The sequence below is a fragment of the Lynx canadensis genome, chromosome B1 (assembly GCF_007474595.2).
Source record: "Lynx canadensis isolate LIC74 chromosome B1, mLynCan4.pri.v2, whole genome shotgun sequence".
Taxonomy (NCBI): Eukaryota; Metazoa; Chordata; class Mammalia; order Carnivora; family Felidae; genus Lynx; species Lynx canadensis.
The window spans coordinates 8,723,405-8,867,583 of record NC_044306.2 but is presented as its reverse complement, the minus strand read 5'-3'; positions in this window follow the sequence as shown (position 1 = coordinate 8,867,583).

Sequence of the window (144,179 nt, the reverse complement as noted above, 5' to 3'; positions counted from 1 at the left end):
TACTAGCCTTCTAAGTTAAATTTATCTTCTCTAATTACTAATAATTGAGTGAAGTATATGAAAATCACAGCCATTATATTTGATATTGTGTATTAATCATTTTAACATTTCAATTTCTCAGATATCCTATGCATAATATGTATTCATCACTTAGTCATAAAGTATCAAATAATGGTCAAGATACCAAAGTTCTCACTGGATTCATTATCAGGTTTGTTTTTTGTTTTTTTTAACTACAATTTAACCTTTATCAAATCTGTTACCTCCGTTTGACAACAGGCAAAGAGATTTCTCACGGAGTTAACAGAAAAGAGTGAGAAAGTCATATTGCTTTAATTCAAGGGTGCAGGCCATGTAAAGTGCGGCACATGGGATTAGACAACATTGGGAATGTGACTAAAGTATTTTCTGTATCTGCATGTGACTTATCTGACCACATCACACTATGCCATGGGCACAAAACTTTCTAAGAGACCAGAAGCTTAAGCATAACCTGAGGAATCTAGTAAACGAACATGGAAACAGGCCAACAAGTATTGGATTGGATATTCAAGACAACACAAGCAGTGCAATTTAATAAGTATTTATTGAATTAGCCTCATGCAGGGCACGTAATAGTATCTTTAAAAGTTGGATATTTTCCCCCTTCAAGTTTTAGATATTTAAGTATTTAGATATTTAAACTAAGCATCCTCGGGGCGCCTGGGTGGCGCAGTCGGTTAAGCATCCGACTTCAGCTCAGGTCACGATCTCGCGGTCCGTGAGTTCGAGCCCCGCGTCAGGCTCTGGGCTGATGGCTCAGAGCCTGGAGCCTGTTTCCGATTCTGTGTCTCCCTCTCTCTCTGGCCCTCCCCCGTTCATGCTCTGTCTCTCTCTGTCCCAAAAATAAATAAACGTTGAAAAAAAAATTAAAAAAAAAATAAACTAAGCATCCTCCTTGCAAGTGGAAGATTGAAATTTATAGCCTCTCATTACATATTAGTCACTTACAGTTACTTATATATTCTACTTGTATAAAGACAAATATAGGAAGATAGCTATGTTTATTTCTATGTTCAGTTTTGTTACAAATTCTCATTTTCAGTTTTTAACAATGTATGGGAATTTAAATATGCCTTCATCCATGCTAAAGATGGCCGGTCCTAAACTACACCGTTAACTTCAAATGTGACTTAAAACAAACCACATCACATTAAATGTAATTAAAAGATAGAGATTGTTAGATAAAAAGGCAAGTCTTTAGGTTGCTTAAAAGAAATACACCTTCAATATTAAGAGCCAAGTAGATAAGGAGCATAAAGATGGCCATGACAGACCATTTTAAACGAATTAAGATAAATCTGCTGGAACTATAATAGTAGGCAAAGTAGATTCAAGAATATAACTTTTCATAAAGAGAGCAATTCATAAAAGACATAAAAATCCTAAACTTTACATAATTAACAAATCTTCAAAACACACAAAGCAAAAACTGATAAAATGACAAGGAGAAATAGACATTTCCATAACTATAGTTGAAGACTGATACTACTCAACCAATAATTGATCAACAAACATAATTGTATGGAACACTTCAATAACACTATCAACCAAATCAACCCAACTGACAATTTTAGAACACTCTCCTCAGCAGAATACACATTCTTTTCAAGTGCACATGGGAACGTTAACCAAGATAGACCATACCACAAGTCTCAAGAAATTTGTAAGGATTTGATTCATACAAACTATATTCTCTGCCCACAAAATAATTACAAATCATTAACAAAGATCTCTGCAAAATCCTTAGTTGGAAATTAAACACTTTTAAATAACATGTGGTCAATGCAAACATCGAAAAGGAAATTACAAAGTATTTTAAACTGAATATAAATAAAAGCACAAAATTTATGAATAGACTGCTACTAAGCCATAGAAAGGCAGAAATTTAGAGCATGAAATTGTATTAGAAAAGTCCAATTTCTGACCTCATGTTCCATTTTCAGTAACTAGAAAAAAACAAATTAAACCCAAAATAAGGAAAAATAGTATTTCAGCACACATAAATAGAGAAAGAGATAATGGAGAGTAAAAAAATCCATGTTTACTAAAACTGGCTCTTAGAGAAAAAAATATCCAATTAGACTCTAGTCAGAATGGCCAGGGGAAAAAACTGGGTAGATAGGGCTTAAACTATATTTCAAATAAATGAGTACATAACTACTGGTCTTATTCTACAAATACAAAGAGGATTTTGAGAAGATCATGATCAATTTTCTGCCAAAAATATTCAACAACTCCAGTGATAGGATAACGACGAATTCCTTCTAAGACAAAGACTTAACTCAAACAGCTCTGTATTTATTATAGAAAATGAGTTTGCAATTTGAAAAACTTTCCCACAAATCAAGGGTTATGGAATGCTTCTCAATACATTCTATGAGGTCAAAACTAGACATTATATAAAGAAAGCTGCAGACTAGTACTCTTTGTGGAGCACAGACATATCAATTCTGAAAGAAAAGTTATCACACAAAAAGATAAGTATATTTAAAATAGACATCAACAGGAACACAAGTTTTGTTTTACATTTGAACCTTCCTCAATACTCTTAACCTTATTAACAAACTAAGCAAAATTATAGAATAAACTTACTGAACTCAGAAAAAGCATTTGACCAAAGCCAAAATTAATTCCTGATAAAACTTTTCGTCAAGGTGGAAATAAAAGAAAACTTGCTCTACATAACCAAGGACATCTACAACTAATATAATTAATGGCGAGATGTTTCTAAGATCAGGAAAAAGACCAATTTCTCTCACCCTTTCATGTAATATCGAACTGGGCATTTTAGCCAGTACAATAAAACAGAGAAGAGGGGATAGTTTTACTACTTCTAGGTTTATTCACACATTTCTCATACATGTCAGAAGCCACATGTGTCACACATGTCAAAGTTGAAGATCTGACCCAATCTACAAAAAAGCTACCATAAGTACTGAGTGGATTAGTAAGGTGGCAAGAAATGTGATCAATAAAAAGTTGAATTTGCACATCCTAGCAATGAACAATTGGGAATTGAGATTAGGTAGTATTTACAGTAGCTTCAAAAATATGAATTTCTGGGGCGCCTGGGTGGCGCAGTCGGTTAAGCGTCCGACTTCAGCCAGGTCACGATCTCGCGGTCCGGGAGTTCGAGCCCCGCGTCGGGCTCTGGGCCGATGGCTCAGAGCCTGGAGCCTGCTTCCGATTCTGTGTCTCCCTCTCTCTCTGCCCCTCCCCCGCTCATGCTCTGTCTCTCTCTGTCTCAAAAATAAATAAACGTAAAAAAAAAAAAAAAATTTAAAAAAAAAAATATATGAATTTCTTAGGCATGAATCTCAGTTGTGTAAGGCCTGTGCACTGAGAAATATAAAACACTGCTAAAATTTAAGAATACCCAAGGGAGACTTATACCATTTTTTATGAGTCAGATGATTCAATGATAGTATGTCAGTCAGTCCTACCAAAATTCATCTATAAATGTGATGAAATCCCAATTCCAACATTATTTTTGTAAAAATTGACAAAACCTCCTAACAAAATCTAAGGTTCATAGGCCACTGTCTAGGATGTTAATTAAAATATTGCACGTATTAAAGATCAACAGTATGAAGACGTGGAAATGAGGATAGCCATACTAAGTACATAAAGTCAGACTAAATAAAATAAACCTGACTATTATTTTCTGTTTCATTTGGTGCTAAACACCAGAGATAAGCAAATCTTTACATTTGAAGGGGTTTATGTAAATGTTTGAGACTTATTACTACTGTGTTTGATCTTCAAATTCAAAGTAAAATAAAACTGTCTTTGGAAGTATTCTAAAGTGTTCATCAAATGACCATGAAGAAAAGTGGGAAAGCAATATAATCTGGAGCAAAAAAGAGGTTACTGAGAATAATGTACTTGTGATGGTTTTTATACTAATGTGAAAACAAGACATGAGTACTTTACAAAAGTTTCGCTTAAGTCATAAATCCTGCAAATATGTAGATATATTATTTAAATTAAGTGAATCTGAAAAAAAACGTTATTTGGATCTAAGAGAATCTAGAAGACTGAATCTTACATGGAAATTTGAAAGTAAGAAGTTTGAATTTTAACGAAATCAAGCTTACTATCCAAAGCTATACTAGTAATACCAATAGCAAAATCAAACTGCAATCCCTTCATCCAAATCCAAATCTATTTACAAATCTATTTACAAATCTATTTTCATCTGAAATTTATTGTGTCTTTGCAGGAGTTAAACAACCTGTCCAAAGACCAAAGAGGGGTTATTATATATACTGGTGATTATAAATGTGTTATGATGCTTGTATTATCATTTTATGCACTTCAATAAAATATAAACTATAAGGTCTAGATATAAACAAGTATCGTACAATAAAAAAAAAATCACAGTTCTCCCTTTTGCACTACAGATGGGAATGCAAACTGGTGCAACCACTATGGAAAACAATATGGAGGTTCCTCAAAAGTTAAAAATGGAACTACCCTATGACCCAGCAATTGTATTACTAGGTATTTACCCTAAAAACACAAAATTGCTGATGGAAAGGGCACATGCACCCCAATGTTTATAGCAGTGCTATCGACAATAGCCACAATATGAAAAGAGCCCTAACGCCCATTGACTGATGAATGGATAAAGAAGATGTGGCATGCTCTGGAAGCAGTGTGGAGGTTCCTCAGAAAATTAAAAATACACCTACCCTATGACCCAGCAATAGCACTGCTAGGAATTTACCCAAGGAATACAGGAGTACTGATGCATAGGGGCACTTGTACCCCAATGTTTATAGCAGCACTCTCAACAATAGCCAAATTGTGGAAAGAGCCTAAATGTCCATCAACTGATGAATGGATAAAGAAATTGTGGTTTATATACACAATGGAATACTACGTGGCAATGAGAAAGAATAAAATATGGCCTTTTGTAGCAACGTGGATGGAACTGAAGAATGTGATGCTAAGTGAAATAAGCCGTACAGAGAAAGACAGATACCATATGTTTTCACTCTTATGAGGATCCTGAGAAACTTAACAGAAACCCATGGGGGAGGGGAAGGAAAAAAAAGAGGTTAGAGTGGGAGAGAGCCAAAGCATAAGAGACTCTTAAAAACTGAGAACCAACTGAGGGTTGATGGGGGATGGGAGGGAGGAGAGGGTGGGTGATGGGTATTGAGGAGGGCACCTTTTGGGATGAGCACTGGGGGTTGTATGGAAACCAATTTGACAATAAATTTCATATATTGAAAAAAAAAAGAAGATGTGGCATCTATCAACAATGAAATACCACTCAGCAACCAAAAATAATGGAAATCTTGCCATCTGCAACAATGTGGATGGAACTAGAGTGTATTATTCTAAGTGAAGTAAGTCAGACAAAGACAAATATTTTATGATTTTACTCACATGTAGAATTTAATAAATAAACCAGATGAATAGGAGGAAGGGAAGCAAAAATAAGATAAAAACAGGGATTCAAACCATAAGAAAATCTTAAATACAGAGAATAAACTGAGGGTTGCTGCAAAGGTGTTGGATAGAAGGGAGGGGCTAAATGGGCAATGGGCATTAAGGAAGGTACTTGTTGGGTTGAGCACTGGGTGTTATATGTAAGTGATGAATCACTAAATTCTATTCCTGAAATCATTATTACACTGTAGGTTAACTAACTTGGACTTAAATAAAAATTTTATTTATTTTTAATTTTTTTAATGCTTATTTATTTTTGAGAGAGACAGAAACAGAATATGAATGGGTTAGGAGCAGAGAGAGAGGGAGACACAGAATCCAAAGCAGGCTCCAGGCTCCGAGCTGTCAGCAGAGAGCCAGACATGGGGCTCGAACTCATGAACCACGAGATCATGACCTGAGCTGAAGTTGGACACTCAATTGACTGAGCCAACCGGGTGCCCCTAAATAAAAATTTTTTAAAAATGAAGTTCTCTGAATATCCTAGAAGACACCCTACATACTGGGCTTCCCTTTCCAATTGCCAAAATAAATCATCTTGACTAATCAGTCGAGGATAAATTGATCTGTTGGCACTAAAGGCCTCCTCCTGAGAAAGTAGAATCTACTCTCTCCTTGAAACACGTTCACCACCACAAGTGAAGGGAAACAGACTCACTCACATTCTTTTTCAATGAGGGCTAATAATCTCCACCCCTTCTACTACACAGTCCACAACAAGTAATATTGCCACTTGGGAGCCATCACTGCCAGATGTTCCCAACTAAACCTCCTGCGGAGGAAGATTATGACAAGTCCAATCACACACCTAAATGTATAGAAAAAGTCTATTATAGGCAACGATTGCATAGAGCTTGGAGCAGTTACACATAGGATGATGATAAAGTCAGAAAATCGCCATAAGTCATACACAAAGCTATCAACGGATACTGGTGATGGCTGAAGTCAGAGAGGGCAAAATGGCAAGTTCTCAATGATACAGCACGTGTCTTATTCTAAAATAAACAGATTATGAGACTTAGTCAAGAGCAAACAAGAAGCTAAAAAGAGATGTGACCACACAGGGAAGAAATTATTACTATAAATCTGGGTATCTCTGCCTTAGATGTCAAGGACACCTCAAAACAAAGATTATACCCATTGTACTGGCAGTCTTCAGAACTGATCTTTTTACTTGCTTTAAGCACTTAGCAGGTCAAGTTCACAGGAAGCCTGCACATTAAAAAAATAAAGAGGTTCAAGGCACTCGGGTGGCTCAATCGGTTAAGTGTTTGACACTTGATCTCGGCTCAAGTCATGACGTCACCATTCCCGAGCTTGATCCCCACGTCAGGCTCTGCACTGATGGTATGGAGACTGTTCGGATTCTCCCCTCTTTGCTCTGTCCCTCCCCTGCTTGTGCTCACACATGGGCATGTTCTCTCTCTTTCAAAATAAATAAACTTAAAAAAATAAAAGGGTTCACCTAGCCTTTGGCAACAATACTTTCTTCTTAAATGTCCCCATTAGATTCTGCCACTTGCTGAAATGTGCCACTAAAATATGTAAATCAAGCTTTGAAAACTTCCACTCACGTAGAAATCTAAGATCAACTGCTATATACTTGAGATGGAGATTTAACCCCTCTCCAGCAAGAAGATGTGAAATACAAAGTCCAAGGTCTTTCTTCAGAGAGTCCCAAAATGTGTAGATTATAAATAATGCAAACAACACTTAAAGTGGAGTACAATGTATTAAGATGTTACCTTTGTCCTTTGTTTTAGGACTTGTGCTCACTGTGGATTATACAAGGGTTGTTAACCCATGTTTCAAAACATATTCTATTTTTTCATAGGATTTATTGTTGTAGTTACTATATGATCCCATTCAAGTTAGTATTTGTATAGAATATAAAGTTAAGGACAGAAGTTTTATTTTTTCCCATATGAACAATTTCCAGGACCATTTGTTAAGACCATTATAACCCCTTTGGAATGGCCTTAGTGTGTTTGTCAAGCATCAGTTGACCATTTAAATGTAGGTTCATTTCTGACCATTCAGTGTGGCTTCATCGATCCGTGAGTCTACCCTTAGACAAACACCAGGCTGTTTTCATTACTTCAGGTTTATACCAAGATTTTAAGCACTTGGTGTCTTCCAACTGTTTTCCAAAATTGTTATTACTATTGTAAGCACTTGATGTTATCATATGAATTTTAGAGTCGGTTTATCAAGTTATATTAATAAGTATCACTGGGCTATTGGTATGAATTTTATCAAATCTAAAGGCAAATTCAGGGAGAATTGGATTTTTTAAAATACTATCTTCCCATGTATAAACATTTTCCTTCTCCAGCTTATCTTTAATTTTTCTCGGCACTATTTCAGTGTAGAGTTCTCGAATGTATTTGAAGCATACCCATTAGTACTTAATGTCATTTGGTGCTAACATGGTTTTTAATTTCCAATTTTTGCTGATCATATAAACAATTGAGATTTCCTTATTAACCTTATATCCTACAGACTATAGTTTCACTAGGAGACCTTTTATATTCTCTAGATTTTTGTACTTGAAATCATGTCACTTGCAAATGGAGACCTTTTCACTTCTTTTCCACTGTCCATGCCTTTTTCTTTGCCTCTCATAGTAACTGGGATCTTTGGTACAACACCAAGTATAAGTGGTGATCAGAGAAACCCCTGCCTTCTTCTTAGAAGGTATTCATCTTGTCAGCGTCAAGCATAATGCAAACTTGGATTTCTATGGAGAAACCTCTTGCTGCAGATTTCTTTCTAACGCTAGCTTGTTGGGAAACTGATCAAGTAAGCGGACTTTTTTTAATTTTCATTTTAGTCACCTGGTGCTCATCATAGCAAATGTACTCCTTAATCCCTATCACCTATTTCACACAGGGCCCTACCCATCTCCCCTCTGATAACTATAGAGAGCAAATTTAGGGTTAGGAGTCTATCTTTTGGTTTGTCTGTTTCCCCCCCACCCACTCTGCTTGTTTGTTTTAATTCCACATATTGGTGACATCATACATATTTGTCTTACTCTAAGTGACTTATTTTGCTTTACATCAAATTTTCTAGCTCCATCCATATCCTTGCAAATGATAAGATTCCATTTTTTTATGGCTGAATATTCTGTTGTGTGTACATTCACACACACACACACACACACACACACACACACCTTACATCAAGAAGTAGGATTGAATTTTGACCAACATCCTCTCTCTCTACTGAGATAGTAACTGATTAAGGAAGAAAAATAACTATGTAACAATGATTTCACTGCTGGGGTAAGTTCTATTTGTTGCTATTTTTATGTTGCTGCATTTGATTTGCTAAAGCATTCTTAAAGACTATCAGGTCTATATGCTTACGAGGATTTGCTCTGTTGTCTTGCTTTCTTGCACAGTCTTAGGTGTTGTTTACACATTAGAGTAAATCTAGTCTCCTAAAAGGAGTTCGAATGTGCTCTACTATTTGTGTGTATATAATAGATGTTACTGCTTTCACCATAGAACTTACCTAGTCATTAGATCTCTTAAGAACTACAGCAATAAATGCCATCAGATTAATTACTGAATCCTGTAATGAGATACGGTGGCTTAATGACTTCCTGGAATTTTTTCCCATTTTCCTATGTTAATTAGAAAAAAAATTGTACATCATTTTCCTTATTAAACACGGGGATTAACAAACTTGATAAAATGCTAGATATTTATAACTTTGTATATGATACATTCCGTGACAACTGATCAACTGTTACTGCAGTACCAAAACAGTGTCAGACAACATGAAAATCGGGATGCCTGAGGCTGGATTTGGCCCAAAAGCGATAGTTTGCTGAACTTTGTGGTAAGTATCTGTAGCATCTCTGATGATAGGTTTTATTCCTGATAGCGGCAATTATGTCCATTGATGTTTGCAAAATGTTTTTGGTTTCACTGGTTTATTTTTGTGACTTGGGTTTTTTTGTTTTGTTTTGTTCGGGGTTTTTTTTGCTGTTTTTGTTTCCTCCCTTCTCTTCATCCGTGTCCAGCTTGCTCTGCATGCTTCAGTTTATTGTAGTTTTAGTGTCAATCATTTATTTGGAATCTTTCTTCTGTGCCAATGTAAGCATCTAATGCTATAAATATCCCTGTAAGCATGGCTTTACCTGCACCTAACAATTGGATACGTGGGATTTTTTTGAACTCCAAAACATTTAAAAAAATTTTTTTTCTGCTTATTTATTTCTGAGAGAGAGGGAGAGACAGAGCTTGAGCAGGGGAGGAGCAGAGAGGGGGAGACACAGAATCCGAAGCAGGTTCCAGGCTCCGAACTGTCAGCACAGAGCCCAACAGGGGGCTCAAACTCACATACCGTGAGATCATGACCTGAGCTGAAGTTGGACACTCAACCGACAGAGCCACCCAGGCACCCCATGAACTTCCAAACATTTTTAAAGGCCGTTTTTCATTAGATTTATGACCAATGAATCCTGTAGAAGTGTACCATGTCATTATCTACTGTTTGGGGATTAAGTGTCCTATTATTGATCTCTACTTCCAAAATGGTCAAGGAACTTACTTTTTCCTTCTTCAAACCTTTAAAAATTCAAGACCTATCATATGCTTCAGAATATCACCTATCTTGATATTCTCTAGGAATTTTAGAATAGGGTTTTCTGTTTGGCATATTAGTCCATAAATGTTATATAAGTGGAGTTGTTTGATAGGGTTCTTCCTATCTGTGTGTCTTTATCTAATAAAGCGAAGTATACGAATTCTAACCAGGGAGTTTAGTTTTCCTTTATATTTCTACCAGATTCTCTACTTTCAAGCATATTTTGAGCATGTATAGTTAGTATTTAACTTATTGGCAACTGAATACTTTAAAAAATGTTCCTCCTTATCATTTCTCCTTCTGAAGTGCTGTTTTCCACCTCCTGTGAGACTAAGTATGTTTAAAATTTCATTTGGTCTCCCCTGTGGGTTTATCAGCTAGATATGGTTTCATTACCATTGTTTTCTCTAAGTTTAGAATATACATCATCTTCAATTATATAGCACTTCACATATAGGTTAAGAGCCTTACAACTTGGGATTTCTGTTTATCCCCAAGTTATATGCTACATCCATGTAAGTTAGAAACCTGCAGGAGACCACTAGAGCGTTTAATTTTAAAGGGAGTTGTTAAAGCACTTTAAGAAAGCAAAGAAAGAAAATGGAGGTTTTTGTAAAAGCAAATACAGGATCTTGCGAAACAAGTAATATATTAACTTCAGAGGAGGCGTGGTTCCTGTTAACTGCTAGTGAAAACTCAGGAGAGTCAAGGATTCAAACACTGTCCATGCACTAGACAAGATGAAGGTCACAGACACTGGCAGAAGGCTTTCAACAGACGTGAGAATAAGGTCTTTCGGCATGGACTACAACACCAACAAAAAAGATGAATACCCGAAGTACAGACGACTTCTAAGTTTTGTTACTAAGGCAAACAGGCAATTTCTCAACATTTAGGGGCAATGTGGGCATATTTTTGCACATATGTGTAGCCGTTCCTATCTTGTCCTGTTTTATTTACTTAATTATGATACCATGTTCAACTGCTCCTTGTTTTAAGAGTTTAGATCTTGTTCAATATATATTGATAAAAGTAGATTTAATGAATTCTTTTATCTGAACGGTATTCTGATTTAGGATTGTGTGGCATCTCTACTGTGTTTCTTACTCAATTTTTCTTCTTCATTTGCTATTTACCAACACTGATGCAATAAACATCCTTCTACATGTCATTTTGTTAGATTTGCATATAGAACTAAAGTAGCTGAATCCTGTTATATGTATTTTATCAGATATTGCCCATTTTTCCTGTAAAGTGCCCACAATAATTTTCATCTCCACCCATAATAGGGCAGTCCATTTTCCCCTCACCCTCACCACTTCTGTCAGTCTTAGATTTTTGCCAATAAACTCCATCTTGTTTTCTTGAGTTTCTGCAAATAGCAGTTTCTAAACATACAGCTAGGTTGAAGACCATTCCATATATACTGACCATTTTTGCTTCCCTCTCAACAAATTCCTATGCAGATACTTTACCTACCTTTGAAAGGTTCTTTTTTTTTTTTTCATACTGACTGGCATCAATTTTATGTTCACACACAAATTTTGCCTGTTCTATCTATTTACCTATTTTCTCCCAGAAAATGATCACATGAAGACTATTTCTCTTTATGCTATCAACCTTAAGATAGGGAGCAGCCTCCTTAAATATGCTTCCCTCTGCAGGCCCCTGGGTGGCTCAGTCATTTGAGCATCCAACTTTGGCTAAGGTCATGATCTCATAATTTATGCATTCAAGCTCCATAGTGGGCTCTTTGCCATCTCCCTCTTTCTCTCTCTCTGCCCCTGGATCACATGCTCTTTCTCAAAAATAAACATTTGTATCATATCATAGATGTATATGCTTCCCTTTCTTTGACTACACCTACTAAGTGCCAAGCAAGGTGCTTCAAGTCCTAGTCTCCTGAGCTTCACATTATCTGCTGCTCAGGGAATTGTTCTGTCTCCCTGTCCAAAATGGCTCCCCCTTGGGGCACCTGGGTGGCTCAGTTGGTTAAGCATCCGACTTCAGCTCAGGTCATGATCTCACAGTTTGTGGGTTCAAGCCCCATGTCAGGCTCTGTACTGACAGCTCAGAACCTGGAGCCTGCTTCAGATTTTGTGTCTCCCTCTCTGTCTGCCCCTACCCCACTCACACTCAGTTTCTCCCTGTCTCTCAAAAATGAATAAATTTTTTTAAAAAAGTAAAAAAAAAAAATGCCTCCCCCTTTTTCTTAGATGCCCAGCTCTGTGCCCTGGCTCACAGCAATGAAGGGAATGCTCAAGTACCAAGCAGCCAGACTGGTCCCTCGGCAGTGCCTGAGTTCATCTCCCTGTCAGGTGCTCCTAAGGCCTCTTCTGCTTCTAGGATCTATGACCTCCAGGCATAGATCTCCCTCTGTGTGTCTGCCATCATTTGGCAATTTCTCCCCTGTAAGCTCTCAACATCTGTAATACGCTACCATTTCACTCTTCAGTATCATCTTACAGCTTTCACTCTTCAAGAATTCCTCATTTTCCGCTCCTCTGAGAATTCTTCCCCCCACATCCCATCACAACTACTTGTGTTATCATTGCATAGGTTATTTATATCGTTTGGGAGTAGGAGAACCAACTTTCAAGCTTAGCAAACACTGGTTGGTCCCAGCCCTCACCATTTCAGAACATCCTGGAGGGGAGAAACAGCCTCAGCAGTTTTACTACAAGGGAACATTGGCTTCTGAAATCTCTAAGAAGTCACAGGCACCCTTTATTTGCTTTGTAACAAAAGGGACTAATCCATGAAAAGATCAGACAAAAGCCATCAAGTGTATTTCCTTGTATCACCATCAACTTTTGGATTAGTAATTCCCAGGCCATACCCTGTAAGACAGATAAAATAACTGCGAATTCATTAATTCCTTAGAATTAGAAATTAGAAATTAACATTTAGAAATTAACAATGCTTACATTAGATTACTGAATTGGCACTTTACATAAGGTCGTAAAATTTAAAAAGGAAAAAGTACTTTCAATTAAACTAAGTAACTTTTAATGTCTACACATCTGTACTATGTGTTTTGCTTTTCTTTTCCTTCTCAGCTCATAGAGTTAAGATGCTTTCTCAACAGCTGATACTGGTACAAGGTATAGACCACTGTAAAAAAAAGGGCCAACTAAACATATGTAACAAGAATTTTGAGATAAAGATTTCTCTAAGTAAGAGCTACTAACCTTCCACACTCCTACCCACCCACTAAATGGGTCGGAGTTGTTCAAATATCTGGGGAACCCTGTGGGGGTGGGGGAGGCAGAATAAAATCGGTGGAAGCAATCTCAGATGTTCTGAGCATACACTGAGGCAACCAGTCCATGCGCCAGGCCTAGGCTAGGCCATTGCTCCTCTTTCATGGAGAGAGTAAGTTCACGTTGAAAAATCACATATCCCAAGGTCAGCCAGCCAAAACCATGTGTTTTAAGTTGAGGGGGACACAGTCTGGTCTAAGATGGATGCTAGCAGTTTATACAGATCTCATTAAGAAACAGAGGCCGAGGGGCGCCTGGGTGGCGCAGTCGGTTACGCGTCCGACTTCAGCCGGGTCACGATCTCGCGGTGCGTGAGTTCGAGCCCCGCGTCGGGCTCTGGGCTGACGGCTCGGAGCCTGGAGCCTGTTTCCGACTCTGCGTCTCCCTCTCTCTCTGCCCCTCCCCCGTTCATGCTCTGTCTCTCTCTGTCCCCCCAAAAAATAAATAAACGTTGGAAAAAAAAAAAAAAAAAAAGAAACAGAGGCCGGTAGGCAAGCTAGGATGAGTATACAACCACCTGGAGAGAGGGGAAAAAAAATAAAAGGAAGCTTTAAAAACACTTACTCAGGCCAAATACCAAAATTAAGTCCATTTCTGATAATATCAGGGTCAGATTTATAACTCCCCAGGTTGAGAAACTATCCCACATGGATACTGAGTCTGTATTTTCAAGCCTCGTAGCCCCATCCACCAAAAACACAGAACTTATGTGATTTTACATACATCTACAAGTTCATCAATTCCTTCTATCCTTCCACTGCTACTTCACACCAAAGAATCTTCTTCAGGAAACAGTTACCAAATTCATAGTGCCTGGAAAGAAGTACTTTAAAGAATTTCTATCTCCATGTACTTGGAAACAGATCCATGTTACAAATTATTGTTTCCCAAGGGGATGGGTTCATGATGGTGGAGCAGAATGGAAACTCTCAGCTTGTCTCATTCCTGAAACATAGCTAGATCAGCACCAGAACACTTTGCACACCTAGGAAGTTGATCTGAGGATTAACAACAATCTGCATAACTTGAGCCACAGAGCTCGGCAAAAAGATAAAGTTTAATTTTTTTAAATAGTAAAATTAATTTGAAAAATTAAAAAATCATGTGTTTTATTTTTATTTTTATCCTATTTCAATTTCATTTTATTCTATACATTTTTTTAGTTTTTAAATTTTTTCTTACCTTGATTTCTTTTTCTTTCCCTATTTTCTCTATGCCATCAAGCTTCTCTCAACAAGGAAACCAAAACACAACTAGGATCTAGCTTCCTTTATTTGATTTTTTGTTTTGTTTTGAATTTTTTAATTTTAATTATTTTATTATTTCTTCCTCCTCCAAAAGGACAAAAAGAAGGAATTCACCCCAAAAGAAAGAACAGAAAGAAATGACACCCAGGGGCTTCATCAGCACATGTAACATCAAGATGTCTCAACTAGAATTTAGAACCATGATAAAGAGAATACTGGAGGTTGAAAAAGCATAAAATCCCTTTCTGCTGAGATTAAAAAAGGAAAATCTAGTCAAAATCCAATTAAAAAGGATGTAACCAATATTGAATCTTGAATGGACGCCATGGGGGCAAAAACAGACAAAGCTGAGCAGCAAATCAGCAAGACAGAAGATAAAATTATAGAAAATAAAGCAGAAAAATAAGGAAGCAACAGGCACAAGAGCATGATACAAGACTTCAAGAACTCAGTGATTTGTTAAAAAGGAGTAGCATCCAAATCATAGGAGTCCCAGAAGATGTAGAAGGAGATAAAAGAGGCCCAAGAGGGGGCGCCTGGGTGGCGCAGTCGGTTAAGCGTCCGACTTCAGCCAGGTCACGATCTCGCGGTCCGTGAGTTCGAGCCCCGCATCGGGCTCTGGGCTGATGGCTCGGAGCCTGGAGCCTGTTTCCGATTCTGTGTCTCCCTCTCTCTCTGCCCCTCGCCCGTTCATGCTCTGTCTCTCTCTGTCCCAAAAATAAATAAACGTTGAAAAAAATTAAAAAAAAAAAAAAAGAGGCCCAAGAGTTATTTAAGCAAATTAGAGTAGAAAACTTTCCTATCCTGGGGAAGGGCAGAGACATCAAAATCCAAGAAGCACAAAAAACTTCCAACAGATTCAACAACAATTTACCATTACCAAGGCATACCATAGTCAAATGCACCAAATACACAGATCCTTAAGAAACGATCAAGGGGAAAAAGGACCTTAACCTTGAAGGGAGGACAGATCAGGTTTGCAGCAGACCTATCCACAGAAACTTGACAGGCCAGAAAGGAGTGGCAGGATATATTCAAAGCGCTGAATTGGAAGAATATGCAGCCAAGAACATTATCCAGCAAGGCTGTCATTCAAAATAGAAGGAGAAAGAAAAAGTTTCCCAGACAAACAAAAATTAAAGGAGTTTGTGACCACTAAACCAGCCCTGCAAGAAATTTTAAGGGGAACTCCCCTGATGGGAAAAAGACAAAACAAAACAAAACCAAGAAACAAAGACCAAAAGCAACAAAAACAAGAAAGGACCAGAGAACACCACCAGAAATTTCAACTCTACAATGTAATGGCAATCAATTCCTATCCTTCAGTACTCACTCTAAAGATCAATGGACTAAATGCTCCAATCAAAAGACATAAGGTATCAGAATGGATACAGAAACAAGAGCCATCAATATGTTTACAAGAAACCCATTTTGGACCTAAGGACACCTTCAGATTGAAAATAAGGGGATGGAGAACCATCTATCATGCTATTGGTGGCCAAAAGAAAGCCAGAGTAGCCATACTTATATCAGGTCTTATATCTAGACCTTAAAATAAAGACTAATAAGAGATGGCGAAGGTCATCATATCATAATTAAGGGGTGTATTCACCAAGAAGACCTCACAATTGTGAACATTTATGCTCCAAAAGTGAAATCACCCAAATACATAAATCAATCACAACATAAAGAAACTCATTGATACTAATACCATAATTGTAGGTGATTTCAACATCCTATTTACAGCAATGGACAGATGATCTAAGCAGAAAATCAACAAGGAAACAGTAACTTGGAATGACACACTATGGACTTAAATATATTCAGAACATTTCATCCTAAAGCAGTACAATACACATTCTTCTGGAGTGCACATGGAACATTCTCCAGAACACATCACTTTCTGGGACACAAATCGGCTCTCAACAAGTACAAAAAGATCAAGATCATACCATGCAGATTTTCAGACCAAACACTATGAAACTCGAAATCAACCACACACACACACAAAATGTGGAAAGGTAAATACTGGGAGACTAAAGAACATCCTACTCAAGAATGAATGGGCCAACCAAGAAGTTAAAGAGGAAGTTAAAAAGTACATGGAAGCCAATTAAAATGGTAACAGTGATAACACCACAACCCAAAACCTCTGGGATGCAGTAAAGGCAGTTCTAAGAGGGAAGCCTATAAACATCCAGGCCTTCCTAAAGAAGGAAGAAAGGTCTCAGATACATAACTTTAAGGTGTAAGGTTAAGAGCTGGAAAAAGAACAGCAAATAAAATCCAATACCAGCAGAAGACTGGAAATAAAGATTATAGCAGAAAGCAATGCTATGGGGGAGGGGGAGGAGCCACACAGAACAGATCAATGAAACTAGAAGCTGGTTCTTTGAAAAAATTACCAAAATTGATAAATCCATAGCCTTATAAAAAAAGTAAAGAACACAAATAAGTAAAATCATCAATTAAAAAGGAAAAATCACAACCAGCCCTGCACAAAGATAAACCATGAGAAATTATAAGCAACTATATGCCAACAAATTGGGCCATCTGGAAGAAATGGACAAATTCCTAGAAACAGAGACTACCAAAAGTGGAACAGGAAGAAATAGATAATTTGAACAGACTCATATCCAGTAAACAAAGTGAATCAGTATTAAAAAAAATCCCCCAAAACCGAGAGTCCAGGGCCAGAAGGCTTTCCAAGGGAATTCTATCAAACATTTAAAGAAGAGTTAACACCTACTATTCTAAAACTGTTCCAAAAAGATAGAAATGGAAGGAAAACTTCCAAACTCACTCTATGAGGCCAGGATTACCCGGATTCTAAAACCAAAGACCCCATTAAAAGGAAAACTACACACTAATTTCCCTTATGAACATGGATGCAGTAATTCAGAACAAGACACTAGCCAACGGGATGCAATAATATATTAAAAGAATTATCCACCACAATCAAGTGAGATTTATTTCTGGGAAGCAGGGCTGGCTCAGTTGCTGCACATCAATGTGATACATCACATTAATACAAGAAAGAATAAGAATCACTTGATCCTCTCAATACATGCAGAGAAGGCATTTGACAAAATACAGCATCCTTTCTTGGTAAAAACCCTCAACAAAGTAGGGATATCCTACATTGGAAATCCTAGCCTCAGCAATCAGACAACACAGAGAAATAAAAGGCATCCAAATCACTACGGAGGAATTCAATTCTCACTGTTCCCAGATGACAGGATACTCTATGTGGAAAACCCAAAAACTCCACCGTAAAACTGCTAGAATGGATATATGAAGTCAGCCAGGTTTGCAGGGTATAAAAAGACCAATGTACAGAAATTGGTTACATTTCTTTACGCCAATAATGAAGTGACAGAAAAAGAAATCAAGGAATCGGTTACATTTACAGTTGCACCAAATCCCCTAAAACACCTAGGAATAAATCTAACCAAAGAGGTGAAGAATCTATTACACTGAAAACTACAGAAAGTTTATGAAAGAAATTGAAGACGAAACCGAAAAACTGGAAAAACATTCCATGCTAATGGATTAGAAGAACAAGTATCTTAAGATATTGATACTACCCAGAGCAATCTACATATTCAATGCACCCCCTATTGAAGTAACACCATCATTCTTCACAGAGCTAGAAGAAACCATCCTAAAGTTTGTATGAAATCAGAAAAGACCCTCAATAGCCACAGCAATCCTGAAAAAGAAAACCAAAGCTGGAAGCATCACAATTCCAGACTTCAAGCTCTATACAAAACTGTAATCACCCAAACAGTGTGGTACTGGCACAGAAACAGACACACAGATCAATGGAACAGAATACAGAACCCAAAAATGGACCCACAAACATATGACCAACTAATCTTGGACCAATCAAATAATCATTTCCAAAAGAAAAAAAAGGCAGTCTCTTTAGCAAATGGTGTTGGGAACACTCGACAGTGACATGCACAAGAACGAACCTGGACCACTTTCTTACTCCACAAACAAAAATAAACTCAAAATGGATGAAAGACCTCCATGTAAGACAGGAAGCCATCAAAATCCTAAAGGAGAAAACAGCCAACAACCTTTTTGACCTCAGCTGCAGCAACTTCTTACTGGACATGCCACCAGAGGCAAGGGAAACAAAAGCAAAAAAGAACTCCTGGGACTTCATCAAAATAAAAAGCTTCTGCACAGCAAGGCAAACAATCAGCAAAACTAAAAGGCAACTGACAGAATGGGAGAAGATATTTGCAAACAACCTATCAGGTAAAGGGTTAGTATCCAAAAATCTATGAAGTACTTATCAAACTCAACCCCCCAAAACCAAATAATCCAGTGAAGAAATGGGCAAAAGACATGAAGAAACACTTCTCCAAAGAAGACATCCAGATGGCCAACTGACACATGAAAAAATGCTCAACACCACTCATCATCAGGGAAATACAAATCAAAACCACAAGGAGATCCCACCTCACACGTGTCACAAGGGCTAAAATTAACAACCCTGGCAGCAAAAGACAGTGAGGATGCAGAGAAAGAGCAATGCTTTTCACTGCTGGTGGGAATGCCGACTGGTGTAGCCATTCTGGAAAACAGTATGGAAGTTCCTCAAAAAAATGAAAATATAAGTACCCTATGAACGAGCAATTACACTACTAGGTATTTATCCAAAGGATACAGGAGTACTATTTTGAAGGGGCACGTGCACCCAAATGTTTATAGCAGCACTATCGAGGGGCACCTGGGTGGCTCAGTCTGTTGAGTATCCGACTTCGGCTCAGGTCATGATCTCACAGTTTGTGAGTTTGAGTCCCGTGTTGGGCTCTGTGCTGACAGCTCAAAACCTGGAGCCTGCTTCAGCTTCTGTGTCTCCCTCTCTCTGCCCCTCCCCTACTCTCCCTTTGTCTCACTGTCTCTCAAAAATAAATAAAAGTAAAATATATATATGTATATACATATACATATATATACATGTAATGTGTACATATATATGTGTATATATATATATGTGTGTGTATATATATATATATATATATATATATATATATATATAGCATCACTATCAATAGTAGCCCAAGTATGGAAAGAGCCCAAATGTCCATCAATGGGTGAATGGATACAGATACATACACACACACACACACACACACACACACACACAATGGAGTATTACTTGGCAATCAAAAAGAATGAAATCTTGCCATTTACAACTATGTGGATGGAACTAGAGGGTATTATGCTAAGCAAAATAAGTTAGCTAGAGAAAGATATTCTATGATTTCACTCATATGTGGAACTTAAAGCAGATGAACATAGGGAAAGGATGCAAAAATAAGTTAACAGTGAGACAAACCATAAGAAACTCTTAAACACAGAACAAACTGAGGGTTGCTGGTGGGGTGTGGAGAGAGTTGATGGGCATTGAGGAGGGCACTTGTTGGGATGAGCACTGGGTGTTATATATAAGTGATGAATCAGTAAATTCTATTCCTAAAATCATTATTACACTGTATGTTAAGTAACTTGAACGTAAATAATATAGATATTTTTTTAATATTTTATCATTTATTTTGAGAGTGAGAGAGACAGAGCACATGCAGGGGAGGGGCAGAGAGAGAGGGAGACACAGAATCCGAAGCAGGCTCCAGGCTCTGAGCTGGCAGCACAAAGCCTGAGGCGGGGCTCGAACTGTGAACTACCAAATCACGACCTGAGGTGATGTTGGGCACTTAACCGACTGAGTCATCCCTGGTGCCCCAATAAAAAAAATAATTTAAAAAAAGTAAAAAAAAAAAATATTTCCTCTAGACTTCCCTTTATTATTACAAACAACTTAAAAATAGGTTTCTCAAATATAGCATTTTTCTCCATAAATCATCTATTATTATACCCATTACAAAAGCACTTTTTCAAATTGAATACTTATTACCAAAGTGATTGAACCTGCATGGTTTTCCATTTCAAAATCATTAGTCGGAAAATATTCAGCTCTCAAGTACTTTGCAAGGCAGCAAAAAATCTGTATACTGAGATACACTGAACAGTTCTTCCTACAAGGTAGTTGTTTCTATAATTAACTTGTGCTTTCTAAAATGAAGTGGAATGTGTTAATCTTAAGTTTCACTCTTCTAAACATAGACCATCCCACCTTTTCCTGCTTAAGTCCTAGATGGCCTGAAAGTTGTAAAAGCGCTTATGAGATTGTAAAAAGAAAATCTGTTCCCTGTTTCTAGCTGTGCTTAAAACACAGACTTGATGTTTTTCCTGTTAGGAATTATGAGTTTGCCCTGGGTCATTCATTGCCTGGTTCAGGTGGACCCCTTGTACCCAACAGCACGTATTTTAAAAATGAATAGCTAAAGGCAATATGGTTATCATGCCACTGGTTGTCTGATAGAGAAAAAAGAAACCCTTCCCTCTGAAGCTACGGCTAGGATGACGGGGGGCGGGGGGGGGAGCGGAGGACACAGAATAGTCACAAATCCCAAAGAAACCTAAGAATAAAGGGTCCTAATAGTGAGCCACCTTGGAGAAATCGGATCAGGAACATAGTCTTAGTTTCAAGACGACTCTAGGGACTCCTGCAGAGAATCTGTAGATCTTCACCAGAGTCATCCAACATCCCCCTAGCAGATTCCTGTGGCTGCTGCCACAAACTTCCACAAACGCAGTCTCTTAAGACAACAAAAAATGAGTTAACTTACCGCCAAAAGTCTCATGTCAAGATGCATGGCAGGGAAGAATTCCCTTCCCGTGTTTCTCAGTGTCTAGAGGCTGCCTGCACACCTTGGCTGATAACCCTGCCTTTAAAGCACCCGAAACTCCTAACCCCACCACCAAGATACCTACTAGTGCTCTGGGCCCTTTTGTAAGTCCCTCCCTTTTATAAGTACCCAGGGTTATTTGAGCCACCTGGACAATCTAGGCTAATCTCCCCATCTGAAAATCCTTAATTTGATCACGCTGGCCAGCTTCTTTTTAGGGTGCAGTGTATTCACAGATTCTGGGATTGGGGAGCAGACGTCTTTAGGGGCCATTGTTAAGCCTACCATCTCGAAGTTACACTTAGCAGGACATGTCTGCTTGAAATCAGCTGGGGGCTTACACAAGAAAAGACGGGACACGGAGACCTTCTGGTGACTCCGAACAGCAGCTGAGATGGAGGCGTAGCAGGACCTATTTGATTTGTGTATCTTCTCACAAAACATGAGTGAGAGAGAACAGCGATTAAGAAGGATGGAACTAAAGAGCTTGCTTTTATGGTCACAGTCAGAAATCCATACATACGTTTGTGTAACGCTTTCCATATGCCAACCACTGCGGTAGGCACGTGATACACGCCACCTCGTTTGACACATCCCTGGGTGTCCTCAGTGGCCAGAGCCACGTGTCATCCCTGCTGCACGTGAAGCCTCACCCCCGATGCTGCAGGAGATGGAGGAACCCTGGGAGGAACCCCACCGCATTTGACTCAGAAAACCTGTGCTCCGCTCCAGCCCACCTGCCCCGCAGGCTGTGGGGAAAATAGTTACGAGAAGGGGAAAGAACTCTTTCCACCTGACTCTTCTTCCTCCTTCATTGCTCTGAGTCTCAAAGGAAAAAGCTGTTTGCTTCTTCTAGAAGATTTGAGGACAGCAATCATCCAGGTCAACTTTTCCCTTAGGAGCATTTCCTACCACAGGTTTTTCCTGAAAAACCTTGTCTCCTATCACTGATGACTTGGACCTTTTAGCGTCTTTAAGTCCCCTCCTCCAGGAAACTGCCTTTGCCACCCTATGTGACTCTGATAGTTCTTTCGGCTGTTGGTTTCCTTTATTTGTTTATTTCAACACACTTCATTGAAATATAATTGATATAAAGGGCTTCCATGAAAGAGCGCATTTCAGTAAGTCTTGACAAGGGTATACACTGATGGGAACACCACCCAAATCAAGATACAGAATATTTCCATCACTTCAAAAATTCCTTCCTGCACCTTCCCAGTCGATCCTCCTCCAGCCCTAGTCCCAGGCAGCGCTCACCTGTTTTCTGTCAGGGTAGATTGTATGAGGCTTTTCTTGAGTTTAATGCGAATAGAATCATACGGTACATACCCTGTTAGGCCTGGCTTCTTTCACTCAGTTTAATGTTTTTTGACATCCATGTCGTGACATTCTTCAGTAATTACTTCATTTGTAGTGCTGAGTCATGGTCATCCACAGTTGCATTTTCACGAATTTAGAGCACATTGATACGAAGGGTACTGGACTTCATAGCATGGGCTGTGAAGAACAAAAGAGAAAGCTTGCTATAAACTCACAGTATGGTACCCACAGAATCTAGCAAAAAAACTATCAGGTTTGCATAAAGCATTTTGTCGTGTAGATAATTATTTTATTGAAAACACATCATCTCCTCACGTAATAAGGTATAGAATTCCATACAGTAGTACGACTCCTGCCAAGCAAAGGGTAGTTTTAAAAATTGCTTAGCGTGAGTTTCCTTTGGCATTTTCATTTGGCACTTTTAAAATAAAACAAAAACAGTTTATCCTCTGATATTTGCAGGGCCATTACAGTACACTCTAAATATAATTTAGGGATTAAAACCTGTAACATTTATTCAAAAGATCAGTTATATACATACATATTCAGAGATTTAATCATTTGCTTATGCTGGAAATGACAATTTAATGGGTTGAGATGTGCCTGATATTATTTGTTGATACTCAGCATATTTCACACCATCCTACACTCTGCTGCGTGTGAGGCATCAATCCTGAACACTTGACTTGCAAATCTCTCTTGCCAGGAAGGTTGTGGACAGATACCACCAGGAATCTGTGGCTTTAGGAAAGTGGAAGCAATCATTCTCAAGTTGCAGCTGCAGGCAGGTGCATGGGTGTCCGCAAGGTGTTGAGTTGGGATTACCCTGCGCATTTGGGATGCCCTGTTGAGACTGCTCTACTGTAGTGCAATCACACTCAAGACCAGCGAAGAGTGGCTTTCCTACAACCTGTGGGCTCCCCTAATGTTCTTCACTTCTTAGACTTTTCCAATGGTTTTATTATCCTTTGACTTCCTGCGTGAAAAGCGTTACTGTTAGCAGAAGGCAGCAAAGTCATGGCATCCTAACATCTAAAAGGGGGGGGAAAGATAATCTGCAAAAGTTTAGCTTTCCTTTAACTCATTGGATAGCTGAAGGTCATAACATAACTAAGGCAATTGAATACCAAAGAGTAATAAGTCCCTAAAAGAAGAGGCACTCGAAGACAGTCTCCCTTCGATAGAGCAGCAGGAGAAGAGGTGGCTGCCATAGAGGTGGGCAAGAAGAAATCGGCTAAAACTGCAAAGGCTGAGTGTGGTGAGCATATCAGTTGAGAAGGTCGCCTGGGAGTCCCACACACAAAAAGGATTTCACACTCCCTGAAATCTCTTCCTCACGCTCCTGCATCATTTGCTCACTTAAAAGACTGGGGTCAGGACAGAGGACCCGTGAAAGCCACCACTGAGGAAAGACACTTTTCTTATACAATTTTCAGAACCCCAACATCATCCTCCAACTAAAGAACGTTTGACTATGGTTTAGAGGCTCAGTAGGACCAGTGGAACGTCCTCTCTCTATCAGGGGCCAACTGAATGTCAAAACCACGTTTCTCAGGGAATTTCAAATGAAAAGCAACAACCAAAGACTCAAAAAAACCAGTGAAGATTTTCATTGTATCTCTACTTAATTTCCTGTTAGCCTTTGTTTAAGGCAAATGTATCTTCAAGAATGACAGTGTAATGTCATTAGGCAACCAGGCGAGGACTCTAATTGTTCCGATGTTTTATCTTTGCAGGTGCAAACTAACACAACCTCTGGTACCTGAGATAAAGCTATCTATTTGAAAAATGTGTTGTTTCTACCAAGCAAGAAAGATGTACCTTACTATTCACTTGATTAGAATAGAAGTAAGTACTCAGTCTTGCCTGAGCATTAAGCCATCCTCATCACTGTGATGGACTAACCTTGACCATCTTGATATCAGTTTGGACAGGGCACTATTTTGTCAGATTGGTCGCAGATTGATTAGGTCTGCTGATCTGCAAGTAATGATTATCTTATGCTATTTAACAAGTAATGCTCTTACCGGAGAGGTAAAATAAATGGAAATCAAAGGACAACCAACTTAGTGAAGGTTCTGTGAGTCTCCTTGTCTGCAGTAGGTTAAAATTGTCTCTCCAAGGACAGAAACAAATGATAAAAACGAGTGTTTTGCAATTTTCAGCTCTAAGAAAGAGACACAACTTTCTGGACCGTGAAAGTTATGTAACACAGCATAGTGGACTGATATGACCCATTTACCAAAGAAACCATAAGGCTACCAAGAATCTGTTGGCCAAGAACAAGAGCAAGTTGAGGACACTGCAAACAACTAAGCCACTTGAGCTCTAGGAACCAGATTGGCGATGCTCCAAGTGCCAGTATGGTTGGCATGTGGAGCCTCTGGAAGATCTGATATGACAAACGCTGCAATTTGAGGAAAGCAGGCTCTCTTCTACCAATAAAGATTCCCCTTTGATGACAGTTTCTGGCTTAATGGTGCACACAAGATGCAGAGTGCTTGACCGAGTCACTCAGTGACCTTGTGATCTGACCTGCCTATCAGAAAAGACATATAGAGGAGGAGCCAAGATGGCGGAACAGCATGGAAGCTTTTTGTGTGTCTCGTGCCCATGAAATACAGCCAGACCAACACTAAATCATCCTACACACCTAGAAAACTGATAGGAGGATTAACACAACAATCTGCACAACCTGAACCACAGAATTCAGCAGGTGCTGATGCAGAGAGGTGAATTTGGGAAGCAAGAAGCCATGGAGGGTAGGGAACGGCTTTTGTGGGCAGAGAGAGGACAGAGACTGGGGAGGCAGGAGAATATGGGAAAAGCACCCTTCCCCAAAAGCAGCTGGAGAGAAAGTGGAAAATTGGAAACAGCCGCAGGGACTAAACTAAAAAGGGAGAGAGGAGAAAGGAGAGGGTTTAAATTCCATTAAGACTGTGAACAAGGGGAGCGCGAAGGCTGCAACTCCACACCTCCATACCTGGAAGTGCTCTGGTGGGAAGGGCAAATCCCCAGGAACAGAGTGGCGTCCTTGAGGTTCTCGGGCCACACGGGGAAAAGCGGTTCCACTGCTGGAAGGACATTTGGTAGACTGTTGAAGCCACCTGGTCCCAGCAGACCCCAGAAAATGGCCACATTCGCTGGTGCTGGAACAAGGTCATGGAGGGTGAAGCCTGGTGCCAGGTGTGTGTTGGGATTTTCCATAATTCCTGAGATGCTGCTGCTACACTGTCTCGCGAACATTTTCTGGGACGGGCTGGCACCTGGCCACAGTCTCGGGGCACCAGCAGCAGCAGGGTCCAGCGGGTGTTCCTGGGTGCAGCCGACATTCGACCAATGCTCATTCAGCCATTGCTCGGTGAGACCCTCTCGCAGAGGGGCGGAATGGGGCAAAGCCGCAGTCCTTCGGAAGTAAGGGGCCGGGGAAAACAGCCACATCTGAGACAAAACTCGGAAGAGAGGTACTGCCTGGGGCCTGGTCACGGAGAGTGGAAAAGCGGGGAGTGGACGAGAGCTGAAGACAAGAGGACGGGTGCATGATTGCTGACCCGGGAGAACCGACTGGGTAGCTGCGTGCAGGCAGGGGCACTGCTCCCGCGCATGCGCATAAGTACCTACAAGCTCTGCAACAATCCACCCCAGCAGGCTAGCAGCGCCATCTAGTGGAGAGCAGAGCCATTACACTGAGCCCCACCCAACTGGGCCAACTTTGCTCTTCAAGAACACAAGTCTCACCGCCGGCCTGTTTATGGACTGTAAAGCGCTACATAGACTGACTTCTAGGGGAAAACAAAGTAATTTCAGTCCTACTTCAATCTGTTAGGTCCATCTATCCAATTTTCTTTCTTTTTTTTTCTTTTTCTCTTTTGCACTCCTTTTCTTTTTCTTGATTACAGAAAGAGAAAAAATTCATTTTTATTTTCAATTTTTATTAAAAATATTTTTCTTCAATTTTTACTATATTTTTTACTTTTGTGTAAATTTTTTCAAATTCTATTTTACTTCCATCATTTTATTTTCATCTACTTCAGTGTATTCACCTTTTCAAATTTTCAAACAATTTCCTTTTTTTTCTTTTTTCTCTTTTTTGTTTCTTTTCTTTTTCTTGAATGCAGAAAGAGAAAAACTTCATTTTTACTTTCAATTTCTATTAAAAATACCTTTAATTTTTTTTACTATATTTTTGCTTTTATGTAAATTTTTTCAAATTCTATTTTACTTCCATCATTTTATTTTAGTCTACTACAGTGTATTCACTTTTTCAAATTTTCAAATGATTTCCTTTCTTTTTCTTTTGTTAAATCTTTTTTCTCTTTTTTGTTTATTTTCTTTTTTCGTGAATACAGAAAGAGAAAAAAATTCATATTTATTTTTAATTTTTATTAAAAATATTTTCCTTTAATTTTTTTCTACTATATTCTTTACTTTTGTGTATATTTTTTCAAATTCTATTTTACCCCCATCATCTCATTTTAGTCTACTTCAGTGTATTCATTTTTTCAAATTCTCAAATGATTTCCTTTTTTTTCCCCTCCCTTTTTTTTCTCTAATCTGTCAAACCACTTTCAACACCCAGACCAAAACACACCTAGGATCTAGCATCATCTATTCGATTTGTGTGTTTGTTTGTTTGTTTGTTTTTAATTTTTAATTTAATTTTTTTATTTCAATTTTTTTAATTTCAATTTTTCTACCTGATTAATTCCTTTTCTCCCTTCAAAATGACAAAAACGAAGGAGTTCATCCCAAAAGAAAGAGCATGAAGAAATGACAGCCAGGGATTTAACCAACACAGATACAAGCAAGATGTCTGAACCAGAATTTAGAATCATGATAATAAGAATACTAGCTGGAGTCAAAAATAGATTAGAATCCCTTTCTGCAGAGATAAAAGAAGTAAAAAAATAGCCAGAATGAAATCAAAAATGCTATAACTGAGCTGCAATCATGGAGGGATACAGCGGCGGAAAGGATGGATGAGGCAGAACAGAGAATCAGTGATATAGAGGACAAACTTATAGAGAATAATGAAGCAGCAAAAAAGAGGGAGATTAAGGCAAAAGAGCACGATTTAAGAATTAGAGAAATCAGTGACTCATAAAGGAACAACATCAGAATCATACAGGTCCCAGAAGAGGAAGAGAGAGAAATTGGGGTAGAAGGCTTATGTGAGCAAATCATAGCAAAAAACTTTCCTAACCTGGGGAAAGACACAGACATCAAAATCCAGGAAGCGCAGAGGACCCCCATTAGATTCAACAAAAACCGGCCATCAAAAAGGCATATCACAGTCAAATTCACAAAATACTCAGGCAAGGAGAGAATCATGAAAGCAGCAAGGGAAAAAAAGTCCCTAACATACAAGCAAAGACAGATCAGGTTGGCAGCAGACCTATCCACAGAAACCTGGCAGGCCAGAAAGGAGTGGTGGGATATATTCAGTGTGCTGAATCAGAAAAATATGCAGCCAAGAATTCTTTATCCAGCAAGGCTGTCATTCAAAATAGAAGGAGAGATAAAAAAGTTTCCCAGACAAATAAAAATTAAAGGAGTTTGTGACCACTAAACGAGCCCTGCAAGAAATTTTAAAGGGGACTCTCTGAGAGGAGAAAAGATGAAAAAATATAGATAGATAGATAGATAGATAGATAGATAATACCAAAAGCAACAAAGACTAAAAAGGACCAGAGAACACCGCCAGAAACTCCAACTCTACAAGCATCATAATGGCAATAAATTCATATCTTTCAGTACTCACTCTAAAAGTCAATGGACTAAATGCAACAATCAAAACACATAGGGTAACAGAATGGATAAGAAAAAAAGATCCATCTATATGCTGGTTACAAGAGACCCACTTTAGACCTAAAGACACCTTCAGATTGAAAATCAGGGGATGGAGAACCATCTATCATGCTATTGATCAATAAAAGAAAGCCAGAGTGGCCATACTTATATCAGACAATCTAGACTTTAAAATAAAGACTGTATCAAGAGAGGCAGAAGGGCGTTATATCGTAATCAAGGGGTCTATAGACCAAGAAGACCTAACAGTTGTAAACATTTACGTGCCAAACATGAGAGTGCCGGAAGCCGAGCTATCCCACCAGCCTGATGGCAGGGCCCAGACAGTGGACGGATCGGGACTGCAGGGTGGCCCCCCGACAGTAAAGCTTCTTGTACTGCCGCTTTTATGTAATTTGGCCTTAATAAAAGTACCTGGGGAATTGTCTGTTGGGGAATTGCCCTCGACAGGCCCCCTACGAAAAGAACCATTGGGAAAAGAAATAAGGTTCCGCAAGGAAACTGTGCGGCCCTAGATTTAGCCCTTGCCACCCCCTATAAAGACTCTTCTACCTAAAGGAAGGATAGCCTCATACATTTCCCAGTCAAGGAAGGAACAAATGGATTTGAAAGCCCCACTCAGGTAACTAAGGAGTGTATCTATGGGCACAGGTTACTCCAACCCCTAGGCCCACTTGGCCCCCAGGAGGCATTCCAGATGATGATCGAACCTAGTCGGTTAAGGGACAGAATGGTTCATTAGTTCCTAGATGCATTGTCTCTCTGAGAATATATAAGGTGAGGGTTTCTAAGGCCCTCTTGGCCCCCTCCTAGAACCTCAGACCAAGGTGAATACTTCTGTTCTTCAAAACCATGAATGGTTCAGGGAAACAACTAAGAGGTCATGTCCCTGTAACTGTTCCACTTGAGGTGTTGAGAGATAAGTGACCTTTCATGAAAACAGCAAAGCAAATGCTTTATAGATTATAGATAAAGGTAGATACATAATAAAAACAATGAAAGAAATTAATCAATAAGCAAAGGGCAGGAGGGAACGTTATAAGGAAACAATCATGTTATTCTTTAATGGGTGATTACACAACAGAACAATTTTAGAATTGGGTAATGCCAGAAAACTTAGATGACGCACGCTATAAGGAAATCGCTAGCAAATATAATGCCACGTTTGCCACAGTAAAGCAGCCAGCTCAACACACTGCTGTTGTTTGCACCCATTTTTATTTTTGTTTTATTTTATTTTCACTTTTTCGCCAACGCCGTTCATCCTTCGGGAACCCCTGGACCTGCTGGTGCTGGACTTCGGCATGAGAGCACCCAAATATATAAGTCAATTCATGACAATCATAAAGAAACTCATTGATAGCAATACCATAATAGTAGGAGACTTCAACACCCCACTCACAGCAATGGACAGATCATCTAATCAAAAATCAACAAGGAAACAATGGCTTTGAATGACACACTGGACCAGATGGACTTAACAGATACATTCAGAACATCTCATTCTAAAGCAGCAGAATATACATTCTTCCCCAGTGCACATGGAACGTTCTCCAGAATAAACCATATACTGGGACACAAATCAGCCCTAAGTAAGTATAAAAAGATCAAGATCATACCATGCATATTTTCAGATTGCAACGCTAGAAAACTCGAAATTAACCACAAGGAAAAATTTGGAAAGGTAACAAAAACTTGGAGACTGAAGAACATCCTACTAAAGAATGAATGGGCTAACCAAGCAGTTAAAGAGGAAATTAAAAAGTATATGGAAGTCAATGAACATGATAACACCACAATCCAAAACCTCTGGGACACAGCAAAGGCGGTCATAACGGGAAAGTATATAGTAATCCAGGCCTTCCTAAAGAAGGAAAAAAGATCTCAGATACACAACCTGACCTTATGCCTTAAGGATGTAGAAAAAGAACAGCAAATAAAACCCCAAACCAGCTGAAGACAGGAAATAACAAAGATTAGAGCAGAAATTAATGCTATCAAAACCAAAAAAAAAAAAACAGTAGAACAGATCAATGAAACCAGAAGCTGGTTCTTTCAAAGAATTAACAAAATTGATAAACCACTAGCCAATTTGATCAAAAAGAAAAAGCAAAGGACCCAGATAAATAAAATCAAGAATGAAAGAGGAGAGATCACAACCATCACAACAGAAATAAAAACAATAATAAGAGAATATTATGAGCAATTATATGCCAATAAAATGGACAATCTGGAAGAAATGGACAAATTCCTAGAAACATATACACAACCAAAACTGAAACAGGAGGAAATAGAAAATTTGAATAGACCCATAACCAGTAAGGAAATCAAATTAGTAATCAAAAATCTACCAAAAAACAAGAGTCCGGGGCCAGATGACTTTCCAGAGGAATTCTACCAAACATTTAAGGAAGAGTTAACACTTATTCTCTTGAAACTGTTCCAAAAACCAGAAATGGAAGGAAAACTTCCAAATCCTTTCTATGAAGCCAGCATTACCTTGATTCCAAAACCAAACAGAGACCACACTAAAAAGGAGAACTATAGACCAATTTCCCTGATGAACATGGATGCAAAAATCCTCAACAAGATTATTAGTCAACCAGATCCAACAATACATTAAAAAAAATTATTCACCATGACTAAGCGGGATTTATACCTGAGATGCAGGGCTGGTTCAATGTCCGCAAAACAATTAACGTGATTCATCACATCAATAAAAGAAAGGACAAGAACCATATGATCCTCTCAAAAGATGCAGAGAAAGAATTTGACAAAATACAGCATCCTTTCTTGATAAAAACCCTCAAGAAAGTAGGGATAGAAAGAGAATACCTCCAGATCATAAAAGCCATATATGAACGACCCAACGCTAATATCATCTTCAATGGGGAAAAACTGAGAGCTTTCCCCCTAAGGTCAGGAACAAGACAGGGATGTCCACTCTGGCCACTCTTATTCAACATAGTATTGGAAGTCTTAGCCTCTGCAGTCAGACAACACAAAGAAATAAAAGGCATCCAAATCGGCCAGGAGGAGGTCAAACTTTCACTCTTCGCAGATGACACGATACTCCATATTGAAAACACAAAATATTCCACCAAAAAAAACTTCTAGAATTGATTCATGAATTCAGCAAAGTTGCAGGATATAAAATCAATGCACAGAAATCGGTTGCATTCCTATACACCAACAATGAAGCAACAGAAAGAGAAATCAAAGAAATGCTCTCATTTACAGTTCCACAAAAAAAGATAAAATACCTAGGAATAAATGTAACCAAAGAGGTAAAATATCTATACACTGAAACCTATAGAAAGCTTATGAAAGAAATTGAAGAAGTCTCAAAAAAATGGAAAAAGATTCCATGATCTTAGATAGGAAGAACAAATATTGTTAAAATGTTGATACTACCCAAAGCAATCTACATATTCAATGCAATCCCTATCAAAGTAACACCGGCATTCTTCACAGAGCTAGAACAAATAATCCTAAAATTTGTATGGAACCAGAAAAGACCCCAAATAGCCAAAGAGATCTTGAAAAAGAAAACCAAAGCAGGAGGCATCACAATCCCAGACTTCAAGCTATACTACAAAGCTGTAATCATCCAGACAGTATGGTCCTGACAGAAGAACAGACACTCACATCAGTGGAACAGAATAGAGAACCCAGAAAGGGACCCACAAACGTAGGGCCAACTAATCTTTGACAAAGCAGGAAAGAATATCCAATGGAACAAAGACAGTCTCTTCAGCACGTGGTGCTGGGAACACTGGACAGCAACATGCAGAAGAATGAACCTGGACCACTTTATTACACCATACACAAAAATAAACTCAAGATGGATGAAAGATCTAAATGTAAGACAGGAAGCCATCAAAATCCTCAAGGAGAAAGCAGACACAAACCTCTTTGACCTTTGCCACAGCAATTTCTTACTCAACACATCTCCAGAGCCAAGGGAAACAAAAGCAAAACTAATTACTGGAACCTCATCAAAATAAAAAGCTTCTGCACAGAGAAGGAAACAATCAGCAAAACTAAAAGACGACCGACAAAATGGGAGAAGATATTCACAAATGACATATTAGGTAAAGAGTTAGTATCCAAAATCTATAAAGAACTTATCAAACTCAACACTCAAAAAACAAATAATCCAGTGAAGAAATGGACAAAAGACATGAAGAGACACTTCTCCAAGGAAGACATCCAGATGGTGAATAGACACATGAAAAAATGCTCAACATCACTCGTCATCAGGGAAATACAAACCAAAACCACAATGAGATATCACCTTACACCTGTAATAATGGCTAACATTAACACCTCAAGCAACAACAGATGTTGGCGAGGATGCGGAGAAAGAGGATCTCTTTTGTGCTATGGGTGGGAATGCAAACAGATGCAGCCACTCTGTAAAACAGTATGGAGGTTCCTCAAAACATAAAAATAGAACTACCCTATGACCCAGCAATTGCACTACTAGGTATTATCCAAGGGATACAGGTATGCTCTTTTGAAGAAGCACATGCACCCAAATATTTAGAGCAGCACTATTGACAGTAGCCAAAGTATGGAAAAGAGCTCAAATGTCCATCGATGGATGAATGGATAAAGAAAAAGTGGGATATATATACAGTGGAGCATTACTCGGTAATCAAAAAGAATGAAATCTTACCATTTGCAACTATGTGGATGGAACTAGAGGGTATTATGCTAGTTGTAATTAGTCAGAAAAGGACAAATATCATATGACTTCACTCATATGAGGACTTTAAGAGACCAAAGTGATGAGCATAAGGGAAGGGAAGCAAAAATAATATAAAAACAGGGAGGGGGACAAAACATAAGAGACTTTTAAATATGGAGAACAAATAGAGGGTTACTGGAAGGGTTGTGGGAGGGGGAATGGGCTAAATGGGTAAGGGCATTAAGGAATCTACTTCTGAAATCATTGTTGCACTATATGCTAACTAACTTGGATGTAAATTTAAAAAATAAATAAACTAAATAAATAAATACATACATACATACAATAATAATAATAATATGCTGACTCAGCCTAAAATGACACTGGTTGCTCACACAGCCCCTCAAAGGGTTGTCCCTGAATCACAATGAGTAAAGAAATACTCCCAGTGGAGAGACCTGAACAACAAATCTGTCTTCTTTGCCTGGAAGACAAGAGAACTAAAATTTTGGAGCTGCATGGACATTTTGGCTAATGGCTTAGCTTAAGGTCACAGACTTGGAAGGAGCAACAAGGGAGGAATGAGAACAGGATACACGGCTGATGCCCAGTATAAGAACTGTGTGTCAAAACTGTAGCTACCGTGAGACTGACCCTCAAAATGCATCTTCTACAGATCAGGCTCTCAGGGATCAGGTAGACAAAAACGATCCATTCAATAGAGGTCAGTCTGCCTCCTTTCCCAACTGGCCTGGTTCTCACTGAGGGGCCAGGGCAGCAGGGATAAAATGGTTGCACAGTGTTTGTCTTACCAAGGTTGATTTGGCTAACATTACTACCGCAAAGCCAACATGTTAACCACAGAGAATACAGTTGATTCCTTGATATGGCATCATTTTCTGGAGGGAAAGCACAGCCAACTGATAGCAAATTAAGACTGATTACATTGGAATTCTTCCATCATGGCAGCAGTAGTAATTTTTCCACAGTAAAATAGACACTTATTCTTAATTTATGACTGCATTCTCTACCTGCCTTCATTCTGCCAACACCACCATCCGTACATTTATTAAATACCTTATTCATCATCATGAAATTTCACACAGCATTGTGAATGAATCAGGGAATTGATTTTTTACGTTTTTTTTCTTGTGATAAGAACTTTTAAGAACTTTTATAATAAAATTGTGGAAATGGTTTTAAGTTCAAGAGATTCACAGTCCCAACAGCCTTTCCTGCTGGCAAAAAATAAATAAATGCCCTAGAGAAGATGTTAGAGTGGGAGACTCCTGGTTAGATTACAGTAACAGTGAATAAAGTAATTGAAAGAAATCTTGATTCAAAACAAAGAAAACAGGGAATGCAGGAACTCAAGTAGATGTAGGTTCCTACAAGAATCAAATAGGCAATTACGCAGTAAAAAACTACAAGGCTAAGATGTGACATACATTGGATATCAGTGAGATGAGCCAAGCATTCATGACCATACTGCACAGTATTACAAGTAGACAAAGAGCCAAGAGAATGAGCAGGAAATGTTCACACGTGTGGAAGTAGAAGGGCAGGAGTTGGGGCACAGAGCGTCTAACTCTGCAGCACTTCAAATGACCTGTACTTAAAACTGAGCCATTAAAGGCCTGTATCTTAAGCATAGAGACGAATGGAAGTAAACAAGCCTTTACATAGACTATAGCACCACTCTGAGAACAGCAGTGGTCCAGAAAATTCTCATGCCCTGGTATTGGATTAGGTTAATCGTATATTTCTAATATCCTGAGGTCCCTAAAGGAGGTTAAAAATATTCTTCCAGTTCTCTGGAAGAATATTCCATCATCCAGCACCTTGACATTTATTTCTAAAATAATAATGTTTCCACTAAAATGCTCAACCCACAATCAAAGATACCTAGGGACGTGAGAAGACATGACATCTGATTGGAGACCAACACAAACATATTAAGCAAAAATAGGTGTCCTGGTTCTCCAGAGAGTAGAATTAATAGATATGACTTGTAAAATAACTATGCTTACTGTGGAGATAACAGGCAAGTGTAAAGAACTTTTCAGTAAAGAACTCAAAGATTTAAAAAACACTGATATTCCAGTTTTGCAAAAGAAACATTATAGAAGCCAGTTTACAACATAACATATAACCACATATATAACAACATTTAATACATGTGTAATTAATCTTGGGATGAATTCAACGTAGTAGGAAGCACTATAATTTCTGCACAACTAAAATATAACTAGCCAAGGCACAAAAGAATAATCTTATTGTTTCTATTAAAAAAACATACAAAATCAACTCCATGTGGTTTTGATACTGAGGGGTTTGAAAATCAATCACAAATTTATTAATTGTGTTTCAACCCTTAAAGGCATTAGTGTTTCTATCAACTACCAAGCACACAATTGTAGGAGCCACAATAATCTTCGTCAACACAGCAGTAGTCAAATCTCAAAGCAAACCCCTTCCTTATATTCATTCTTAATCTAATGATGCAGGCCGTGCTTTTTAAAGATTACTTTATCCCATATGTTCCACATAAATGTATTAGCCAATGTATTTTTTCTTTTGTTTTGCATTTTGCTGTAATATGGTAATAGGCCTTGAACAATAAGAACAATAGAAATTATTCACTTGAATTTTCATGTGCAAAAAGGCAGTAATTTAGTTCAATAATGTTAATGTATCAGAACTTCAGCTAATGTCTTATCTCCATGTATGTGAATGTATAATTTTCAATATGTACTTTTATACCACTTCTTTAACATAAATAGATGCAAGACAGATTTAATGGGACCAATATTCTCTCCAGAGTTTGCAGGTATATGCAGACCTAATTGATCAGAAAGTAATACACTTACCAGGAGAAGTTGTCACTATCTAATGTAAGAACCATGAATAATTTTTAAATGACTTCAAATTTTATAACAGTGACATCATCCTTTTATCTTGGTAAAATATTTTGAGATCAAGTTGTAAGTAAAAAGAATATTTCAAAAGTCTATGCTGTGTAACCAAAGCTACAAGCAGGAATCTTTTTGGAAAGAAATATTTGATTTATGAGTGTAGCACCTTATAATGTTTTTCATAAATTTCCTCAAGTGATTATTTTTATGTGAGTTCACCAAATTATGTATCCCCATTTCTTGTAAACACTCCTAGAAGGATCAGAAGTATAGGACAAGCACTCTTACTTTGTTTTTGAGGAAAATAATCAAATAAACTACATATGTAAACAGATTTATATAATAAGACATTGTATAAAACATGTTATATGTATTGCATGTAGGTAGTGAGAAATATTGAGCTATCTCAATCTATAAAACCTTTGAGACTATGAATGATTTGAGAATCAATCCCCCATAATAATTTGGACCTTCTTGAGTTGGTTTTTAAGAGCTTGGAATGCAATCGCTCTCCAGTAGACACCCCCTTATCCACAGTTTCACTTTCCATGTTTCAGGTGTCTGTGATCAACCATGGTCCAAAGGCAGATGATCCTCCTTTTGATCAAAGAGTGTCAATAGTCTAACGCCATGTCACAATGCCTGTGTCCTTAACCTCACTTAATTCCATCGTGTAGTCATTTCATCATCTCACATAATCACAAAAAGAAGGGTGAGTGCAGGACAATAAGATAGTTGAGACCGACAGAGAGAGACTACATTTGTGTAACTTTTATTACAGCATATTGTTACAATTGTTCTATCATATTATTAGCTATTGTAGTTAATCTCGTCCTGAGCCTAATTATAAATTAAACTTTATCATAGGTACGTATAGAAAAAAAAAACCATAATATATATAGGGTTTGGTACAGTCAGCAGCTGCAGGCATCCACTGGGGGTCTTGGAACATATCTCCCATGATAAGGGCGTGGGGTTAGACTTCTGTATTCAACTTTCAAGTTCCTCACAATTCGCCAGTGCATTCACTGCTTCTGTCATTCACATTGCCGTCCTCTGTGCTAAAATGCACTGCACGAATATCCAAATGCCCAGGCTTTGAGTTTTTCATACCCTCTTTCCAAAAACTATGACCTGCCTATTCTCCACATAAGATACCACCGAGCTGATCAGGATACAGGATAGCCTCCCAGACCAAACTCTTGCTTTTTCCTATCACTTCTTTTCCAAAGTTAATCATAGATTGATTTCTGGCCATTTTAAAATTCTATCCAAATGGTCTGGCTTTTTTGCTCCACATTACGTCTGTGAGAGTCTCTCTGGACGTGGAGTATTGTTTTTCTGTCATTGTTTTCTAGCAGGCTTCTCAACCTAGGCATTGTTCCCACTTTAAACTGAATAATTATTTGCTGTTGGAAACTGTCCTATGCACAGTAAGATGTTTAGCAGAATTTCAGGCAAAGCTCTATTCGTAAAATGCCAATGGCAGTCCCCCAGGTTGTGACTACAAAAGATATCTCCAGAAATTTCTAAATGTCCAGTGAGAAACAAAATTCCCCCCAGTTGAGAACCACAACCATATAGTATTCCACTTTAGAAACATTTTTTTAAATTTTTTTAACATTTATTCATTTTTGAGACAGAGAGAGACAGAGCATGAATGGCGGAAGGTCAGAGAGAGAGGGAGACACAGAATCTGAAACAAGCTCCAGGCTCTGAGCTGTCAGCACAGAGCCCGACGCCGGGCTCGAACTCACGGACCGCGAGATCACGACCTGAGCTGAAGTCGGACGCTTAACCGACTGACCCACCCAGGCGCCCCCCACTTTAGAAACTTACCAATTAATTATCTTTAGACTTTTCTCTCATTGAAATTTGGTTGATTAGGGTTTGGGCAACAATCTGGACTTATTCAAGAATATAAGGCCGCTCTAATTATCTAATTATCCTGAGATAATTAGAGTTTACACAAATTTTGTGAGAGCCTGGTGAGTGGTGGTGGTGGAGGAGGAAAAGGAAGACAAATCAAAGGAAACTACTGCTAAATCTGGCACCGGCGAAAAAGATCCGGAAGCAGATCCCGGAGACCTCAACCTGGAGACCAAGGCAGGTAGTTGTCCAAGGCCCCAGGAGAGCCACTGCGTCTCGTGAGTCTGGGAGAATGCTCCCATCTACTGTCCCTTTCTGAATCATCAAGTTAGATTTCCATCCTCAAAAATAATAAAATACTTAGGAGTAAATTTAACCCGTGTGGTAAAATATCTGCACACTAAAAACTATAAGACACTAAGAAATGAAATTGAGGAAGACACAAATAAATGGAATTACATTGCCTGGTCATGGATTGGAAGAATTAATATTGTTAAAGTGTCCGTACTATACAAGCCATCTGCAGATTCAATGCAAACCTGTTGGCTCATAACCCCTTGGGAACCTTCCTAGACATAATCTGAACCTGGGCCCTAAAACTGGCTGGGAGAGCCCAAAGAAAGAGGCAGGCCACTCCAAGTTGCTAAGCTGCAGTTTTAACAAGCAAAGGGAACTTAGATATGAGGCTTGTCTTGGACAAGAGCAAGACAAGTGGGTCCCTGAACTTGCTCCCTGAATCTTTAAAGTTTATATAGAGGCCTTAACTGAGTTGAGTCACCTATACCATGCAGGTATTCTCAACACTACATTGCTGTCTCAAAGCTATGTCCTTGGAGCAGCCTCTGGGGAAAAAAGCAAGTGGAACCCATATTCCCAGAACAGGAGAGGGGGGAGGAGCCACCAAGCGCCTGGGTCCAGTTCAGCGGCAGTCATGTCTTTTTGATGACTTTCGCCAACAAAACCGTGTCAAAATTCCAATGGTATTTTTCACACAAATAGAAAAGCAATCCTAAAGTGCAAATGGAAACACAAAATATCCCCAATAGCCAAAACACTCCTCAGAAAGAAGCACATCACTGGAGACATTACCCTTCTTAATTTCAAACTATACTACAAGACTATAGTAATCAAAAAAGTACACTCCTGGCATAAAAACAGTCACATAAGACCAATGGAACAGAATCAAGAGCCCAGAAATATACCCACACATAAACAGTCAACTAATATTTGACTAGAGGGCCAAGAATACTCAGTGGAGAAAAGAAAGTCTTTTCAACGAATGCAAAAGAATCAAACTGGAACACTATCTAGCACCATTCACAAAAATTATCTTGAAATGAATAAAGACTTAAATATAGTCCTGAAATTGCAAAACTCCTAGTAGACAACATAGGGGGAAAAGGTCCTTGACGTTGGTTTTAGCCATAATTTTCTGGATATGACACCAAAAGAAAAGGCAACAAAACTGAACATTTTATGTGGGAGTACCTCAAAATAAAAAGCTTCTGCACAGCAGGACATAGAATCAACAAGATGAGAAGGTAACCTATGAAGTAGAAGATAACGTGCAAATCACACATCGGGTAAGTGCTTTATATCCAAAATATGCAAGGAGTGTATTGTACTCAATAGTAAATAATAATAATCCACTTTAAAAAAAGGGGACAAAACATTTGAATAGACATTTTTCCAAAGAGGATATACAAATGGCCAACAGGTACATGAGAAGGTATTCATCAGGGAAATATAGATCAAAATGACATGAGATATTACCTCACACCTCAGAGTGGCTATTGTCAAAAAGATAAGAAATAACAAGGGCTTGGGAAGGATGTGGAGTAAAGGGAACCTTTGTGCACTGTTGGTGGGACTGTAAATTGGTATTGCCACTATGGAAAACATTATGAGGTTCCTCAAAAAATATATGTGTATATGTAGGTATATAATGTATATATGTATGTATGTATGTATGTATATATTATATCTATATTTATGTGTATGTACAATATATATGTATGTATGTATGTATGTATATATGTATGTATAATATATATACATATAACATATATTATATATAACATTTGTGATATATATGTCACATTATGTGATCTATATTATTATAAGAGATATTAATTTAAATCACATTAAAGAAAATGTGATATATATCACATTTGTGATATATATAATATTGTGTGATATATATAATATTATGTTATAAAGTAATATATATAAATATTATTCAGCCATAAAAAAGAAGGAAATCTCTTTTGTTGCCATTTGCCACAACATGGGTGGACATTAAGGCCTTTATGCTAGGTGAAATACCTCAGATGGAGAAAGATAAATACTGCATAATTTCATTTATATATGCAATCTTTAAAAATACAGAACTCACAGGGGCGCCTGGGTGGCGCAGTCGGTTAAGCGTCCGACTTCAGCCAGGTCACGATCTCACGGTCCGTGAGTTCGAGCCCCGCGTCGGGCTCTGGGCTGATGGCTCGGAGCCTGGAGCCTGTTTCCGATTCTGTGTCTCCCTCTCTCTCTGCCCCTCCCCCGTTCATGCTCTGTCTCTCTCTGTTCCAAAAATAAATAAAAACGTTGAAAAAAAAATTAAAAAAAAAAAATACAGAACTCACAGAAACAATAGACTGGTGTTTGCTAGGGGTGTGAGGTATGATGTAATGGGTGAAGATGGTCAAAGGGTAAAACTTCCAATTGTAAGATGTACAAGTCCCAGGCATCTACTATAAAGCATGGTGACTATAGTTAAAAATACTGTATTACATACTTGAAAGTTGCTAACACAGTAAATCTGAAAAATTCTCAACACACACACACACACACACACACACACACACACACACACACAGAACCCATGTAAGAGAATGCATGTGTTAACTAGTTTTATTGCGGTATTTTGGAATATATACTCATATGAAGCCATCATGTTGCACATCTCAACGCTATTATATGTCAATCACATTTCCATATACGTGGAAAAATCAAAATAAAACTGTAATTCCTTTTACTCTTTGTCTCTATGTCTTCTACTGACACAAATCTCCTGTTACTCTTATTTTTGCTCTGTTGAAGAAAATGTGTTTGTTCATTTGTCTTTACTCTGGCTGCTTTGAAGATTTTATCCTTATCTGTGTTCAGAGTTTTACCTAGTCAAGTGATTTTCTTTGTATTTCTTCTGACTGAGGTCCATCCAGCTTCTTGACATACAGGGTGAGACCTTTGCTAATGTTGGAAAATTCTCAGGCCATATTATTTCACTATTGCTTCTGTTCTACTGTCTTCTCACTCTGACTCAAATGACACACATTTTAGGTTTTTGGGTTTTTTTTTTCAGTACATCAGCTGGATCTTTTACACTTTTTTCTAAATTTCTCATTCTATCTGTATATGTTTTAAAAATATTCTGACTTTTTTATGGTTTCCTAATTTTCTCTTTTGCCATATTTAATGTCTACCTCCCTAATTCTCATTGTTATTATAATTTTTTTAGTTCTAAAATTTTAAGCTGACTTTCTTATAGATTCCAGGTCTCTAGCAAGTCTCCATCTCTTCTCTTTTTTTTCTTTTTTAAACAAAATAATCATGATTATTTAAAGTCTATTGTTTATAAATAACCTGAATATCTAGATCACTTGGATCTATTTTCATTGTATTTTTATCTTGGTTTCTATGCATTTTATAGACATGTCTGGTGATTTTTAACTATAAAAAATACAGAAGTCCTGGCTAATGATCTTTCTCAGAGGAATAATCTTCAAGCCGGCACAGAGTGTTTTGGTGGGTCACCCAGTGCAGACAAGGAAAGGTTTGGGGCTCTGTGAAGTCAGAACTGTGGTCAGCTCCTGCCACCAAGGCACAGACCCCGCTCCTAGGGCGTATTCTTTCTGGGCACTTAACCGAGAATCCCTGAGTCCTCCTTGGGGCCATGCAATTTTTTACTCACCGCTGCTTCACTTTCCCCAGGACTAAAAGACTGCTGAAATATGGGCTCCGGTCTTTAGTTCTCAGACCATAGCCTGACACTAGGTGTCTCTTCCTGGACACCAACACAGTTCAGGAAACGCCAAAACCACTGGTGGCAAACTTCACGCACTCTCCCACTCACATCTCTGCAGTCACTTTCCCCTTCTTCCGAGAAGTTCAATTCTTCTTAGACGGACCCAACACCGATTTCTGTCTCCCCAGCACGGTGAGACCTCAGTAGATTCCAAGGTTTTCCTTTCTGTTCTGACTCTTCATCCATGTACTTGACAAAACCCTGAGGAAAAACAGAGATGAATGGGGGACTCATAAGTCATTTTCTCTTGTTTCCGGAATGTGGGCCTCTCCTATTCTGTCTGCCTTGTTCTCTGATCCTTTCAAAGATTTGTTTTAGGTACTAACCCAGCCTTTATACTTGTTTAAAAAAGGTGTATTTTGAGAGGCACTACCTTGTTAGGTTTGACAAAAGGAATAATTGAAACTATGTGAGTTTTCAGTCATGAGAAATACTCGGTAAACACATGTTTTGAATAAATATGACATCCCTGAATGCTGAAAAATATCTAGTAGTTATCTCTATGTGTAGAGGTGCCATTCTCTCTCTCAATGATCTTGAATTTTCTCTCATTTCTTCTCTCATGCTGTGATGGTGGTGCAATCCACCTTTACCAACTAGAAAAGTTACCATATGAAATTAACCCAGGACTTATTCACTTTGAGATAGAGAGAGAAAGAGATAAAGATGGAGATAGAGAGAGAAAGAGAGACAGAGAGAGAGAGAATCCCGAGCAGGCTCTGCATTGTCAGTGTGAAGTTCGATGTGGGGCTCGAACTCATGAACCGTGAGATCATGACTTGAGCCAAAATCAAGAGTCAGATGCTTAACCGACTGAGCCACCCAGGCACCCTGGATGAATCTGAGAGTTTTTCAAATGACTGTGACATTTCCAACGTCACACAATACGCTATCCTTCCTGTTGCGGCAGTTCGGGATTTCATAGTTAACCAATTCCGTATTTGCTGTAACAAATTTTAAGACACCTTATTTTCCTTTAAAAAATACCCAAGCATTTTTTTAAGGAACACAATATTTGAGCATTTGTGTGGTCATTTATTGGTGCCCTATTATGCCTAAGTTGAAAATCTATGGGTGAATAGCCCTCAGGATGTCAGTAGAATATTTTAAGTGCTGTAAACTGGGTTATTTAAAATCTACTCTCCAACGAAAAGTACTTACCTGAAGTGCCTATAACTCAGCTAGCTCAAGACATAATCACAGAGTGGAAGTTTATATTCCATATGCTAAAGTAGCTCATTGAACAAAAAGGTACATTAATGTCTACTAAGCAGAGAAATCTAGTGTTAATTTTCTTGACTCTCAGCCAGTGGAATCTGCTGAGTCTGTTATGGTAAATATGCGGTTTTCAAAGAATTATCCAGAGAAATCAGCCCATAAGAGATTTCTTTCTTTTTTTTTTTTTTTTCTAGAGGCTTTCTTACCAAAGAAAATGCTCGCTGTGATGTGGAAGAAGGTGGTACTGTTGGGGTATAAAAACCTAGATTATTCTACTTACAATTGCACTGGATTTCATTCCCATTCATTCCTATGAAATAGAAATGGAAGTTTATGGGGATGTGTAAGATAGATCAGCACTTTAAATCGCATCTGTTCCGTTTTACTGCAAGCTGATGTCTTATTAAAATCAAACAACAGCATACTTTAGAGCCAGAAATTATTACAAGACCGCCACACCAGGAAAAACATGAAACAAACAAAACAAGATATAGTGAATAGAACTACTTATTAAGCATGAAAACGATCCTCATCTGGGATTATTTGGATGCAGTGTTGGAAGCATTTTATTCCTCAGATGTCATTCCTGCAATAAATACTAAATTATCATTGTGTTTTTCATAGCAATACACAGACATCCCATCTTAAGGCAGAAATTGAAGGGAGTGTTATAGACTAGGATGGTTTTTATGAAAGAAAGGAAAAACACAAAAGAGATAAATAAAAGTATTGATTTATGAAGTGGTGTGTAAAAAATAAAGGAGCAGGTTATAAAGGATGCTTGTGGAGGGCATCAGAGTATCTATTATGAGGAAACTGTGTTATTTTATTGGGTTTTTTTTCCAAACATGGAGACAGAATAATAGGTCCAATATAGCCTTAGCTTGAATTACAACAGAGATTTCAACTTCTTTGTTTGGAGAAAAAAAAAAGTCTGTTGCTCTGTTCATTTCATGATGACATGAAACACAGGCAAGGCTCAAATCCTGACAGTGTGCATTTTTATTTATCGATACATATAATTTTTATGCAACTAACTTTATGCAGGAGTAGATTAAATATCTATTACTGTAATTCCGATGATTTTTAATAAAGTAAAATTTACTTTTGTGCAACACCTAATTATTAATCATTGGAAGGTGTTGTATTATTTTAATGAAAATAAATGACCTGAATAATGTATGAATATATGAATATGTGAATAGTTAATTGCTCAAATGCAATGATATATGAAGTGTTTGGGTCAAAGTCTGTGGTCAAATACATGTACATGGATCCAACTGCCCTGGAAATCCCGTGTATTCCTCTCTTTGCCATTTAAAGAATAACAATCAATTGTATTTGGAACTTCACCTTTGTTAATCTTTAGGTTTAATCTTCTTATTAATAACTTGAAAGCTTTCTCTGAATTCAGAATTAATGGACAATTTCCCAGAACACCCTATTAACAGAATTGCATGTATGGAACAACCATAGAACTAATGTAAAGTTGTGTGGTCACACCTGATGGGACTAAACCTACATTCTTCCACTGGCAAAGAGAAAGGGAAACTCAGAGGAAAAACGCTTTTTAAAAAGGATGACATCTCACATCAACATTAAAATCCAGTGAAGGACAGCCTACTAGGTTTTTATTTAATAACCAATGCTTCCATTCATTGTGAGATGTGATTTACCAATATTTACTTACTACCCACTATATTATAAACTAGACTTCTTATATCTCCCTCCAGCCTGCCTAGACCTGTTGATCACCAAATTTTTCCCATATTTTGTCTATACTCACTTTTATATTTCTAATAAACGTCTAAGTTCAAGAGTGATACGCTCTATCCAAAGATTCCGATCCCATAACAGACTAGCTTCTCTCCAAAATGTAATATATCTCTACATAATATGAAAACATAAAATAATAGGTATGTCTTAGTCTGCTCGGCCTGTTATAACAAAATGCTAAAGACTGAGCAGCTTAAACTACACTTATTTCTCACAGTTCTGGAAGCTGGAAGGTCTGAGATCAAGGTTGCCTGCAAATTCAGTTCTCAGTGAGGTCCCACTTGTAGACAACGTCCTTCTCAATGTGTGCTCACGTGGTCCTTCCTTGGTACATGCACAGGGAGAGAGAGAGATCTCACTGTCTTCCTCTTCTTATAAGATACTAACCCCCCGTGAGAGGCTCAGTCTCATGACCTCATATAATCCTAATTACCCCCCAATGGCCCAACCTCCAAATACCATCACATTAGGGGATGGAGGTTCAACCTATGTATTTGGAGGAGGGCAGAGTCAGCCCATTACAATGTTTATTAAAGTTTTGTTAAGCTATGTGAATACAGCTTAATATCCATACTTTTTGTTTTCTTAATATCCACACTTCTTTTAAAAACATGACTGGAGGGGCGCCTGGGTGGCGCAGTCGGTTAAGCGTCCGACTTCAGCCAGGTCACGATCTCGCGGTCCGTGAGTTCGAGCCCCGCGTCAGGCTCTGGGCTGATGGCTCAGAGCCTGGAGCCTGTTTCCGATTCTGTGTCTTCCTCTCTCTCTCTGCCCCTCCCCCGTTCATGCTCTGTCTCTCTCTGTCCCAAAAATAAATAAACGTTGAAAAAAAATTTTTTTTTAAAAAATAAAAACATGACTGGATACTTACCATGTCCTAGAAACTGTAATAAATACAGGACACGGGAGCTCAAAACTGTTGAGTATGAGGGATTTGCAACTCTGTGGCAGAGAAATGCACATTAACCGATGATAGTGCTGGCTACAGTGTGTGTGTGTGTGTGTGTGTGTGTGTGTGTGTGTACTTATATAAGAATAAAAAGGAGAAACTAATTAATTATGACTGCAGAGACCACAGAAAGTTTACAATAGGTGAAAGTTATCTGGATCTTAATGCATGGGCAATGGAAAGTAGGGTTGAAAAATTTAGAAGGCTATCTGGGCAAAGCCAACTTGTATGCAAACGGATCATAGATTTTCTAAAACAACTTCCTTAGAACTGGTGAATAGTATTGTGAAGTTTTATCACAAAGTGCATGATGTTTTTGTACCCACATCCTTTTGGGTATTGAGAAAAGGTAAGAATGGAAAGAAAAGTTTGGACCAAACTCTACTGGGCCTTTTTGGCATGCCAAAGCTCTCGGACTGTGCCAGATGGGCAGTGGGAAACCAACTAAGTCTTCTAGATGGAGAATGAGTTAGGTGATCACATCGTTATAATACTAAAACAATAGCTACTATCCATGAAATGCTTTTGATGTACCTTATCCATACACTTCTATAAGTTTTACATGCAGTAACTTGTTTCATGCTTATAGTAACCCTCTAAAGTGAAGGTTAGTATTTTCTTCAATTTATAGGTGAAGAGACTAAATCTTGGAATCCCTTGTGTAAGATCACACAGGGTAAAAAGTGACAGATGCAAGTTTCAGTTTTTCTGACTCCAGGGACTGCGTCACTAACCTCTGCATTATATAAAATCAAATTTCTGGTTTACAAAATGCAAGGTACAAGTAAATGATTAAAATTTTGGTGATAGCCTCGTCTTCCGTTCAAATCCCTCACCTTGGACTTGGGATATGCTTGTTTTAGAGGTGGGGGTTGGAGCTGTGGAGGACAATGGACACCGACTGTACTTTTCTAAACATTTTCCTTGTACCTGAAAAAATAAGTAGAAGTGATAAGGGAAAGCTAAATAATACCTTCCATAAAAAATCTATTACTGCACTCCACTGCATTTAATGCTTGCTCTAAAAAATTATTGATATGCTCAATATCTTCCTTTTAATTCCTCAAGTAACTTCCAGAGAATTTAGGTGAGGTAGATAATAAAAGAGATAATAAGTGGTACATGAAAGGTGATGAAGTTTAAATTTAAGAACATACTTTAAAAACCTTTCTGATAAGCATTGACTATTTCAAAGCTCTTTTTTTTCAGTTCATGACACAGGAACAAAATGGCAGCATTAACAGAGATTCAAAATAGGTTCAAATTGAAAAAGAAGTTATATGATATACAGCCATAAAGAAGGATCTTCTCTCTGTTTTGATGTTCCATTTCTTATTCCTGGTGACCTTGAAACATCATCTTGATTCCATCACTTTTCTCTTCGATTATGATTTCCAAATTCAAAACTAGATCTGGAGTTTCATCCTGGTTCTTACATACCTTCTTCTTTCTGGAATTTTTTTTTTCATTGTGAAACTCCTTTCTCCTGATCCACGTTTAAAACCCTGACACAAATTCATCATTCTGCTCCCTTCTATTTAATACTTCATAAAAGAAGGTAACTTTTCACCAAGGGTTAGCACTATCATCCAACTGGATGGTAGAACTAATAAAAAGCCCATATCAACAGACTCTCAAGGTATCCAAGAGTTAAGTTACACAAGTTGTAAACAGTATGATTATTAGATGAAAATATGTTATTATTATCTCTTACAAATATTTCCAATTAATAACCATAACCCTACAAATCGACAATTTGACAACCTAGAAAATTATTTACACTACTGTATATTTTTACATCAAATTATTATTTCAGTAGGCACCTAAGTTTTATATACAGTTCTAATCTGAGAACTTAACATAAACCTGAAATTGCAATGTGTCATTCAAAATTAGAAACTCCAGGTATGTATGGGAGTTTCCCTTCCTGTCACAGTAATTTGTTTGTCTTCTCAGTTCCCATATGCAGTTAGGTTACTTAAGTTAGGGTCGCCATGGAACAAGCACCACTAAAGGTAACTGAAACAAATAAGCAAGTGAGTAAGTAAACAAATAATCTCCTTGTGAAAATGTAGCATTTCTATTACACTAAAACATCCACCGTCCAATTATCAGTCCACTTTACTATTTTCTCTGTAATTCCTTCTAGTATAATGGCATAATTTAACAAATAGATCAATAATATTCAGCAAAGGCAAAACTAAGGTATTTAAAGTTCATAAATCAAATCTAAGAAATGCGCAATTGATTATGATATGAATATTTCCTATAATTAATGTGCTCCAGTGAAGGGAAACTACTGGGATTTGACTTAATTTTCAGATTTGAACATGCTGCATTTGGAGTGAATATTTCAACCATAATACAAAGAGGCATCAGCTTATACCCAGTTAGGGTGAGAGTCATACCATTGTATATGGCAATGTTCCACATACTTTATGTCTATTTTTAAATACCCACAGCTCTTTAGTATGGAAATTTGAATTCCAGGCCCTAAGCAAAATAAAATGTTTATCGTTATCTGATTGATTTTTTTTCCAAAACATCAAAAACATTTATCACCCCTGAAGTCTTTCATACCAAAATAAAAATAGTTTCCTATTTTAAGACATCTTACATGGAAAAGGCACTTGAGTTTAAAATCAATGTAAACTGCCTAATTAACCAATACCACACATTCATAACTTAAAAGGGAGAATTTTAGGGTTTGGCTTAATGTGCGTTTTATACTAAAACTGTGATAACACATAATTTTGAACTGATGTCAGCCTTCTATAATTTGGTGGCAGAGCCTTATTTGATCATCTTCGGAAGTATTCAAAAATCTGGGTAATAGAATCCAAGTGAAGATGAGCTAAAATCTTAAAGGATGTTTTATGTAGAATTATTGCATGATGATATAAATCCATTCACATGTAAAATTTTATGTAGAATTGTTGCATAATAATGTAAATCCACTCACATATAAAACTGTATATGCCGGGGCGCCTGGGTAAGCTCTGTTGGTTGGGCCTCCAACGTTGGTTCAGGTCATAATCTCGCCGTCTGTGGGTTCCAGCCCCACGTGGGGCTCTGTGCTGACAGCTCGGAGCCTGGAGCCTGCTTCAGGTTCTAGGTCTCCCTCTCTCTCTGCCCCTCCCCTGCTTGTGCTCTGTCTCTCTCTCTCAAAAATAAATAAACATTAAACAATTAAAAAAAACTGTATATGTCTGGATATACATAAACGTATTTTTTTTTAAGTCAAAGGAAAGTAGTGAAGGATTACATATCAAATTCTTAAAGGTGATTCCTCCGGAAAGAATGGATGTGTATGCATATACGTCTGTAGGTTTAGAAAGAATTTATACTCCTCTATTTTCATTTTTTTTTTTTTTAATTTTTTTTCAACGTTTATTTATTTTTCGGACAGAGAGAGACAGAGCATAAACGGGGGAGGGGCAGAGAGAGAGGGAAACACAGAATCGGAAACAGGCTCCAGGCTCTGAGCCGTCAGCCCAGAGCCCGACGCGGGGCTCGAACTCACGGACCGCGAGATCGTGACCCGGCTGAAGTCGGACGCTCAACCGACTGCGCCACCCAGGCGCCCTTCATTTTTTATAAAAAAAATTTATTTATTGATTTATCACTCGTGTAATACTCTTTAAAAATGACTTCAAGTCAAGAATGTATAATTTCTCATAAATCAGAATGAGAAGGTAATCAAGACCATTTTCAGTCAATTCTTCTATGTTACAAATTCATCGAGGGCAGACAATTGGTTCCATTTATATATGCACTCCCCTGATGATAGTGAAATAATTTATACATAACAGGTTCTTGATAATGACATATTTGGTGAGTGAATAAACAAACACAAGCCACCAGCAGGTAGTGATCAGGAAATCCGTGTCATTATCACAGAGAAGCCACTGTGAACTGTAAAAATAAGGACATGTGACAGGAGATCATCACCATGATTACAGTTTGAGAGCAGAGTTCCAGTTCTCGGGTTCGAGGAATTGGAAGAGAAATAAAGTCCTGGAGAAACCAATAGAGAAACTCAGGCAGGGGAATAAGAAGACATAAATTTTGTCCCTACAACTCTTAAGCGGATCTTGAAACTGAAGTCTGACTATAATAAACAGGGTTTAAAAAAAATAAACATCTATCTACAGATGGCATTGATTCAGTGCTGAGCCCAAAGAAAAGAATAAAGTTCTTTTTGTATTACTGTTCCCAGTAATTCCCTAGTCATAGGGCCTTGGGTCAATGTGAAGCCAGTCACCAGAAATTAAGCCATTGCAGGAAATCTAACAGGGTAAAGAGACAAGAAGAGACAGACTCCAAACCTCAAATGTATGAGATATAAGTAGGAGAACCATGGAGGATTTCTAGGTCAAACTATTCTGTGTGACACTATAATGGTGGATACATGTCATTCATTATACATTTGTCCAAACCCACTAAGGGTACAACACCAAGAATGACCTTAATGTAAACCATGCAATTTGGCTGATAATGATGTGTCAATACAGGTTCATCAGTTGTGACAAATACACCCTCTGGTGAGAAATACTGATAGTGGGGGGTTGTGGGGAGTGCAGAGAATATATGGGAAATCTCTGTTCCTTCTGCTCAATTGTGCTATGAACCTAAAATGGTGCTAAAAAACTAAGTCTGTTGCAAAAAGAAAGAGACAGAAATGGGAAATTAGCAGTAGAATAATAAAGATGAGGGCAGGTGATTCCTTTTTTTTTAAGTTCACTTATTTATTTTGAGAGAAAGAGAGAGAGAGCGTGGAGGAGGGGCAGAGAGAGAGGCAGAGAGAGAATCCCAAGCAGGCTTTGTGCTGTCAGTGCAGAGCCTGACACAGGGCTCAATCCCACAAACCGTGAGATCATGACATGAGCCGAAATCAAGAGTCACATGCTTAACTGACTATGCTACCCAGATGCACTGAGGACAGGTGATTCTAAGAATTTTTCATTGGTAAAAATGTTCCATACCCTAGAATAGAGGCTAGAGGCAACCATTTAATGTTTTGGACGTGTCCCAAGTTTTGTCATTTTTTCCTCACTTCTATTACTATTTTCACAATTCAAAGCTAACTCTCTCTTGACAATAGTATTTCAATCATGTACTAACTGGCCTCTCTGGGTCCAGTCTTTCCCTCTTCCAGTTCATATGCCATACTTCTTCCAGATTTACCTTTCACAAATTTCTAACATCACTGTCCGATTTGAATGTCTCAGTGACTTCGTACAATGCACCGAAGGAAATCCAATTTATTAACATGTCTTAGTAGGTCTCAGCAGGTTAAATGTTCAGTCACCACTTAGTTTACAATAAGGGAATAAATAAAATAATAAGATTATAAGTACAACACGCAACACACACACACACACACTTTAGTGTATTCTTTCAAGAAATGTTGATTATAGTAAGGAAACAAGTTATACAAAGTAAATACATCTTTTTAATTAGTGCTTTCATTTTCTTTAGGTAAAATCCCAGTAGTGGAATGACTAAATCATAAGGTAGTTCTTATTTAATTTTTCAAGAAGCCTCCATACTGTTTTCCATAGTGTCTGCACCAATTTGGAGTCCCTCCAACAGTATTATATTTATTTACAAGAGCTAAGATATGGAAGCAATCCAAGCATCCATGGAGAGGTGAATGGATAAAGAAGAGGTGGTGTATACACACACACACACACACACACACACACACACACGCACACAATGGAATATTACTCAGCCCTAGAAAGAATGAAATCTTGTCTTTCACAACAACACGGATGAACATGGATGGTATAATGCTAAGTGAAATAAATCAGACAGAGAAAGACAAATACCATTTGATTTCACTCAAATGTAGAATTAAAGAAACAAAACAAATGAAGTAACAAAGAAAAAAAAGAGACAAACAGGCTCTTACACATGGAGAACAAACTGGTGGTTTCCAGAAAGGAGGTGGGTGGGAGGATGTGGGAAATAGATAAAGGAGATTAAAAGTACACTTACTATGATGAACACTGAGAAATGTGTAGAACTGTTGAATCACTATATTGTATACCTAAAATTAATATAACACTATATATGTTAATTATACTTAAATCTTAAAAACAATACAATAAAATCTGGTAGATAAAAAAAAATTTAAACAGTAAATCAGAAATAGAAAACAACATGATTAATTCTAAGGAAGAGACTGTCTCCTGATGAGTGCCTTATAAAGAAACATGGATATGATTGGCCTAGAGGCTGAAAAATTATGCCTGACTGAAACAATTACTTTAAAATATGTTCACTTTAAGAATCAAAGTAGACCATATAACTAATTTGGGGCCAAACTGAAGAGTATATACAAAATAGATATAACCTCTTAAAGAAGAGGAAATCTCAATTAGATTTTTCTGATCTAGTCAAATGATAAACTAGCCATTTGCAACACAAATATCCCAATGTGTGAGTTCTAGTTGCATCTTGACTTGGCCAGAGGAATTAAAGGTAGTGGATTCTGTTTACTCCAACCTGACCAGATGGCTATTGATGGGTATAATAAAATCAATCCTAATTTTAAACTAATAAATTAATAAATAATAATAATAAAACAAGGATATTAATAAAAAGAGGCCGGGGAGGGCGGTAAATAATGGCATTACAGCCTTTCCCCATGCTTGCTACAAAGGACTATGTTCCCAGTCTGAGCATCTTCCCTCAGGATGGGTGTGACTGGTGGCAGACGATGTTGGTGGTCATTGGATTATGATTCTGCTGTCAGTGATTATCTTCAGTTTCTAGTACAAAAGGTCCAAGTTGAGGCTCAAAATTTATGCACACCAGAATATATGCACTCGAGTAATCCCACTCCACAGACTCTTTCTGTTACTTGCACTTCCCTTTACTACCACCAGGGGGTGAAGGTTGATTTCTCACTGACATTTCTTCTTTGGTGACACTTACTAAAGCCAGTCCCTAATTGTTAGTGGCTCATCATTTTAGTAAAACAGAAAATGTTTAGAAAAAAAAAAAAACTAGATATTAAAATGCTCTAAACTTAGCACTCATTGATTATTCCGAGGTGGTCATTTTTTCTCTTTCATTCTACTACTTAGAATAGGCAAATTTGATCTTTGCTTTCCTTTACCTCGTGGCTAGTATACTATAATGCTTAAGATTATGGACTCTAAAATCAGACCACCTGAGGTCAATCTTTGTTCATTTACTCACTGGCCATGTAATCTCATGGCCAAGCTGCTTGTCCTCTGTGATTTCAATTGTTGTATCTCTAAGGTGGCAAGAATGATAGATTCTACTCCCTAGTTTCTTTTAAGGAGCACAAGAGTCAATACTTGAGAAAAACTTCAAGCATTGCCAGGCATATCAGATAAGACCTCTCAAGGTGAGAATTTCACAAATTGCAATCTAAGGGGTCCTCTATCAATATGTAATTACTTCTATTAACCCTTCTAGGGAAATAAAGGTTATCAACAACCCCTACATTGGTACAAGCAATGGTCAAGACGTCATCTTACTTGACGCATCAGGACTGGGAAACTCTCTTCCCACTTGGCTTCCTTATACCCACTCTCCTGGACCACCTACCATTACTTCCCCTAGTCCATCACTGATTCTCCTTTTCTCATGATATGCCGACAAGGGGGTGTCCTAAGATTCAGTGCTCAGACCTTTCTCTTTTCTCCCTTATTTATCTCATCCAGACCATGATTTCCTAGCCCTTTATCAGACGATGCTTCCTAAATTTAAATCTCCCACACAGAACTTTCCCTTGAACTTAAAATTCACCTATCCACTTACTCCCTGAAAATCACCATGTGGACGGCTAATGATAGCCCACATTTAAATTTTTCTTCACTGAAAATCTGATCTTTCCCAATACCTGTTTCACTCACAGTTTTTCTGATGTTACTGTACAGCAACAACATCCTTTTAGTAGTTTTGGATAAGAGCCTTGGAAACATTCTGGGTTCCTCTTTTCTCTAAAGCCATATATCTAAACTGTCAGTAAATTTTGTTGCTTCTATTGTCAACACACACCCCAAATCTGACCACCTCTGTGCAATGCAACCAGCCTGGTCCAGGCCACCATCATCTCTTGCTTGATTACTTGGATAGCCTCCAAATTAGACTCCCTGCTTCTACTTTTCCACCATCAGTTCACAGCTTAGCAGTGATTAGTGCTTCTAGAATATAATTCCACTCATGCCACTCCTCTGTTCACACTCTGCTGATGACTGTCCTTGTCACTCAGAGTGAAAATCAAAGCCTCTTCCTGGTGATGTAGGCTGCCCCTGACCCACTCGTTACCTCTCTGAACTTCTCTTCTTCCTCTTCTAATAACTAAGAAGAATTAATATAATTCCGTATATACATAAAATAGATTAGCCAATACAAACAATTTATCTGTAACATAAAATGAAAGAACCAAACAAGCTGTAATGCTTTGTAGAGGTTGATGGGGAGTGGGAGGGAGGGGAGGGTGGGTGATGCATATTGAGGAGGGCACCTTTTGGGATGAGCACTGGGTGTTGTATGGAAACCAATTTGACAATAAACTTCATATATTGAAAATAAAATAAAATAAAAAAATAAAGCCAAGGAGACAGGAAAAGAGCTTCTGTCCCCTCCAAAATCAAAAAAAAAAAAAAAAAAGAAAAAAGAAAAAAGAAAAAGAAAAAGAAAAAGAAAGCTGATGACATTATTTGAGTGCCTGGACAATGATGACCAAAGTTCACTACTTGAACTTCCTAGTTATATGAGCCAATAAATTTCTCCACTTACACCTTTAAAAAAAAATGTGGGGGCCTTCTTAAATGTACATGTAGAATGTATGGAATATATAGAAATTGTATTCAATAACTTTATTGATTTTCAATAACTTTATTGATTTTCTTGAAGACCACTTAAGGGAGTAATACATTAAAATGGCTTTGAAAAGGCAATTAAAGTTTTTACTACTTTGTCTTTCTTATGCTGTCTTTGCAGAAAACAAGGGAAGGGAAGGGAAGGGAAGGGAAGGGAAGGGAAGGGAAGGGAAGGGAAGGGAAGGGAAGGGAAGGAAGGGGAGGGGAGGGGAGGGGAGGGGAGGGAGGGGAAGGGAAGGGAGGGAGGGAAGGGAAGGGAAGGGAAGGGAAGGGAAGGGAAGGGAAGGGAAGGGAAGGGAAGGGAAGGGAAGGGAAGGGAAGGGAAGGAAGGGAAGGGAGGAAGAAAGAGAGAGAGGGAGGGAGAAGAGTATGAAGAGAAACTGGGGGGAGAAAGAGAGTGAGCAAAGAAAGAGGAAAGATCTGCAAATATAAATAAAGCTGTATGCCAACATACATTGAATTATTTTACATGATATTCTTATTTTTGAAATACATAGCGCAACAATTCATTCCAAGACAAATTACAGTCACACAGGAATCCTAAGTGTTTGTAGAACCACTTACACATTCAAACAAATTGCAAAGCATGTTAAATTACACCAAATATTTCAATATTGATACCTACTGACACACCACAAGAGTTCCCTAGTTAAGGAATTCTTGCTGATGATGACTGCCATAATAGCTAACATCTTCCAAAATGAGTTATCTACAAACAGAGAACCTGCAAACAGTTGGCCAACGTACACTTCTACTTATGAATGATTTTTATCTAGAATCCCATGTAGACTGGTCAGCCATATGCAAGTATGTAATTCCTGATGGGGGTGTTTTCTTTGTGTTTGAAAACGAGAGCAATCCTGTCCAAATGCCATACCTGCGGGTTATTAATTAATTTCACATTCACCATTATTAAAATATGATTACCCATGATTGAATGTGTTAATGAAAAACAAGTACTTGTCACTGGCAAATAGCATCAAAAGAGCAAGAGGGCATTGAAGGCCACATAACCAAAAATATGATCCATTTGTCTTCTCTTTGAAGAATCCAGTCATGCTAGCAACATGCCACAATATAACTAAATAAACTTGGTTTATTTGTGGGAGAAACATAAAGGAAAAGCAATGACAATGTTTTGGTTTTGATTTTCTTTAAATACTCAAAAAATTCTTATAATACCAAACATGTCTAGAAACATAGGATAATATTTCTCATGTATGGAAAATATGAGAAATACAGCTAAATTTAGAAAAAGTCACATAGTCTGATAAAATATACTGGGGGAATTAGTTCAGGCCATAGGATGAATTGATCACATAAATCTCTAGCAAAATATATTAATAGCTACAGTAAAATCCAATAAAACAAAATTAGCATCCTATGCCTCAGGGCACATTCGACTTCTCTTACACATCCATTTCCAACACCATGTCAGCTTGAGGCCCGCTGTCTGCCAGGAAAGAGTTTGTGTCCAAGATATTCATTTTTCTCAAATAAGGAAGCTTTCTAACATTGAAAAACTCTGTATTAGAACTGTACAAAGCTTGCTTCGAATCACCATGTGGTCATATAACGAGGGAAAAACTTTACGTTTCCTCGCCTTCCTATGATGAGTCTAAGAAAAAACTACAACAAAAATAATGTTTTTAATTGTGGTATAATATCTCCAGGGGTATGTCCATTAAATGAAAGAATACAGTGAAGATATTTTAAAAACTGTACAACACTAAAATGTTAGTATGACTATCATTTTATTTACAAGAAAAAAATCTAAGACAGGGACTTTGTAATGTAGAGTTGGCCAACAAAACATTACTACTTGTCCTAAAATAAAAGTTTAGATGAACGATCAGAACTCTGGTATTTTTACAGAGTGCTCTTTTGCTGATATATTAAACCTTCTGATAGTGTTATTAAATTATTATTCAAAAGCTGACTTAAGTTACTGACTGAACAGCTAGTCTTCAGAATGCTTTGCATAAAAGATCTACATTAGTTGTCTTCTACAATGAGAACAGAATCTGTACCTTCTCAAATAGATCAAGTAGAGTTTACAGAAAGCCATTTTGTTTTTTCTTAAATCTCATTATTTAGGGTCTGGACATCAAATACCCCAGGCAAACTGAAGTCATCTCTTGGTAATGAAATGAAAGGCTACACTACCTCTAAAGACCAAGACATGGCAGGAATATTCACTGTCAAGAACCTGAAGGAAGAGTGGAGTAAACCATGGGGTTAACGCAATTTTTCCTAATTGTATCTTATTTGTATTTTCTTGCCCTTTTTAAACCTTTAATGAAGTCCTATTAAAATATTGTAGCCTGGCATGCATTTTGCAACAGAGAATTGAGACTGGTGTCTCCTTCCAGTACCTACTTCTTAGGCCCAAAGTAAATCTTCCCTCACATCAGGAGGATGGTGACAGTGGTAATATATGGTCATAATATTCTCCAAAAAAAAAAAAAGAGGGGGGGAGACAAAAACCTTTATGACACACAAGAAAAAGAGTATCATTATAATACGTTATTAGTAGACAAGCAGGGGCAAAATAGGCAAGTAGCTTTCCTTTCAGCAAAAGAAGACAACTGGGTTTTGATGGAAAAGAGTTGGGGTTTTTTTCTTATTTGTTTAAAGTAGGTTTTTTTCATAACACCCTAAATCTAGATGTAAAGTTAGTAAGAAACAAGACTAGAAGGAATTTATACATATACGTATTTCACGGTTTAGCATGTGATTTGGACAAGCTGAAAAACAATGTTTGCAGATTGAGGACAACATCCAATTCATCAGGAAGATCTTGGGCTGTACCTTTAAAATATATTCAGAATCCAAACACTGATCAACAGCTTCCCTTCTATGGCCTTGGTAATCTACTGCAAAGACCTCCTGATGGGTCCACTTCCAGTCTGTTTTTAGCATGGCAGCCAAAATGATCACTTAAAACGGAAGCCCTGTCATGCCATTCCTTCAGTGAAAACCCTGAAATGCCTCATGGAAGCCATATGATCTGCACCCCTGCACACCCACCCCCCACCCTGTATGTCTCTACCTCCCTCATCTACCATTCTTGCAATTGATGACTTTATTCACTCACTGTCCTCCAGTGACAATAACCTCCTCGTTCTTCCTCAACTGTGCCAAATAGGCTCCCATCAAAGAGTTTGTCATATTGTTTTTCTACCCAGAAAAATCTTCTTTCCTCCCACATATTTATAAGGCTAATTTCCTCCTTCAAGTATTGGATTAAAGTCACCTCCTCGATAATACTATCCAGATCCACTCTCCTCACCTACATCCAAATCTTTCTTAACTTGTTCTCATTTTCCATTTTCCAAAGAACTTATATTTTTCTATTATGCTACATAACTGCCTATTTATTATGTTCAGTATTTATCAGCAATTCTGTCTATCACTCACTACAATATAGGTTCTACAAGGGAATAGACTTTTGTTTATTACTACATTAAAGCATTTAAAACAATGTCAGATAGGTAATAAGCACTCAGTAACTTGTTGCCTAATAAATTTAAGGAAACAACAGAAGACGATCCAGATAAGACCAGAAAGGACAGCATCTTAATCCCAACAAAAAATTCCAAATTATTGCACAAAAAGAAGGGTTTGTTTTTTGCATTCATTCTTTTAACCCGCATGTATTGGGTCTAACTATGAGTCAGACAGAGTTGTAGGTGCTGGGGATATAATGGGGAGCAAACAGTAACATGCCCCCTAATTGCTTGAACTTGTGTACTAGAGGGAGAAACAAAAATTAAAGAAACACAAAATCTCATTTGTTGTAATAAAATCAGTGTCTTACAGGGAGATCTGACCTAGGGAGAAATGCCAGGGAGGCTTTCATAAGGAAGTAACAATTGAGCTTAAATCTGAGGGATAAGAATGATTTAATAGAGAGGAGGAAAAATCATTTTTGAGAAAATTGTGTAGCATGTTCACTCTGTGGTAAAAGAAAACACAACACTTACAAGGCACTGAATTCATGCCAGTTGTGGCCAGAACTTAAAAGACAAGGTGAGGGTAGAGAGCTAAATAGTCCCTAGTCATGTAACTTGACAGGTCTGCTCATGAACCTTGTAAATCAAGTTGAAGATTTTCATCTTTGGCTGAGAGAAATGGGAAACTGTTCAAGGGTGTGTCTGTGTGTGCATGCAAGTATGTATGAGAGGAGACAGGGGCTAGTTGTTGATAAGATCAAGTTTTGTTTTGAAAATGGTATTGTGACAATGGGATACATGTAAGAATTAAGTCGAACCCCATCCTCACACCTTATACAAAAATTAATACAAAATGCATCGCAGATTTAAGTGTAACACTTAGAGGTACCTGGGTGTCTCAGTTGGTTAGGCGTCTGACTTTGGCCCAGGTCATGATCTCATGGTCTGTGAGTTCAAGCCCCACATTGGGCACTGTGCTGACAGCTCTGGAGCCTGGAGCCTGCTTCAGATTCTGTGTCTCCATCTCTCTCTGGGCCCTGTCCCCACTGGTGTCTCTGTCTCTCGCTCTCTCTAAAAAATATAAATAAACACATAAAAAATTTTCAGTGTAACACTTAGACAATGATATATGAGTAAAATGTTGGGGCACCTGGGTGGCTCAGTCATTGAGGCAACCAACTCCTGATTTCGGCGAACGTCATGATCTCATGGCTTCATTAGATCGAGTCCCACATCGGGTTCTGCACAGTCACTATGCACAGGACCTGCTTGGGATTCTCTATCTGTCCCTCTGTCTCTGCCCCTCCCCAGCTAGATTCTCTCTCTGTCTCTCTCAAAATAAATAAATAAACTTAAAAAAAAAAAAAAAGAGTAAAACGTTATGACCTTGATTTAGGCAAAGGCTTTTTTAAACATGATATCAAAGGCACAAGCAACAAAAGGAAAATGTGATAAGTTGGACATGGTCATCAACATTTAAAACTCTGGAGATTCAAGGACTACCCTCAGAAATGTGGGGAAAAAAAAACCTACATTCTGGGAAAAAACATAAGAGATCTATGTAGAATACACAAAATTTATAACTCAACAAAAAGGCAACTGGATTTAAAAATTGGCAAATGATTTGAATAGAAACTACTCCAAAGATGATACGCAGGTGGCTTAGAAGCAAAAGCATGCGCCACATCTTTAGTCACTAGAGAGATGCGAATCAAAGCCACAGAGAGATGCCAATTCATATCCACGAGAGTAGCTTCGATCAGAAGGCGCATAACAAACGTTGGTACGGATGTGAAGAAGTCAGAATGCTCACAGGTTGTTGGTGGGAATATAAAATGGTGCGTGCTTTGGAAAATCTCCCACCAGTTCTTCATAAAATTAAATAGAGACTGTATTATCCAGAAATGTCCCTCTAATGTATACATCAAAGGGATTTGAAAACATACATCCTCACAAAAAGTTGGTCACAAAAATACTGCTGTCCTTAGCAGTATTATTCATAATAGCCAGAAAGGGGAAAAGATGTCTATCACCTGATTAACAAATAAACAAGTCTAATATAATCATACAATGGAGCACGATTTGTCCATACATGATATGCTACATGCATGAGCATATCATGGATGAGTTTTTTAAACATCATGCTAAGTGAAAGAAGCCACTTACAAAAGGTCACCTATTTTACGATCTTACTCATGATGCGCCTAGAAGAGGCACTTATAGAGCCAGAAAGTAGTTTTGTGGTTCCCAGGGTCCGGGAGGGGTTGGGGGGAAATTCAGAGCGACAACTAATGGATACAGAACTTCTCTTTCTAAACGTCTTCTCTTTCTAAATTGATTAATGTCTGGCACATCTCTGTGCATATATTAAAATAACACTGAGGGGTGCCTGGGTGGCTCAGTCAGTTAAGTGTCCGATTTCAGCTTGGTCATGATCTCACAGTTTGTAGGTTCAAGCCCCACATCGGGCTCTGTGCTGACAGCTCAGAGCCTGGAGCCTGCCTCAGATCCTGTGTCTCCCTCTCTCTCTGCCCCTCTCTGTTCACGCCATGTCTCTCTGTGTCTCTCAAAAATGAAAAAATGTTACAATTTTTTTTAAATAACAGAAAAATAAAATAAAGTCACATTGAGTTGTACGTTTTAAAGTGAGTGAATTGTATGGCAGGTGAGCTATAGCCCATAAAGCTGTCATATTGTTTAAAAGCTACTTGCTGATGGTCCAGACAGTGTCCAGACTGCCCGGTTGTGAGTCCTTCCAGCGCATCTGGTTGAACGTGGGCTCTTCGCTTAAACCGGCTGTGATTGTGGTACCTACCTCGGAGGCCTGTGGTTGGGTCTACAGGAGAGAGCACTTCTCAAATGCTCTAGTCCAGTGTTAGCCCTAACCAGGTTAGCAGTCACTGGCCCCCGCACTTCGGCACCCTCAGCGATGCATGCCGATACTAGCCAGCTCCACCTGAGCTCACTAAAGTGCAAAATACCATTTTGCAAATATCACAAATCGTCTTAAAATACTACTTTGTTTCTCACATGCAACTATATAAATAAATTCTCCACCCACGTAGAGACAAAAACCCACAGCAAGAGAGAAACTTAAAATCACTATGTACCCTGCTCAAAATAGGAACGTCTATGAAGAAAAACCAAAAACATTACTGGAAAATAAAAAGTAAGTCTTAGCTAAATGGAGAGATTTACCGCGTGTCTGGATGAGGAGACCAAACACTGTAATTTTTTTTTAATAGTATATGTTTCCAATACAATTACAAGTCACTTCCTTATTTAGCTATAAACTTCACCTGGAAAAATAAAGAAGCGATAATAGCTAAGAACATTTGGGAAGAGTAATAAGGAGGGACATGCCTTTCTGGATATTGAAATATTGTAAGCTATAAAATAATTAAAACAGGGCTGTACAAAACAACCCAGTCTAATAATTCAGTACAATAATAATCTGGTGCAATACCAGTTTTAACGGGCAAATTAATAGACTACAGTAAAGTGCCATAAAATAGACCTTAACTGTTTATAAACATTGATTTCATGCTGAAGAAACTATCACAAATCAATGGAGAAAGGACGGACTACTCAGTTAATAGTGTTAACACTTTAAACTAAAATCTGTTTCACATTGACAAAACAGTGAATATTTAAATAAATTATTTAAAAAATAAAATTTAAAGAAGTATTTACCTCACTGCTGAACTGGAAGCAATTTGCTAATGACCAAAACAACCAAAGCAATTACAAAAGATGTGAACACACAGTAACCAAAGCTTCTTAATGCCAAAAAAGAACATTACATAAAATTTAAACTTGATGTAAAAATAGGAAAGTATGCCAAGGTTAATGTTGTTTGTATACACACACACACACACACACACACACACACACACAAAATTTTAAAATATGTGAAAAATAGAAAAATGTAATAATAAATAGGTGATTGGGCAGAAAAGCAAATAAGAAAATATAATTGTTTAATGAACAAAAATCTTCAGTTTCTGTAGTTACTGCAGTGACTGAAGAAAAACATACTTTAACATATAAAATATATTTTTTAAAACATTATCCAGGGCTCATGAGGAGGAACAGGGAATATAAATTAGTTTGAACATCTGGAAAGCAGTCAGCAGTTTGTATCAAGAGACTTTAAAATGTGTATAACATTCAACTTAATTATTCTAATTCTGATATCTTTTCTAAGTACATCATTAGATACGTAGACACAAAAATATGTTAAAATATCCTCATTACAGTCTTCTTACTGTAATAACAATCTTGTTATGAATTATATATATAACTTATACATAAGATATATAATTTATATATAAATTATAAATTATACACACATATATATACATATATATACAACAGTCAAATTTTCAATACTTAGTAAATAGTTCATTTAATTAGGGCAAATCTATAAAAAAAATTCTTTCAGTACCAACAATGGGTTTCTGAAGAATTTTCATGTCACGAGAAAATTTTCACAATATATTAACTCGTGAGAAAAACACTATGTGAACTAAGAATTCGATCGCAGCTTGGGCATAGGAAATATATTGAACAGAAATATACAAAATGCAAACATGCTAATGATGTCTATCTTTGATGAGTATAAAGTGATTTTTAGTTTTTCTTAATCTGTTCTCTATTTTCTACAATTAGCAGCTATTCCTGCCCGAACACCGCAGCGGAAAGTAGCTTTTCTGAATATCTATTGTGCTCTTGCTTCAACAATTTTTTCCTTATTTTCTGCTACTTTGCGATTATTAAAATGTGACTGTGAGATGCAGAATTACTTTGAATTTAATTAAAAGACAAAGCAATTATTTTGGCACTAGCAAAACTACGGTAAAATTGATTTTTATGTTGCCGACTCCGTTATCAACATGGATGAGTTTACGATTCATAAATAGTAATTTTTGAGTCTATTAGTACATCCACATCATGATATTTTCCCCCAACTCTGTCAAGCAATAAATGCTCAAAGAAATAAGTCTAAAAATTATGATTTACCCTTTCTTTAATTTCACACCTTTAATTGGTACTGATTAGGGGGGATATGTTCAAAAAGCTTACGAACAAACTTGAATTCGAAGTGAAATTTGTGAGCTTGAAGTACACATATTTAAATTACGGACACATACAGAAATACCTTGTTTTACCGTGCTTCCCTTCATCGTACTTCCCAGACAGCGCATTTGTTACAAACTGAAGGTGGTTGACAACCCCGCTTTGAGCCAGTTTTCAGAGCCATTTTTCCAATAGCATTTGCTCATTACGTGTATCTGTGTCACATTTTGGTAATTCTCACAATATTTCAAACTTTTTATTATTATTATATGTGTTTCGGTGATCTGTGATTAGCGATTATGACCCACTGAAAGCTCAGATAATAGCATTTTTTAGCAATAAAGTATTTTTTTAATTACGGCATGTACTTTATTTTTCAGATAAAATGCTATTGCACACTTAGTAGACTACTGAGTAAACATAACTCTTATATGCACAGGGAAACCAAAAAATGCACTTGACTCATTTTATAAGTGATATTCACTTTATCGTGGCGGTCTGGAACCAAACACGCAATTCCTCAAGGGAGGCCTTGAAATCTGTCTGGACAAAACCACTTTGTAAACAGTGACGAGGTAGAATGTAATACTAATTAATTTGCATTTGCTTAAATTCAAATGCAAATTAAGGACAGAGGATTTCTTCAGATCCCTGTTTCCATTTTAACTAACAATCATCACAATGATGTGACATGGGCATTTCGCTCACATGTGATATTACTTTCAAATAAACAAATACTGCAAAAATAAATTATACAGAACACTTTTTGGTTAAACCATGTAAGTAAGATAAGTGACAGATAATCATTACCTTTCCTGTTCCTTTACCCCTCCCAACCACATCCCCCCCCCAAAGCCAAATATTTTGGGCAAATTTAAACACTAAAATGAGGGTAATATTTAGTTGAAACCCCCTCCTTCTCCTAACCCTAAACCCTTTTTTTATTATTCAGTAGAATAGCCATAATAGCCAAAGGGATTGAAACAGTATCAACAGCTTAATCTAATCTAAATTTAAGTCCCTTGACTGGCTTATCGGCCTGCATTCCTTAAATATTTTGTTAGAACTTGCTTTAATGAGAATAAATGTCCAAGCATGATTTTTAAAAAGACATTTACACATTACGGTGAAATCTTGTGAAAGATTGGTTCAGCAGACCTTTACAGTCTTTCATTATCATCTAAGCTATTTCAGAAATTGGCTATTGCCCCCCCCCTTTTTTTTTTGGTAATTTACAGTGCATATTGTTACAAGTTAGATTGTTTTGCCCATCTCGTTTTTATTCCAAGTCTATTTCCCCTGAGCAGTCAAAACTACTGTAGTGTAACATTTATTACCATCTACTTTTTATTACTCCTCAATCCCATAGCTATGCATCACTTCTTTGAATTTTTCTCATTAAAATTAATACATGTATATGTTTCAATCCTATAAATATGTTTCATGTCATATCCTATTGGACTGGCGAAAACGATATTAATAAATCGATTCATGTTTGCAGGGTTTCCATCCCTCTCCTTTTTCTCTCTCTCTTCCTCTTACTTAACTCAGCATCCTTAAAGTATAGAAATGATCGGATTTTCATTAAGTCTGCTAACTACGTCTTTCCACGTTACAATGAGCAGCTATCACTTAGAAAATGTCAATAACCTTAGAAGTCAAACCATGCTGATTCGTTTCCATTGAAGCATGGGAAAAACTATTCCTCTGGATTTATTAGCTTGGTCATATTGAGAACATTCAAAAACAATTAAGCTTTTGAATATGGACAAGAGCCATGAGGAGTGTGCAAAGTGCACTATGTTGAAAACTGAAACTGTGGCTTCTTTTCATGGCTCTATCCCTGACCGACTTTGTGAGCCTTGAAGACAGGCCCATTTTCAGGTCTTTCCGGGATCTGGGATTCATCTGTAAAGATAATATGTGATGACGACTTCAAAAATTTTATTCGATTATTGTTGGGGAAATGTAATCAGAAACAAAATCTTTCAACCCACAAAAAAAGCAGATAACATAAATTTATATCTATCTATAATATCTAGATATTATATATATATATATATATATATATATATATATATATATATATGGGTTTCCTCCACTATCTGTTCCTATGAAAATGTTCATAAGCCAAAATGGCAAAAAGCAAAGAAATAATTACCATTAATCTATATGGAAAAATATTTGAGTGTTCCCAGACTCAAGAAGAAAAAAAAAAAAAAAACACCCCTCTTAGGTTTTTACCTTAGATCACCTCTTTCTAATGGACACACAAAACAAATTGAGACAAAGCAGAGATGCTCACAGAGATTTCAAAGCTCTGGTGGCCTGATGCTGAGGTGCTGAGTGTATGGCCCCAGGTACAGAGCTTGGTGGCACTCTCACTGCCCCACATGCACACTGTTTCTCTAACAGTTCATGCCAAAACCAATACCGCACACCATTTTTGTGTTATTTTTTCATAAAAGGAAAAATCCTCTTTGATTTATTTTGGTTGGCAAAACAGGTAATAATTCAGGTCTGTCAGAAAAACAAAGTGGCATAACATAAACTTTCAAAAGCAGGGACACCTGTATATTATGTATACTGGGGGGGAAGGCAGGAGGGAGGGACAAAGGAGGGAGAGAGAGAGAGAAAGAGAGAGACAGAGAGAGAGTTACTATAGGAATTGGCTCCCATGATTATGGAGGTCAGGAAATCCCAAGATCGGCCATCTATAGGCTGGACAATGAGGCAAGCCTGTGTTATAATTCAGGCCAAGTCCAAAGGTCCAATAACCGGAAACAATGATTCCAAGGGCAGAAGAAGACAGATGTCCAAACTTAAGAAAGAGAGCAAATTCCTCTGCCTTTTTGTTCTACTCAGTCTCTCGGTGGACTGGACTCTGCCCACCTGCATACGTGATGGAGATCTTTACTCAGTCTACTTATTCAAATGGTAATCTCTTCCAGAAATATGCTCACAGACATACCTAGAAATTATATTTTACCAGATATCTGGTGTTCCTTAGCCCAGCCAAGATGACATATAAAATTAGTCATCACAGCACAATAAAAATAAAATGTTCTTGCCATGGTCTATAATGTCCTAAAAAAAGTGTAAATGTGTCTAAGAAAGAAACTTGCGGAAGAATAACAGACTGAAAATACACAAACACACCGATAAGAATCTGTCAGTGATGGACATATCACAAAAGGTCCAGTGTGGTGACAAGACAATCAGGAAGTAGGTGAAAGGGAGGAAGTATAAGGGAGCCACTCTAATCCTTGAAAGCTCAGTGATAATTTTAAGACTCCTTGGGCTTTCAATGAATCATAGGTCATCACTGAAGTTGCTGGGAGTACTGACCTATGTTCAATTACACCTGTCCTCCTAAAATCTTAGATTCAATAAAGAAAAAAATCTCAGTCTGTTATTCATTTTTCATTGATGAAATAATACATGTATTTGGAAGGACAATGTGATCATGTAGAGAATTACTGTGTCATTTAGACAGAAAATGCTATCGAACCCCTAAGGAAGCATACCGCCACTCCTTTCTAGGATTTGTTTGCATTACTCTGAGTCCTTCTTTTCAAAGAAGAAGGTGGGCTTATTTCAGTCAATAAAGTACAGAACTATGTACTCAATAAATGCATAGTTGATTTCTTATAAAGTTTTTGAAGTACAGGTGTTGTTTTCTGTATTTTCTGTGTGTAATTTTGCACGAGGGAATTCTGTGCTTGGGTCTATACTGTCCCTTTAGCATCATTTCTGCTCCTGTTAAGAACTGCATGGAACCTGAAGAAAAGAGAAGGTATTCACAGTATACTGCCTAACACATTTATGGAAATGCATTGAGCTTTGATTGAGATAAATGTGATTTAAACCACATCATGATGACCACAACATCAACACACATTTACCCCACCATGCCTGCAAAAAAGGAAAAAGAAAAAAAAAAAGTAGTCAAAGAAAATGCTTTATTACATGTTTTACTTACTTTAAGGTGCTGACTCTTGGATAATTCTGCTGCCTCAGAACTAGGTTAACTACTTAAAGTTGTGTAAATGTTACTGATTATTTCTGTTGCTTTTTCATACAATTAACATAAACTTGATCTATGTTGGTAATTTTAAAAAACACACACAAAGGATCTTAGGCAGCATTAAAAATGCTGATCTGCAATTTGCTCCCAGGAAGGCAGAAGATCATTCTCACATACCCTGAGGGTGAGTAAGTTTAGGATATTTTAATAAATTCACACATTAAATTATATAAAAGAGAACCATTAGAAATTAATGCTAAACTCTAAACAGGTTTGGATGTACCGTACTAGATCATAAGTGATATGCAAATGTTTCTTTTCAGAAAAAAAAAAAACTAGCATAATTTATAGAACTATTTTCAAACTATAGGCACCTGCAGAACTGCTCACAAAACTACCCTTTAATTACAGTTGACACGCAAACAAAGAACAAGGGATTTCTAGGGGCCTTCATCCAAAGGGTGGTTCTCAAAACCATTTGCATATAAAATCACCTGGGGGTTGCCAGAAACTAGTGATCACTGTGACTGACTCCCAGAAATTCTTCTTTAATTAACCTGAGACAGGTCTCTGATCTGGAGAATGACTGGATTATGCTTGGCATGTAAGCCTGGAATATTCAGACCTTGGCATTACATATATCCTTCCCACATCCCCATATACAAAATACACTAAAGACGGAGAATAACCAAGGAAACCAGCTTTTTTTTTCAATGTTTCATAAAAATACTGTCCACCAGAACCATTAGAGCTTCAATTTAAAACTAGCATTGGAACTTTATGCTAAGTCAACACTCTGAGGGGTACTGAAAAGAGAAGGAATGGACCTGGGACCACATACTCCAGAAAGTTGATGTCCACTTGGCCTCACCTTAGAGGCATTTTCCTATGGATGAGCTATGGTGAAACCATTTCAGCTATGGTGAAAATCTCTGAAACCTCCAATAAGAGGGACTTCTTGGTCCAGGAGACTTTTTGCCTCTCTCCAAGGTGTCTTATGTCTATAACTGAATGACACAAATTCCAAGTCCAATTTTATTGGTTCACCAACTGTCTCCTGTACACAGAGGGCAAGGAGATGTGGAAGACAGAGGCAGACAACTCCAGGTTTGTGGACAGCAGATTTAATAAGCAAGAGGACTTTCTTCTGAGGCTTGTCCTGGCCAAAAGATGAGTAGATCTCTGCACCTACCACCAAATCTTAAAAGTCTGAATAGAGACCCTAATGGGGCTCAGTCATGGCTACTGCCCAGATGGTCTCAACAACTCATTGCTCTCTCAGGTTAGATCCTTGAAGTGGATCCCAGCTCAGGAATGGTGAGTGGACCACATGTTCCAAGAAAAGGGGAGGGATGAGACACCGCCAATTGTCCAGGCCCGGCTCATAGGCCAACCAACGGTCACATCCTCTTGATGACCTCTTCCAACAAGTTTCCCTAATTTGAGATGGACATTTAGAAATAGACACAAGAATGAAGCGAATGAAGCCACTCAACTCTTGAGGTGAAGAGAAAAAGGTTTGGTTTTAGATACCCTAGAGCAGAACTACTAACAGAGTAAGGTACTATTCATTTGTACTAACCCTAAAATTGTATGCCCCACTATCCAAATTCTAGTTCCTATCAACATTCAAAACTTGGAAACAGATTAATGTTAGGTATACAGAAACAAACCCATATCAAGGCTGGAGAATAACTGAGTATTTCCATCTCCCATCCCCCATTATTTGGGCATAGATACCTGCCTTTAATACTCAAACATGGAGACTTCTGCTTCGGGCCATTTTAGATTTCCTAATACTGAAATTTCCTTCCTGCTGTTAATAAATAGATAATTTGACGAAGTATATAAGGAAACTGTTCTCAGAGAGTGGATAATCAGCAGCACAAGACTGCCATGTCTAAAGGAAAGAAAACAAACATGATGACTTCTACCAAACCTCAGCTTTCTGCCTAGAGGCGAATCAGTCTCTTTTAGTTGAAAAGAAAGAGATCAGAGTTTGAGGAGACTGAGACAGCCAGACCAGCATACTGAAGAAGCAAAATCTGCACAGAAAAACACCTCCAAAAATCGGCTTCCTATTCCCTTAAGTTTATTGATGGAAACTAAGAGGCACAGACAGAGTGAAACTCCATGAGGCCAGGTGAAGGATACTAGAAAGCTATGAACTAAACAATTCTCAGAGCTCAAACAGCAAAAGGGGGCATTTTAGTCCTAACCATTCAGAATAGAAAATCCTCACTGAACACATGAAGTATTCAGTAAGGACCACAGACGACTAGCACCTTAATAATAGGTTTAACATGCTCTACGTGAAGATTACACTCTATCCAACTATGGTAGGTAGAGCTCCAAGGTCCCTTCCAGGACTCTTGCCCTCTGTCATACAGGCTTTGTTTGGTCTCCTCCCCTCGAATGTGCACGGAACACTATCCATTTAACAAGGAAGTTACACTTATTTATAATTTTAAGACTCTCAGCAAAATAGGAATGAAAATAAACTTCCACCAAAGAGAAAAAATCAATAAACTAGACAACGAACAGGTAACAATGAAAATAAATTCTCTGAAAAAAATCAATAAAATTGATAAAACACTAACTAGATTGATCAGGGCAGGGGGGAGAGAGGATGCACATTATCAATGTCACAAATGAAACAGGTAACATCATTGCAGATGCTAGACAAATAAGGGAATATGAATAGGCAACAAGCCAGTAAACTTGATAAATTAGCTGAGTTAGACAGATTTTTTAAAACATACAAAGACTGACTCAAGAAAAAGTAGAAAATATGAAGACCCTTATATCTATTAAAGAAATTTGATGCTCAATTTTAAAAACCTTCTCATGAGACAATAATTAAAACTTAAATCTTCTAGGCCCATATACTCCCCTGGCAAAAAAAAAAGAAAGAAAGAAAGAATAAACCTCCAGTAACCATTCATGATTGTAACTCCCAAAAAGTTATGAATGGCGGAGAATTTTCTTACCTTGAAAAACAGTATGAACAAAAAACCTAGAGCCCACATCACACTAAAAGTGGAAAGACAATAATTTCCCATTAAGATAAGAAATAAAACAAAATACCCACTCTCATCTCTTCTACTCAATGTTGTTATGACGCAAGAAGGGAAAAAAAGAAAATAACATTCAGACAGAGTAGGAATGATTTCATGATCCTATAGAGAGAAAATCTAAAGGAATATACAAGAAAGTTACCAGTATTAACAAGCAAATTTAGCAAGATGCAGAATATATAGTCAATAAAAAAACAATTATATCTTTATAGAAAAGCAGGGAAATAAAACCGGAAAATTGAATTTAAAAACGGATTCATCTCACAATATCATCCAGAAGCAAGATATTTAAAATAAGTATAATAATTTTGGGCAGATACGTACAGCGTAAACTACAAAATATTACTGAGAGAAATTAAAGAAGGCTTAAGTCAATGAGGAAATATACATATTCAAAGACCAAAGACTGGAAATTGTTAAGAAGCCAATTATCTCAAAATTGATCTTTAGAATCAATGCAATCCCAATAAAACATGTGTTATTTTTCCCTCCTCCCTTATTACTACCATCGATTTGCTTTCAGTATTACAGGTTGCTGAAGAGTGTTTCTGAGTCTTTGGAGTTGGGGTCGGGGGAGAAACAGGTAGACTAGAATAAAAGGAATAATAATTAGTGATTTATTCCCAAGAAGCATCAATGTTCAGGACACGGGAGAAGAAGAGACACTAGTGAGTGAGGGTAAGGGTAAGTTACCAGAGAAATCATAGAACAATTGGAGTGTTTCAAGAAGAAAAGCAAGGATGAGTATCATTTGCTGCGAAGAAATCAGGAAGGATAAAGAAAGAAGGGGAACAAAAAGATCATCGAATATAATAAGGAAATGTCTGTGGCGTCTGTAACAAACACCCCTAGAAACGTGCATCCAGTGTGTGACATCCCTTCCTTTGAGAATCATCCCTTACCCCCCTCCCCAGAGGGCTGTGTGCCTTCAGTCATATTCCTCCTTGTCCCATCGGCATCAGTTGATGATCGATGCCAATAAACTTCTCTCTCCAGATAAGCTGGAGTTGCAATTCGTCGAGTTCGGTTACTCAGTACTGAATTACTTAGAGGACTTAAATTTTTTAAACTACAAGGTGAGCCTGTCATTGTGCCTGTCAGCAAATTGTCAGCATCAAAATGTGTCAAACTAGATTCCTGAAACTGATCATAACCTCCAATTTCCTATCTCAATGAATACCACTCCACACACAATACATAACGTTTACACCTTCATTTATTCAACCTTGTTTAAGATGTGCACTCTATTTGGCATATATTAATAGTTCTCTTAATTACATTGTTCGAGCCCTCAATTGCTTCGTTACATTTCGTGTATTTGACAATAATTTAAAGAGAGTGGTTTATTAATGACTCTATCAGTAATTGTGCAGTTTTAAATTTACCTTAGATTTTTGCAGGCTTTTGTAATAGATATTTTGCTGCTGTATAATTTGCCACATAGTTTAATGACTGGATTTTCTTCATCACGAGGAGTTAATGCATATAATTAGCCTTCTGTAATCCACACCACCCACAGGCAAAAGCGAGTACTTATTGTCTCACCAATAAAAAGTTACCCCTCTTTGGCCCGTTTTGTTTAAAAAGTGCTTTTTTTTTTTTTTTCTAGGAACACTATGCACTCGTCACTGTGTCTGGCCTGTCACTGTGTCCCCGAAGAATTCACATTTCGGTGAGACTCAGTATTACAGCCTTATTAAAGAATGCAATAATTGTCTATCAATATAAAAATTACTGTCTTTTTAGTCTGATAAATGTGTACCCCTTCCTTGAAAACCTTCAGTGTAACTCTGTTTTAGGTTTTTCCATTGTTAGCAGCATACAATTGAATTTACTTGAGTTTTTGTTTTTAAACACAATCTGAGAGCATTTTTGTTTCAGTAGGGAGCTTTATCCTAGGGCCATTTAGAGGAATAACTGTTGATCTTGGTTCTGTTTCTATTGTTTTATATTTTTTGGTTTATTAGACCCCCTATTGTTTCGTTTATTTTGTCTATTGTAATATGCACAAAACTCATCTTTTACTCTTCCCAATGATTAGGAAGTCAACCTGTTTTTAAATGTCCAGGGCTCTTTGTCTCTAAGTTTTCCAAAACCTACATGAGTTGACTTCTCCAAACACAAAAGTTAAGAAAACACACAAAAATGTTAATCTCCTTTCCCTCATACTGAAAGAAAAAATATCTGTGGCCTGTCTACCTCTTACCTCTCATTTCTATTTCCTTATGAACTGAATCTTGAAATGTCAATCCGAATAATCACTGTTTTATTTTTCACACCTCATAAGTAGTGCCCTTTTGTTTTATGGATTCCAACGGGAACTGATTTAGATTTGTCTTTTCATGTTAATATTTCAGTCATCCTGAATGCATAAGTATTTAAATATTATGAGTCACACATTCTTAAATTCTTCCTTTCTACTTGTCTCTAAGTCCTTTGTTCAGTAGAAGTTGAGTCTTTGAGACATTCACTCTCCTGCTGTTACCTCAACATCTGGAAAGCCATTACATTGCTGATGCATTTATATGTAAACATCAACTGGCCTGGGTGTTGACCTTTGATTTCAAAACCATTTACTCTCAAAATTTTAAGCTTGGCTATTCTACTGTCTTCTGGTATTTTGTGTTTTGGAAGACTAATAATACGAGACTTTTCAGTGTTGTTGTTGTTTTAGTAACCAAGGTTGTATTACTGTTTCTCTGGTTGAGAGCCAGTCAGATTTTATCATCTGCTTGAGGCTGAAGATGCCACGCGTACTTCTGTAGGTGACGGTCTTTTCCTCAACTATGCCTAGAGAACAGCAATCTCTTTCAGGCTTGAAATGTTATGTTTACTTCACTACCATTGTTTTCATTCATACTACATTCATTCTGTTTGTTTGTTTGTTTTTGTTTTGTTTTTTTTTTTTTATTTTTTTTCAACGTTTATTTATTTTTGGGACAGAGAGAGACAGAGCATGAACGGGGGAGAGGCAGAGAGAGAGGGAGACACAGAATCGGAAACAGGCTCCAGGCTCTGAGCCATCAGCCCAGAGCCCGACGCAGGGCTCGAACTCACGGACCGTGAGATCGTGACCTGGCTGAAGTCGGACGCGTAACCGACTGCGCCACCCAGGCGCCCCTCATTCTGGTTTTTAATTGCTTCCGTTCCATTGGTTTGGTTTCTGATTCGGGATTTTATTCTTTTACAAGCTTAATACAAAACATTTCTACTCACTGTCTTACCTATCACTACTTTATCTATTTCTCTGCCTCTGTGTTCTGAGTAACATATAAAGTACCTCATCTGACTCACTCAATTTTCTGTCAAGAGCTCTCTACAGGTGCCTGTAGTTCTCAGGCCTTTTGTTGTATTTTTAGGATTCCTTGCTCTTCTCATCTCAATGTATCTCTTCATTTCTTCCCACCTCACAGCTCAGCCTTTTTCTTCCTCTGGATTAAAAGGTTTCCCAACCGTGTGTGGGTTCACTGTTCCCTTCCCCAGACTGGCTTCCCTGCTCAACATCCAACTTGGCCTTCGTGGTCCCTTTGCCACAACTCTGTACCTCTGGAAGGCAAATCTGATTCTTCACCCACAGCCCAATACACGGTTTTCTTCCTCTATTTCTTAACTCATTGATAAGCACATACTGCAGATCGATGTGAACACATCAAAGGTCGGATATGATATGCCTTTGCCAAATGGGGTCTGTCTCATATCAGAGTGAATTTCCCCTGGTAATTGTTCCTGAGGAATCATTTTAAATAACTATTTAGCATATACAACCTAATACACAAGTAGAGACTATCAACAATACTATCATATTTAATTCCTAATAGTTTACATGCATGAATAATAATTTTAAGTAAATCACATAACTATTTTCAGTAAAACTCAATGCAATTTATCTTTATAATTTAGAATCCTTTACCTGTAAGTCTTCTCAAATTACATCATGAAAGTAGGACAAGTGGAAGGACATCCAAAAATAAAAACAGGTATCATTAATTCCTCCATGAATTTTTCTCAGGTCAGAGTCCCACGTAGTACAGAGAGAGTAGGTATGGAGCCTCCAAAGTTACCATGTATAATGTAACATATCATGAAATACATGCACAATATAATATTTTTATGTTATAAAAGTATTTCCTATCTTGCACACAATATGCCTATCCTATAATATAGTCCCTGTTATGAAAAGTACTTGTTACTAAAGTGAAGGGTCAGTATTTCCCGAAGCTACTTTGGCCGCCATATTGTTCTCTGAGCCTTCTCAACTAACATCATTTCTCTGCATTCCCCCAAAGATCACACGCAATCAGCCTAATCTCCGTCTGCATCTGAGACACACACATTTCAAAATTAAACGCATCTATTTTGAAATGCTTTCACTACCTGAGTGGGGGTGAATGGGAAGCAGCGTGATTTGAATTGCATACTGTGATTACTGAAGACGTAACATGTGAATTTTAATACCACCTCAGAACTCCTCTTAATGACGCCGCATACAAAATATTTGAAAAACAGTTACCAAAGTAAAAAAGCATCAAGCCATGCATATACGTAATATACTCAGAATACTATGTGATTTGCACACATTCATTCATGTTCTGCTTGTCCCTCAGTGAACTTGAAATCATGTCAATACAACCTCATAAAGTATCTCTGAGATAGATAATCCCAGGTAAAACCTTTTTAAGAATGAGGATCCAAATGATTTCTTATTACTTCAGAAGGACCTCTACGTATATTAGATGCATGTTTTTTTTTATGAAGAAATATGTTAACCCACTGAATTTCAACTCAATCCTCTATAACTCTTAAGCTTAAACTCCATATTCTGCTTCTTCTAAATTGGTTTATATGTGATTCCCAGAATCGAAGCCTGTGAACTAGGGATTGTCTGTTCTCTTTTACAGTGTAGACAGGGCAACATTTTTGTCTATTTCAGTAAGAACATTAGGTCTCTTTGGGGGGTTATTCAGAGCACTGCTAACCCAGGGTTTTATTTTAATGTTGAAATCATTGTTTTGCTATTTTGTAATTAAAGAGATTTTTCTTGATGCAAATATTCAGCAACATCCTTTAGGGACATTTTTAAGCAAATGTTCACATTTTGCGTGGTGTAGCAAATGAAGTAATTCTTGTATTTTTCCTATTATATTGTGTAAGACTGTGAGACAGCTTTGCAAGAATGCCCTACTACGGCTATAAGCGCAGCGGTGTGAAGAAAAGCTTTGAGAATACAGAAACACAATTTGAAACAATGTGGAATAACTGTCGACTTTTGGGAGAATAACAACAGCAGACAGACCGACCTGGCACACAGCAATCAGAAATGAGGTCATTCACATTTAGCAAAAGCCTTGGGCCTTTTAAGGGAAGAGAATAGCCAAAAACAACCATTTCCCCGAGCCAAAAGATTCTTCAGATATACAGCAAAAAGGCTCCCGATTCCATAGGGATCCTTGCAGGTACCTTTATGCCGACAGCTAACAATGACATCAGTCCCCATATTGTCTTCAGATATGGAGTCCACCAATATCATGTATGAGTGGGGTTTCCACAAATTTCAGTTATTTGACCAAGCTATTCAACATTACTTTCTCCATTTTCAACTGCTGACTTTAGCATTCTTATCCTCCATAGTTATCTCTTCAAGTAATTTTCTACATATTCAGAGAACTGGAAAAAAAAGTTTATTTGAGAATTGTGAATCATGTTCAGCTAGCTAGTAATTGAAATGCCTTCTAAGCACACACTTTTTAGTAGGGTGTTGCTATCGGGGAAAATCTACCTCCCGTGGATTGTCTTCAAAGCTATAAAAACTCCTTATTTTGTTTTCTTATGCTGAGGGTGGGGTGGGGGGTTGATGTTACATCCTCATTCAGATCAAATGATTTTTGTTCCATATGTTCTGTTTGAAGGCCTGTAATTTCACCACTGTTGATGGTGGAAATGAAGTTTGGTGGAGGAAATGATGTGGAAAGTCGCATTTGATATTTCTGGGCTGTCCCAGTGAGGTTGAGAGTGAGCAAGCTAACAGATTTTATACACAGCATCTTCCATGCCATCAGAAAGCTAAATATCCTTTCCTTTTCAAAGAATAATTATTTTGGTTTGATTTATCAATAATGATTTCGCTGTAATTATAACAGAAATAATGAATGGATCTTCTGTCTCCTAAGAATTATGCTCTCTTGTATGGAGCTTGTTTGGTGGGCTCTACCAATAAGTCAAACAAATTTAACATATTAAGGCTGTTATGCACAGTAATTTTCAGCAGAGCGGCAGGGTAGCTCTATTTCCAGGCAATGGTTTCTTGTAACAAATTGACATCAAAACAAATGAAAAGTTGGAAAGTTATTTCTGCTAATACAAAAATATGTATTATATAATGGACCTGTTTCCAGGCAGGTTTATGGTGAAATCAACACTTCATCTCGATGCCTAGTACAACGTTAAAATGCAGAAATGAACCAGGCTCAAGTCGAATGGACATAGAAAGCTCTGAAGTTGATGGTAGAACAAAGCATAAGTTCAAAGACCATCATTCCTATTTTGATGGGCTTCCCCGCCTTCCCTTCCTTCCCCATTCTCTCTCCTTCCTTCCTTCCTTCCTCTTCTTTTCATCCTTCCTTCCTTCCAACAGACCTTACTAAAAAATGAATGTAACCCTTTGAATGAAATAATGCCACATGATTTCTCAATCACTTAGCCTTTGCTTGGCCATTTGGTGTGGTCACGCCTGTCACCTCATGGCTACATGCAATAATGAAAATGGACCTTTTAATTAGTTATATACAACACATAATGGCTGCAAGCCTCTAACATCCTTTATGCAAATGATTCTTTAGAGATTATTAATTAGTTTTTGAGGAATATTAATTTCTCTCACCCTCCAAAATTATTACTACTGGGAAATAGGCCTGAATTCATTTTAACTATGATAAAATTGCGCTCAGTGACAATTAATCGAGCACAGCAAAAGAGACCTTGGCGTTAAATGAGAAGTGCACTCGCTATCGCTTCTTGTGAAGACTTTTAATTTGTAGGCACAAACATGACTTTAAGCAGAGTGAGTATGATCTCTGGTCAAGCAAACGTTCTGGACACCTGTCTTGAAAATAATTTATATGCAGAAACACTGAGTTCAGAGGTGATTTTATAATCAACATGCGTATGTTTACATATAGCTTTAAAAAGAAAAGTAGAAAGTCAAAGCACGCCCAGAGGAGCTGATAGTGTTTTGCAGGAACACTATTTAAACTCAACCAATAGGATCGTCACATGATGCCAGGGGTCCGTCTTTTCTGACTACAAATGAGGCCCTTTGTTTTAACTAGAGATACCTTGGGGCAAACTTAAAAAAAAAATACATAAAACCCTGATGAAGCACAAAGTTAATTTTATTAAAATTAACAGCATTTTCTCTTCTACCAATTTACTACCAGATACAATACCTTAGGCAATATTACGAAGCAATCTATATTCAAATTCGTGGGTTAGGTATGTCGAAAGTTCCATTTTTGTTTTCTACCTTAGTAGAAAGTGAGTATCATTACAGAACTCAAACATATTTTTTCAAATATATTCTCGGAAGACAAAGTTGAAAACTCCACATCAAAAAAAATGTTTTAAAAAAAAAAACAAAGTAAAACTAAATATTGTGAACCGCATGTTGTGATTTATTTTTTCCCTATATTACATGCTAGTTCAAAAGATTAGTAACCGTGACCTATTAAGAGAGGAAACTGACAAGAGAACAATTCATTTTGCAGAGAAAAATAACCATGAAGATTTGGAAATTCTCAGGGAAACAAAGGACAAGCTGTATTAATGAGTAGCAAACAAATGTTTCAAGGTGTGGCAAGCTGTTTATGTAAAGAGACACCATAGCATATGCACTGTATATGTATGTGTATACATACGCAACATACATCAAGCAGTAGAGTGACAAGAAGACAATAGCAACCATTGGAACTTTTCACTAATTTTTTCATGCATGCATATGTGTGGACTCCATTCAAAAGTGGTTCTGAAGTTATTAAAAACAGGTCAAAGGTATCTAACCTGTTGAAAGATCTCAGATCCCATCGAGAATGTGAGTAATGCTTTGGACTATTTTTCCAGGAAACTAATAGATATAGTATACATATAATATGTATCTTTACACACATGTATGTGCCATTGTTGCAACTATTTTTACTGTCGTATGTTCTTCACAAACATGAGGAACTCTGCAGGCAAGTGTGGAGTCCTCTTGTAACCCAAAGATCCCTGGTAACAAAGTATGACTTAACCAGTGAAAAGTTGCTGAAAAACTAACATGTTTTCTAAAAAAAAATCTGAAAACATTACTCTTATTAGTCTGCCTTCATGCCTAAAATGATCCACTATTAATATTACAATATTATATCTCAAAAATTATCCACATGTATGATAACTGTAAAAACATAATATTATAACAGCAAGGGCAATTTTATCAGAATACTAGGGAATAACTCTATCAAGAAAAGCCAGGCAGATGTTCAGAAAACTGTCTACACTGAGGTTTAAAACAAAGTGGACAAACAGAAACGCAGGTCCATTCAGACCCAGGTAAGGTGCTGGGGGAACCAGGGAGAGCATGAGGGCTCTAGGGTCCTGGGGAATGGTTGGGGGCAGGAGCCTCATAAGAAAGAAGGAGAAGAAGCTGAAGGCCAACATTTCCTCTTTCAAAATTTCTGTACTGAATGTGCCTAGTTTTTGATAGAGCTGATGTGCCGCATATCATGCATTAGGCTGGTGACCATACAGAACTGTATGAATCCAGAAGCTTGAAAATAGGCTAGTGTTTTAAAAACCGTTATCCAGACTGAATCATTTCAGTACTGAAAATTCCCAGGAAAGAAGCTTTGTTCTTCCCGTTAGGAAATTATTGGGAGACATTTCCAGTAATCAGAAATGTGGCCTACTGATCAAACAAGGGCACAAAATCAGCTTAATCAAGCCCCTGAGTCCAGTATGCCTCGGTAGTCTGTCTTTGTCATTTCCATTTCCTATTGAAATAAATAAATAAATAAATGTATTCACTGCAGGATAGGTTATTCATTCACATATACTTATCTGTAACTCCAATCTTTCCCCCTCTTTTTAAAAAAAGTAAGTTCTAGGGGCGCCTGGGTGGCGCAGTCGGTTAAGCGTCCGACTTCAGCCAGGTCACGATCTCGCGGTCCGTGGGTTCGAGCCCCGCGTCGGGCTCTGGGCTGACGGCTCAGAGCCCGGAGCCTGTTTCCGATTCTGTGTCTCCCTCTCTCTCTGCCCCTCCCCCGTTCATGCTCTGTCTCTCTCTGTCCCAAAAATAAATAAACGTTGAAAAAAAAAAATTAAAAAAAAAAAAAAAAGTAAGTTCTATACCCAACATGGGGCTTGAACTCATGATCCTGAGATCAAGAGTCACATGGTGTACCACCTGAGCCAGGCAGGCACCCCTCCTTAACTCTAATCCTGATACTCTATGGTAGGTGATAGAGACATAGCAAACTCCCCCCAAGTAAGGAGGTAATGGTTATAAAGGAGAGGACTAACCTGCAAAGAAATAATTCTACCATGATAAAATGAGGCTATGGTGTAGAGAGCTAACTTAAGGGGAGCACATGTTGAGATGGAACTCTGAAGCAAGTAGGATTTCTACACTTAGAGATTAGAAGCCTGTGAGCAGAGGGTGAGGACACAGAAGGACGAGGAGAAAGGTGGAAAAATGTGAAAGGCATGAAGTCCAGGAGGCATTGTGAAACCCAAGATTGCCTTGATAATTCACTCTCTTCATGATTCAGAGTAGTATTGGAGGTATCATGAGATCCACCTAAGAGATGGCCTGCTACGCTATTACTACACCAACAATAATCTTGGAAATAAAGATGGATGGTTGTTCCTCTGAGATGAAACAGTACGGGAGAGGAAGGAGCGCTGAGGCCGTTTTAAGGCAGAGCAGAAAGAGGTGGTATTAAATAGCCTTGGTCATTTTATTAAAACCGAAGAGAAAGCCATGTAATGCAAGGGAAGGCAGCTCTTGATGGGAATAAATGAGCTGAGGATAGCTAATGTTCAGAATTCAAAGGCGGGAAAGAAGTGAAAAACTTTGTGGAGCAGAAGGAAGGATCCAGTTAGTGTTGAATAACACGAATTTGAACCGAACTCCATCAGTTCCAACACTTGACTTGCCATAACATTTGTCAGAATGGAAGCGGAAGCAGTGGAATCAAAACTCAGAAATATTCGGGGCAGAGAATTTTTTGAGAGAAACGTGTTGATGAGCTACTCCAAGTGCAAGGTTAGCCGAATTGACCAAGGACGTGATCTTGTAACAAAGGGTGGTTTCAAACCCAAATGGCACATGGGTTGCTGAGCGCCGGCACGAGTTGCGGTCAGTAAGTCTGAAGACAGAAAGCAGGTGGAGTAGAATAGGTTTTCGTCATATAGAAGAACAGCACTTGGCTAGGTGACAAATGACTGACTATGCAGCGTGAAAAATTTGCCCTGTCTTCATAGTGTGTTGGGAAGGTGCCAAGGAACGAGATGATAGAAACAGAATGCCCCTAGTCTTTAAGCCCTGTTAAGAAGTACAGCCCTTTTAACACAAGTACTACACGGATATTGAAGAGCTTAGTGGGAGCCTCTAACATGGGGGTCTCCGTATACAGCAGCCTAGGTTGGGTTGAGGACAACTCAGGCAGTTACACTTAACTCTGCACAGTCTGGAATTTTACCAGGTAGGTGACACAGAATAGTGACCGCACACAGGGAAGAGAAGGGGGGGATGACAAGACTTAGAATCCAAAGTACATACAGAAGAAAGTAAAAACAGAAGGTGCCATTAAATTGGATAAATATGGCGGCAACAATAGATTGAAATATCTAGTTTAGTCCCTGCGGCTGTTTCCAATGTTCCACTTTCTCTCCAGCTTGTTTTTGGGGAGGGGTCCTTTTCCGTATTCTCCCCCCCGTCCCCAGTCTCCGTCCTCTCTCCTCCCACAAAAGCGGTTCCCAACCCTCCGTGGCTTCTCGCTCCCCAAATTCACCTCTCCGCGCTGGGTACCTGCTGAATACTGTGGTTCAGGTTGTGCAGATTGTTGTGTTAATCCTCCAATCAGTTTTCTAAGTGTGTAGGATGGTTTAGTGTTGGTCTGGCTGTATTTCATGGATGCGAGACACACAAAAAACTTCCATGCTCTTCCGCCATCTTGGCTCCTCCCCCAATAGATTGAAATATCTAAAAAAAGAAAAGAAAAGAAAGAAAGAAAAAGAGCATACTTAAGAACAGCTGAGTAAAAACTGAAAGGATGTGTTTGGATTTTTCTCTCAACTTTATATTAGTAATACACTTTCTTCATGAACCTCTCTTCACTCAAAACAGTTCTGTCCATCCTACTACACACACACAGTGGATACCTAAAATATTCCAATGGCATTACACATTAAGGCTTTTTCCTTCTCTGGCAAAGCTCAGGAGACTTAAATATTTCTGTTCTTCATCTTATCTTCATAATCTCAAGGCTCTTACAAATGGATTTGCTTATAAAATGGTTTTAAAACAGAGTATTATTACCCAGTATGATTTAAATCCTTGCAGTCTCTTCTGTACATGGGGGAAGGGCTCCTGTTTATATATAAATATATATCTATATAAATATATATAAACGTATATGTAATATAATATATAGAAGTGTGGCCAATGAATTTTGTATTCCTCAAAAGAATGGTGGAAAATATATCTCTAGGTCTTTTTTTTTCTTTTTATCGATGGCCTATTATTTTGTACATGATATATGAAAAATGAAAAGCACGGGGATACCTAAAACTCGGTGAGGAAGTGACTTCAATGTATTATGGGTACTACTCTTTAAGACACCTGTGGGAGCAAACTTAGATGAGTTTGTAGCTTCTTCAGGGGACCCTGGAGTGTCTCATGTAAAAATGTCATTTTAATTATTTATGCAGGAAAAAAAAATTCCATCATGTACGTGAACTTTTTTTCATTAGTTTCAATGCACTTGTAGAAAGAATGAAACTCTGGGTTTATACAGTACATTTTGCCTTAGGAATACGAAGTGCTTTGAAAGCGTTATTGTAGGTTTTCCAATAGAGTGAGATTTGATGCCTATTTTTATTCTCGCACACAGGGTAGAAGAGTAACGTGGGCAAAGTTAGCCAAGTTAGTAAAAGATCTCAGAATTAAATTCAGGACTGTAAATTCCAAAACAATGCAGTATCAACAAGGATAAATACTCCAAGACAAAAAGATTTACTCAAAGGAAAGGAGCACAGAATTTTTGTCCTTAAAATATACATTATCAGATGGATCTTAAATAGCTTTTGAAAACCAGAATTCAAGACAGGATATACTACTAACAGGATTCTTAGAGGCACGTAAGGTAAGTCACGAATGACCCAACCAGTTTAACTAAAATACGCAATGCTGAACAAATGCAAAGTAACCATTTTTCATTTTTCTCAGGAATTAAGCTTAATGGCTTAGGAATTATGAAAATGCGATTTCCTTCGACAAGAACACAGTGCTGCTTGTTTGGTCTTGCTTGTCATTGAGACTGAGGTTGAGATGACTTTGCTGATTGGGTGACGGCAACCTTAATAAAAAGAAAAGTTCTATGCCTTACATTTTTCTTCAAAATAAACACATATGAGCCAACAAGTCATTCTAACCCCAGAAGAGGGTTCTAGGGTCAGCATTCTCTTGGTCCTCCACTGGAGTTTTCACACTATTGCAAATACAACTTCTGGAAACATTCAACAATGGTGTCCTTGTGTCTTTATTCTCCTGCTATCTAGTCACATACTGTTGCTTCCTTTACAGTTTTGGAAATGTTTTTAACGTAGTAATCTGTTGGCTCAACAGATATTTATTAAATGGCTTGCTCTGTGTCAAGTTCTGGGGACATGGAAACGAGGGAGAAAGCGGTTCCTACAGTCACAACCCAGGGAAGAGGGCAGTCACATAAACAAGTATTACGCCATGTAAGGGATGTGTCAGCAGAAATATTTATGGAGTAAACCGGAGGAAGCAGGAGGACAGCTGAGGTGCAGCAGAGAGAGCCCTGCCTCTGTTGTGGGTGCCTGGGCAGGCTCCGTGGGGAGGAGCAGACAACCATGGGTGGAGCTTTGGGTGAGAGAGGTCACACTGGTAACATCACCATGCATCCTTTCTAAGGCTGGAAACTATATTTCCCAGAAACCATTTGGCTTAAACAGTGTGGGTTAGAATCTTCCCCTGGGAGGAATCTGTGGAAGATTTGGAAGGAAGAAGGAAAGCTTAATGTCAACCATTAAGCTGGACATTTTATAGTAGCCTGTGCTGCAAGTTCTGGATCCCTCCACAAACTTCCAGAATCAACAGCATCCTCCAGGCAGACATATTGACTATTTCTCTAATCTCCCAGCCTCAGCCTTCTAACCCTACCATATTCAGATAAACTCTAGTTCCCATATTAGAGGCTACAAAGATTCCTATACTAAATCACTCCTCTTCCTAATACTCATAGACAATCTTTGCCTGACTAAACTCAGGTGATGCAGATAATTTCAAAGAGAAGTTAAAACTTGGACAGGGTTTTGAAAGCGAAATAGGAATTGATCCGGCAAACAAGCTATAGACATCATTCCTGCAAAACTGAAGAGCGATGCGCATCGGATGCAAATTAACCGTTATAAGCCCATGAGGGAACAAAAAATAGTCATGTCTAAATACCCGCAGAAAGGTCCTTCCCTCTAGCCACGAGGACAGAGGGTGCATTTTCCTGCTTAGTCTTAGCTCCTTACCCAAATTCTAAGGGGTGGCCCTGCCTTGGCAGAAAGGCTTCAGTCATCCTTCACCCACGTCACCACATATAGTTTGTCTGACAACAAATCCAAGAAGGCAGCTAGAGCCAGACAGCCAAGACGGAGTCCTAAGTGAAATTGGTTTGTCTCTTGGGTTTCTCAGTTGTATAAGAAAAATTTTAAAAAAGAAAGAAAGAAAGAAAGAAAGAAAGAAAGAAAGAAAGAAAGAAAGAAAGAAAACCTTTTTTTCTATAAAAACACTTTGACTTCAAGTTTATATTCACTCAGAAACAAGGGCGTCAACAATACAGTGAGAAATGTACACAGTTGAATAACATTGAGATCACTTCTTGGGTTTCATACCAATGCTGCAATTACTACAAACAGTATGGGAATGAGGCCTCACAACTGTAATTCGTTTTTCAATTAATATTTATTGGGCCAAATTGTGCCTGGCACTGTACTGGGTACTAGGCATTCAAAAAGACAGGCAAAGATGTTAGCCCTCAAGGAGCTTAAGTTCCCCTGGGTAGAATTATAAAATAATTGGAAACTTTTCATAAATAAGTATGTAGCATACCACACAGATGTAATAGATTTGCCCTTCCTCAACCACAGGTGACGGAAACAAGAAAGTCTCACTAGTTTGTGACGTCTGAGTGACAGCTGCTTGACACAAGTTCCCTTTGACCCAGGGATGCCTCCAGGTCCTATCACTGGACGCTCCCCAGTTCCCTCCTCCCTTAAATGACACCTTATAACTCAGTTGATAAAGGGTCCTTACGACCTGCTGTGATAAATTTAGAAGAACAAATGTCCTTTTTGGAGACACCTGCAAAGGCTGGTTAAGGTTCAAATCCCGTCAGGTGATGACTAATAAATACAGTCACTCCTTGATCAATACATAAATTCTATTCCTTCTATAATCCTGCATTTCTCTGATGACCCTGTCACCGCCAATCTCCAGCTGTAACTCCTATTTTCTTCTGGGAGTCACTGTTGGTATGTGTATTAATCATAAACCTTGTTCTCTTATGCTTGGGGTTGGTTATGTCCTTAGCTCAAGCATCTGGTACCTTCCTCAGTGGGAAGAGCACAGTGAGTTTCGGGGTTTCTCTAGGTCTCTCTAGGGTTGACTGAAACATGGTTTTATTATTTCACTTATCGGCTCACATCCCCAAATCTCCTCCTTCATCCTTCCATCCACACCTTTAGTTAATGAATTTACTCATACTTTACAAAGAAAAATGGGACAACTGCAAGGTAACATTTAACAGACTCTCACCACCCCATCTATCACCTACCAGCATCCATCTGTTCTCCCAACCTGTTAACTTAGATGAAACTTCCATAATCCCATCCAAAACCAATTCCTACACTTTACCCAGGATCCCCTCTCCTTGAGGCCTCCAGGACATCGCTGCACCAGTTTTTTCCTCATTTTCCTGCATCATTCGTAATTTCTAAATGGTTTATACTGATAACACACAAGTATGTCGTTATTTTTTCATATAAAAAATATGTGTACATATACACATCATTCTCGGGTGAACTTGAAAAGGAGCCTGAGAAGAAGGAGCCAATGAAATAGGAGGAAAAGAAAGCACATGTGATTTTGGCAGTTCATGTGAAAAAAAAAATAGTGTTTTAAGGAAAAGGAAGAAACCGTCATGCCACTGCCGGTAAATCAGACAAGATAAGATGACGACATCTCGCAGCACAAAGGGTGGTATTAACACAGAAGTCACTGATGAGTCATAAGAGCAATTCTGATGGAAAAGTGAGGGTAAAAACTTGATGGCATGTTTCACAGAGGCTGGGACAAGAGGATAGGAGCTAGAGTGTCAGCTCCTTCGAGGAACAAAGTGCCGTGATACTGACAAGGCAAATGGGGATACTGGTTTTACAGAGTATCACAGAAACTCCTTCTGTGGGAACAGGAAAAAAGCAGTCAGGCATTAGCACAGGAGACAGAGAAGGAGCAGGGAGAGCCTGTGGAAGGACTTCTCTGACTGTTTCATTTCTTTCAGTGAAATAGAAAGTGAGCCCAGAGCGAGGATGATGAAGGAGACTTTGAGGTAGAAAAATAGAACACACGGGGACGCCTGGCTGGCTCAGTCCATGGAGCGTGTGGCTCTTGACCTCAGGGCTGTGAGTTCGAGGCCCACACTGGATGGAGAGATAATTTAATAAAATGTTTTTTTTAAAAATAGAAGCTATGAAGCGGTCTCCTTGGGAGAATAGACTCTGAACACACAGTATGATCCAAGCAGCCTACTTGAGGTTCATGGTCATGAATTCCAAGTGAGATCAATCAGCATGGTTGTGTGTTGTCTTTAGCCCCATTACAATAAAGGCACGGAATTAGGTGGAAAGTTGAGTTTAATCAGGACTTTAGGTTTGTTGAGCCAGTACAAGCAAGAGAGGTGAAAAGAAAAGTTGAGATTATATGCAAAGGACTTACAATAGTGATTGACCATGAAATTCGTGCTGGCTAAGGAATGAGGATGTTAAGCACGTGAGGGATGGTTAAATGATAGTAACACCAGTAGATTAGTGATCTGGGCGGCAGTGATAGATTTCTAGGCTAAGGGTGAGCTATCATTTTAGGAAGTGTGGTAAGGAGAATAGGACACATGAAATTTAGGTTTTAGAGAGGTTATAATTATTGACAAAGTCTAGTACCATTTGCGGAAGTAGATGCTGAGGAAAAGAACGAAAGGCAAATACGATAATTTGAGTAATGTTATAAGGTCTTTATCTTTAAAATTATCAGGCAGCTTTTTGTTATTTGCAATATGAAAGTCACAGCTTCGTAGCACATGACACAGGCTCTTTAGTCTTTAACTCTCTCCCTGTCCTATCTACTCTAACCGCCCCCCCCCACCTCTCCCTACTGCACCTTATCCATCAGAAATGCTGAACTACCTCAGTTTCTCTGAATATTACTTTCACTGTAGCACATCTTTGTATATAAACATTGTTCCCTCTACCTGTAATTTTTTCCCCTCCTTGCCTGACTGATAAATTCCATTAAGCTCAATCATCTGTGAATTTTTTTCCTGATGAATGTATATATACACATATATATGGATTTTTCTTTTTAAAATATGGCTTTTTGAGAAAAGAGCCAGATTACTCATGTTTGTACATTTTGGCCTCATACCATGTCTGACATATAAAATAAAAATATCTGAGATGAATAAATGGAAAGATAAATATTAATAGTTTTTCTTCTTGATAAAGGGTTCATATTCCATTTCCTAATAAGTTTGACACTTTCACTTATAGATATTTCATCATGAAATCAAACATTACTGAGTTGATTGAAAGGCATGTACTAATATGAATATAGAGAGGAAAAACAAATTAAGCTTCTCTTCCTCATATTCTTCTGTGAGCCAAATATCTTCAGATTGCCCTAATCCAGAAATCGGATAGCTCCTCTCCTACATAAACTAAGCCACAGGTTTACAAATCATCCTTACAATATATTTGGAAAAACCTTGCTTTACAGAAGTCTATACACAAGACATTATGCTTTGTTGTAATAGGAAGGGTCATATTGAATAATGATCTTAGTTTTTCAAATAGAAAAATAATATTATTGGGCACAGGGGCGGCTCAGTTGGTTAAGCATCCGACTTCGGCCCAGGTCATGATTTCACAGTCTGTGAATTCAAGCCCCGTGTTGGGCTCCATGCTGACAGCTCAGAGCCCGGAGTCTGCTTCAGATTCTGTGTCTCCCTCCCTCTCTACTCCTCCCCCGCTTATACTCTGTCTCTCTCTGTCTCTCAAATATAAATAAACATTTAAAAAAAAACCTTTAAAAACTAAATAAACAGAAAAATAATATCGTTAACTGAATGTTGTAACTTAATTAAAAAGACCCCGGGAATACAGGAAGATATTTAAGAATTTCTGAACTCAGCAACTAATGCACGTTTTGATTTAGGGCAAAGGGAGTGTGGCATGTAAGGAATGGCCACTCCTTCCACTAACCTCAGAAGGAGAAACAACTATAAGAATCTAAGACAGCCAGAAGATGTGAATCAGAGTAACCATAACTGGGCTTGTAATGTAACAGAAGTCTCCCCAAGTCACTGGAGGGTCTCCAACGGCGGAAATTGTAGCAAAAACGGTTATTTTGCAGTTCGGCCCCTTTCTCCGACTGAAAATATAGGCGAGGTCCTCAGGACGTGTCCTATCTGCTGTGCTGGTCCTTCCCACACGCTGTAGTGACAAGTGTCTGTATTTGACCATGACATTTACAAACTGCCCAGAGAATCCAAGCCTTTTTCAAAGAATACAGCAACTGCTGTTTCTCTATTTACAGATTATGGGTGCAACGTTATTTCACATTCAGTCTTTGTGGGGCCTGGGAACCAGAAAAGGGCTACCAGATACCTTTTATGAGCCAGGTAGTCCCAGGAGGTTTCTGCTCCAAACAAGATAGTAAAATCTCCTTCACCTCCTCTGTGCGGACCCTGGGATCCCTCCACCAAGCAAGTAAGCTTCTTTGTTTCAATTCTCTCCCACTCAGGAGGAAGAAGCCCTGGATGAAACCATGAATAATCTCTCAACACAAAACTTTTATTTAGAAAGTCGTAAAAACAGTGGTGTGTGTGTGTGTGTGTGTGTGGCATCTGTAAGTAAAGACACGGCTGATTAGAAAAGTATAAAGAAATCCTCAGAAACCAGCTCATGATTATGCCCATGAACGGAGGCTTTGATTGCCTGAGAAACTGTGGTGCTATGGGTAAGCTAGGGCTTGAGTAAAAACCACAAACCAGGACGGGCAAAGAGGCCTTGAGGAATTGTTACTATGAACCCCACATATACTTTAGATCAAGACTCAATACAAGTACATAATAGGAGGAAAAAAAAGGTTCCCACTGACAGAGGAAGACCAAAAATATTTTTTGCCTGGTTTAGCCTGGGCTCTGGTCAGGAGATTTAAAAATCTCTTGGAAATTCATAAATACAATAGGCCTGAGGCCTGAATTTCAATCCTACTTCAAGAAGTCAACATTAAATGCAGGCTGAACTGAGAAATCTGTAGCACCTGAGAAACACAGACCAAAAAAAACCAAAAAACAAAAAACAAAAAAAAAATGCTTCTCTTGAGAAGCATGCCCTCTCTACAGCCCCAAAGTTTTACTGCAAATAAATTCTCACTGAAGATTTTCTCACAAATCTTGTGGAATGTACTAGAAAACAACCCACTATCAGCGTGAACCAGGGCACAAGAGGTTGAGGAAGAAATACTTAGGAACTACAAATAATAAAACTATCAGATATAGGCAATATAATGAGTTCAAATGACTAAGACATAAAAGAATTCATAAAAAAGAAAAATTCCAGATCAACAGACTATTAAAAAAATAGGCATACTTAAAGAAAATAGAAGTTTGAGCACTGAAAAATATAGTAATTGTAGTAAAAAAAAGTTAATTGAATGGGCTAAGCAATTAGAAAGGAAGAGAAAAATGGTGAATTTGAATATTAATCTGAGAAAATGACTCAGAATTTAGCAGAAAATGAAAATAGACATGAAAAAATATGAGAGTTTAATAGATACAGAAATTAAAATAAGAAAATCTAATGAAGGGCTAATAAAAAGCTTTTTTAAAAAAATTTTTTTTAACGTTTATTTATTTTTGAGAGAGAGACAGAGCATGAACAGGGGAGGGGCAGAGAGAGAGGGAGACACAGAATCTGAAACAGGCTCCAGCCTCTGAGCGTTCAGCACAGAGCCTGATGCGGGGCTCGAACTCACGGACGGCGAGATCATGACCTGAGCCGAAGTCGGACGCTCAACTGACTGAGCCACCCAGGCGCCCCAGAAGGGCTAATAAAAAGCTTTAACACTGAGAGCAGATGGTTGCAATCCAGGACACGGACACGGGGTGCTCCTGAATTCACCTCCTCCCAGAAACACACTGAACCTACAGCAACATGCAGAATAATTACCTCTGAAAGAAATTGTGTGTGTTGAGTAAACAAATAAACAAACAAACAAAAAAACCCCACACTGAGTAGGATGGGTGAGATACACTCTCACCTTAAACCTCACCCCAGCACAGGGACATATAATCAGGAAAGAAATCATCAACCCCAGCTTCTTCCTAAGGAGTGACGGGTTTGAACCCCAACTCCCAAGACTTCCGCCTGAGGGATGGGCCCCCAGAACACCTAAGCCTGAAAGTCTACAGGGCTTGTTTCCATGCAATCCTCTCCAGAGGCAGGCGAGACCAGTGGGCACCATTATCATGTCATCTGTCTGGCCCACTCCAGGTCACTGGTATCTCCCTGAAAGGAGGTTATGCATCTATCTGACAGTCCGGCTTCTGTGGCTACCACTCAGAAGACACACCTGTTGGCTGCGTGGCTGTATGGCCAGTGAGTCCTGTAGTGGCCAGAGGACCATAGCAAAGAAACAATTCTTAACCACTCAGAAGATGCCCCTGTTACCGCCTGGCTGTAGTAGCTAGTGGGTCCTGTAGTGGTGACAGGACAGTGGCAAACAACGAAACAATTCACCTATTCCCCCAGGGCTAGCTCCTACACAGGAAAAATAATGATGAGCAAAATAAAAATGCAACCTACAAAAAAAAAAAAAACGGGGGGGGGGAGTATTTGCAAATTGCATATTGGATGAGGGATTAATATCTAAAACATATAAAGAGCACTTACAACTATTTGGGGAAAAAAATAAACGGTCCAATTTAAAAATGGGCAAATGAATTGAGCAGACATTTTTCCAAAGAAGACATCCTAATGGCCAAAAGATACACGAAAAGGTGCTCAACATCCATCATCATCAGGTGCAAGCAAGCCAAAACCACAATGAGATAGCACCTCATACTCGTTAGAATGGCTATCATCAAAAAGACATGAAAAGGCAGGGGCACCTGGATGGCTCAGCCAGTTAAGCATCCGGTTCTTGGATTTGGTTCAGGGCATGATCTCTGGGGTTCGTGAAGTCAAGCTCCACCTTGGACTCCATGCTGACAGTTCAGAGTCTGCTTAGGATTCCCTCTCTCTCTCTCTCTCTCTCTGCCCCTCCCCCACTCATGTGCACACTCTCCCTCTCTCTCTCAAAACAAATATATCAGCGTTTTTAAAAAGACTTGAAATAGCAAGTATTGGTGAGAATGGAGAGAAAAGGGAATTCTTGTTCACCGAGAGTAGAAATATAAATTGATGCAACTACTATGGAAAACATTATGGAGATCCCTCAAAAAATTTAAAAAAAAAAGAAATACCGTATGATCTGACAATCCTACTTCTGAACATTTACCCAAATAAAATGAAATCAGAGTCTCAAAGTGATATCTGCATTCCCTTGTTCATCGCAACATCACTCACAATAGCTAAGATACAGAAACGACTTAGGTGTCTGTCAGTGGATGAATGGATAGAGAACTTACGGTATACATATGCAATGGAATATTATTCAGCCATGATAAAGAAGGAAATCCTGACATTTGCAACAACATGGATGGACCTTGAAGGCATTATGCTAAGTGAAATAAGACAGAGAAAGACAAATATTTCATAGTATCACTTATCTGTGGATTCTAAAAGAAGAAAGAAAAAAAGAAAGTAAGAAAGTAAAACCCACAGAAACAGAGTAGAAAAGTAGTTGGCAGGGCCTGGGGCATGGATAGGGAGAGTTTGGTAAAAGGGTACAAACTTACAGCTCTAAGATGAAGATTATCTCAAGATATAATATAAATCATGGTGACTACAGCTGATTTAAAAAAGGGAAAGAGGTAATAATATTGAAAAGGATAATCTTAGAGAATTTTCCTTAAACAATAAAAATATATGATTCCTCAAAAAGAACATGATTCCTCATATTCAGAACAAAATATACTACATATGGATTTATTTTAATGGAGAAAGAAAGAAAAGAAAGAAAGAAAGAAAGAAAGAAAGAAAGAAAGAAAGAAAGAAGAAAAGGAAATAAAGAGAAAGGATCTTAAATGTTATAATAAGGCAGATTACTTTCAGGGGAACGATATTTAAACTAATGGGAGGTTATTAAGTATGCAAAATAACATATAAAGACAATGGCAAAATATCACCAATGTACTAGTGAAGAAAAAAATCAGTTGTAAGTCTGGGTATGTTGTATATCTTGACTAAAGTTTTGGCTTTGCAGATGTATACGTTTGTCACAATGTCTCCATTATATAGTTTAAGTTAATGCAATTTTTGCACTTAAATTATACTGCAAGAAAGTTGGTTTTAAAAATCCAACAGGATCGTGTTTCCAAGGACATCAGACAGGAGGACGGAAAAAAAAAATTCAACAAATTCAGCAGTATTACGGGCTGAATGGTATCCCCCAACTCCTATGTTGAAGTCCTAACCCTAGTACCCCAGAATGTAGCTATATTTAAATATGAGGCCTTCAAAGGGTGATTATGTTAAAATAAGGAGCTTTAGGACAAGCTTCAGTCCAATCTGACTGTTGTCCTTGTTAGAAGAGATAAAGAGAGAATTAAGGCATGAATGTGCATACACAGTGGAAAGTTCATGTGAGGACAGACAAAATGTCACTGCAAACCAAGGAGAGAGACCTCATGAGAAACCAACCAGCTGACACATTGATCTCAGACTTTCACGGTCCAAACTCTGAGAAAATAAATTTCTGCTGTTTAAGCCACAGAGTCTGTAGTTTTTGTTTTTGGTGTTTTTTTTTTTTTTTTTTTTTTTTTTTTTTTTTTTTTTTTTTTTTTTTTTTTTTTTTTTTTATGGCAGCCTTAGGAAACTAATACAACCACGTTTCGTGATCATAAGTACATTTCAGTAGATACATAAAAGTCATAGGACAAAGTTCGAATTCTTTACATAACTTTAAAAGGAAGTTGTTAGCAAAATAGGTATAGAAGGACACTACTGAAAGTGATTATAGGTATCTTTCCAAAAGACCTTGATCAAACATGACACAGAGAGAAGTTTTCCTTTTAAAATTCAGGTGCCTAGGTGGCTCCGTCAGCTAAGCGTCTGACGTTGGCTCAGGTCACGATCTCACAGTTCATGGGCTTGAGCCCCGCATCAGGCCCCGTGCTGACCGCTCAGAGCCTGGAGCCTGTTTCGAATTCTGTGTCTCCCTCTCTCTCTGCCCCTCCCCAGCTCATGCTCTGTCTGTCTGTCTCTCTCTCTCTCTCATAAATAAACATTAAAAATTTTTTAAATAAAATATAATGATAAAATTCGGGAATTTACAAGGATTCTTACTATTACTACATTTACTCAGGATTCTACTATAGTCCCTAAACAGAAAAATAAAAAGAGTAAAATAAATAGAAGCATAAATACGAGAAATAAAATAGGAAAACTCATTATTTGCATATGTTATAATTGTATATATGGGAAATATAAACATGTCTACAAACTTTTAGAGCAAAAAAAGTGAGTTCAGCAAGTTTGATGACAGAAACATTGTAAAACATCGATTGCTTTCCTGTAACATAGCAGCAACAACAAAAACAAATCTTTAAAAATTCAACTTTACAATAAAAAAATGCAACTATAATTTATCTAGGAAGGCCTCTGGCAAAGATATGCAGTATCTTTGTGGAATTGTAAATACAAGAAGTGGTATATTAATTGAAGATTCAATATTGGAAAGATGTCAATTTCTCCCAAAATTGGTCTCTAGAGCCAAAACAGTTCCTTTCTACATTAAAACAAGTAATTTGTATTTTTTGCTATTGTTTTGGAGAAACTTGACAAATTGCCCCAAAAGGTATATGAAAATTGCAATATCTAAAAATGGCCAAAATTCTTAAAAACAACAGTGGAAGGAGAGGTAGTGATACTAAACAGTCATATTATAAAACTATATAATAAATCAAAGAGTCTGAATTTGTCAAACATAGAAAAGAAGACAAGGAGAACTCAAAAATGCTCAGAAATGGAGCCACATATTTCTGGAAACTTGATATCAGGTAGATTTATCAGTGCAAATCAGTGGGGGAAAGAAATAAAGCCTTTTTTAAGTAATCTGTTCTGGGACACTTGGGTATCTGTGTGTAAAAGGAAAAAAAAATGACATTAGATCCCTATTTTCAAGCCATACACAAAAATAAATTCTAGGTAGACTAAAGATACATACGTGGAAAACATTTCCATACAACTTTTGGAATATAATATGCAAGAGCATTGTATGATTTCAAGAGCAGAGACGATTTTTATATAAGGCAAAAATTCATTAAACTTAACATGAAAGACAGTAATTTCTGTAAAACAAAATTCAATGTAAACAAAATAGAAAAGAAACCACAAACTGGAAGAACATATCTATTATCTATGCAACCAAAAAAGAGTAAGTATCAATGTATTTAAATAATTGCTTTAATAAGAAAAAGAAAAGCAATATATATATATATATATATATATATATATATATATATATAGGCAAAAAATATTAATAACCAGTTTACAGAAAAGGCATATGGCTGTCAAGTACATGTGAAGTGTCTTCAACTTACTAGTAATCACAAAAATGCTAACTCTAACAATAATGAAATACTGCTTTGGGATTTTTTAGATTTGTCAATATTCAACATTTGATGAGATTTTTAAAATATAAAAGTTTAGCAATACCAAGTGTTGACAAAAATAGGAAGTAATCAGAACTCCTGCAAACACCCTGCAGGAGTATAAATTAGTATGACCTTTTTGGGGAAATATCTGAATATGGAATTTCATACCCATTTACAAACCACTGAAATAATGTTTGCAAGGAGAGCACATATATATACGAATCTTCGCACAGCAGGGTTCAGTGACATTCCTTGGGTCACTCAACTAGTAAGTGGTAAAATCATGATTCAAATCCGAGAGTCTGACTCCTGAGTCTCTAGCCTAACCACACCACTGATGTGTAACCTATCAGGATCATAAAACACTCAGCGGCCATTAAAGAGAATTACCCAGCTCTGTGTCTAATAATATTAAACGACCTCTAAAATATACCGTTACACAAAGAATCAATGCTAATGAATGTAAATAATGGAAAAGTATCTACAGATGATATATGAGAATAAGTGAGCTTGAAAAATTTGTTGGCTACTAGGTCAGTATGTAAAAATCATTTTTACTTCTATGCACCAGCAATAGTTACAAAATTAAGGGTTTTTTTTTTCAGTTTATTCATTTATTTTGAGAGAAAGAGAGAACCATTGGGGGAGGGACAGAGAAGGACAGGGACAGAGGGCTCAAAGTGAGCTCTGTGCTGACAGCAGAGGGTCAGATATGGGGCTCAAACTCATGAACCGTGAGATCATGACCTGAGCCAAAAGCAGACAATCAACCGACTGAGCCACCCAGGTGCCCCCAAAATTAAGTTTTAAAAAGGGATACCATGGGGCGCCTGGGTGGCGCAGTCGGTTACGCGTCCGACTTCAGCCAGGTCACGATCTCGCGGTCCGTGAGTTCGAGCCCCGCGTCGGGCTCTGGGCTGACGGCTCAGAGCCTGGAGCCTGTTTCCGATTCTGTGTCTCCCTCTCTCTCTGCCCCTCTCCCGTTCATGCTCTGTCTCTCTCTGTCCCAAAAATAAAATAAAAAACGTTGAAAAAAAAAAATTAAAAAAAAAAAAAAGGGATACCTTTTTATAAGCACATACAAAATAAAATACATAGGTCTAAATCTAAAAGTGTACAATTATTGAAAGAAATGAACAAATCCTAAATAAATGTGTATGATCATATATATATATATATATATATATATATATATATATATAGCCATAAAAGAAAAGACTGATAAATTAGAATACAGGAAAATTTAAAGGTTCTATTCATCAAAGGTACTATTAAGAAAATATAAATCAAATCAGGTAATGAGAAAAGATGCTTGCAATACATATAACCAACAAACAATTTGTGTACAGAATACAAAAATCACTCCTTCAAACCAATAAAAAGTATATCTAACTCCATCATAAAATGGGAAAAAATGATATTATCTCACCAAAAAGATATACAAATGACTATTAAACATATGAAAAGGTGCTCGCCCTCATTAGGAATGTGGTCAATTTGAAATAAGACTTCCATGAGAATGGCTTCAGTTAAAATGAGATTTACAGCCAGGTTTTGGCGAGCGTGTGAAGTAGCAGGAACTCTCATTCAGTGCTAGTGGGCATGTAAATTGGTACACCCACTTTGCAAAACAGTACTTTATCGAAGCTGATCTATGACCCAACATTTCCACTTGTAGTACGTACCAAACATCAACGCATCTTCGTGTACTCCAAAAGACATCTCCTAAATATCTACAAGCAGTTTTGTTGCTCATCTTCCCAGACTAGAAAACAAATCCATCACCTGTGAAATGAACAACGAACTTGTGATACAGCCATATAATAAAATCCCATGCACTAATGCAATGAAATGAACTGCCGTTACACACTCACAAGCATAAACTCACAAAGATCGCTTTGAGCAGAAGCAGCCAGACACAAAAGGATATACGTGGTGTTATTCCAGTTGTATAAGTTTAATAAACAGGCAAAAACAATTTTCTGTGATATTCAAAGTCAGCAATGGAGGGAAAGTACAACTTGTTATTGGAAGGGCACCAGCGGTTATGGTTTGGGGTTTGGGCAAAGTTTGAATTCTTGACCTTGGGCATGGGTACATTGGTGTTAGCTTTGATCATTCTTTGGGTTGTATATTTATATGTTGTACACTTTTTTAAAAGTTTATTTATTTATTATGAGAGAAAGAGAGAAAGAGAGAGTGAGCAAGCAGGGGAAGGGCAGTGGGAGAGAGAGAAAGAGAACCCCAAGCAGGTTCCATGCTGCAGAGCCCGAGGCTCAATCCCACCAACTGTGAGATCATGACCTCAACTGAAATCAAGAGTGAGACACTTAACTCACTGAGCCACCCAGGCACCCCTTTGGTACACTTTTATATGTGTGTATCACGCTTCAATGAAGAAAGTTTTTTTTTTTTAATTTTTTTTTCAACGTTTATTTATTTTTGGGACAGAGAGAGACAGAGCATGAACGGGGGAGGGGCAGAGAGAGAGGGAGACACAGAATCGGAAACAGGCTCCAGGCTCCGAGCCATCAGCCCAGAGCCCGACGCGGGGCTCGAACTCACGGACCGCGAGATCGTGACCTGGCTGAAGTCGGACGCTTAACCGGCTGCGCCACCCAGGCGCCCCAGAAAGTTTTTTTTTAATTCAAAAAGCATGCATTTTTAAAATTATCTGCCTATATGTGCATAGTTTATCTAGATGTATTATTTAACTGATAATGGTTACATTTGAGAGTAATGCAGATAGGTGAAAGACAGGGCTGTCCAACATATTTGAAAATCTTCCCCACATTTAGATAATTCCCACTTGAAATGTCAAGCTAAAAAACCTAAAACTTGGTTTTCTATTCAGACTCTCTGAGCTTCCGGGTTGGTGAACAGGAGACACAGGGAGAGTGGCATACCTGATGAGGGCACCACATGTCTCGTCTTCTACATCTTTTCCATCTGGATGTTCATCTGTGTCCTTTATCATGCTTTTACGTGAAACCGGCAAACAAAAGAGGATTATCAGGGCAGGGTTAAGATGGCGGAAAAGTAGGGGGACCGGGATTTTCCTCATCCCTCAAACACAGCTGAACTGAAATCAGATCACTTGGAATATCCAGGAAATCAATCTGAGGAGTGGCAGAAGGAGACCTCCACAGATGGAAGGAGGAAGCTTGGCAGGATTGAGGGTTACTTCAACAAACAAATCAGAGCACCCCCGGTTGAAGGCCCAAACACTCCACCGCAACAAACTCTGCAGAGGACTGACTAGTGGGACAGAGCAGCCAAAACGCAACAACACAGTGCACACAACATACACCAAAAACACCCCCTGAAGTGACCGACCCTGGCCAGTGTATGACCCCTTTTTACTACGGTACTACTCACAGGTTCAAGACGCGTAACAAGCTATTAAAACACGAAAAAGACAGAAACTTAGCCAAAATGACAAAATGGAATAATTTTCCCCAGCAGAAAATTCAGGAAGAAATCACAACCAGAGAATTGCTCAAAACAGATATAAACAACATATATGAACAAGAATTTAGAGTAACCATCATAAGACTACTAGCTGGGCTTGAAAAAAGCATAGAAGCAGAGTCTGTTGCCGCAGAGATCAAAGACCTAAGAAACAGTCATGATGAATTAAGAAATGCTATAAATGACATGTAAAATAAACTAGATACAGTGACAGCAAGAATGGGAGAAGCAGGGGAGAGAATAGGTGAAATAAGACAAAATTAAGGAAAATTATGAGGCTGAAAAAAGTAGGGGAAAAAAATTACTAGACCATGAGGGGCGAATTAGAGACCTAAGTGATTCCATGAAAGAAAACAATACCTGTATCATAAGAGTTCCGGAAGAAGAAAAGCGAGAGAAGGGGGCAGAAGGTTTAGCTGAACAAATTACAACTGAGAACGTCCCTAATGTGGGGAAGGAAACAGGCATCCAATTGCAAGAGGCACAGAGAACTCCCTTCAAAATCAACAAAACAGGTCAACACCACAACATACCATAGTGAAACTGGCAAGACGCAAACATAAAGGGAGAATTCTGAAAGCAGCTAGGGACAAACAGGCCTTAACCTACAAGGGTAGGCACATAAGGGCGGAAGCAGACCTGTCCGCTGAAACTTGACAGGCCAGAAGGGAGTGGCAAGAAATGGTCAGTGTGCTAAATAGGAAAAGTAAGCAGCCAAGAATCCTTTATCCAGCAAGGATATCATTCAGAATAGAAGGAGAGATAAAGGCTTTCCCAGACAAACAAAAACTAAAGGAGTTCATGACCACTAACCAGCCCTGCAGGAGATTCTCAGAGGGACTCTGAGTGGAAGCAGCAAAGACTACAAGGGACCAGAGACACCATTACAAACACGAAATCTATAGATAACACAACGGTACTAAATTCATACCTTTCAATAATCACTCTGAATATAAATGGACTCAATGCCCCAATCAAAAGATAGAGGGTATCAGAATGGGTAAAAAAAAAAAAAAAAAAAAAAAAGATCCACTGGGGCGCCTGGGTGGCTCAGTCAGTTAAGTGTCTGACTTCGGTTCAGGTCATGATCTCATGGTTCGTGGGTTTAAGCCCCGCGTCGGGCTCTGTGCTGACAGCCCAGAGCCTGGAGCCTGCTTCGGAGTCTGTGTCTCCCTCTCTCTGCCCCTCCCCTGAATTCACTCTGTCTCTCTCAAAAATTAAAAATTAAGAAATTAAAAAAAAAAAACAAGATCTATCTATATTCTTCCTACAAGAGACTCATTTGAGACCTAAAGACGCCTGCAGATTGAAAGTGAGGGGATAGAGAAGAATCTATTTTGCTAACGGACATCAAAAGAAAGCTGGATTAGCCATACTTATATCAGACAAACCAGATTAAAACAAAGACCGTAACAAGAGATGAAGAAGGGTATTGTATCATAATCAACAATTATTAATAATATGATAATATTAATAATGACAATTAAGGGGTCTCTCCATCCAGAAGAGCTGACAGTTGTAAATGTTTATGCCCCCAACGTGGAATAACCCAAATATGTAAATCAATTAATCACAAACATAAACAGACTCTCCAACCACCTTGGAGAATCTTCAGGCTCTCTGATATCTTAGTCACATCCCCTTGCTCCAGGAAGAACCAGGGTGGCATCTGTTGCTTGTGTTGGAGAAATAAAATTAAACTAAACTTCAATGGAACTTAATAGAATGAAAGAATGAAAGCACATCTCCCAACTCAGAACACCTCCCATGAAAGTAGAAGAGAAAGAAACCAATTTTATTACTGAGTAAGCAATAAGCCAGAATGTGATGTGCGTCACACAAAAGCCTGTAGATTACAAAGACAGAAGGAAATCTCACCTTTTATAGGGCCAGGCAGATACAGTCTATCACACACAAGTTCTCAAGATAAACGATAACTAGCCCTCACGTCAGAGGACTTGACAAGACCATATGTCACACATGGTTCATCCACCCCTAGTTGGGGCAACCATCTGTTAGTTAATTGGCTCTATCCAAAGGAAAAATAAACTTCTAATAGCTTTATGAATGGGGGTAGTGTAGCACCTTGGAGTGAGGTACCCAGTGAAGGCTCCTAGCTTCCTACAGACACTGAAGCCAGGGGCACTTTCTTCCTTAAAAATTACATTTTAACGGGGCACCTGGGTGGCTCAATTGGTTGAGCATCCAACTCATGATTTCGGCTCAGGGCATGTTCTTGCAGTTCGTGGGTTCAAGCCCCGCATCCGTCTCCACGCTGATGGCGCGGAGCCTGCTTGGGATTCTCTCTGTGCCTCCCCTGCTCCCTCTCCCTCCTTCTCTCTCTCAGAATACACAACTAAACTTCAAAAAATAATTACATTCTAAAGATACAGCTCCTGGATCCTTGAGAAAGACAATCCTGGGTTGTAAAGCTGGCCAGAGGTTTATTTAGCTACTCAAAATATTCACAAAATATTCACATTTTAAAGAGACGGAGAAAGAACTTGCAAGTTTTGTAAACTACATGCTTTATGAAAAGGGGAGAGAGGAAAGTCGCTTTTCTTACTCTTGACAGAGAAACTTAAGTCTCCTATTTTAATTTGCATTTGCCCTTACATTTGCCACCAAAAACCTAATGAATGAAGAGAGAAACATCACTTATAGTATAACATTTGATGCATATTGAATTTTTTACTATGTCCATGTATTCACCATGTAATTACGTATCTCTATACATTTATATATACATATATGCAAATTATACATTGTGCTTAAAAAAAGAGAGAACTGAAAGAGAAACATTAATTTAGTTCAGAGATATAGAGGGTTAAAAAAAACTGAGTTTAATCATTTCCAGCGTAATATCTGTAAGTTTCCCAACCATTTTTCCCATTCACATGGCAATATTGAATCAGGCTAAATTCCTAGCGGCAATTCCGAAGAAAATTAATACTTGTTAATTCAACAAAGCACTGTAATGAGCTACAAGGATGAAGGGAGATACAGATTCTGATTTGTGGCTGCAGCGGCAGCCCCGATTTTGTCATCACTGTATTTAAAAATAGCATTTTAATATTTTGAAACTCAGCATCTCCATTTTTAAAAATACAGCAAGTCTAATTGCTCGCCTCATCAGGGTCTTACCTGGTTGATTAAACCTTATTGAAAGGTCTAGTGGGGGATTTTCAAACTGCTCGGTTGTCTAATAAGCTTGTATTAAGTGATTCTGCTCACCCACAATATAAGCAATTCAGACGCGTAAGGGACCTAGTTAGGGGATAGTATTAAAAGGTGTCTGGTGAGATTCTTAATTAAAAGAAAAAAAATCTGTGATACAGTGAAAATAGGAATAATTTGTTTAAAAGACTCTGTTACCCTTATTTCACTCCCAAAACCAATGAGGTACGCGTGAAATGGGAAAAGTATGGCTATACATTTTATTAATGTTATTTTCAAACAAATACAAGACACTCTGTGAAATATAGTTCTTTACTTAATCACGGGAAGCCCAAACCCAGGTAAAATTGAGAGGGAAGGAAGGAGGAAGAACAAGAATTCTTTTTCTTCTTGTCTCCATCTATGACGGCATTTAAACAATTAAAAAAAAATGAATAACACCCTGAGACATAACTATCCACAGCAATATATTCCAAAAGCCTGACACCCTTTAACAGGAAATTCTTTCTTATGAAATCAAACTCTATGATGCCAAGTTAAATATATTTAAATTTGCTCTTGTTATTTCTTACGGGGACTGTACCAATATACCCTTCATTCTGTGTTCATCAAATGCCATACATCCTGACAAAGTCGGATTCAATCTCATTTCTTTCTTTTTTTTTCTTCTTAATGTTTATTTTTGAGAGATTGAGCGCATGTGCAAACGGGGGAGGGGCAGAGAAAGAGGGAAACAGAAGATCTGAAGTGGTGATGCGGGGCTTGAACTCATGAATCGTGAGATCACGACTGGAGCCAAAGTCGGACCCTCAATTGACTGAGTCACCCAGGAGGCGCCCCTCATTTCTTTCTAAATAGATTGTTTCATGTGTCCCAAACCCACTGATGCTATTCTCTAAAATAATACTCGGTGATTAGCCCGAATCTCACCATTTAGTAATCAATGCCCATAGCCTCACACCGTTCAACAACTGTCTTATTTTCCAGAATAGATTATAAATTTCTGGAAGCCTTTTCTTAATCATCTCTTCACAGGTAAACTATTTCAAATTGATTCAGGCTTTTCAACATCACTATGATATTCTTATTAAACCTCTGAAATCCTCTGCATTCCTTTCACATTTGGCTCTAATACCTTTCTCAGAAATGCTTCACTCTTTATCGATTGTAATTTCACGCATTTTTAGAATGGGACCGAACATGAGAGTCCAATTTAACTTTTGAATGTGACCCCATTTTTTCTTGTGTAGGTACTTAGCCATTTATTTCTTTTTAGTTTTTGGTTGTTTATCCAGGTTTTTTGTTTGTTTGCTTATTTTCCCCTTGCGGGGTGTTCTTTCCCAAGAACGTTTATTCTTGGCAAGCCTCACTGAATGCCTTCCTGGTTGCAGTTCCAATTTTCAAGGGTCAGTTTTATGATCACCCTACCACTACAATTCATCTCTCGCAGAGTAGCAAAGGGCAGAGTTCAAACTGGTAAACTGGATAAAAGACAAGCTAGCAGGATCAGATTAAACGCATTTAAGGTGTCTAAAGGAAGTCAAGGGGAAAAATAGGGGAGGCATCAGCAAAGATACATAACCTGCCATTGTGGAAGGTGATTATTACAGAGAACTGAAAGTGCCCAGAGAATTATCGGTCACGTCTGAGCCCTGCCTCCGCCGGCTGGCAAAATAAAGGCCAAGACATGGACACATTGCCACAGCCCTCTCAGCAATCAGTAGGATGTGGCCAGGCGCCATATTATGTTCCCCTGGCCCGTGAACTTGCAAGATCTGAACACAGTCTGGATTCCCACTGAATCCCACCTTTCCCTCTACCCTTTGCTATAAGCTTCACCAGAAAATCAGGTTTCCCTCAGGTCTCTGTATGAAAGTCTTGTACGAACCTTCTTTTGGAAATCTGATGCTTCAAATGGGAAGATAAATATCTTCCTGACCATCGTTACAGGATCAAATATTGCCCCTAAGACCACCACCACCATTAGCACCACCAGCATCATGCTACCTGCTACTGGGAAGGTTAAGCAGCCAAGAGGGGAGAGGGTACAGAGTTACCAGTGAAATGCTCTTGGTGTTCCCCCTATATAAATTTTACTTTTAAAAACTAAAGATAACTGGGGCACCTGGGTGGCGCAGTCGGTTAAGCGTCCGACTTCAGCCAGGTCACGATCTCACGGTCCGGGAGTTCGAGCCCCGCATCGGGCTCTGGGCTGATGGCTCAGAGCCTGGAGCCTGTTTCCGATTCTGTGTCTCCCTCTCTCTCTGCCCCTCCCCCGTTCATGCTCTGTCTCTCTCTGTCCCAAAAATAAATAAACGTTGAAAAAAAAAAAAAAAAAAACTAAAGATAACTTATTCGTGTCTTTAAACTTCTCTACTATCAAAAACTTACCAAATCTGTAACAGTTCACAGTAATAGGATTTAGTAAATTCATTTATTTTATTTCTTCGTGCCTCTCTCTCCCTTGTTTTTGTTCATTTCATTTTATATTTTTGTAAATGCTTTATTATTCCATTTTGGATTCTGTACTGCATATAGCCAATGAGTTTGTTAAACCTCTTTATCAAATCGCCAATATTAGTTTTTGTGGGGTTTTTTGGTTGCGCTAGAGTTACTTTGACCAAAATAATAGTAAGGGTGGGTTAGAATTCTCTGTACTAAATGTCAGTTGTATTGCCAGTCATCAAGGATGCAGGGGCAATAACCAATCATCTCATCTGCAAAGGACTTCATAGCCCAGCACTGCTGACCGACCCATGGACAAGTCATTCTAGGTACACAGTTCAATGACAGACACACACAGGAGTAGAGTGGTGACACAGAACCATTTGACAAACGAAACTGACAGAACCGAAAGAAGTTTCCTAGAGAAGGCGATATTTCAACTGGGACAAAAACAATGATCGTTGAACAGGAGATGCTAGACATTTTGGGAATAGATGAAAGAGTAAATAAAAGTTTAGTAGCGGTAAGCATCTCTAAGAATGTGCTGTATTACTGATGACCAAACTCTGATGCTTCTCTCTGAATAGTTTTTATCTACCATTCTAATTCAGCATGAGATGACCCACACTCCACCCCCGCCAAAAAAAAAAAAAAAGAGAAATGGTTAAACTAGGAGGGTTCTTCTGCTGATTTAGTAAGTCATGAGTAAATAAAATTAGTATCTGGAGGCTGAATGGTCTCAGATGGCCTCGTCTATATTCTGGAGGCAGTGAGTGTGCTTCTGGTCTCCACCTGGCCTCACATCCTCCGGAAGGCTGGCTCAGATAAAGACCTGCCTGCTGAACACAGATGCATGAGAAACCTCATCAGAAATCAAACCGGATCAAACCAGAAGAGCTGTGCAGCTGGTCTTTTTAAACCACCAAATTTTGGGGTGATACTGATACCCATGCGTACAATGAAATACCATGGATGCATTTGAAAAAATGAGGTGGAAATATGTACAGTAGTGTACGGACATGGAAAGCTTGCTGAGACGAATTAATATGAAAAAAACCCCAAAAACCTTGTAATTCTACAAGCCATCCTATAGCCTTCTGATGACTTCTCCTTTTTCCTCTTAAAAAAAAAATTACTATCAGTTATGAGACAGATAAGTGAGTTGCTAAAAAAAAAAAAAAAAAGGAAAGAAAGAAATCTTAGAAAAACTATGTCAACCCTGGAAATGTTTTCTGCTTAGCATTTAAAATATTATCAGCAAACACACCGAAAATTACCTAAAAGATGAATTGCTTTTTGTCTAAAACTCGGCACCTCACTGAATCTCTTGTCCTACAAAGTTCACCGAGGATGCATGCTGGTTTCTTTCTCCTTGTAAGAGACAACTTGCCTAAATTTGATTTGTATGTGGGTGAAACATTCAACATGCTAATTTACTGGTTAATATTCCCCTTTGGCACGTACCAGCGAAGGATAATTGGCAGTAATGTGATTTAAACCTACTTGAATTTGTAGCTGTTAATGGAACCTTCACTTTTAGTAACTCTGCATCACAGCATAGAAATAACCGCATCCACGTAAGATGTTCCCAAAACTCCTTCTGAACAGAGAACATCAGACCAGGAAACTTTCCGTATCCTCCCTCCCATCTGGAACCTAGGGAATCAACTCTAAATAACCTCTAGCATTATCTTCTAATCTCATGATTTGATGATTATGGAATGGGCTACTTATCTATTTATCTCTCAAAGAAAGGCGAGCACAGCACAGTGCGAGGAGGAGTCATTAATCCAAGGAGGGGACTTTGAACTAATTTCAGTGAGGGATGAAGACAGTCAAGAGGTAATTTTAAATTGTAATGATGAAGAAAGAAATCAGCTGATGCAGATTTGAGAAGTTGTACCAGGAACAATAATGAGAAAAGAGGCTACTTAATCACATTCACAAAAGAATTATAGGAATACATAATTAAAGCAATGATAATGAGTAACAAAACTCTTGGTGAGATATCTTTCAGATATCGCCAGAAGTAGAGTAAGGAGCAAAAAAGACACTGTCTTCTGTGTTAGCAATAGAGATCTTGCATGGAAGTTCAAGTAGGCAGTTGGGAAAATGAGAAAATCTTAGGGCTACATGCAAACGGCCGTTGGATACGTGCGAAGGGGTTTAACAAATTTGTAGGGCATACACTGTAGAGAGAGAAAAAGGAAAACAAAAACAAGAAGACAATTTAGTACTTTAATATATTCTAATAATAGATAAGTAACTAGGATTTCGTACATGAAACAGGAAAACTTGTAGGAAAAGCAAATGCCCTTCAAAACTACCAATGTTAGCACAGGGAAAAAATACAGAAGGTCTCATGAATCAGAGGAGGAAAAAAGGAGCTAGGAAATGTGTAAAAATTATTCTGTGCAAAAAGGAAAAGAGGACAAATTAAAAATAAGGTTTATAACCATCCAGAGACCAAGTACAATGCAATAATGTAAGCAATAAATAGCAAACTGCAGGGGAATTAAAATTACAAAGAGTGATAGAAGATATATTATCACATATATATTCATATATATGAGTTGATCATGAAGCAAAATTTTTCCAACATTTCTAATGACCTATATTTGTGTGTGCACGTGAATTCTTAATCCTCCTTTAGATCCGTTTTAAAATCTTGTTGGATGAATGGATAAAAAAATTGTGGTTTATATACACAATGGAGTACTACGTGGCAATGACAAAGAATGAAATATGGCCCTTTGTAGCAACATGGATGGAACTGGAGAGTGTGACGCTAAGTGAAATAAGCCATACAGAGAAAGACAGATACCATATGGTTTCACTCTTATGTGGATCCTGAGAAACTTAACAAAAACCCATGGGGGAGGGGAAGGAAAAAAAAAAAAAAGAGGTTAGAGTGGAAGAGAGCCAAAACATAAAAGACTCTTAAAAACTGAAAACAAACTGAGGGTTGATGGGGGGTGGGAGGGAGGGGAGGGTGGGTGATGGGCATTGAGGAGGGCACCTTTTGGGATGAGCACTGGGTGTTGTATGGAAACCAATTTGACAATAAACTTCATATATTGAAAAAAAAAATCTTGTTGGTTCCCTCATTAATCGGTATGCCAAATATTTTTGTATTCTTTTTATATTTGTGAGAATACTCACATCTTCAAAATACTTTAATTTATTCTTTAAATATCTATAATACATACATAAGTGTGTGGAATAAATAACAACATACGAAAGAAACAAAATGTCATGTGTGTATGTATGTATGTATATGCTTGTACTTAGGAAATATAATATGATGTATGTATATATTTAGGAAATATAATATATAGATATATACATATAAATATTAGGTAACTAAATGAGAATTAATACTCATAGTGTCCACCAGGTGCCATATACTGTTTTAAATGCTTTATGTATTAACTCATTTAATCCTTGGAGTTGTCCTACAAAGTGGGTAGGTCCTGCTACGGCTCCAATAAGCAAACATGCTCATGAAAACAGACAGCGGCAAAGCGAAGATTGTGAACCCAGAACACTGGGCTCCAATGGCCACACCCTTACTCTAACTACTGTCTACTGCTTTCCCTTGTGTGAGGATGGTCATGCATCAGCAGATAAAATTGCCTACAAAAGAAATCAACAAATATTCTTAAATAAATAACAGAGAAAAATCCAATACACCAGACCCCAAATTGTATCTTCTCTCCTCTTCCCAAAAGGGATTAAGCGCGATCACGGGCCTCACATAAATTTCAACACTGATGGCAAAGCAACTATAAACAGTAGCTTACCAGGCAAAGGACTACTTAGCCAAGCTACATGCTTTCAAGTAATCTAGACTTGATGAAACCTACCCTAGGGCACTCAGCAACTACCAATTAAATCTCAGCGCCATTACCTACTATACTTAAAAACTCACTGAGGAACGATAAGATCCCAGCTGTCTGAGCAAATGCAAACATATCACCCACTTCACAAAAAATAAATAAATAAATCAATAACGTTATCCTCAGGAATTATCGCCGAGTAAATCCACAGAAGGATCTGGAGAGGTTCTGCAGCAATAAATGAAGGAATCAATGGCCAAGACTGCTACAATTACAGGGTAACAAGTAGGGATGAATATAGATTTATCAGAATCGATAAGAGCTCCCCAATGTGCTAGCTTTCTCTTCCTTTGAAGCAAAAACGGAGTTTGTAAATTGTAGGGGATGAAGGAAGATGAGTAGAGAAAATATGCCTGAACCTTTCAACTCGAATGATTTTCACACAACATTTTCACACATTCCAGTTTCCCTGGCCAGTGTTATATTACCACCTTCCTATTTGTACTTACACACTAACATAACTGACCCCGAATTTAAGCAACTTAGAAATACCCGAACCTGCCAACGTACGCCTGCGCCTGCGTTACTGTTGTGTCCCACAGTCAGCATGGGGCTCGTGAGAACAACACCTAACTAGGGACAGAGGCAGAAAAAGGATATAACAAGCTCCAGCTGGAGAACCTTCCTTGTGATTCCCCCTCATCCAACACATGTGCTTCCGTATCTAGCTAACGATGAAAATATGTGCCCATTATTTCAAGTGAAACTGTTCTATTGTTAACTTTTTCCAAAGCAACCTTTTTGTGTTCAGTTTCCTTCTCAGTTCCTACTGCCCAAAGGCTGCAGTTTAACCCCACTGATTCTTTTAGAAATGCAGCACCCCCTTGTTAAACAACATGGCACATTGCATGTCGCGTGAAGCTTCTCACTTAGTTCTGAAGAGAGAGTCTGTGTGGAGGGTGCCTTTCTACAAGCGGTCCAGGCCGGTTGGAGGTTCGGGGAGCATAATGACGCAGTTGATATCAAAGTGCCTGAAGCGAATGATTAAAAGTCTATCAATAAAAATGGGGAAAAACTGAAATCAGAGGTTAGCTTGTTCTCCTTTTCTAAGAATTTGGTTTTATTGATCCTTTTTTGATGTGTTGAAACATTTTTGAGTGTGTGTTCCTCTGTTTCCATTATCTATAAAAATATAATCTTTTATCAAGACTTATTAGTTCATTATCTTGTTGAGAATATTGTATTTCCAAATTGCCTATGTACTGCTAGGCACTACATTGAATCCTGTTACTTACACTTCCCTGGATTTTATTCTGGGAAAGGCAGCAAAGGAGTGGAGGTAGCCGAAGCACTGTATTTGTTCGGAGTCATTTCTCTGTCAAGTCTACATGCTTACATCAGATGGTAACTGCCCAAAGTTATCCAAAAACGCAATCAAAACTTATTATTCGAAGTGGTTTACAGATATTGATTCAGTCAAAACGCAAGAGGCAGTTAAGATTATAGCCCCATGTTAAAGATAAGAAACCTGAAACCCAGAGATTTTAAGCAAATCGCCCAAGGTTACTCAAGTGGTAACTGATGGAGACAGAATTCCAATCTAAGGAGACGCAGTTCTGAATCCTTGATGATATGAATTCCTTAAGAGAGACAAATCTCTTCTAAAAGAAATTTATCCACTGAGTCCTTATATGAGGAACAGGCAGAAGCATGGTGGTCATTTTTTCAATAATAGTGCTTTTTTAAGAGTGCACAGGGACTTTTTTTCTTTTTTTTTAGTGGTCTAATCACATAATTAAGTATCCCTCAGTAAGGAAATTTCTGGAGCTAGTAAGCTGACTTGTCTATTCATCTATTCAACCTTATTAGGCGATTACTCTGTGCAAGGCACTGATAAGGAACACAAAATGAACATAATCCCTGATCTCCAGAAGCCTGCAGGCCAGTGGGGAACAAAACAAATGAAACAGCATGGAAGGTAACAGCAGCGAGAAGAGATGTACATGGTGTTATGTGCGCTCAGGGGAGGGAGACATAAGCTTGTTGGGTGCAGGGGTAGGGGAGTCAAGACAGGTTTTAATGAAAGATGATACATGAAATGCTTAATGAGCAGTAAATTAGAATGCCAATTGAATTTAAAAGAAGAGTAGAATGTAAAAGAATACACTTAATGAAATGCAAAATCCCTAAAAATATGGAAATTTTGTTGAAAAATATGTGCTTAGGAACCTGAAGCTAGTGAGGTATAGGTATGTAATTTCTGTTTTATTTCTATTTTAGTAAAACAATAAAGCTTCTAGCAAAACCATACGGTATAAAATCCAGAAACGGACCCACAACTGTATGGTCGACTAATCTCCGACAAAGCAGGTAAGAATTTCCAATGGAAAAATGATATCCCTTCAACAAATGGTGTTGGGAAAATTGGAGAGGAAGAATGAAGCTGGACCACTTTCTTACACGATACACACAAATAAATTAAAAATGGATGAAAGACCTAGATATGAGACAGGAAACCATCAAAATCCTAGAGGAGAACACACATGCAGCAACCTCTTTGACCTTGGCCAGAGCAACTTCTCACATATCACCAGAGGCCAGGGAAACAAGCAAAAATGAATTATTGGTACCTCAAGCTTCTGCACGGTGAAGGAAACAATCAACAGAAATAAAAGGCAACCAACGGAATGTAAATAACTTGGCAAACTCCACACCCAAAAAACAAATAACCCAATTAAGAAATGGGAAGACATGAATAGACACTTTTCCGTAGACATCCAGATGGCCAATAGACACACGAAAAAATGCTCAACATCACCCATCATCAGGGAAATACAAATAAAAACCTCAAGGAGATACCACCTCACACCCATCAGAATGGCTAAAATTAACAACACAAGAAGCAACAGGTGTTGGCAAACATATGGAGAAAGGGAAACCCTCTTGAACTGTTGGTGGGAATGCAAACTCATGCAGCCACTCTGGAGAGCAGGCTGGAGGTTCTTCAAAAAACTAAAAGTAGAACTACCCTATGACCCAGCAATTACACTATTAGCTATTTACCCAAAGGACACAGAAATACAGATTTGAAGATAAACATGCACCCCAATGTTTATAGCAGCATTATCACAAGAGCCAAACTATGGAGAGAGCCCAAATGTTCATCGGTTGATAAATGGGTAAAGATGTGGTATCTATATACAATGGAATATTACTCAGCCATCAAAACAAACGAAATTTTGCCATTTTCAATGACATGGAGCTAGAATATAGTATGCTAAGCGAAATAAATCAATCAGAGAAAGACAAATACCATAGGATCTCACTCATATGTAGAATTTAAGAAATAACTCAGATGAACATCTGGGAAGGGGAAAAAAAGAGGAGAGAGGGAAATAAACCACAAGAGATTCCTAATGACAGAGAACAAACTGAGGGTTGATGGAGGGAGGTAGGTGGGAGATGGGCTAGATGGGTGATGGGGACTAAGGACGACACTTGTGATGAGAAGTAGGTGTTGTAAGGAAGTGATGAATCACTGAATTCTACTCCTGAAACCAACGTTGCACTATATGTTAACTAACTAGAATTTAAATTTTTAAAAAAGGAAAGAAAAAAACCATATGATGTGATTGTGAAAAATGGCAGTTCCTTAACCACTCTCAAACCTACGGCTTTAGAATCTCTCATAGCACAGCCCCGAAAACTGTCCATTGAACAAGTTCCAGCAGTGGCTTTATGCACAGGAAAATCCAAGCATAATGAAGACATTTAGTCTGTAATGTTTTTAGAGATTTTCCAGTCTCCCACTTCAATCATCTTTATTTTGTGCAATGCTGTATCAGGTTTAGGGGAACACTGCCTCAACAATGAGTTAGTGGAGACTTGAATTAGTGTAAAGATAACACACGCCTGTAAATGAACAAGTTGGTCTGCTGGGTGGAATTTTTAATGCTGATCATTTGTAATTCTAATTTGGAAAACATCTACACAAAATAAAACAATAAATTGAACATTTATAGTTAGTAATACACTGTTCTTTATGATAATTATTAGATAATGGTCACTTGAGTCTTAAGACTTCTCCATTATGAAAATAAAATCTCACATTGGAAATCATTGGTTACAAAGGCTATCGCTACCTACACAGGGATGCTCACATGTTTTGCTCTATTATTCAGCCTAATTTTTACCTGGTGGTCAGACATCAGCCTGGAATAAGCTTGTTGAAAGAGCAGAAAGGCAAATCAAATCGAATATACGGTAACAGTGGTAGTATGCTAAAATTTTTGTTTTCCTCTAGGATCTATATTGTGCAACAAAGTTCAAATAAGAGAGAAATGTAGTGAAGTATTTTTGATGTCTTCAAAAATAATCATCCTTCGATAAAAGTCAAGATAGATCTCCCTAATGACAGTACCGTGAAATACAATTCAGGAGTCAAGAAAAGGATGGTCCATACTATTGTGATGTTCTTGGTTTTAGCAGAACCATTCACCTTTTCCCCATAATGCCAAGGTTTTCTGTTAGAGGCAGAGCCACAGTGGTGTGCTGGAATGACACAGACTGGCTCAGAAGAACAGGTATAAAATATGTGGGAATTTTTAGAGATTTACAACCCTTCGTAATCTAAACGTGGCCATAATGGGAGTATTTACATCACAGAAAATCACTTGGTTTTTTTCTTTAAATGTTTATTTAGAGAGAGCGTGAGTGAGGGGGTGGGTGCAGGCGGGCAGAGAGAGAGAGAGAATCCCAAGCAGGCACTAAGACATCAGCTCAGAGTCCGATTCTGGGCTTGAACTCAGGGAACCGCGAGATTATGACCTGAGCTGAAATCAACAGTGGGACGCTTAACTGACTGAGCCACTCAGGCGCCCCCAGTTTTGTTTTTTGGGATTTTTTTTTGCTTTTTTTTTCTTTTAAAAAGCCAGTTTTTCAGGATATGAGTGCTGTACCTTTGCAAGCACACGACTTACCTCAAATCTGTACTCTGCAATCACTACCGGTGTGAATTAGGTATGAACCTCTCTGAACTTCAGTTTATCTTCTCCCCAGTAGGGATAAAGTTTCCTACTGTTATAGAGAAGTAACTTTATATAAAATAACGTTTGGTGAAAACACATCAGCATTTTGAAATGATGCCGAGTATTCCATGACGGCCTTGTCATCTGTGCGCCTTGTATTTTAATATAATAAATATCCTGTGGTTTGAAATTTCCACGTATGTCCTTTATCGCAAAGAAGTTTTCAGCGTAGGAAAAGCTAATTTCTTCAAAGGATTGCTTTGAACGTCAAACATCTGATGCAATTACAAAACAAGACATTCTGAAGAAAAATTCATTCAAAGAAGGAAGTTTCAAAAAAGGCAACACTTTTTTTAAAGCTTGCCTTCAAACAAATCAAGGTAAATGATTTTACTATTTTTTCTGAAATTCCCGTCATGTTTTCAAAGTTTTTACTTAAATTCCAATTCGTTATCCTACAGTGTAATATTAATTTCAGGTGTACAATTTAGTATATAATTGAGGTAAATGATTTTAAAATGTTTTAACTACAAAAGTAGCCAACATGAATGTTTACTCTGTTTCCCCTTAAAAAAGTTGATCTTCTTTGCTCTATAGTGTGATTAGTACACCAAACTGTCCTGTTATTTCACGGGCATGTTCTTGCGAACGTAAACTGGAGAGCAAACAGGGGTGATAATGTTTTTAAATTCGAGGTTTGTGACATATACATGGATGTCCATCACAGCTCTGTGCTCTTGGACAGAATATATGACCGGATATTCAAATATTGAATCTACAATAGCAAGAAAGAATCAAGGGTATTTGAAGATACCTTCTTTCACACTGAGAAGTCAATTAGTGGGGCTTTCCAACAGAACTTTCTGTGATGACAGAAAGGTTTTAGATCTTTGCTCTTCAAAATGTTGCCAACAGCCACAAACAGCTTTTCAGCGCTTGAAATATGACCAGTAAAAATGAAGAAATAAACTCTTTAAGTTAAAATTTACTTGAATTAAATTTAAAGTTAAATACAGGTGGAGAGTGGCTACCATAACAAAAGTACAGAACAGACATTTTAAATGTGTTCTTCTTCGTGTGTGTGTGTGTGTGTGTGTGTGCATGCATGTGTGTAGAAAGGTTGGTGACAAGGATAGAATAGTGGAAGAAGTAATTGTAGCATTTATATAATAGACTACAAACCTCATGTCTCTTCCTCATTTTAAAGGTATGTGGGAGTTATGAGTCACCTCTCTTGAAGTGCTTTATTTCATGTCCTGTTATGCCATAGAGCTATGAAAAGATATTACTTTTCAGGCTTGACAAGTGGCCTAATACATTTAGTTCTTACTGTATAATGAATTGGCTGATATAAGCACATAGCAAACAAATAGTACAATATTGTATATTCTCAACAAATATTAAATAATATTTGTGTTTCCAAAGCATTGGACTGTGGAAACACTGATGGAGACAGTATCTTGAGATTCGGACATTTACAATTTGCTTTCCTTTTATGTAATAAGTAGAAGTTATTTCTTCTTCCAGCTCTATTTGTCTTTTCTCTCCTTCATGTGTTCATAATAGACACCATACTTAAAATTAAAATGAATACTGTCTTTCATTGAATTTTTACCCCAAAGATTCAAGGTTTTACTCTTTAAGCTAGTACTACCACTAAAAGTCATTTAATCCAATTTATAAATCTATAAATTTATAAAGTACTTTATAAATCCAATAACTTTAAAGTTGCTGATTCCTTTCATACTTAGAAATATGTTGGCATTCCACTAAATGCCAAGACACCTCAATTAATGTATTCTTTTAAAATCTTCACATGTTTTTTTTTAAAGAACACTTTTTAAAAAATCAAATGTCAATATGTCATTAATATTAAGAGAAATGAGGTTAGCCAGGTTCAATATATGAGGGGAGTTTTTTCCTTGACATTTAACCCATCATATTAAAAGCTTCTTCAAAGGAAAGAAATATCAGCTTGTCACCCGGAGATCGAAATTGAGCTGCTCTGAGACAAACTACTGTTTCTTTCCCATGATGAAATTCACAGGATGGACAAAAATGTCAGGATAAAAATAGGCCGCCTGGGGGAAAAAAAGCCATCAGGGAAAGAAGGAGAGCTATTGTTATAATTACGACTAAAAATCATTTAAAAGTCAGTTATTTTTCTCCGGTAGCACAGGAAAGAACACCCAGCACCTTGATTTATATTGTTAAATACTTAGGTGAGAACAAAATGTTCAAAGACTATGTTTATAGGAGTCCACGGATTTAATTTTTAATAAAAGATGAATCATGGATAAGAAGGTACTTTAAAGAATGGCAAATATTTTAATTCATCGTGTACAAAGGACATACCACAAGCTGGCATTCTGAAACTCCAGAATGACAAAAAGATATGTATCAATATTAAATCATGCAAGATGTTGGAGGATTGGATGCCAAAATGTGCATATCTTATAAGGAAAGCCTCTGACAATTCCAGAATGACAGAATTATCAATAAATCTAGTAAGAATCAACAAGTTGCACTTTTCTGCAATTTAAAACTTATCTTGAATAAACACCACATAACAGAAGCAGAGAACTCAAGATGAAATCTCTTATTCCTGAAAACATTCCCCTAAAGAAAACTTAATACAGCAATCTATCAGATTTTGCTGTTTCTGTGTAATAGAAAAAATATAGATTAATCCAGATTCTGCTAAATGCCACTCTTTGCCACTGACCACTCCATATTATTAGTTGCTCAGATTTTAATTTTACATACTAAGAACACTCTTAGCTACTTTCATGGATAGTTAATCCTGTGGGTTTGATTACATTGTTATCTACTGGGATTTTAATCATTGGCAGATGGTTACAATTATACCAATCGTATAGATTTTATTTAAGAATTATATCACTTTTTTGTAAATCATTTTCAATTATTTAGGCAAGTATTTTCTAGTCTCCTTATCTTTATTTTCCATTGCTTTCCCGATTGGCATTTCTTCCACCTAATGAATAATGCAAAGAGAGAAGTTTAGGTCAGGTGTGGGCCAAAATCCAATGTGCCCTTAAAGTAAATAAATAAATATCATAATGTGTGTTACAGCCGGCACATCAGATTTGAAAAAAATATCCTTTAATTTGATAAAAGTGTTAGATTTAGATTTCACCAGTAAAACAGGGAAGGAGGGGAGAGAGGGCTTCCTGGATTAATTGGGATTGGGCATAAAATACGTTACAGTAGGGACAACATACACAATATGGTAATCACCGAGTCCTCAAAAACAAAAACCATTACAGTGTGATTCTGTATAAGTTAGACCTGGACTTGGTATGTGTTACTTTCTCAGAGCGAAAATATTGGCTAATGTTAGAAGAACAGAATAGCAGACTCATCGGTTTTCCCATTTATGATGACAGAAATGTGTTACATATTCGTTGTGCGTTCAATGGCTTTGTAAAGACACAAAGAAAAAGCTTTAACCAGAAGTCATCCATACCACATTCAAAATTGCCTAACATTTTAAAGCCTAATAGGCAGAAAATTTTAAGGAATAACACTGAACATTCTGCTCAGTTTTATTAAGAGATTTCAAAAAAAAAAAGGTTTAGAAGACAATATGTATGATAAATTGTCCTTACGTATTATAATATACTTTAACATGATATTTGATTTTTATCACAGGTGCAAATAACTAATCAGACATGTTGCACAAATCACGTTTTCACTTTTTCAGTCACCATTAGCTTTTGTCGATTGGACATGTCGGTTAAGTATTCCACAGTCTGTGACCAATACATTTGCCATCTTTTCCCTCAAACACCTAAGTTGTCTCTACGTCTCTACTTCCATGAACATAATCAGGTGTGACCCTCTTGGAAGTGAGGGCCAGATTTTCTGGGTGTAATAACAAATACTGGATTGTTGCATAATAAGATACGAGCACTCATAAATTCACTGCGATGAGTTTCTTTCCAGAAGGCCGAACAGTCCGTGTTGCCATGTTGTGATCATTCCTCCTCATTCTTGTCAATACTGGGTTGTATCACTCTCATTTTGTGAATCCAATGGGGGTAAAGTTGTATTCTATTTCTGTTTTTATTTTCCATTTGTCTGATTATTAAAGCTGCTGTGCATCTCTCACGTAATTTGCATAATTTTGCGCCTCTTTACATCCTTTCCCAATTTGTTTACTAATTTCCTCATCATTTTTCGTTGCTTAGAAGACAGTCTTTATGTAGTTTCAATACTAAACCTCTTGCAAACATCTTCACTCAATCTGTCATCCACCATTTAATTCTTTCTTTGATATTCCTAATTGAACAAAAATACTAAGTTTTTTACGTGGATAAATCCATTGCGGACAAACCCATTTGCATTGTGCTTTCAGGGCTCTGTAAAGAAATTTCTCCCCGTAGTTTTTATAGTTTTACTAGTTACAGTTATATCTAATTCCCAAACCAAGGGTTCTGTTTTGAACTCTGTTTTGTTACCTTAATCTTTTTACTATTTCCTACAATGATATTAATTGTGTTTATTACTTAGACTTCGTAGTGTTATCTATATATCTCTTAGGAGATACCTTCTTCTTTATCAGTTGAGCTTTTCATGGATATTTATATATGTATGCTCCATTCTTCAAGATGAATTGTTATTGAAATCACATAGAACTTACACGTTATTATAGAAAAAAATCTTTGTATTGTTAAAGATGTACTATGTCTCTACATTTATTCAGCTCTGTTTTTGTTTCCTTTACTACAGTTTTAAAATTTCTATTATAAGGGTTTGCATATTATTTCCCAGGTAAATTTTTACATCCTTTTAATTGTTGTTGCAATAATTTTATATTACATTTTTAATTAGTAGTTACTGATTTAGATAGATGCTGAAGAATTGAATAAGTTGACCTCATGTTCAGAACACTTATTCAATTCTCTCATGAACTCCTAGGTTGTTTACTCTGCTAGGATTTCTATAGAGATCATATCTACAAAATGATAGAGTTTTATGCTTTTCTATTATTTTTCTCAAAATTTGCCAAAATTTATATTTATTTTATAGGAATCTACAGAATTATCCTTAATCGCCAGTAATTCTTTGAACTGCAGTAATGAAAATTGGACACACTTGTTTTCATCCTGGTCAAAGGTAATGTCTACAATTCATCTTTAAATATGACATTTAATATAATTATATTATATAATTAAATATAACACATTAAGAGAACTTCCTTTGAATTTTCTTAGCATTTTTAAATACATATTGTGAACAGAAATACAATTTTATAACTTATTTCCGTCTTCATATTGTTTGTTTCAATATTAAAAATTTTGTTTTTAATTTTTATTTTTGAGAGAAAGACAGGCAGAGTATGAAGCAGGCTCCAGGCCCTGAGCTGTTAGCACAGAGCCCAACGCTGGGCTCGAACTCACAAACCATGAGATCATGACCTAAGCTGAAGTCAGACGCTTAACCTACTGAGCCACCCAGGACACCCACCCGTGTCCAGCTCCTGTGGAGTGCTCTATGTCTGGCCCTGACATCAGTGGGTGTGCAGGTGCCTCTCAGGCTGGCCATCGTTCTTCATGCTCTATCTGTGACTATGAAGCTGTTAGATGTTTCTCACACCTGAGGCAGGTACTCACCCCTGTGTCTACAGCACACAGCATACAACTCAAGGTTCCTAAGTGCTTCTCCGAAAGCTCTTCTCACTTAGTTTAAGGAGAAAATGTACCCCCATGTCCCTATAATCTTTGTCCGAGGACATTCCCATTAAAAATGTTCCCGTAATGCATGCTTAGACGCCTTTTACGCACCTGTTAACGAGTGATGCTCTCATGGTGCAGAGTAGTTTGTGAGTAGTTCACAGCCGGTCTAAAATAGCATTTTAGAATATGGTAGCACCTGGCCTCTACCTCATCTCTGTGTTGGTGCTTCTGCTAAAAGAACAAATACCATGTATCAAGTGCCTTCGATATGATTTTTAAAATTGAATTACATAAAATCCCAAAAGCATCAAGATTTAATTATCTTCCAAGCTCTTGCATAATGGAGTTTTATATGCTTTGTATCCATTTTTTTTCTATAACCAAGGTATATTAATTGCTTCCTATGAGTCAGAGCCATTCTAAGGACTGGGATCACAGTAGGAAATAAAGCGGAAAGGCTCTATGCTCATGGAAATTACATCAGAGCGAGGCGGATACATATAAATAAACAAACTATTTTATTATAGGCCAGTGCTATGACCAAACTATGCAGGTGAATGACTGGGCAAGAGGCAGCAAAATTTGTGGTTAGGAAAAGGGAAGGTGTTGACAATTTAGCAGAAGTTCTAAAGAAGTGATAGAGTAATAGGGTGAGGCTTGCTTCTTCTATGGAGAAACATGCCAGGCAAATGCAAAGCATGCGTTGTCCCTGTTCAAAGAACAGCAGGAAGGCCATTATAACTTTGAACCTAAATGGTTAAGTTAGATGTCAAGTTCTGGAGTCAAAATCTCCTTTCTCTCATGGTCCACTTTCTTGGTGATAAAATTCACTTTTCAATCTATACCTGGAAAGCAAGGTGATATACACTCTTCTTGCCTTTTGTTGTTGTTGTGGTGGTGGTGGTTGTCTACTTGATGAAGCTTTCCTAAAAACACTGTCCCCTTCCCAAATGTCCATCTCTAGAAAACTGTGACACAGTAGAATAAATGAAAAAAACACAGATTGTGCAAGTATTCTGATTTAAGGATGAAACGTTATAGACTCATGCCGATCAAGGTGTTCGGGTACAAATGACCACATGTAAGAGATAAGCCATGTAATTTTGATTCTCTTCAATTCTTACTCTTTAATTTTCTCTAGGAATGTTTGTAAACATTATTCTTGCTTGATTCGGTATTGTTAGTAAGCCTAATTTTAGTAGATACTATGTTAGAACTTGAATTTTAAAGAAGATTTAGAACGACCTTGGTCTTGCATGAACTCAGTCATTTGAGGAGAGGAGAAAACAAGTAATGTCTAACAGAGCGACAATGAGGCATTACCAAATGTCAGGAGAAGGTACTACGGTTATAACATCCACAGTCAGAAAAAGAAGGCCTCAAATTCTTTGACTTTCCTCTCATGAGGAGGTCAGGTCTCTGTCTCCTCCTTTCATTTTTTTTATTTTTTTTTTTATTTTTGGGACAGAGAGAGACAGAGCATGAACGGGGGAGGGGCAGAGAGAGAGGGAGACACAGAATCGGAAACAGGCTCCAGGCTCCGAGCCATCAGCCCAGAGCCCGACGCGGGACTTGAACTCACGCACCGCGAGATCGTGACCCGGCCGAAGTCGGACGCTCAACCGACTGCGCCACCCAGGCGCCCCTCTGTCTCCTCCTTTCAAATCGGGGCAGGCGCGTGACTGCTTTGAGCCACCGATTACAGAGGAAGCGATTCTAGGTAACTTCCGGGACGTGGTCCTAAAAGGCATACAGCTTCTATCCGGCTCTCTTGGAAAGCTCGCTGTCTGGATGCCCCTCTCAGAACACAGCCCTGGGAGCCAGCAACCATGTTGGAAGAATCTGGAGCCTCACAGAGCGAGAACGTAAGGGCCTGGCCGGTAGTCCCTGCTGAGCCTTAAGTCAGACTCAGAGGTAGACAAACACGCAGGCGGCTGCGGCCATTTAAGCCTTCCCAGGAGCAGCCCCGGACACGGAGCAGACACAGCCTGTCCCCAAGATGCCGCTTTCACTCCCATCCACAGGTCAAGACACAAGGAAATGACTGACACGTTATGTCCTCAAGCGCGGGTGGTTTGTTATGTTGCAGTAGACAACTGAAACGTATCACGGTCATACGTTTCAGAATTTTCAGATGGCCTTTATTTCAGATACTCGGCAACTTTAATCCTCACGATCCCTCAGACTGTCAGAGTCTGGGCTAATATTTTATCTGTTGATCAAAGCTGTCCCTGTACCACTTATTCTGCCTGGGAAAGACGGGGAAGGCTTCACAGAGCACACGCCATTTGTCAATACTATTTAAAAACTGTCCGATCTATTTCATGTGTCCTCTGGGCCACTGTTCGGGGCCAACACCCAAAAGCCTTTAATATTTTGAAAAGCGCCCCAAAATCTTTTTTTTTTCAATTGCATATAACTTGATCTTCAGTTTTGTCATCTGCCTGAACTTGGGACACATTCTGTGTCACTCTGGAGGTAATTTTGCAAGGCAGGCCGGTCAGTATTGTGACAGCAGATGATGGAAAAAGGAAGGCTGCCTTCTTTTGTCCCAACAAAGGACAAGAAGGAAGGTGAGAGGGAGACGTGGGCCCGGATTCTGTTGCCTTTCATCTTTACATTATCACCGCCTGTGTCTGCTCCTCAATGTAGAGCTACCATTCAGACTGCATCTGCAAAGAAAACGGGTTTGTTTTTGTTTTCTTTTCTGGCGAACCTAATTTTTAAAAAATCATTTAATTGGGCCCGAGGGCTGAGCAATGGGAGTATATAGAGTTTAGGGAAAATAAGACCAATGAGTGAATCAGGACATTTTGTACACTTTAAGCATTTAGGACAAGAGCTAACTGAGGACACTGTCACATTGTTATTATGACGGATTAGTCACTGAGGGCATGCTTCCAGAAAGAAAAGGAAAGGAAGAAGCAGCTCGGCATTGCACACAAGGAGCTTACTGTCCATTCTCCACAATGACAATGTGAGATACAAGACAATGTATTCAGGTTATATTCACGTATTATTCGTCTCTTGTTCCTCTATGCAGGCTTCACATTAATCTGTTTATTGTAAATAGGTTTCACGTATCACGTTTCTTTCCGGGTTTTCCTACTTGATTTTCTGTCACCTACCTTCCGTTCGCGTGGCACCAAACCCTGAGCTACTATCTGTTCTGATAAATTCAAATCCCACAAGATCTCTCTCGCCACAGTATCACAACCAATTTTCTCCTTTCAATTAAAGGTCATAGTGTGTTTGAGAAGAGCAAAAAGAACCGCGAGAAGCATATTGACATTGTGTAAATGAGAACGGAACATCAAGGGGTGGGGAGTTAATGAACAAAGGATCGTTGCTTAGTGTCTTAACTGCAGCATTGCGGCATCAGAATAAATTCACCGAAAAGGTGATGCCCCAGAGGACAGTCAGCCGGGTGAGAGGGCACTCACCCCCTGCGGTGGGTTCCCCAACCTCCTCTCCCCATTTCTTTCTATGTAGAGTTGGATTCGTAGGATTTCGACACCCGTTGGAGGGAAAAGAAAGCATTTCTCCCTCTTGTACAGAGATCTAAAGTACTTATAACATATGTGCTGGTATACATTATTCAGCACAACAATCCATATCATGAAGTTGTGTTTGCTCTCTTGTGGGCTGGGAACAAACATGTCAGGAGAAAGGTCACTCTGAAGAACACAGGAGGTATCACACCTGTTGATTCAAAGACTACATGTTACAGGCGTTCAAATAATAAAGGCGGATCTAACTATGTCTTATAATTTAATCACTTTACAATGCAGAACGATAAACACTTATTTCAGAGGAAAAATATGAAAAGTAAATTGCTGGAATACATTTCTACCTTACATAAATATGCTTTAGGTAGACTCATGCTTTTGAAAAAGCTCTGCCATGCTGGCATAGTTCCGTGTGCGTGTCTCCCAGAAAGAGGACAGAACATATATTTTAATATTTTAAATTTCAATGTTAACTTTTCATTAGCACGTAACTTCAGGGTTTGCTAATAGCTTATATATTTAGGGTTGTAGAAAAAGAGCCACTGGTAGATAGACTAGAAATTCATCATAATATTACCTGCTATGAAAATTATAAAATACATAGAAATCTTACTTTAATACAAACTTAATGCTTAATCCCCCATTAAATTTGAATACTGGCTGTCAGTTATACATCATTACTATCCCTCTAGTCAACAATTAACGATTTTGGTGTTGGTGAGAGATGACATCATTTGTCTAAGTTTCCTGTTTTAAACAGGCTAAATTTCACATTTTAAATATATGTTAAGTAACTCATGTAAAAGAAAAAAAGGATACTATTTTTAGCAATTCACCAATAAAGATACTAATAGACAATGTTAGTGTAAACGCACACTATAGAAAATCTCAAACAGTGCAAAAAAGCTAAAATAATTTTGCTATTTATTTCCACACTTACATAATTTCTACAGATAGCTTTCTTTACCTATAGAAATTAAAGTTTAAATTAATATGCTTGCATCTCCATGCTGTTATTGTTAATGGTTAATCACATGCATAAATATCCTTTGTTTAAAAGCTCATTGAGTAACAAATTCAGTCTTCTTATTAACAATGAAAGCTTTGGAATTCTAGACGTATTGGGAATGTACAAACATAACCTCTGTCCTAAAATACCTTATCATTTCCTTCAGGAGGCAAATCTAACACACATGAAATGATTGAAGACAACATAAAATTAGGACAAAGGTGTGTTATTTTAGCTGCAAAAGCTGTAAAAGTTCACAGGCGAAGAGATGGCGGAAGCTAGAATAATTGGAAGCTTTTATGGGGGAAGCTCTCCCATTTGACAATTCACCGTATTGAATGCTTTCAGCTAACCACCTCCTGGTAACTGTGCACCTGAACTTTTACTATAAAAATATAACTGCATTTAGAAATGGAAGCAAGGGAAATGATTCTTTTTAAATTTAGGAAGTGTTTCTTGACAAAAATTTGATTTTCTACGAACAACGTGATTTCACTTACAAATTTTTAAAACGCGCAATTCCAAGGAATAGAGGAGAACCAGTAATAAATGAAACATTAATGGGCAAAAATTTTGTGGCATAAAGACCAAATAAAATAACCGGAATCGTACTTGTTAGTTTTACACTCACAAGTTTAGAAAGCAAATTATTCTGGAGGAAGAGATTATCCCTGGAAGAATGAAAAAGAATGCCAAGTCAGAAAACTCTACACTGGCTAGGGAGTAATAAAAGATTTTCTCAAAGAATTCAAAACTGTATCATGGGACAGCAGTTCCATAATATAAAAAGTATTTGGGAGAAAATGTAGATAATAACTCATTATATGATCACTGAGAGCAAAAACTCAAAATATTATTTTTAATTTACAAATGGTCACAATGGAAATTCAAGCACCTAAGAGCATGTCAGGATGAGAGGAGAGGAAGAACATATCAAAATGGACTCTTTGCCCGCCTTCAAAATTTATAGAGGAGAGACCTTACATTGGCGGGAGAGATGGAGATAATCAAGATAAATTAAATGGAAAAGTTATAATGATCTGTACTGACAGGGGCTAGATAAATGTGCAACAGCTCAAAAGAGAACAAGAGAAAATCTCCTGGGTGATTTTCTGACTTGCCAGTGTTGAACAGACAGTACACGATTAATAAGTGAATATTCCTTAGTTGACTCCACATTCCGACATGAGAATAGTTAATATCCTAGAGCGGCAAAGTGCATGGAATGTGTATGTATGTGTGTGTGTGTGTGTGTGTGTGTGTGTGTGTATGTACATGTATATACACACACATATATACATACATACACACACACACACACACACACACACACACACACAAAATGGGTCATGAAAAAATGAAACAATGTGAGAGAGTACTAGTTACACGCCACTTAGAAGTACAGTTAGAATTTAAAAAATACACTTAATAACTTATGAATACTAATCATTATTTACAGATGTGCATGTGAAGAAAAGAAAGAAGGAAAAATTTTAAAGAGCAAAAACTATTGAAATAATCAATAGGATACTATAAAACGTTCAGATGCTCTTCAAGCCTTTTAAGAGGGAATATGAAAAAAACAAGTCGTACAAAATTGTGCACCAAATTACATTTTCTTTGTTATTCCCCAACATGATCTCAGAAACAATAGCTAAGTAAACTTAGCAGTCATAAGTAAATAAGAATCAGATTGAAGCTGGAAAGGATAAATCCAGTGAACTATTTCTGATTTCATAAACTGTGAGGCATTAACAAATTTAAATAAATGGAGGAAAATGTACACATAAATTCAATAAATTACTTAACTGATAACATATTTGAAACATGAATATTTTCCCTTAATTGAGAATAAATGTTTATTTTCCACATGAAAAGCTTGTCAAGGAAAAAGTCAAAATTAAGTAAACCTCTAAAATAAATAGTAAGCATACGTCTACATTAATAAAATGGGGCTTTTCTTTAGCTTTTACATTTCCTTTTGCAGATTTAACAAACATGACAAAGGAAATGACTGGCTTCCAGCTTATTACCTGTGTGGTTGGCAACCGGGATGCATTGGACCCATCTTTCAAAGTGAATAGTTAATATCACTATTCTTAATTTATCTACAAGAAAGGACAGAAAAGCAAAATACCAAAGGAGCCCTGGGGATGACTTCACTAAAAGAGAGGATCCTTTGAGCAAAAGAGCCTCCGAGGTATACTTCAGTCAAAAAGACCACTCGACTGTGACTTTATTAACTCACAACATACAACATGGCAATGGGTACCAGGAGGGCTTTGAGCACAAAGCGACAAGAGCACATTCTCCAAATAGAGGACAGGTGGTTTGTTATCCATTACCCAAATGCGTTATCTCCAAAGGGAAAAAAGTGATGATCTCTATGGTTTTCTGTGTTCACATTAAGACACACATAGACTTGCTATGCTTTTTAAAAAGCCATGGATATATATTTCTCTTGTATCTAAAATGTAGCCAAATATAAATAATACAAAACACATTTGGAAAGGAATCTTAAATGGTTTTCATGTAAAGCAAGTCACAGTTGTCATGCAAGTCACATTTATGCTTATACTAACACACCTTTGAATGCAATTTTTCAAAAAGTATACCAATTGGAGTACATTTTCATAAATTCAGTGTCATGTTATTACAGATGATAAAGGAAAAATCAGAAGGAATATTGACTCTAGAGAGAAGGACTAAGGCACAGTTGCAAAGGGTTAATTTTTTTTTTCTAATATGTCTCCACCGTCCCAGGGGTCTACCCTGATGTGGGATGGTTCCCTAATTCTCCAATGTGTCTACCATGACCTTGAATATCTCCCAAATTCCCTGAAATTCCTACTCTAACACTTTCACTTCCTCCCCAAGGGTGTCTATACCAGCTAGCTCCCTAATTCCCAGGTGTGTATACCACTGACTTGTGATTCCTCCCTAACTTCCCAGGTTTGCCAACTATAACGTAGGATGTCTCTCTCACACGCAGTAGTTTCTAAACTATCCTTGGACATCACCCTAATCTTACAAAACAGCAAAGGCTCTCTAAATCCTCAGGCTTGTCCACACTGACCAGTGCTGGATCTACACTTGCCCAGTTCAATCGCTATCCTTGGATGTCTTTTCAATTTCCCAGGGACGTCTTTTCTGATGTAGGATGTCTCTCTAACTCACCTAATCTTCCAAGATTCTACCCTAATCTTGAAAGTCTCCTTAGTTCCTCATGACGGTCTGAATTAAACTGGATGCCTCCTCATCTTCCAAGTGTGTCCACCCTGACACTGTGTGTATGCATAACTCCCCTGATATGTCTACAGTGACTTGGCATATCTTCCAAATTTCCCAGGAGGTTTTATAATGACTTGGCATGTTAAAAGTTCATTCAATTCATTTTATTTTAGAAAATATACTTTAAGCCAGAAGCAAATTCATTGGAAACATTAGAAATATCTTAGATGTATATTCTTCATAAAATATTGATAAATTTTCTGTACCAAAGAAAATACTTCAATAATAAGAATTCACAGAAGAATTGAGCCAATTAAGTATACAGAATAGTAAAACTTGAGGATCTCAAAATAAGTATGGTTTATATATGGGTGTACTAAAAAGATAATGTGTGTTCGTCCAAATGCATGCTTTGCTAAAAGGAGTTAATTTGTTCTAATGGTTTAAGAAAAAGTTAACATTTTTATTGTCAAACCAGGGGTATGTTAATGTTAGCGAATACTGTATCTCCAAATTCTCTAATGACAGAGAAATGCTAAATACAAAGTAGAACTAAGTCTGTGTATCGATGGGGGCATGGGGGGGTTCTGTTGCCGTAATAAATTAATTCTGCTTGCATGGATATCCTAATATAATGCAAATAATTATTCGTTTCTTTAAAAGAAATGCATAGGAAATAGCATTTCAATATTTCTCCAAATAAACCACTTCACTTTGCAAGAAAAGGAACGTCCTTAGGGAAATTTTCAAATAAGGATTAAACTCGGAGACAGATTGCCTCAAAACAGAGATCATCAACTGTACTTGCAAATGAGGCATCAGTGCAGAGCATTTTTGAACATTTCCATGTTAATTACTAGTTAAATTGTACTTATTTGTAATTGTGAAAATCAACACTCTGAAAGTTATGTTTAAAGACTACTGCACGGAGCAATCATTACACTTACCCTGTAACTCAAATCCTCACGTACATGAGCAACTCTTAAGGTTAAGGTTTCACGTCTCTGGTGCTCATTCAGTGGCGGGCACTTAAAAGAATCCAAAAATTGTCACCTACCTCCTCTGTACTTCAGTTACTAACAGTTATATACCAGGTACAAGGAATCAAGTCAATTATCTGCATAATAGTAAATATTTTCCCATTTCGTATCACACAGGGGAAATTAGGCTACTTAGGACCCAATTTTAATTACTTATTCAGACATTCAGTGTCCTGCGGATAGGATTACACGTGAACCAGTTGGGACTTTTGGACACTTATTTAAAAGTAACCGGAGGGGCGCCTGGGTGGCCCAGTCAGCTAAGCATCTAACTTTCGCTGGGGTCATGATCTTGCCATTCATGAGCTCAAGCCCCTTGTCAGGCTCTGTGCCGACAGCTCGGAGTCTGGAGCCTACTTTGGATTCTGTGTCTCCCTCTCTCTCTGCCCTTCCGCTGCTCATGTTCTGTCTCTCTCTCTCTCTCAAGAATCATTAAACATTAAAAAATATATTTTAAAAAAGAGCCTGGATATCTTCCATTAGGAAGGCAGCAACTAAAAATGCATCATATTCATATTTCAATTCACTTGGAATTAAAGAAATTTTTTTAAGTTTACTTCTGTATTTTGAGACAGACAGAGACAGCACAGATGTGGGAAGGGCAGCAAGAGAGGGAGAGAGAGAATCCCAAGCAAGCTCTGTGCTGCCAGCACAGAGCCCAATGTGGGGTTCGAACTCAGAAAGTCATGAGATCACGACCTGAGTTAAACCAAGAGTCGGATGCTTAACCAACTGAGCCACCCAGGAGCCCCCAGTTTACTTGGAATTAAAATGTACATGATATCCCAGGCAAATTTTGGGTGTACAGTTTTATTTTTCATCTACATCCTAATTGTTTGAACTGCAGAAATTGGTAAATTACTGTAATATTCATTAAGGAGTAGGGATTATGTAAAATATGTTATATATATATTTGTATTTTATGCAGCATTTAAAAATATGCACATATTTTACACACATAACTCTGATTTGTTTTGAGGTTTTGGGCTCTAAATTACAGAGATGACTGCTAATCTAAGATGTTGAATATATGTTAAAAATAAAGCTATAAGATCATTAAGCTTTCAAGTCAATAATCAGATATACCTTACAGTTTGATAGACAACAATATTTTGTTTTCCTAACACAGAAACCTTCAGGCAGTGACTTCTGCTAATGTTATCTGAATACAACAACCTTAAAAAAAAATAACTACTTAGTATTAAAAATTTGTTTCACTCTTTTAAAATTATATCAGTGAAGGGGCACCTGGGTGGCTCAGTGGGTTAAGCATCCAACTCTTGATTTGGCTCAGGTCATGATCTCACAGTTCACGATATTGAGCCCATGCGTGCGCGCACGCTCTTGCTCTCTCTCTCTTAAAAAATAATAACTGTGATATATTAATGAAATTCAACCTTCCATAGTTGAAGAGAAAAATTTTATTTATATATGTAGAGAGAGAGAGAGGAAGAGAGACATTTAAAACATGTGTTTTACCGTAGTAAATGGACTTTTTAATGATCCATTTAGTAAGGAAAAATTGTTTCCCATCAGAAATTCCACAGATTTCAAAACTGCCTGAAATGCACAACAGTGAAATTAGTCAAGCTCAGGTACTGCCTTTTTTTAATTATTTTTAGTATCTGCCATTCTTCCGTGAAAGCACATTCATTCATTCTGTCATCTAATTAGCATCATGGCAAGTTATGACAAACCAAATAGTGTAGGCAGGGAATCAAAGATAACATATTTTGTCCACAAAAATAATCCTATTTGTTTGCCTTATTTTTCAGACACATCTCACATTTTATTGACTCAGTCTCTGAAAATCAGACTTAAGTCCAGTTTCATTACCCTGGATTGTTCCGGATAAAATCTGCATTCTTTGGGAAAGTTAGTGATCTGAATATTTGATTACAATAGAAATGGCTTTCTAAATTGGGGAGCTTCTGAAACTTTATTTTTTCTACCTGTATAGTGAAAATACTCCTACATGCTCATTTTAAATTCCCTCTGTATTTTGCTCCAGTTATTTTTAAACCACAACAGTGCTTTGCAATAGAGCAGATCCACCTGCTTTAATAAACACGAGTAAGACTGTGTGTCTGTTAACTTTAAGCTATTACCATGACAACTGCCTTTTTCACACAAATGAATAAATGACCTTATGAAATACATTTACGAAACATTACTGGGATAAATTTATGAAACTAAGAGAGCATTTATAATTGTTTAAAAACTAGGAAAAAATAATAGTATACATTTCGGTGTGATCTTATCCCTGATTATTTCCTTGGAACAGATTTTGAGAAGTGGGATTAACCAAAGAAGACTATACAAACATTCTTAAGATTCTTGTGATTTGGGTTGAGAAGTTGAGTACCAGTCTACTCTATAATTTATAACAGATTCTGAAAAAGGTAGGAAAACTTGTTAAAGACTACCATTAACATATCTGCTTTTGAAAGTTGAAATTTGGTTATTTGGATTGAGGAGAGAGGCTCAAATTTATCACTGAAAAATATATTTGCAAGTAAAAAAAATAATTTAATATTATAATTATGGAAATCATCTTTGAACAACAGGAGTTTATATGTAGAAATTTTATAGAGAACTTCTAGACTATTTAGACAAAAAAAGAATCCACAGATTTAGAACCAAATCACATCAGGAGTTTAACCTGCCTCAAGAGAGCCCTTCACTTTGTGTGTACACAGTTGTCATAAGTCATTGTGAGGCTGTTTAATCAACAAACATTTAGTGACTGGTGTTTAAGTGCCAGCGATTGTGCTAGAATGCTGAAGAACGAAGAACAAAGAACGTGATGATGAAGGACACAGAAGACCTCACAGAGCTACAAAGTTACAATCCAGCAGGGAACACAGCCCAGAAAATCAATTACATGCTAATACTGCTCTACAGGAGTATAGCAGGTGCAATGCGATTGAAGGCAAAGAACGGAAAACCTGACCTGAAAGAGGGTCAGGGCTGGGTCTCCACCCAATCATCCCTGATGGCAAAGGTAAAGTCAGCGAGTCCAAGAAGATGAAAAGGGTTTTTTCTTGCTCTTGCTGTTTGTTTGTTGTGAAGTAACAGCGAATGCATAAAAAGAAAGACACTGTAAGTTCCATACAGCTAGAGCAGAATTTGGTGATTTCCACTGACCCAAACAACTGAGGTTTATTTTCATAGTTTAGTTGTTTCTATATGTTCTATTCTGTATTTCTATTTGTAGAAATTCCCTTGTGTGGAACTATTTAAAAATTTTTGAAATATCTAGGAATTCCATCATACAAAAATAAGTGACATTAATATTTCTGTGTATTTCTTTGCATTTTTTTCTTTTTTTTAATGTTTATTTATTTTGGAGAGAGAGAGACAGAGCACGAGCAGGTGAGGGGCAGAGAGAGGAGACACAGAATCTGAAGCAGGCTCCAGGCTCCAGCTGTCAGTACAGAGCCCGACATGGGGCTCAAACCCACACACTGTGAGATCATGACCTGAGCTGAAGTCAGATGTTTAACCAACTGAGCTACCCAGGTGCCCCTGCATTGTATTTTTTAATGGAGCTATGTAATGTTTTAATCGGAGTTATTGAGTATATATAATTTTAAGCCTGTTTTTCTATGTAACATTGCAAATATTTTCCCATATCATTGAATAGTTTAAGTTCTTTTTAAAAATAATATTTTTAGTGACTGCAAATACATCATCATCGTCAAAATGTACCAGAATGTATTTACTCAAGCTCCTATTGTTTTTTTAAATTTTTTTAAATATTTATTTATTCTTGAGAGAGACAGAGACAGAATGCGAGCGGGGGAGGGGCAGAGAGAGAGGAAGACACCGAATCCGAAGCACGCTCCAGGCTCTGAGCTGTCAGCACGGAGCCCAATGAGGGGCTGGAACTCACGAACTGCGAGATCATGACCTGAGCCGAGGTCAGATGCTTAACTGACAGAGCCACCCAGGCGCCCCTCAAGCTCCTATCTCTTTTGCAATTAGGAACTTGCTATGAACTAACTGAATCCTCCCAAAATTTATATGTTGAAGTCCTAACACCATTATCATGGTATTTGAAGGTGGGCCTTTGGGAGGCAATTAGGTTTAATGATATCAAGGGTGGATCCCATGAAAGGGATATATAGCGTCATTATAAGAACACAGATCAGAACTCCTTCCCCCTCAGCCATGTGAGAACAAGAAACCAACAAGACACAGCAAGAAATCAACCTTCCGCACACCTGGGAAAAGGCCCTAGACAAGAACCAAAACGGCCAGCACCTTGATATTGAACTTCCCACCTCCAGAACTATAAAAAAAAAATAAATATCTAAGCTACCTATGGTATTTTGTTACAGCAGCCAAAACTAAGATAGCATTTATAATTTTTTTTAAGTTTATTTATTTATTTCGAGTGTGAGAGAGCATGCATGAGCGGGGGAGGGGCACAGAGAGAAGGAGAGAGAGAATCCCAAGCATGCTCTGCATTATCAGCCCAGAGCCCCGTGTGGGGCTCGAACTCATGGAACTGTGAGATCATGACCTGAGCAGAAATCAAGAGTTGGACACTTAACTGACTGAGCCACCCAGGGGCCCCATTTATAATTTTTTAAGCAGAAAAAATATTAATATACATTTATGTGTAATATTATTCCAGATTACTTCCTTTGGGTAGATTTTGAGAAGTGAGATTACTGGAGAAGAGTATACAAATAGTTTTAAGGATCTTGATGTAAATTTCCAAACCCATTCTAGAAAGAATACATTCCTACCAAGAGCATATGACGAATTCCATCTCCTATGCATCTTTTATTATCATATTATCTTTTCACTAGGTGGATAATTTTTTTATCTTGGTCTAACTTTTCATTTCAAATGTGCAAAATAAATCTAAAGGCTCTTAGTCACATTATATGTAGAAATAATTCTAATTAAACTATTATGATAGCATATACTCATGGCTAACAAAGTTAAAATTTTTTAAACCTGGGATTGAAAACTTTGGTTTTTCAAAATAAGAAGATTATAACAGGTATAGCTTTCCTCATTAGTTGAAGTTTTTGAACACTCCTTATCAAGTGACTATTATTCACAGGCTCATAAGGGAACATAAGGAGGAAAGACAGGGTCTGTGTTTCCCTCCCCTGCTCACACTCTGTCTCTGTCTCTTTCTCTGCCTCTGTCTCTCTCTCTCTCAAAAATAAATAAACATTAAGAATTTTTTTTCTAAAAAAAGAGGAACAAAAGAACTTATAGAGAATTAAATTCACCTTGACTCCTTGAGTTTTTCATCCACATTTTTTTCCCTTATGTCAAGACTACATAATATGAAACTTCCCTTAGAATTCAAAATACCTCTGTACATTTTGTCATGCTTCTGCATAACCCGTAACGGGATGTTCTTAAGTTGAGCATTTTTTATATAAGACCAAAAAAAGAACTTTAAATAAAATCCCAAACTACAGGGTTGAACCCCTTGACCAACCACTGGCTAACTGTATTTTCCACTAGGATCAAAATTAACAGTATTTGCCACTAAGCTCTCCACCTTTCAGAAGATTCAGAGATGGTATGGACAATGTGTGACACCAGAATGAAGTCAGAGCTGACATTCACTGTAGCTAAGAAAATCACAAAATGCATGCCTCTGTTTCCTGTAGACAGGAACAGTTTCCATTTACTCAGAAGTTCCTACGTAGGTACAGGACTCTATGCAGTTCTGGATTAACATCAATTTCTGGATCCTTAATTACGATCCTATAAAACATATATACATGTAATCAAAGATTCTGTGTAATATATATATACAAAGCTTGTTAAACGCATGCTCCTGAGAATGATTAAATTCGCTTTTGCAAGAGACAAACATCAAACATTAGAAGTAGACTTCCTGTCCACCTGAAATCCAACACTGCCATCTGGAACACGTGCTTCCAAAGGCACAAGAGAAGACAGTGATTTGGGGAGACACGTCCACTCCTACCTACCTCGGCTGGAAGTGACATGTCTTTTGCGCTCAGAGTTCATTAGCCAGGACAGCACGGAAGGCCAGGCAATGGAGAGGAGCTGAAGGGAAGAGTGATGAGCCCTGCCACCAACCCTAACCAAAGGTTATGAAAATCTGTAATGCAGAAAGAGTTAACAGAGGTCAGATGTCTACTGTGAAATCTGGATTCAATGTGTCCTCGACTTTGCATTAGACAGTGTGGGGAAACAGAAGACATTTTAAACATATTCCCTACCCACAAGAATTCTAAAATTCATAATACGGTTAAGGAGTTGACGAAAAAATGTATGAATAATTTAAGGGCTATTTTTTTTTTCAGTACAAAACCTGAAAACTTTAGAATCGAAGGAGGAGATCCATGAATAATAAGGGTAGGCTTCATAAAAAAAGGTAGGGCAGGAGTTTGTCCCTAAAGGACAGCAGAGTGGGATTTATATAGGAGCAGGAAAAAGAAAGCACATTTGAGGCAAGATGATGGGCTCCAGGGAGAGCCAAGGTGAGAATGAGCATGACAGCCTCAGAGAACCTTACGGAAATGGGCCTAATTAGAGAGTACGTTTTGAGAAATAGTGGAAGATAAAATTAAACAGACAGAGCGGAGAATCTTGGAAACCCCACAGAGGAACTTAGAACTGATACAGTAGAAAAGCGGGAAACATATAAAATCCTTGAGCAAAAGGCTGAGATGTATTTGTTTAAGAATTGCACTTCACCCTTTTCCATGAGGACACGAAGTAGCTTAGAAAATTAGGCGTCAAGGAATAAAAAGCGAGCAAAGTCTGCTTTGAAGTTAAGGGACTTAATGAACTTAACGAAACAGAAGGAAGAGATGCTGGCCTACACAGTACTCGAAACAACAGCTGGGCAGCGATTACGCGCCTGTGCAATGAGTCTAGCTCTTAATTTTCTTACTTAAAACAAAAAAGGAAAGTAGATTAGGTTAAATAATGTGTACTGATTGGGCCAAAAGGAAATCACCTTCACCCTTGTGTCATGATACAAGCAGGGTTTCAGGAACACTTGACGGGCAGCGGTCTGCAAGGTGAGTCCAGGGACTGGCAGGAGAAGGAAGGAAGGAGGAACACAATCGGCACAAGGGCCCCTGAGCCATTTTGGGCAACAAACACGCCAATGACCAAAGTAATATGGCTGCTGTAGTAGAAAGTGCTTTGTGTGAGTCTATCTTGGGAATCCCTAAATATTCTCTGAGAGGTGTTAGTAAACGAGGGTGGGCGCAGTCTCGAGTTTTCACAAATTAAAAGAGACATCACCGAAACCGAAGCCAAGAGCCACACGCAGAGCTCAACACCGACACTCCCATGAACGTAATTAGACTCCCTTTCCCTTCGACTCGTCCCTTTTATTTCCGCCAAGGAGCATAACGCTGATGTTGCTCAAGCTGCACACGTGCTAGCATTGATTATTTAGACAAGATAAGGAGATGGCTTATGAATAATTTAACTCACCATGACTAATGGTATTGCTTTGGGAACACCCAAACCCCAGTCAGAAAAATCGCACCATCTTAAAGCTCTAAAAAACCTCCGGCGATCATTCACAGCACCTTCTCTTCTTCGTGTAATGCACATCTAAATCATTATGATGACTACTATTTTAAAGTCTTTTGGAACAGAAGACAGTCTATTCTATAATTGATAGATGGCCTTAGACATAGTAATATATATCTAGTTTACAGGCTGTCGGTTTTAAAGAGAAAGATAACTGAAAGCTTATTGTCTGTACTAAAGAATAAGAAAACCAATACAAAAAAAAATGTTTTATAATGCACTAGGGAGGTAACAATTCTCATTCTTAAGATTTTAAAACAAATTAGTTGAGGAAAATTAAGATAACATTAAGATACATTTTCTAACTCTCCTCTTTGAGGCCTGCACTCTTCTTTTTTCAAATGCCTAAAACGCTGTTATAGATGTTCTTGCGTGACCACCAAGAAAAAGTGTGGCCACTTTTTGTTTTGCAAAAGCGTGCTGTTAAAAAATATACATTGTATTATTAGAGGGTAATGACGACTGGTTTGCTCTCATTTAATACTAACTCCTAGGTAATATAGAGAAAATCAAATTTTAAGCCAAATTCAAGAAAATATGAAGAACTAATAATTAGAGTGAAATGTCAACATGGTATATCAGTGGCCTTTAAGTCACATCCATCATTTTTTATTATTTCTAGGTAATAAGTAAACCAACATTGTTCAGTCACAGATATTTACAGATACTCTCATTGTGTAGATGATACAGTTTTGTACCTTGCATTAACATGGGACAATCCTCTAAGCCACTGGCTTAGACAACAGACTGTGGGTCTCAAAACTTACTTAACACATTAGGACATGTTTGGGGCTTCTTTGAAAGAAAAGGTACCAATCTGTCCATTCTAACATCCACAGGTCTTGATGCAGAAGGAATTTATAAACTTGACTGACCACTGTACAAAAGGCCACTCTACAACGAAAACAGAAAAAAAAAAAAAAAAAAAAAAAAAAGGTTGAATTTGATGAAGTATACGCATGACCAAAAAGCCACATTTCCTGGGGCTCCTGAGTGGCTCACTCAGTTAAGGATCCAACTCTTGATCTGGGCTCAGGTCATGATCTCAAGCCTGCTACCAGCTCCATGCTGGTCATGGAGCCCACTTAAGATTCTCTCTCTTCCTCTCCTTCTGCCCCTCCCCTGCTCACGCACACACATGCACACACACACACACACACTCTCTCTCTCCAGCAAAATTAATAAACATTTAAAAAGTAGATCAATAAATGCCATGTTTCCTTTCAATCAAATAATAATATCTAGCAATCTTTTGAGAATCTCCAAACAACAGGCTGATTCTTTGTCAAATTACATTAAAAATAACAACCTACAAAGTTTTTTAACTCTTTTTTATATAGTCTTTCTTTGTTTGCTTGCTTCATTTGTTCATCAGTTTTGCTCATTTCTTTAAAATAAAATCTCTTTAGGGGCACCTGGGTGGTTCAGTCAGTCAAGTGTCCAACTTCAGCTCAGGTCATGATCCCACGGTTCGTGGGCTAGACCAGGCTGAGAGCCTGGAGCCTGCTTCAGATTCCATGCCTCCCTCTCTCTCTGCCCCTTCCGTGCTCACGTTCTCTCTCTCAAAAATAAATAAGCATTAAAAATAAATAAGCAAATAAGACAAAATAAAATATTATTTAAATGGAGACAATGAAAAATACAATGAAAAAGACCACTTAGAGAAACGGTTATATGGATAATTTTGAAAACATTAATCTGTAGCTTGAAATCTTTGAAAGCACACTGCGATATTGACCTATACGTGTGAAAAAGAAACATTACTGACAATCAAGTTAATATGTATTTAGGTATTTTTGAACCGGCCCAAGAACTTATGACAGCTTCTTTGTAAACATCACGATCTAAACAACTTTCTAAACATATACCACCCTTTTCATCATGTAAGGATTATGAATGTAAAAGATCTAGTAAAAAGTTTAAATAAGCAAATAGTTTATTCAAAAAGTAAACTCCAGAAAATTTCAAGGCAGGTGGTACAACTTTCTGTTCTTATTTTATAAACTGACAAAATTTCAAATGCCCCAACTTCAGGTCAATTGAATTTGTTAACAACCCACCTAGACTGAGAAGATCATACTGACTTTTCTACAATTTACTAATGGCTAAAACAGTATCACTGTTAATGTTGGAAAACAATTCTAGGGGGTCTTGGGACATGGACACAGAGCAAAACAAGTTTACGACTGAGCTTCCATTTGTCAGAATAGCTAACATTACTCTCGTATCTTTGTGCTGCCAGAATGACATAATAAATCATTAAACTTTAATCAAATGGCAGTTTTGTTGGGGCTAAAGTTCAATTCTCCACGGTGTAAGCAAAGAAGCTCCCTTCCAAAGAGGCAGTTTGGCCAAGGCCTGGAAAACACCAACGCTTCTCTCAAAGCATTTAGCAATAAATTTATTTGTAAAACTGATTTTTCATGTATTTATCCCATGTGCAATAAGAGAGTGTATATGGATAAATGTATGTACATCATTAGTGATAACTGCTATGTATATGTGAATGCATATGAGTATATTATTGGTCGTATTTCGATGTTAAGTTCTTAACAGGAGTATACTATACGCACCGTAAGTATTTACTACGGGCATCTTGCAGAAACAGGTAAGCCTCAGTCTCATGGCTGAGAACCGTGACCTCTGATAATAAATATAGCAGATATATTGGTACAGCTGTATATGTCACAAGGCACCTATATTTCTGCTAGCTGTAGTTTCATGAATTCTAGTTTTGCTTTGTAGAATAGAGAGATGGCATGATATAGACACACATTTTTAAAACTTACAAGTACTACAGTCCCACAGAAATAATGTAACTTGTCAATATTTTTTCTAAGAATAGGCACCACTGTCTTTGATGCTTTAATAAAACAGATATTTTTCAACTAATCTCTTCTCTCTGCCAGCCCTTCTCCCCATAACGTATCCAATAAAACCTGGCATTTCTGTGCAGATCGTACATTATGCAGAAGATAACAGATGAGCGTATCAGCTGTTTTACAAGTGCAAGGATAAATGTATTGATAAAACTGTAAGACATGAACCAACCTGACTTTCATCAGTAACATCTGACTCAATCAGTTTTGACCAGTTACCTGTTTGGAGTACTCCTCAAGGCACAGTAAAACAAATGACTTTGTAACATGAAGAAAATGGGCGCTGGTGAAAAGGCTCAGAAATTTTCTTTTCCATAAACTTAGAAAAGGCTTGCTTTAAATTTAGTCTTGTAACCTCCTGTGTGAGTATCTTACCACCCGTTCTCTAATAACGTCTGCACCAAAGTGTACTCACTGTGCCATCTTCAGGACATTTTTAGAAAACATCTCTACGAAGGAAGTGAGAATAGACCACTTTGATGGGTTTTTTATTATGTTAAAAATATAGAAAGTTTTGTATATGTATCAATTATAAAATGTGTTGGCTGAAATTCTATTACAAAGCAAAATAATGCACACTTTCATTCATGTTGGAATATAAACATGAAAAATTTTACATGTAAATATATACATATATACATTTTTAGGTACTTAACAGTTTCCAAAGGGCTTATATATGATCTTACTTCATATTTATAGCATTCCCGTAAGATGAGAACAGGAATTAGTATCATCTTTTTCACAAACGAGAAACACATACATACAGCTTGAGTCATCGACCATACAGCTTGAGTCATCGAACCATATAGCCATGATTCAAGCCTACACCTTTTCACTCCAACAAAATTATTTCCACTAGCAAAGTAATTATTACCTTTGTAATCAATGAAGAAAATTAAATGTAACTCCTAATTATTCTCGGTCAATACCTTCTTAAAGTATCTATACTGAAAGTTGGAATAATTCTTGGCTATAATGATCACGTATCAGAGAATCAGACATGTATATAGAGCTCAACTGTTTCATCATTTCTGGACTTTATTTCACTCAGAAACCTACAGTAAATCAAGGATGTATTTCACTAATAGAAAATTACAGTAGAATTATACAAACCCATCCAAATATGTAAAATAAATGGTCTATGTGATAAACCTGAATATGCAAATACAAATTTGCTGTTCTTATATCTCTAAGATGTCCTAGAGAAAACCCATAAGATGTCATACCCACTGTCATTTTGGATGACCATGTTTCCTGGTTTGTTTGGAATGGTGGTAATTACCTGGTGAAGCACATGTTTACATTCAAACGTGTGCTCATTCGGACAACATATTAAATGACCAACTGAAGATGGTGTGTGAAGGAGAGTGGCCCACTTGATCCAATGGGAGTAACTGCAACCCGAACGGGGACAGTGAGGTAAGTACGACAGCACAATGAAACGCTTCCCAATTTTCAAAATCCATTTATTTTATATACAACCTGGACAGCACAGTAGACTTAGAATCAGAAGACACATGTTCCAATTCTAGCCTTGTCTTTTGTGAAGCTAGTGAATTTGTGTATATATCTCTGAAATTCTCTAAGCCTCTATTTCTTATAAAGGACAATACCTCCTCCCCATGGTTTGTGCAAGGACTAAATTAGACGGCCACATGAAATCAACTAGAACTCCACCTGGCAGCCAGGACTTTATGAATGAATGTTCATTATAAATCTTTAAGTCTCTGAGGAGATGTCCTAGACATGAATGATAATCAAACAGATGCATTTACTGAGTGAATTTTAAGGGACAGGGAAGGCATTACCTTTACAAGAGGAGATCTTTTTTAAAAAAATTATCAGTTCTAACAAATAAACCAACCACATATGGGTTTCCCTAGTACAAAAGAAATACCAAAAACCCACTACATGCCAGTTGACTTAGGGCATCACTGATTCATGGACTTTTCTAATGAAAATATCTCTTCCTAGGGATAAAGTTCCTAGACGTATGCGTTGTAAGTCTAACTTGAAATCCAGAAGGAAGCTATGACTCGCTCTAAAAACAAACAAATCGTATATATTATACAAATCACTGTACATATATACGTACAAGTTATACATACATATGTAATACACACATATGTAAAACTAAACATACAATTTCAAGAAGTTTGTGAAAAACTCTAAAGCCTCTATCATAGGTTTTTAGTCAAGAATGTCTAAACGGGGGTAGTGGCACATGCTCTTTGTTGACCTCACAAGACACATATTATTATCGATATTAAACAACAGAAATGACTGTTTAATGAAGCAATACTTAGTCATACCACATAGCGGTGTATCCTGGCATTTTCTACTCTATTCCATCCGGGACTGTTCCATTCCATTCTATTCTATACTGTACTGTTCCAATTTAAACAAACAAACAAAAAAGGCTGATTTAGCCAACTGTATCGATTTCAGATTTCACGCTCAAGATTGAACATTGCTGCAGGGTGTGACAGGAGCAGGAGACCACGCAAGGCAGGATAACACCAGCTGGCCACCACTGACCTAAAGGAGAGCGCCTTGGAGGGAAAAAAATGTAGGACAGGAACACTGGCTCAAAGGAACTGGGGAAAACAAAGCCTTATGGCCTCCTCCTGTTTGCACATAGACCTCTGGCATAGGTTGGGGATCCCCTACAAAGCCACTTTTTGCTTTTATTGTAAGTAGACTACTTAATCTACGTTTGCATAAAAATGATGGGTGGATGGGAGAAACAGGAGACCTGGACAGCTCTATAGTTCCTTGAAATAAACCATCCTGATACTCTGCTTTTAAGGAGAAATCTTTTCTTAGCAAAAACTCCCAAATAAGTGGGAAGTGAAAATGGATTCAACAGGAGATTTATGCATTTATTTATACTGACCTTATCTCCAAAAGGATTTGGGAGGACTTCAACAGGAATTAAGAACATGTTTTTTTCAAATTAATTTGGAATTAAGAGCGTAAGTAATGAAATACTTAAGAATCTTCTAACAGTCGGTTCAATGATAATATTCAGGGAGGCACAAGAATAATGCATTGCTGAATCCACAGTATTTAGACTGAGACAGGCAGGCTCTAGTTGTGATGAGGGCAACCCGGACCATCTTAGTAGTTAACAGTTCGCATGAAAGCCACAGTTGGGGTGATCCTTGCTGTCACTGTTTTGAGTGAAGAGAAGGCTAATCCCGTGGAAAGGGTCCACAGAAATACTCAGAGTTAGATTCATATTTCAATTTAGAAACAGAGACCGGGAAACATTCATTGATTCTAGAGTGTGCAAGCGAGAAGAGGGAACTGACAATAAAGCATATGACAAGTAAGCAAAGTGTACCATCGATTGAAAGGCGGTCGATGTTGCAAGAGAAAAATAGAGCAAGGGAAGGAAGAGCAGGAAAGCAAGGCTGGGGAGAGCACAGGTGGCATCAGTGAAACGGTGCGGGGACACGACAAAAAAGGTTTAAAACAGATGCAGAGAAAACAGGCTTTTCAGAAGTCCTGCCACCCAGACGATTTAGATGTCCTTATGTCATCAACCCAGCTGCCCAGGGTCTGTAGCAAATTATAGCTTGTGGTGAGTTTTAAATAAATGAGCTTATTTACTTTGTTTAAAAAAAACAACAACTGTGAAGGTCTCAATTTTGTCAAAAGCAAACTCCAATGAGTATTATCTTAATGTATCAAATGAAAGGATGAGTTAGAAAGCGATTTGAGAGCTTTATGAATGTTATTTTGGGGAAGAACACGAATACCATTTTCTGATAACCTATGGTGCCCAAACATGATGGAAGCAAATGACACTTCATTAAAAGCTATGGAAGGCCTCATTATTATTAAATCTTGTGTATCTTGGTGACAGGAGCTAGTCACTAGGAAGTGGTTTAAATACACGTCTACAGATAAAACATCGAAGTGTATCCTAGCTTTGAATCGGAAAACTCAGTAGGTTTCGACCGCCAGCTGTACTACAGTTACAAAACACTTCTGAAGGAAAAGTAGATCATTCTTCAGACATCAAATAATTTGAATTAATAACCGATATCATTTGATTGTATGTATTCGCTACTAATCTTTTGTTTTATACAAGCAAATATGATGGTTTGAAGTTGCTCACAAATTGTAACCTAAAAAACACAGAGGACATTGTTTCACGGCTGACATCCATAATTCTCAAAAATGTTCCCGATAGCCTCTACAGTAAGAGGTGCTAGTATATCATATATCATAAATACTACAGTCTAGGGGAAAAGACATAAAGAACTGCTCACGTAAGAGGTGAGTTTGAAAGCATGAGAGAGAGAATACACTGTGTGCATGTGCACATATATGAGTGGGGACCCACGGTATGGACCTACTGATTAAATACATAGCAATTAATCATTATGTTCCTTTTTTAAACCATTTTCACTTGACCCACTGTAGCAGATTAGTTTTCTCACACTTAGAGCTCTGGCAGTTTATGTGAATATACGTCTGCAACACCTCTACAACTAAACATGATTTTCCTTGCAATGTATCTTTTACTTGGTTGCTGCCCTTGAGAGTTCTTGTTATACACAAATTCACAGTTGTAGTCTTGAGACCTCAGCTCAGCCTTCTTCTCACTGTTGACGTCTCAGCAATCTCCCAGAGCTTTAGAATTATAGTTTCTACCATTTATTCTAAGGCTTAATCTTGGGCTCCTCCTTGAGCATGAGAAAGCGATCTTGCATACCATACACTCTGTGGAAACACTGAAACTTGGACGCTGTTGCGAATGCAAAATGGCTCAGCTGCTATAGAAACCAGATGGAGTTTCCACAAGACATTAAGAATAGAACTACCATATGATCCCGCAACCCCACTTCTTTGTGTTTTTACAAAAGAATTGAAATCGGGATCTCAAAGAGACATTTGCACTCCCATACTTATTGCAGAGAAGGAAGAGAAGGAAATCCTGGAACATGCAACAACACGGGTGAACCTTGAGGCCATTATGCTAAGTGAAATAAGCCATTCACAGAAACAGAGATACTTCACGGCTCCACTTACGTGAGTTTTCTAAAATCGTCAGATTGATAGAATCAAAGAATGAAATGCTGGTTGCCAGGGGAAATGGGAAGTAACTAATCGACAGCCAGAGTTTCAATTAAGCAAGGTAGGTTCCAGAGATCTGCCATACCGCACTGTACCTAGAATCAACAATAATGTATTGGACAAGTAAAAATTTAAGAGGGTAGATCTCATGTTCACTGTGTTTTACCATAATAAAAATAAAAATTTTAAGTAATTCTATTACTTCATATGTTCTACTCTTGTTTAAAAGAAATCTAAATTTTAAAAACAAAAACGAAACTCCTAAAAGGTAGCATAGTAGACAGATTTGTATGAATGAGATAGACTTCTCTCTTTCTCCAGAGCGTCAAATACTTGATAAGGGAGCACTGTAAAATAATCAGTGGTTAGCTTCAGAATTCCTTTAGAAAAAGTCTCAAGGTTATAATCTATTTCATTTAGCCTTCATGTTTTATGTGGGTGACTCTGAAGTATCATATTATAGAGCAGGGCCCCCCAGCCACCCCCGGGTGTAGCCCTATAGGTAATAGATTCTATTTATCCTGTTTTCCTCACCGAAAAGGAACACATGTGTTTTAACATATGCAAATCGGGACTAAATGATTTTTTTAAGTATGTCTCGTACTAGAGTTCAGATACTGAGAAACTAATTGTGTGGAATTTTCAGTGGCTGATGAATACATCAAGTTCTATTCCAATGAGATAAACTTTCCATCCCCAAGGAGCACAATCTCTCTCTTCATCTCTCTCTCCCTGTCTCCCTTCTCTCCCATCTCCCCCAAAATTTCCAATAGTAAAGACTAAAGGGAACCCCTTTTAGTGTCGATGATACTACACCTGAATGGTCCCAGAGTCACTTTCCTAACTGTGATGTTTGATGAATAGGATTCCTCCCTGCAAAAGAGTCAATGATATAATGAAAAAAAAAAAAAAAAAACAACGTTTGTTCGGTATAGAAATACATATTAAGAGTTGCTTAAGGACAACTGAGAAATAGATTACTTATATATTCGAAAGATGCCGAGGCAATCAAATTGGAACCGAATTTAATTGAGTTATTGATTTGAAAAGCAATTCTGTATCAGGAACTGTCATTACTCAAAAACTAATTTTATGCTTTTAAGGAACTTCTACCATTTTCCTTCGTAAGATGTTGAAGGCTAGGAAAGGCAGAAATGAACTGTCACCACTACTGAGAGCATATTTGTTCAAACAATGTTTTGTTACATGTGATAAAAGGCTGTAGCTGAAGAGATTTTTATTAACTTCAAAAAGTGTCACTTTTTCCTAACAAAGACACCAGCACCACCAATTAGTTCTTCCAAATATAGTCAATGTGCTACGAGGGAGTTCTCTAA